Source organism: Rutilus rutilus (assembly GCF_951802725.1).
Source record: "Rutilus rutilus genome assembly, chromosome: 16".
NCBI lineage: Eukaryota > Metazoa > Chordata > Actinopteri > Cypriniformes > Leuciscidae > Rutilus > Rutilus rutilus.
In genome coordinates, this window is record NC_140224.1 from 25110091 (window position 1) to 25224677 (window position 114587).

Here is a 114587-nt window from a genome sequence, read left to right on the forward strand (position 1 = left end):
ACGTAAAAGCAAACTGCTTGCCGAAATCATCCGTGTAATTTCATCTCATTGCTGAGTACTTTAGCTTTGCATCATCCTACTTTGGAGTTAGTTTGGAGAATTATTTTAAATTATTTGATTGATTTTTTTTATCCTGTCTGGCACCTAAGCAATGAGTTCAGTTATGAACAGTTTCTTTATTCCCTTATTAAATGCATTTGGCTTCAACGATGCACACCAGACTAGTTCGCATTTTAGAGCTATTCTGACGTATGAAAGACTAATAATAATGCAATATAATATTAAAAAACACTCATTAATAATTTACTTTTGCAAATGAATTTATTATTATTATTAAAGAATAAGATTAAATAATATTATTTTACAGATAAAAGCAGATAATAATAATAATAATAATACGGGGTTGTTTTACAGCGAAATGCGAGTTAAATGCAGAAGCAGAGGTCTTGATACAGAAGAGGCCTACGCTTAATTTCGCGTGGCTTGATCTAATAGTGCATAAAATGAAGGCAGTAAAAATCTAATTAGTTGCTCCTCTGGTCGTAAAGTAGCCTAAGTGCGGAAAATGAAAGCAACTGTGGTATGAAAATATCGTGCAGCTGTTCAGCTCCGCGTTGTTTGCTTTCTCATTTTCTCCACATAATTACTCTATTCTCCTTTCCCTCTCATGGTGCAAACAGAAAGAGAGAGAGAAAGAAAACAACCAAAATAGCATACACTCAAAAACATTTTTTGATTTTCGATAGTCCAAGAAAAAAATACAGTTAAAAGCAAACAATGTTATTAGTTGAATGTTTTTGTGCGCATGGATTCGTTAAGATTATTCCGTTATCTCCCATTTTAGACCAACAGATTCTTTGTCATCCTTGAATGAATTCGAGTGAACTTACAATGTTCACCACACGGTGGCAGTGTTACTCTAAAACCAGACAGGATAACTCGCCTAAATTCCCAGTCTAACCTGAAAAGAGAGATCCTTACTCTTGACTCGTTTTACAACAACAACAAAAAAAAAATTTAACTTGACTTTTCTTTTCTTTTTCTTTCTTTTTTTTATACCGTTAAATCTCAAATATAGTAAATAAAAGCTTACATAAATTCCCAAATATTAAAAGTAACCCGTCTCTCCCTTTCTCTGAGATGCAAGCTTGATATAAACCTAAACAGCCTAAACATGGGTGGTCTTTTCTTCTCTGAGTTGACTGATAAAAATCCTTAACACCTTGAAACTACTCTGCACTTCATGACGTTTCCTAAGTAGCCTTATGTAAGTAGCCCATGCATTAGACTTATGGACACACACAAAAATAGCCTTAATCTTAATCATCAAAACAAACATGATTGTAATTACAAACGTGGTAGCCTATATTTTTCATCATACGGTGGACCTGAATAAATCTAGTTTTGTTATCCCACCGGAAACATTTCGTTTGTCGTGTGCATGTGCTCTGGCACTGAAATGGTTTACCAATAACAGTCCTACTCCGCCTTCCCCTTTACCTCCCCAAGAACTCCCTCTCTCCCCTTTTTCATCTCCCCTTTTCAGTCTCTCCAGCTCTTCCTATCACAAGATCGCGCTTTGTCTGTTTGGAGATGGCGAGTCCATCCAATGATACAAGGAATCAATGACTGACGCTCATATGAAATGCAACTCACTATCAAAGAAAGTAAAGAAGGAAAACTATTTATTGCTCGGGGACCGTTACTAAGGAGTCATGTGGGTGCAGCTACGGGTACATTTGTTTGCGTGAATATTTACGACATTTTACGCATATAATTTCCACCTGGATGAATTCACTTTTCTTGTAGTAATAGCCCTGCATTTGCTCAAAAACATTACTCATCTATAGACTGCTTGACCTCAATACAGTTGTCAAAGTTGATCGGGGACTTGATCTTACAAGCAATGAGTTCTTACTTCGTCAATTCCCTCTTCACTAAATTTAAAGGAGGCGATTCTCTGCGCTCCAACTGCTATGATTGCTCAGGGTACGCGCCGGATCTCGGAAGCAGACCATCTGTGCTGTACGGTCACAACACAGGATCTGCGTTTCAGCACTCGGCTCAGTTCCCGGAATTCTACCATCACGGTACATCATCGTTCTCCCACGCATCTTACCAACAGAACCCGTGCGCAGTCGCTTACTCTGGAGATGCCACGGGAAACATCTTGGGCCAGGACACTTTACAGAGACAGTCGTTCTTCAGCGCTCCAGATGCGGATTTTACGCAATTTGGGGATTTAAAGGTCAACAGTATCAGGGATGATTTGGAAAGTGCAGAACCGTGCGCAGCGCAGCTCTTCCCATGGATGAGACCACAAGGTGAGATGAGCGAAGAGAAACACCTAGTCTGTTACAGTCCCACATAAAACACTGTAGACAATGGTAGGCCTACTTATTACCCCCAATTAAACGCTTTATGGCACCTATAGATTAGTGAGGAATTAACACCCCTTAAGAAAATCCGGTTTGCTCCGTACACATTGTTTAATGGCAATGAATAGAAACTTTGAGAGTTTTAAGACTTTGTTGTTTTATTTCGTTTACAGAGATAGATATATGATCAATCAAACACACTGTTTGGCCGGAAATAACGCTTCTTTCCCCCCAAATAGCTACCGGCCGGAGAAGGGGCAGGCAGACCTACAGCCGCTATCAGACGCTGGAACTGGAGAAAGAGTTCCTGTTCAACCCTTACCTGACCCGCAAGCGGCGCATCGAAGTGTCTCACGCACTGGCCCTCACCGAGAGGCAGGTCAAGATCTGGTTTCAGAACCGGCGCATGAAGTGGAAAAAAGAACACAACAAAGACAAGTTTCCCTGCAGCAAAACGGAGCAAGAGGAAATTGAGAGACAGGGGCAAGAGGGGAGCCAGGTATCAGAAAAACACACATCAGGAGAAGATGACTCGGAGACTTCCAGTAATTCTAAATAGGCTGTCGACTGTAAAAGAAAACCATCGCTGCAAATATAAGTTTGAGGTTCAAAATGACGATCAAATGTATTCCGTTCATTGAGGCATTTCTGTTTTCCAACAGTGATTATTTCCGCTTTTTATGGTTTGATGATGTATCAATCTCAGTTTTGTAAGGTTCCACTGGTGTTTGTCCTCGAGTAGATTACTCTGCAGTGAGGGCATATGAGGAGAAGGATATGGTCTGCATGGCGTCTATCTCCTATCTTCAAATCTTCCACAACCCAAGATATGTTCTCTTCAGCAACTTTGCTACAGCATAGCCTATAACATGGGTGAGGAATCAGCATTAGTGAGTGCATTACTGTATCTCTTACTGTAAGAAAATGCACTTTTTGTGATTGTTAATTACTGTTCGAAAAGGGATTATTAAAGTTTACAAATCTACAACCGAACTACCTAATATATGGGTCATTGCGTCAATCATTAATGTCAGTGTATCCATGCGTTACGCTTTCCTGAGAGGGGATGGTTCAGACGCACAATGTTATTCTTAAAATGCTGTGTAAATATTTCGTGGAAGCACTGTTCTATTGTATTTTCTATTGTCTTTAACTGGAAGTGGTTCCTGAAAGAAGCCACAATAAAATATGAGAAAAGAATCCCTTCGTCGCCTTTGTTCTTTTTCCTCTTCCACTGGATTGCCTACTGTATAATGAAAGGTTTTCTTTTTCTTCACAAACACCCAAATTGTTGTCTCAATTATTGTCTCACTTCACTTCCCGAATAAACAAATATAAAAGCCTCGATTGTACGAATAGCCATAATGGATTCAATCATTTGTAAATCAGTCTCATAAAAATGAAATTAATTAAACTGTAAATCAATATAAAAAATAAAATAAAATTGTAAACCAATAAGCGCATAAAAATCGCATTACCCGTGTAAAAAAAAACATTAAGTACAATCAACTTGGATGTTTAAGTCATTTCAACTTAAATTAAACTGACTAAAAAATGTGTTGAATCTTGTATAACATAAAAAGTTGAAAATGTAAAAACATATGTTGTCATAACGTAGCCTTTTGATTATCATTTTTAACATGTGAGCTGGATTGCAATAAACATGGGTGGCCAAAAGTTGTCTTGGTATAGGTTTCAAAGGTGTTTAAAGGACCTGGATCTGAGGATATTTTAAAGTAGCCTAACTAAAGGGTATGGTGAGTTACTCTTAAAGCCATATAACAATAAGCAAGCAATAATATTAATGAACAAATATAAGCCTGTATACTTTTTTCTTATTCACATATTACACAGCCTATATATTGACAACAAAGTGTCGACCACCGAAACCATTTGACCCCAAGCCAAAAGTTCAATATGAGCACTTGCAGGCAGTTTACAGGCTTTTATTACTCTGGTTGGATTCCCGAGCAGTCTGGTCTCAATCTCTGTCTCGTCCTTTATGAACAGCAAGTGCCAGATGCCTCTTAATTGTGCTATACCTTTCTTTCAGAGCTTTTGGCTGCCCTCAGTCTATAGGACATTCATTGCCTGAGATTAAATATTTGAAGATACTGAGCTCTTCTCTGTGTACACTCTGGTCTATTAATGTGGTGTGTAATTTACTCTGGTATAGTGTGATTTGAAAATTATATATATATATATATTCCTTGAATGAGTTTAAAGAAATAGATCAACTAGTGGTTGTTTCCTTTTTATGTCGTCCAAAATGGACCTCAGAGTATTGTCATTATCATTGATCTATCATTTCAAACCAAAGATAAACTATGACAATGCAAAAATGCAAAGTTGTAAAATTCGCTAAATTCGAATTAAAGTTAAAGTCGTATTTAAGCTGATAATATCACCTCAATATACAGAACAACAAGAATGGTTTGATGGCATTTTAATGCTTTTTTTCTCCTTAATTTTAATTCAAGAAATTAAAGGATTTTGGTCAAGTTAAACGGAATGTAAGCCTACATGTTTTCAAATAAAATTGTAATAAGCCTATTATATTGGTATGATCGTTTTACTGAAGAATGCATATTAAATATAGCCTAAATTGACGAATTTCGATGTAGGATTATGTTTAGAGGTAGCCTGCACCAATTCCGTTATTTTGGCAAAATGTGATCTGCATTTGTATTCATGTATAAAATGAGCCGGCCACTGATAAGTGGACGACCAACCAGAATAATGTTGAATATTCTAGAAAAAAGAGAGACTATGGCCTATTAAATTGTCAAAGAGAAATCGAAATAATGGAAATATGAATGTTGCATGATATTCTTTTGCCAAAACAACAAAAGTAAGGTAAAATCTAGGCCTGCATGTCATAAGAATTTGCATTATTTTAAAACAACAATGTATGCAACGGGTATAGTAAACACAGGAACTGATTTGAAGTTTATCTGCTGAGAACTAAACGGTATTGAGCTGTATATTCAAATACAGATATACTTTTTAACTTCCAAAGAACGATAAAAGCCACTCAAATGGTTCTTAATATAAGGAAACCAATGCTGCAAGCCTACCTTCTCTGTGTGTGTGTGTGTGTGTGTGTGTGTGTGTGTGTGTGTGTGTGTGTGTGTGTCCACAAAATATGAAACCGTTTTGATGTTGACAAGGGTCTACAGTCGGGAACAAGAATAAATATAAATATTTTTTAATGGTTTCAGTTGTATTAAATTGTATTTCGTTGTTTTTTTCTATGAGCAAGACATCATGAAATCAAACATTTTAAAAGCCCGTATTTTTAAAGAAAGTAGGCCTATTTTTAAACGAATTTTGAGGCCTGGACAGAAGAAAATGTTAGCGTTTATAGGGAGGCCTATATCAGAGGTGTTACATATTTATATATTTTATAAATGTACCATTATTAAATTATAATTATATCAGATATTTTCTGAAGTTTTAATTATGAAAAGCTGCATATTTTCACATTTCTGAGAATATCAATATCACAATCTAAAACAATCTCACGGGAGTAACTAAATATAGGCCTATTTTTTTTTCAGCTGTAATGTAATCCTAAATTAATAAAAAACGAAATATATTATGCCACACTTCGTAGGGCCTTTCATCTAATCTCATGTGGGCAAATATTCTATTATCTGAATACTATTATTGACGAGAATACGTTTGAAGGAATATATAATGTAAAAAGACTTCTGTTTGTGTGTAAATGTAGCCTATTACACGTACATATATGTATTACATACTCTTCTCAGAAAACGGTGGTATATAGGCCTACATATATATTATACATCACCGTTTTCTGTGGGCTCAAATCCATAATGTGTGGCCTATTAGCAGAATCATGCATTAAAATGTCCTTTTAATAAATACATTTATAATAATTTTTAAATAAAACTGTTGCCTACTATATGCCTACAATAACGAATTCAAGTACATTTAGAATCGTTTATAGGCCTAAAAGAAAAACGTAATTTAATTATATTACATTAAATTCAATTCAATATAATTCTCAGTCTATCTGATTTTCTCTTTCTTAAGCTAAACTTCAATAGAAATGACTAAACTCGAAATATAACAGATGGAAACGCTTATATTATGAGGATGGAATTATTATTTTTTATTTTACGTTTTAAGAATACAATAACGAAAAACACAGACATGCATATCGTTTGTTAAGCTAAATGAGTAAGAATTTGATTCTATATTTTATTTAGCAGGCTATTACACAAACAAATGTAGCGTTCTATGCAATTTCAAAAACATGCTTGTTGAGTTCATAAATTTAAACGAATGTAGAGTGGATACAATGTATTACACGCTAAAATTTGAAATGAATATAATTCGGAATGTATACCTCGTATATGCTGCTTTTTGGGCCTTTTTTTGGACAGCACGCGCTGCTGATCTTCAAGAGCATTGCCTTCTCGAGGTATAACCTACAGACCATGCTCGGTCACTTTTGGGTTATACTGTTTTATGGCCCCAATAAATGTCGGAAATAAGTGTTTGTTCGTAGATACAGGAAGCAATTCTTTCCTCCACGCATGTTTAGTGCTGTAAAAAGCTTTCACGTTCCATTTGTCTATTCTTCTCTTAAAGTCACCTGACAAAAGAACGCACACTACTGAGAAAGAGGGAATGGTGCTCTTTAATTTTTAGTGTAATTGGTCCATTTTAGTTTTAGCCACAACTGGTCAAAATAGCCTCTATTTCTATAGCCTAAATGGAAATCGTTTTTTCTCTTTACATTTCGTTACATTTTCGTTGTGTTTAGTTATAAACATTGCAAAACCTTTGTGTAGCTGGTCTATGAACCATCTATAAAACAGAAAAGCTAGTAGCCTAATAGACTTAATTCTTCATCTTCAAAAAAATAATGGATATAGCCAATATCTTTGGCTGTTAATGAAGTGAAGGCGTGCTTTTTTCTCTCTTTTAACGAATAAAGATGGCGGCGACCGAGTTGCTGCTGAAGCAAAGCAATAAACTCACAGCTGTTTATGAAAATTTACAACTTTGTGATAGAACTTTATGTGTGGTTCTGCCAGTGGATTGGCTGACAGGGGTCACGTGAGCAGCTCTCTGTGAACATGAACTTTTTATGATTTCCCAAGTGGCTATAATGCAGCATTCTTTTGGTCAGGGCGCAGTCAGTAGCACCTCTGTCCTTTATGTTTTTTACGTTTTGTTAAAGCAGACGGAAAGACAAATTCTCCTGAGCTGGGCGAATTGTGTGCGTTAATATGGATGGAAAGCTCGACGTCACGCTAGTACGAAGCGTCTTTAGATTTTCACATCAGCTAAGAGTGCAAGGGTCAAAATTCACTGAGGACCTTAGTTTATTCTTCTCTAATTTGTCAAGTTTTAGCTCTGTCGGTCTTACCCGTAGGCTACATCCAAAAAATACGACACGAGATCCTGGTTAACCGACGAATCTGCGAGATTGTTTTGGATCATTCCACTGAAGCGGTGATGGACGGGAAAAGAAAAGGTAGGACTGGACCTTTAGGCTTCTGTACTCCACTTATTCCAGCGATGTCATGATGCAAAAACAAATTTCCTTACACAATATCATCTTCTTGAGCATGTCTTTTGTATAACAACACAAACAGATATAGATAAGTAGATAAGAACTAGTATGAACATGCAGTAAGACCTCAGGCATCGTAAGACGGTTTAAAACGATCGACATGATGCGTGTCACAAATATACCTATTTGTATCCATTTTTTTACATGCTCACTTTTTTATTTGGCTAAAAATATATGCTTAAAAACAAGTATTATTTACAGAGTTACAAGATGGCCGCTGCATTCAAATGAATAATATGAGATTTACATTAACTTTGAGTTTACAAATCAGCATTACTGAGTCTCTTAATAGCAAGGCAATTTCCCATAATAACAGTAATCTGCAAAGTCCTTTTGTGATTTATTTTTAAATTAAGGGCTGTAAAGTTGGCTGTTAAAGTTGGATGTTTCAGCCATTGCAATTTCTGCTGTTTATAGCTTAATGTTTCACGGAATTTGCTCAAACCCACGACATCATCTCTCCATCATTCATTCATGTTTCTTAGGACATTTGTGAAGGATTATGTCTCAAAGCATCAACAGCTTTCTAATTGATGTTTTTTTTTTTTTTTTTTGTGTGGGACAACAATAATTTTGTTTCTTCTTGTATGGGCTTGATACTTTTGTCATTCTGAATCTGAATAACCAAAATAGTGTTTGATTTTGAATTACAATCACAATCAAAAAATTGTTCTGTGTCCCTGAAGAAGCACACCTTTTCTCAGTTCTTGCTCTGTGATGTCATCTAGTGACGAGATGTGGTAACTGTGGTGAAATCCAGTGTCTGTGTTTGGGTCTTCTCTGCATGTGATCTGACTGACTCAAGACGTCTATTGTTGCCTATATGTTTAACCAAAGTGTGCCTACAATGAGCAAGTAATCGACAAATGCAGTTTGGGAATGGTTTATGCATTGGGTCTAATTTTTAATGGTCGTTGCTACTCTTGCTCTACGATATTTTATATTTCTCTGCACTTAGAAATTGACCTTGCACTGAAATTGTGTAACGTCCTCGTTAAAAATTCTTTCTTTCTTTCTTTCTTTCTTTCTTTCTGTGAGTGGGTCAAGTTTAGGCTACTAATAATACAATACTATATAATATTAAAAAATAAAGTTTTGTATCCTGTCAGAGGGTGATCATATCTATAATTTACTTAATCAGACATCTAATTAATCTAATTATAACGACAAAAGAATCGTCTTAAGAATATACGAGAATGTCCCATCCTCCTTCCAAGTGATAAACACAACGATAACGTCATCAAGTACTTACAGCAGCCTATATCGATATTCAATAATACCTTTAAAGATCAATTTTTATTAATTTACAAAACAGAATAGTGATTAATGGTTAGCTTTTCTGAAAGGTTTCCTTTCGCATTAACTAAAGGCTTAAGCCACTTTATTATTTAAATATTACAATTCAAAGAATGTTTAACTTATTCATTTGTTTTTAATTAATTTTTATATTTCAAGGACACTATAGACATTCCAATTTTAAAATAAAATGCAAACCGGTCCTGTAATTGTGTTATAGGCTAAAACTCTGACGTTGTCTATTTTAAACAAGACAACAAAGAACGACATGGGCTGGATTGAATTTAAAATGGAAGTGTTAGGTGTAGCCTATTTTTATTTATTTTTTTACGTGGATTGTTGAGTTTGTATTTTCTTCTATTTACCATTGATGCATGGTTTTTATTAATATAGGAAATTTGCTTGGTTGTATGTCCGCTGTGGTTACATAAATGTATTGCTGAAGCAGGTTTTCATGAGTTCACTAAATATGTTGCACATCTGCATGGAGAAAATTACACAATATTTCGATATACAACGTGAAAGCCATTCTGAACGGTAAAATAGATAGATAGATAGATAGATAGATAGATAGATAGATAGATAGATAGATAGATAGATAGATAGATAGATATTAATTGTTTGGAAGGCCTATATTGAAAATGCGCCCAAGTTAAAGTCTTTCTAAAACGAGCATAATCACTCTTCATAAATTAGCGTATTGAAGTCAAGTTGTGTCTGTGTCTTATCTGTGCTGGGTTATTTTATTTTTATAGCAAGAATGCGCGCTGTTTGTGTAAACAGCAATACGGTATTATTAGGCTAAAGAGGGTAAAGGTCAGTACAAGTTCGTGTTAGAGAGTGAGAGTCCGTCTGAACGTCTCTTAAATTCTCTCGTGCACCTGAATTAAGCCATAATGCCTGCATGATTGTCAAAATTTTGAACATTGGACATTTTTTAATGAAGACAGTCGAAATGAAAATGACGTCCAGTTGCACACATATTTGAGGCGTGCTGAATATTTCGTTAAAAAAAAATAGAAAATGTGCTGCGGGAATTAATTATTAACCACGTACTCCTATAAAGTAATTGTTTATTGATATTATTGCATTTTAGGTTTCTTTTTTCGTTCTTTTTTATGCGTTAAACGGAGAAAAACACTTGCGTCTGAGTGTTTTGATATGCCCTGGGGATTCCATTCTGTGCAACAAGAGGGCCCCCACCACACGTTATCCTGTTGTCAGAAGTGCTTCGGATTGGTCAGGCACTGATCAGCTGGTCCGTTTCCCCGCGGTCTCAGATTGGCACCTCGCCACCCCCCTTCGGCTAAAACCAAATCTCAGATAAAGTAATGGCAAAAACCACTTGGACTATAAAACACAACAAATCATAACACTCGGACAATAACACTGGCCACCCCATGAGTTCCTATTTCGTCAACTCAACTTTTCCCGTGTCCCTACCCGGAGGACAGGAGTCTTTCTTGGGTCAGATACCGTTATATTCCTCTGGATATACAGATCCTTTAAGACATTATCCAAGCGCTACGTTCGGAGCTACCAATGTCCAGGACAAGGTTTACACCTCCTCGTATTACCAGCAAGCTGGGGGCGTTTTTGGACGAAGCGGATCCACCAGTGCTTGTGACTACACAACACCGAACATTTACCGAACCGCTGACCGCTCGTGCGCTATCGGAGGTCTGGAAGATTCGCTGGTCCTAACTCAGGACCAGTGCAAGACGGACTGCTCTGAACAGGCTACAGAGAGATATTTTAACAGTGAAGACAAACCGTGTACCCCGGTTTACCCGTGGATGCAGAGGATGAACTCGTGTAATGGTAAGACACGTTTGCATGTCAGACTTTCCACTACGACTCTATGTCAACATATAAAAGAAGAGATACACAGTCTGCAATCTTTAGGGACAGGTATAGGCTACCCAGGTAAAATAAATTGCTGCATCCTGAATAGCCTATTGCGCATTTTAGTAACCGTAAAGTATAAGCGCGCAAGTCTTCCACATTTTATTAGGCTATCTATTAGAGTAAGATGCACTCAACTGAAGACTTTTAATATCATTTCTTAACGTGTTGGGCTAGATAAAATGCAGATGTCAAATCTGATGTCGCTGCAGTAATACCAGTCTTCGTAATAATGATAATGGTAACGATTGTAACAGTGTTCTTTTATTGTTCACGTTGTCCTGTTTTTTATGTTTACTGGATGTTGACCTAGCATGTCTTTTTTTCACCTTTTTGACAGGAATGCCTGGAAGCACTGGCCGCAGGGGTCGTCAAACCTACACTCGGTTTCAGACTCTTGAACTGGAAAAGGAGTTCCACTTTAACAGATATTTGACCAGAAGGAGAAGAATTGAAATATCGCACGCTCTCTGTTTGACGGAACGTCAGATAAAGATATGGTTCCAAAACCGTAGAATGAAATGGAAAAAGGAGAATAAAGTGATGAACTCCGCAAAGGGCAGCGAAGAGGAGGATGGTGGAAAGGCGGGGTAAATGTTAAAAGCAGCTTATGACGAAGCCCTGGAAACATTGTACATAACATGTAGCCTGTAGTTTGAACTAATAAGTACTGGTCTGTCCAACAAGAAAAAAACTACCTAATAAGTTTTATGTTGCCCTAATAAGCTTCAAGAGAGACTTTCTTTTTTTCAAAAAAAAAAAAAAAAACATGCTTCTAAATCACCTCTGTAAAGACGGTAAAAGATATGGGAGGTGCTTTTACCACTATATATTTTGCGGTATTTGGCCTATCTAAACTAGTAAGACAAATGTTTTCTCGCTGTTTGAATATTCTAATGCCTATAATTTGAAAGAAATCATAATTTCATGTTTAAAACATCGGGATTAATGGTCTTACATTGAATATGTGGTTCAATGTTGTGTGCTAGAAAAATAAGAAAATGGAACATTTTGATGCTTAATTTATTGGGTCGTCACTTTTGTGTATGTGTATATGTGAATGCACTAAGAATAACACGTTATCATACATTGTTAGCAATGTCATTTTGTCAATAAAATGATTGTTTAACAATACTGTGGTTTATCCTTCTTTATTTGTATGGGCATCTTCTCAATGAGCCAGAGACATTTTATTATCAGCTTTATGCGTTGTTATAAAATATTTTATCTGATAGACATCTGCTAGGCCTATATATAGCCTATATTATTATTATTATTATTATTGTTATTAGGCTATATAGCCTATATATATATTTTTTTTAATTTCCAACTCTTTACTGCCTCGTGAAGCTGTGCTGGTCAGTTTGAAATAGGAATATGGCCTATTTTTTATTTGATTTATTTATTCATTTTTGTTGTTATTTTGTAGATCTAGTCTATGTTTTAGTTTGACTATCAAAAACCAGGTTGACTAACCTATGTTAAGAAGCCAACTATGCGGTTTGGTAGCCTATGGAATCACTGAATAAAGTCGCTGAAACAGCCAAGATTGCTTTGAGAGTCTAAAACTAAAAAAAAGGAAAAGAAAAATGACGAGAAATATTCACACTTTGCCTTAATTTAGCTTACATCTATTTGTAAATACGACTTAGCGTTAGTGTTCCAATAGCAATTGTGTTACAAAATTATGCAGCAAAAAGGCTTTCCGAAATTGGCAGGTGTTTGGTTATGTTACAGTTCTTCCAGTAGGTGACGCCCTCCGCTAACGTGGGATGTGGCGCTCGACGGGGAGGCACCATTGAGTTGAACCTAACGATCATCATTTCGTCATCATTTGTAACCATAGAGCATGAATTACCTCTTGAAGTCATCAGAGAGAATTTACGACTGGTCAACAAAGGCACGTGATGCCCTAACGCTCTCCCATATTTGGCCGCATACATGGCAAAAACGAAGTACAGTGCATTGCTATAATTCATTATTACATCATAAATTGTGCGGCGCTGGATTTTAACGACCAAGATCTACAAATCAAGACATTTTAAAACATCCAAATGAGCTCTTATTTTCTAAACTCGTTCTCAGGGCGCTATCCAAATGGGTCTGACTATCAGTTACTAAATTATGGTACAAACGGCGCTATGAACGCTTCTTACAGGGACTCCACCAGCATGCATTCCGGGTCTTTCGGTTACAACTACAATGGAATAGACCTTAGTGTAAATCGTCCCAACAATGGCCATTTCGGGGAAGTTGGAGATAATTCTCGCTCTTTCCAAAATACGGGTCAGGAGACCCGGTACAGACAGTCGAGCTGCTCGCTCTCGTCTCCAAATCCCCTGTCTTGTGCCACCAGCGAGACTCTGGAACTGAAGGGTTCATCTCCTCCATCTGATCAGAGCACACCAACCGGCAACAGCAGACTCACCAACAGCAACAATCTCACCAGCAGCAATAGCACACATTTTGCGGACACAGACGATACCAATGTCTCGTCCGAGACCGAGGAAGGAGCACAGACCACCAGCACCACACGTACGCAGAAGCAAGAATCTGTGGCGACCTCGACTACAACACCCAACGACGGTCAAACTCCACAGATATTCCCATGGATGAGGAAGCTGCACATTAACCATGGTATACACATCTCCTTTTTTATTTAGGCATTATAGAGTGAACATTTTAAAGCCTTATTTGGATGATAACAGCTTATTAAAGAAGTTGAATTATACGTGGATTAAATGCATGTTTTTTTATTCGTTTAGAAGAACTAATGTTTGTCTTACAAAAAATAATAATCCTTTGACGAACCATTGATTTCACCTAAGTATAGATTAAATAGAGAATAACCACTCTATCTGGGAGGTGACTGCATGTAAAATTATTGCATGTGTGCAGCAATAAAGCCATAAAATGCAATGGTAGGCTACTAAACTACACGTCGCCTTGAATATACTGTAATCAGCCAGCAGTCCAACATCCAAAATGTAACGGACATTTAAGTCCATTTCCGTTTGATGGCTTGGTGATGTTTGCTTATTATCTCTTTGCCCTTGCTTATGCCAGATATGACTGGACCTGATGGGAAACGGGCTCGAACAGCTTACACTCGCTACCAGACGCTCGAGCTGGAGAAAGAGTTCCATTTCAATAGATATCTAACACGCAGGAGGAGAATAGAGATAGCTCACGCTCTCTGCCTCTCAGAGAGGCAAATCAAAATCTGGTTCCAAAATCGCAGGATGAAATGGAAGAAGGACAATAAACTGAAAAGCATGAGTCTGGCTACGGCGGGGAGCGCATTTCAAAATTGAGCAAATCACGTCACATTAATTGGAAAATTCGACTACTGTTACAGCGCTGCACCTTTCAGCTTGTTGGTATCACCTGACGACGTGTGATTTCCCCCGTGCAACTCAAAAATTGTCAGCTCTTGAATATTGTTATCACATATGCTAAACTAGTTACAATTGCCATAAAATGAGTGTGAATGTCAAGTGTGTCAAGTTTATACATTCGTGGAGGAAAGCATGTTCCATGTGAGCTATTCGTGCAACGTATTCTAGACCTGTTACAAGAATTATGTACAGTACAACTCGCACTACCTAACTATCTTAAGTGATAGTGTAAAAAAAAAAAAGAAAAGAAACTTTTGTTGTATCCTTGAACTTGTATTGAAACGTCATGTATTATTCACGCAACATGCTATATTCTTGTTATGTACCGGGCTTTTTGATTTCTCGTATAGATGATACCTGCATCGCGAGACAAATAATCTTTTCGCACTTACATTTGTGTACTTAGGCTGCAGCACAAGATTACTTTGGGCTCGTAAGATGTCCATGAAGAATGTCTTTATACAGTAGTGACCAATATGTTATTTGTAGTGCACAACGTGAGTTATGAACGTTCTGTGTTAAAAGTTGGAGAAAAAAATGTTTTGTTATTGACATGTTGATGGTATCTCTGCCATTTTTTTTGTATTTGTGTCTGAACTGAAATGAGTTGATCCAAAAAGAAAAATAAAGTTTTCTCTCAGTCATACATGAAAGTCTCTTTTTGTTTAGGCCTGTTTGGTTAGTGATCCCAACGTTGGACAATTCATTACATGATGGGACACTAGTTCTTATTTCACCCACCAGTTCATCACCTGATATTTTACACTTTAAATACTTAAATTTTCTCTTAAATGAAATCACCATTGTGCACGTATAGGCTATCTTAAATTAAGCCATGGGTGTTACTGTTAATGTGTTCTGTTGCATATAGTCCATTCAGTTTTTGCTGCGCTCTGCGAGCAAACTATGGATATCGGTAAAGAAAATGGCTTATAAAATGGCAATACTCAAACTCAGCACCTATGTGTCACAGCACAACAACTCAACACCTTAACTTATTAACGATATTCTAACCATCTGCATTATTTGGTTGGAAACACAAATCCACCTGACTATTTTCTTCTGAAGTCCAGTCCATAACATCAACATGTAGCTCTAAAAAAGTCACGTGAGGTCCATAAAGTTAGTTTTATGGTTTTAGGGGGGTTGACAATGTGCTACATAATTCACATTCTTGAATGTAACTGACTGTTTAACTGCTTCAGCGGGATTCTAAAGGTTGTGGGCAGCATGCGGAGTCTTCTCAAACTGGACAGTCCTTATATCCCATGCTGACTAGGCTGTCAACAATGATTTTCATAATATTTCTGCTGGATGTGAAACGATAAGATGTCTTCTCTGTAGTTCTCAAGTAAGTCTCTTTCTTGGCTACAGATGTTCATTCTTTTAATTAATTGTTTTTAAAGGATCACGAATTTTAGCCAATTTACAATTTAGTTTAAAGCTTTATAAATGTCAGAGAATGCAGACTTGTTTGGTTTACATTTTATTTAATGATAAAATACATTTGTAAAACATGGTGGATTTTGACTCGGTAAAAAAAAAAAGTAATTAACCTTAAATGTCTGGCTGAATGCATAAGAAGTTAAAATTTGTATTTGCGAAGCTGTTTATTTTGCGTGGATAATGTTATATATTTTATCCTTATATTTTCAGTAATACTTGAAGAAATAAATCCAAAAATTATTTCACTTTTACAACATTTAAAAAATATTCTTCACAACAGATGTCCAAAAATTTGGAATAGTGACATTTTATCATGGTTAAACATACAGAGAAAGTTCACATGGTAGCCTACATTTTTTGTTGGTATTCTATTCATTGGTAAATTGTGTGATTAATCAGGCAAATATCAATCTGAAATATATATAGATATATTGTTTTTGGTGACCCTCTTTTGTGTATTGCACATCATTTTTTGTCTGGACTTTTGAAATAGGTGCAATATTTTGGAGGTGAGGTTTGAAGCGTTTGTGTGTGTATTTTTTTTTTTTTTTTTTAAAGATACTAGGATGGGATGTAAAAATGTAACTATTTTCTCGTGATAGAAACGGTTCTTCGATTCATAACTATTAAAGTCCCATTTTACCCCTATAATGTGTTTTGCATATTGATAGGGGTAATCTGGGCGCTGTTCTCATCAATTATTCATTGGGAAGGGATCACTCCGAGGTCAGGAGACAAGAGTGGCACACATGCCTTATACGAGAGAAGCACAAGGTCCATGCCAAACTGACTAGATGGTAATCCTTCGCAGTTTTGGAATACATTTTCACTCAACAGTCAGTTCGGTCTAATTCTCTTAAAGGCATTTTTGTACTGATTGTTGTACATTGTTGAGAGGAACATACTTTGTGGGAGAGTTGTACAAGCAAGTAAATTGTATCCTAGTCGGCGCAACGCTAAACAGATTAAATTATTTTGAAAGTTCTGTTATTATGAATTTTGTTCTGCTTGATTCATAAATAAAAGCAATGTCTCTGAACGTTAATTTTGTTGCTATTTAGATTGATGTAATGTTGCTTCATCACCAGCAGGGCCCGCCTCACACCGAGCTCCTGATCGGTTTTTACTCATTCTGCATAGCGGGACATTCTGATGCTTTCATTTTTTTTCTTCTTCATGAAAACAAAATTAGGCTAGTATGTTTAGGGATTTAAAAACACGTAAACTGCGAAAATGGAAAGCTTTTTCAATGTGGCAGCTTCAATTTTTCTTCTGTTGGTTTTTGGTGTGGGACCCAGGTCTAAACAATTATTGTTAAAATAGCTCATTAAATAAACCATGAGGAAGGGTGTAATCATAAAGCAATGGGACCTAGTGAGAAAAAAATCGCTTTCTGTTAGAAATATTAAATGTGGAAATTTCCAAATATCATAGCTAGCCTACAGAATATTAAAAAAAAAAAAAAAAAAGAAACCATACTGTGCGTGGCATGGTGAAGGATCAGAGTTCATGCTGAGGTCACTCATCCAGCTTATGTTCTGTGATGGCACCATTCTCAGCTTTTGTGGCAATGGCAAAAAATAAAAATAAAAATTGAGAACAGTGACTAATATAAAACTCAGATTCTTGTATTTGAAGGTATGCTATTTTTTTCCCCCCCGAAATAATCGAAATAACTTTATAAATAACCATACTGCTATTTGTCTATTCATTTAAAACATATATTTTATATGTGTATTTATAAAAGTTTAATTAAATTAAAATAAGAATTCTTGGGGAATATTTAATCAGCGGTCTGTTTGTACTCGGTAGTGCGATAACACGTTCAGGAAAGCACTAATCGAAAGTGTGCAGCAGTGAGATTGCCTAATGAAGTTGATAAACGATATTTCGCTTAAGGTTATCTTGAATTTTTCATCTTTAATCGATCGTTATGCGCCCAAAAGGTTCTGCGATGTCTTCAATGAAGCTGTTGGAAGGCTAGTCCTGCAGAGACACACGAAATGAAAGTCCGAGAGAAAAAGCCATATGCTTAATACGTAAAATTGTACAAATGGATATACAATGTGAAATGTACTGGAGGCAAAGAAAATGTAGAGACATCGAGAAACAAGATGGGGACCACCGTTTGTGCAAAAGAGTGAGGCACATAGTAAGTTTACTTATCTCTTTATGATATCAGGGATTTCATCCAACTAAGAAGCAATGAATCAGATTTGCGTGATAGCCTTGCTTTTATTTTTTACAAGCTGGTATATTAATATAGCCTAACTAAGATAGTAGCCTATATTTGATTAGTATAGGATTAGAAATATTGAGGTATAAGGGAAAGTAAATAGCAAGTAACTAAAAATAACTAGCCTAATGCACATGATATAATGGGTGCAAATCTGATAGTTATCTGTGCTCAAATGTTGTTGTTGTTTTCAACAAATTCACAATAAGGGGTAACATTTGGCCTGGCAGAAAAGTTTAACAAATGCCGATGATGTCTGTCATCTATATATACCCTGTAGATCCGAATTTGTGTGAATAGAAAGTCGCAAATTCGTGTCTTGGGGAATATGTAGTTGACATAAACACGACGCCATAGTGGAATTGTGGATAGCCTACACCTTTTTTGTCCCCTGCATACTGCTTATTTTATTTATTTATTAATGTGTGTGTGTGTGTGTGTGTGTGTGTGTGTGTGTCTCATTATTAGAGACATGCTTAAAATAAATCCAAACATGATGCGAAGGTTTTGAAAGTTAGACACCTGATGGCGCTACATCATTTGTCATATGGAGACAAATGCTGGCCTGCGACAACGTGAGGAATTTTTCAGCATTTCTTCTTTTTTAAAAAAAACCTGCAGGATCATTCATGTGGTTTGGTCACCACTTTGTTTTTAACCCTTTTCGCATTCTAAAACTCTCTAAAATGTAGGCTATGTTCTCAGAGACAGACAATGCTATTTTTCAGATATCAAGTAAAAAAGCTGAATCCATCAACGCACAGAGGCTCATAACATTTAGGCTATAAAACAATTATAAAGCCTAGCAATTTACATAAGAATAATACAATAATCGAAATTGTAAATACTTCAGGATATGACAAACTGTGTTACTCAATGTCTCATTATGCTAATTAAACCTGATTTTACTTTCCTTTATTTGTAGCAACAAGTGTATTCCAATGAGGCTGCGTGTGACCCTGGACACGTTTTCCATGCTATTCATCAAATGGACAGTCTGCAGACAACTGAGCAGAAGGAACATGACAAGAAACAGGTAGCCTCATTTTTACATCAGGAAATACTGCCAGATATCAACTGGATTTATCTTTGCTTTTAGATTACATAATGCATGAATAATGAAGAAGTCAGAGCCTATCCATAGTGTTGTGTGGTTAGGCTATTTTTGTTATTTCTTGAATAAAATAGACTTCTGTCTCTCGTTGATACAAAGAGTAGCTAATTCACGGTGAAGGGTAAAGAGGTGGATTAAGTAAAAGTGAAAAGATACTGGTTCCACGTCCCTTATTTGCCAGTCACGTGATTCATTAAATTATTAATGAAGAGGCTGCAGAGCAGAAAGGCAACGTAGCCAATTCGTCAAGACTGGCTTTTCGCCGAGCTAACTTGAGTGAGTTTGGGAGAAATTTCTTGGGACTTTTCCCTCGCAAGAAGCTATCCTCATTGCTGTGAACAGTCGAGAGAGAATGTAGGATCAACCGCACAGCATAAGCACCACACATTGTGAGTAAGCCTTTAGATCTAAAGCTAATAGATGCTATATGCTACTGTAGTTCCGCAGAATTGAAGAGAACATGTAAAGGCCAATACTAAGATGCATTTTTTTTTTCACTTCCTTTGGAAAAATTCATAATCCGTTAATTTAAATATAATTGTATGAAAACACTACCCTGTTCAACTATATTACAAATGCAAGTAGCCTACCTCGTGTTATAGGCAATTTGTTTACTAGCGATTTTTTACAGAATACGCGGTTATGTACCGCACACTTTCTTCGTTAAACGCATACGTTTATTCTTAACATTTATGTAGGCATATGTGTGTGAATTAATACTTTTCCTGGATTTTTGCAGGTTTTTGTACAGCCTTATGAAATATATGAGTATACAATTGTAACAGACTAAGCTCATAAATATTTTGCCTACAAGTTAGTCTATCTCGATGATTAATGTAATGAAGTGGCCGATATATAAAGTATTGTGTTGTAGGTTGGGTTAAGGACTGGTAATATCAATAAAATGGTTAAGGTTAGATTGTTAAGGACTAGATTGGTTCGTCTGATGGTGACTATATCAGTTTAGGCCGTCTATGACGAATCCACTCTTACAATGACATGAGCAAAGCAATGGAACACTAGAGATCAACTTGAGAGATCAAAGGCCCTCGGACCTTTGGGGAATTGATCGCAGAACCATCCCGAGACAGCGGCACTCTCTCATCTTCAACATCACTAATTACAATATCATGCACGAATAATTCGAAACAGATGTTCCCTTTACAAGCGTTTACAACCATTGTATGGTAAAGATGTTAGCTGACATATTGGAGAATCTAAAAATTGTTTTGATGGTGCACGCGTCTACCAGAGATATTTGTGTGTTTTCAGAAATATGACTCGTTATCCTACTGTAGATAAAAAGTATTTTCAGTTTTCGTCGTCATAACCAATGATATATGCAATATCTGTTTTAACATAGCCTATTTGTATTCTGTAATTTAGTGTATGCACATGTAATTTAATGTGCTAAATTCCCAGATATTTAATTAATTTGAACTGGCTCCTCAATAAATGCCTTAAACGTTTGCTTATCTCACTAAACCTACACGAGCCACTATCAGCTTATTTAATTTAAAATAGCACGCATCTCGTCATTGGTTTGTGTTCTTGATCGTTTGGTATGTACACCACGTCAATACCGCTTCAGAGCAACATCCTGATCTTGCTTAATTTTTGTTTGTTTCGCAGTTCAATTTATATCGATTGCTAACTCCGAGAGACATCCTTCTTTGCCTCCATCAGCTTTTACATTCAAGGCATTTGTAATCCTCTCAGAAGGGGACAATTTCCTTTCAGGAGCTTGATGTCGCTTTATACAGAATATGGATAATTTAACGTATTTTTGTTTGGTTATGATGTTTTCTTTTCTAAAATGTGTCTGATTAGTGTTGCCTCATTATGCACATTTTACCCGGGTCTTTTGCCCACCCATAGATTTGATACACTCGATCCTTTGGCTTTTATCACTTAGGCTATATGGTAAGCATTTATTGCATTTCTATCGTCATATCATGGAGTGGAACATTAGTATACATAAATAAGACTACTCATATTCAGTGACACTTACAGCAGGACTTCGGGGTGTACCTGAAAACATTATTGTTTTCAACAAGGATTTAATATAGGCTATGTAATAGCAAATATTTCTGTGATTTGTGACTCTCTGCGAAATCAAGCTGCTGAAGAATAAGCTCACAGTTTGTGAATGGCGGAGGATCTGTCTGGGTGATTAATAGCCCTAGTATTTTGGCAAAGGTTCAAGACGAGTTCACTGGGCTTTGTGCGTTGTTTTAGACCACTGCACACAAACCTTTCCCATTGTTTTTCCCCAACTAGTCTATTTCTTCGTTATTTAGTTATGTTTTTATCATCCCAGTCACGATTAAGAATAAATATATTTGGTCATTTCAAAGAGCCACCATCTTCTTATTTTACATGCTTCAGCTATTATTTTCCATAACCATATGTCACCAGAACCGTTTGATTTAAGTGATTTTCAATTGAGATCTTGTTGTAGCCTACTTACATTCGAGATAATTAATTCAAGAGCATTATTATTTTGATGCTCAAGATTAACGATTTTCCAAACGTTGTTTTTCTGGTTGAATTACCTTCCTTGTTCTCGTAGAAAAAGACAGACGATGTTACGCAGCAATACAAAGATCAGATGTCTCTAGAACTTATAGGCTATAATAAAACGAGGATATGAAGTGCACATGGTTCTTTTATTTGTAAGTTTTTCATAAAACAGTTAATTGTTCCGCTACCAATATGCTATCTTTTCTCAAATCTGTAAAATTATTTCGACACCCTGGATGTAAAAAAAAAAAAAAAAAGCAATTAAAAGGAAAATAATTTCTCAAATATTTTTAAACGGATTTTTATTTTTATTTTTAGCACATACGGGCTATGTTTAATATTTGTAATCCAATTGTTCGTAGGCTACATGTATTCAGCCCATTTCTTTGGCACAGTGTCAGCTAAAAATTGTTTTAAAATCTATTATATAGGCCTATTATATTGAATTTATTCTGAGTTTGTGATTTGCTCACATTGCACAACAAGGCGTATTTTTAACTAATAAGCAGCTATATGAAAAAAAAAAGAAAAGACTATTGTTATACTATAGCCTATGTGTTTTTGTCAGCAGCACAGTGAGATATTCTGGTTTCTGGCAGTGCATGCTCCGCGAAATAAACACTATTCATATCTTTTTGTCCTTTTAGTTGCGATGATGGATTCATGTTCCCTGACTCACACCGTGTTGCTCTGACCCTGCAGGTCATCTTCCAGCGGGCCTCCGGAATCATACTGTCACATGACACGAGAGGCCAGAGTTTTTCTAAACCCACAGAAAGGACCATAACTGATGAAAGCCGTCCAGAAAACGCAGATAACGAACAACAATAACGCCTGTCTCACAACGTCGCGGAATTATTTGCAACAATGTCGTTCTGCCTTTGAACGTAATGACAAAATTCATCACAACACCAAACACATTGGGTAAGAGACTAAAGACGAACTTGCACAGTGAGATGGAATACAGAACAAGATAAAGAGGACGTATTTAAACGAGAGAGAGAGGAAAAAAAGATGTTGTAGTTAGTACACCATCCTCAATCAAGACAACTAACACGTCAGTGTTCCTTCCTGCAAACTAGCGGAGATAACTTTAGGAATCAACAAGTTCTAAATGTATTACCAACCCATATTTTCTTGGTTGACAGAATTCAAGCAAACGACAAAAGAGGAGCGCGGCATTTGGTGGTGAGTAAATATTCCTACAGTTCAAATATCTAAATTAAATTAGGCCTATTATTTACCAGTAACACAAATAATGAGGCAATATTAGAATTAGTAGGCTAGCCTAATAAATGTTAACAAAAAATCATAGGCAAGCCTATTTCACAGACAATGTGGGAAATCTGTGTTCGCTGTTGTTAATTCAAATATTGTTAATGCGAGTTTTATCCAAATAATTGGTTCAAATCCAATTAATATGAATTATATCCTCTTTAACAGCCCAGGAGCGACAAGAAAACCCCGCTGGGATTCATTGCCTCAAAAAGAGCACGTACTGCTAGGCTACAAGTGACCAGTTGTAGAGCCTGCGAAGTTCCTCTTCAACCCATATTTGTGCTGGTGGAGACGTGTGGAAATGCCCAGTTTACTCAAACCTCTACTGCAACCTAAATAATAGTCTGTTTTCAAAACCGGAGGATGAGGCAAAAAAGATTCTCGGTTGAAAAGAATATCTCTCGTTGCTATAGCTGGACCATCTCTGATCAACAGCCGATCTCCACCGTCTTGAGTGAAACATGCGAGATATTTATTTATTGATGGCATCTACAGTGCCTCAGGTCAAAGGCCCTTTCGCAAATATGGGTGGGTATGCTTATCCAGTCTATATACATTAATGGGTAGCATTCTCTGGACAACCACAAAACTGTCATGTTCCCCAGAGCGTAATGTCCCCCTTCAAATGATTAAATGCCAGTTTGATGTAATATTTCCAAAATTAATTTTTAATGGTAAATAAGTATTATAGTAATGGACTTGGTTGATTTAATAACGTCACTGGGGTAATAATTCAAATTACTGTGTTAAAAAAGCTCTGTGAATTTGACATTTTAGTGCGTGTTATTTATGATTTATTTTGGCCCATTGATGGGCTCAATTCAAGGTTCTCGCGATGTTCATTTGAAATCAAGATAATCATCAGAGTTTATCTGGGACAATTTACAACTCTTAGCCTATTAATAATTTTCTCTACTCGAATGGAAATTGTTTGTCACTTGCACACAAAAATTATGTTTTGGGTTTCACTAATCGAAATAGCATAGCCCATACGATCTTATCTTTTGCTTTTAATCCTATAAACCAAGGGCATGTTTCACGATCTCCCTCTGCTTAAATAGGAGCAAAATATTCTAGCATTATATAAAACCTTAGGCTACTTTAATGGGAGATTAGGCCTATATCTAAGCATTATTTTAGAAAGTAGGGTGGCTCACTATATCGAGGCAGAGAGAGAGATAAAGCCAATCTCTGGCTATATAGAAGTTCATTCAATCCAGTTAAATTAGGAATTTTGACTTGAAATTAGCACAAGAAACTCTTTAAACACAAAACACACAAAGGCAGACTAGCCTACTTCAAGTCAATGGTCTACGTAGGCTATGGGTATGATGAATTTTTAGGGCCTATTTATTAATAGCTTTCAACACAACTTCAGTTGTCCTCTCCGTCACGAATACAATAAATTCACTGTTATAATCGCTGTGCTCGCTTTAATTCACATTAGATCTACATTGGCAGTTCATCAGATTGATGGGTGCATTCGATTGATGTGTTTGTCATGTAAATACGAATCGTTTGATGGACACCTGCAACGCCCAGAGTGCTACCGCAGGTCGCACACCATTGGTGCAAAATTAGTCACATGATCTGTCACTTAACTGATATGAGCTCGGATAGAACTTTGTGTGGTTTGACGTACTGCTTCGAGGTTGTAGGGGCACTGGGACCACACATCGGCGTATATTGACCCTGCTTAATCAATTTTGCTTGGTCAGTCAACAATGAATTCCTACTTAGATTATACGATTTATAACCGTGGTGCTAACACTTACAGTTCGAAGGTTGGATGTTTTTCTATGGAACAAGAATACTTGCCAAGTGCTTGTGCAAGTAGTACAAATAGTTACATTCCCGAGGGACGGCCAGTCGGAGGAAACACTTTTACACCAGCATCGCACGAAACTCATGGCACAACTTATGCACAACAGCCATACCACATCAATATGGATATGGGGAAAACTGGACACACCAATTTCTGCAAGCAAACCCGACCTCCTCTCTCGGACTACGGACATCAGCACGTTCTCACTCAAACAGATGACCACATGCGCCTTCAGTCCCCTGCTTTTTCTGTCGTGAATATGGGATCCAACATTGGAACTTACAGTGACTCGAACTGCAGGCCTGGCTCGGTCTCTGCAAGCCATTATCAGTCATTTCCTTACGGAGAACACGAACCACACGGCTATGGCTCGTTCAGCAAGTACCAGGTCTCCCCTGACAGTGACAGCGACTCCAAGACGAACATCACACAAGCGCCAACATTTGACTGGATGAAAGTCAAGAGGAACCCCCCTAAAACAGGTGAGTTTAGGGTACAGTGGCCACTACATTAACGAAGGCTTTGTCATATTAAAATGTTGTCAAATGATGTTTCTAATCTTATCTTTTTTATTCATAATGTTGTCTAAAGTCGCCGAATATGGGATCCACGGCCAGCAGAACATAATACGCACCAATTTTACCACCAAGCAGCTCACCGAACTTGAGAAGGAGTTTCACTTCAACAAGTACCTGACCAGGGCTCGCAGAGTGGAGGTGGCCGCAACCCTCGAACTGAACGAAACGCAGGTTAAAATTTGGTTTCAGAATCGCAGAATGAAGCAAAAGAAGCGCGAGAAGGAAGGAACAGTCCCGATAATTAAACGAGCGACTCTTTGCTCTTCCGGTCAAAGCGCAGACAACTCAAACAGCTCATCCCCGGGTGCTTCACCTACCCCAGACACTTCCACTACTGTTTGATTTTTACTTGCATTTGTGGCAAACGAACTTCTGTTTCATCACTGTGCTGTGGAGAACTACCTAACTTATTCTGCTGTCCTAGACAAAGCATTGTGCAAGTGTGTTTAAAGTAATCAGTTTTGCTGCATTAGAACTACTGAATTCATGGTTTAACAGGGTATATGCTTAATAGTCAAAAGCAAGACTTTTAAATGTTATTTTTTTCTGCCATCGGTTGATATCTTATTTTGCACTACAGTTTCATTCCTCTGTTGAAAGAGAAAAAAAACCTTGAAAAGACTGACATGTTCATGTATTTAGAAAACAACCTGGCCTGTGACATTGTGATAAATAAATATTTTATTTTTCTGAAATATGTTTGATTTATAATTACATCCGATTTAAATCAATTTATTGATTTTCTTTTAATTAAAAGGCTTTTCATGATGTTGGTAAGATTGTGTCCTTTGTCCGAGGATGTTGCAATACAATGGGACCTAATTTAAATCAGTGTTGCTCTAGTCTGTATAGTTTGACAAGAGGAATGTTGCATTACACACCGGGTGGCTTCCTATGACCTTTTCACCTTTTTGTGCCTCCAAGCTCTCTAAACATGTAAACACTCCTTGGTGCCCAGAATAACACTCACTGTCTAGATTTGAGGTTTCAATCCTACTTGGCACAGCGCAACAATATGGCAGGTAAAGAAATAGGACTTGTAGCTGAGTAAGACCCTTTCTAACTCCAAGTCATTATGATAATTCATAAGGCCCTTTTCATCGTATTTGAACATTCTTCAACAAGGCCAGAAAGAAGAGTGATTTCACAGACAAGGCTTAGATTAAGCCAGGATAAGGCCTTAGTTCAATTTCATTTAAGTAACTTTTACAAACGTGCCTTCGAGAAAAACATTACTGGTGTGCATCTTGAGGCAAAACAATGGCACTAACATTTTAAGATATCTCAGTGCAAGTTGCTTTCAGTTAAAACATCTCAAACATGCATTTTAGTCTGGGACTAGGCTTAAGCCTTGTCTGTGAAACCGGGGGTAGGCCTATTTGTAATGTACTGGGAAATAAAACAAATGACCTTCGTTTGCATAAACATTTAACTGCAAATCTGTTTATTAATTTCATTTTATGTTTATTTTTGGAACATCAGATTCAGAATCCAAGCAAAGAGGTGAGCTATTACAGAGAGAGAGGGGGGGGGGACTGTTTAACCCTAGATACTATCTCCATTAGCCTCAATTCTTCTAGAAAGTTTGCAAAGACTTGACAACCCTGTTTCATTCCCCTGATCATCTGATGGACTGCTCCAATATTTACTCAGGGTGTTGGGTTTGCACAGTATTTGCCCCAGCAGCCACGCACTGTCAGCACCATCTCCACTGACCAGGTTCACTTGGAGTTCAGGCCTAAATTAATTCACAAAAGCCACGGGCCTGTCCAGCAGGGGATGAGAAGGGTGTCTTCCCAAAGGTCAATCAGAGTGTTATCTCTTTCCAAAACAAATTATCCACTATAAACTGAAAATCGAATTGAATCTCTAATATAAATAGACAATCAAATGCATTTTAAATAAATGAATAAAACAAAAGCTGCTATTGAGGGTATTGAGTTCACTGAGCAATTTCACATCAATTCAATGGTGAAACCCTTACAAAATGGCGAAGTTAAATCCATTCCAAGTCAGTCCACCCAACTCAAATGACAAAAACTGTTAAGGACATGATGCTGATTATTTAATTTAATTTAATTTAAAATAGAGCATAAATATGTCATAATGGCACAAATGAAATAGCATGTGAAAAAAACAAAAAATACTAGTTATACAAGGAAGAAAACAGGAACAATGCAATGTGTACTTAAAGTTATTAAGTATGCAGTGTTTGTTGCTTGCCCTTTTGGGTTGTGTGGCTCTGGGCTCCTACTGGGTCTCCCATCTGTGTGCTTCAGTGGAAGAGCTACAGTGCTGCAGAGACAGATGTTCAGGCAGCCCGGAGGAGGAGGAGGCTGTTTTTCACCAGGTTGTCAGCATGCAGAAAAGGCTCACACTGCAGAATGTGGGGCAAGAGGAGGAATTAGAGGAAGATAGTAGCATCCTCAAACAATAATAATGCGTAGGGAAGAAATTGGCTATGTTTGGAAAGACATTGAGAGAGAGAATAGATGTGTAGCTGGGAAAGAGGCAGTCAGCAGTAGTCATCAAAAAGTCAGTCATTCTGTGTAAAAAAAAAAAAAAGAAGAAAAAAAACGGAATATTTGTTTTATGATTACATCAGGTAAGATTGGCAAATATTTCAAAGAAAGACACACTCTACATTCTGATAAATGATGCCACAGTATTGCATATCACTTTGCTGGCAAAATTGTATCCTTTTATGAAAAAAAATATATGGATGTTTAAACCTCCCCACAAAGAATATATTCATATATAAACTACTGTTCAAAACTTTGGGGTTGGTAAGATATTTAAAAAAAAGACATTTATGTATTTTTGGCAAGCATGCATTAAACTGATTAAAAGTAACAGTACATCACAAGGCATTTATGATGTTACAAAATATTTACATTTAAAATAAATGCTGTTTTAAGCTTTCTATTCATCATTCAAATTCTTTAAAAAAATGTATCACAGTTTCCACAAAACTAAGCTACACAACTTTTCAACATTGAAAAAATAAGAATGTCTCAAATCAGCATTAAAATGATTTCTGAAGGATCATGTGACGCTGAAGACTGGAGCAATGGCTGCTGAATGTTCAGCGAATATATTATATTTTTAAAAATATTTAAATTGAAAAAGATGACCTCCAATACTTAATAAAATGCAATGGTGAGAAAAAAGAAACCAGTGATATAACACATTAAAAATTCAATGACAAAAATCATATTGACAGGTACACCGCCTTTGCTGTCAAGGTGATGTTTAGGGCAGATCTGAAGCTTGCAGTGTATATACTCTCCCTGCTGGGTGTGCTTGTCAGAAGGTCTTTTACAAATCAAATGCCTGGCTTGACTTCCTGAGTCTTGTTCAAGTCCCTCTGAAGCATGTCACTCTGCTGGGGTGCGTGACCTCAAAGAGATAAAAAGAATACTGTATACACTATTCATGGGCTTGAAACAGGGGTCAGGGGGTCATTTTATATGTCTTCTTGTCTTTCACAGACATACAGTCAACAGCTAAGACAGTGGCCACATGCAGATAGCCTCCTCCTCTCGGTGAAAACAGGAAGAACAGGAAGCCTTCCTCTCGCTCTCTCTCCACACAGACCCATTTGACCATCCCCCTCTCGCTCAATCGTATCCATGTCTTCACGAGGCGATTTAATCAGTCCACCGCCTTATTAGCTGAGTAACTGAGAGGGACAAGCTTCCAAGACCCTGTAGCACACAGGCTGGGTTCTTGCCAGTGAGCAACCAACAGATATTGGTCTAGGCAGTGTAAAAACAAACGCGCAAGATTTTTTATAGTATAAAACTGATTAGATTATGAGGTCGAGAGAAGTGAAGTTATTGTACCTGCTTAGAAAGGGCGATTTGGAAAGTTGCCAGTTACTCTCAAAACCAACACTATGGCGTTTTTGTCATAATTTAATTGACAAATTTCCTGCATGTGGTTTTGTTTGTAGGGATCATAGAGCTTGGCAAAGTGTAACCAGTGCTCCGTCACTCATATGATTTAGAGAGTAAAGTAGTGCGTGCCAGAGGGAGACAAATGAAAGCTGACAGTTCATTTTATCAGTGACAGATCGTTGATCTCATGGACTGCCTCCCTGGTCTCTCTTAGAAGGCGGTGAAGGTTGAATATTAGTGGATACTGATACAACCAACCACCCCCTTCTGAATCCCAAAGGCTTTATATTCCAACCAGCAGAATATGAGCTACAGCACTACACATAGAAGCTAAAAAACCAAAGTAGTATCAGATATTAGTAATAAAATGAACATGATTTTATTTTAGGATTAATACGTTCCCTTTCCACAATTCAATCTCATAGAAACCTTTGTATTTAACAGGAAAAATGACAGAAATATAGACAGATGATGTTTAAAGGGATAGTTCACCCAAAAAATACTGTCATCATTCACTCATCTTCATGCTGTTCCATACCTGTATGACTTTATTAAAAGAAAATATTTTGTATAATGTTTTAACAGTTTTTGTCAATACAATGAAAGTCAATGGGGTCCAAAACATCATTGAACTGATGTTTACTGTGTGGAAATTTATTTTATGTTTACAGGTTTGGAATACATACAGGTTTGGAATGACATGAGGATTTTTTTTTTTCTTTTTTTTTGGATGAACTATGCCTTTAAGCATAATGCACATTAGTCCCCGGTTTCCCAGACAAGGCTTAGTTCCAGACTAAAATTTGAGCTGGTTTAAAATATCTTAAAATATGTCACTGCCATTGATTTGTCTCAAGATGCACATGTTTTTTTCTAAGGCACGTTTATAACAGCTACTTAAATGTCCTAATTGAACTAAGACCTAATCTTGGCTTAATCTCCGCCTGCGAAACCGGGCCTAGATGTTTTTCTTTTTTCTGAGACGTCATCTAAAAAATTAAGCTATTCATTTCAACAGTAAACTTTCAAATGGTCCCAAACAATTTAGCCATTTTTGTATGAGAAAACAGAGACCTGAATTCATTCTGCTACAGAACTGTAGTGAAAAACGTTCCTCTAAGCTCACCATGATTGATGTGTGGGCGTTGACATAAACTGATACCTGGGAAAATCCTTTTGACAAACTATCATACTTTCCCCCCATCTTCTTTGAAAATATTTACCTCACAGGTCCTTAAACACCCACACAAACATCTTCTAAGTGATGCCTGTAAGTGCCTGAAGTGTCTCGTGCATGTGTGGGGAGGTTAATTAGCAGCAATGAGCTGAAACTGAGTTCAAAGGGTCAAACCAGCGACAGAGATGAGCCCAAGGCTTTGAACGGGAAAAAATGTTTTCATACCATTTAACAAGAAACGCATTATAAACCGGTTGATAGTAATTGAATCTCATGATGGAATATACGACAAACTCTGAAACTGTTCCAGTGCCTTCATATTGACCCCTGGGTCTCTCGAGGGGTGTGTGACCATGTTGGAGTGTGATTTCTGTCAGGTCGGGGCGGTTGGGGGCTCTCAGATGACAGAGTTCTGCCCCTCCCCCAAGTGAAACGCAAATGAAAAGGAATGCAGAGATAAAAAAGCCTGTGTTCCCAGATAAGGGTACAGAAGAAAGGAGTAGGCGAATGCTAAAAGAGCTCTCTTGGGGAGATGAGAGGCGCTGATGTCAGTGTTGGTGGTAGGAGATCATAGCAGGTTCCTCTCATCAGCCCAGGCCTGTGTTTGATACTGGGTCTTTGTCGCTCTTTCAGCTGTGCATTGTTGGGAGGTGTAATCCCGGGCGGATTACAAAGGCAAGATCCTTTCATATGGCTGTGCCCAGCAGGCAGGAGGCAGTGCTCATGCTGGAGTGGAGGGCCACGCTCATTCCTCTATCTACCTTCACAAGGGGCCATATAGCTGCAGGGACAGTGACGAAGAGGTCATTCGGTCATGTCCTCTCCTTGGAATTCTGCTCCCCCTTCTCCATTCAGATGTTTTTCTTTCATGATCTGCCTCCAGCCTGTACCTGTGCACAACGCCTTACACCCAATAAACAGGCAAATATCATAAAATAATGAATATGAGCTCTGATATTTAGCTTGAATTAAATCTTCCACAATATTTTTCTGCGATGCAATACAGTAGTGAACAACTGTGTTGAGGTAAACCTTTATTAGCAACAACCAATATAGGAAAATTAATATTTTCACCTCATAGACTTATACTGAAGGATGATCTCAAGCCATAGTGGGACTAGAAAATCATGCGAGTGGGCTCTTTTAAACAGGTGACCATCAAGCAATGCCACAGCAACCACACAGCAACGCTCTGGAAACAACCCACAACACCCTACCATTGTGGCAAGGACTTTTGCATAGGCAATCATCATTTACATTTTCTTCAAAAACCTAGTAGGCTTTTCCATTTGTCTGCAAGGTAAGGTTAATGCACAATGTATAAAGGTTCCTTGGGTAAAAGGTTCATTTGAAAGACACACCAGCACTTTCCTAAACACCACTTTGTCAATATGCACTGAAAAAATTAACCATAAAATCATCATGTGTAATAATGATTAAATTAGATCGAACATGTAATGATTTTTTTGATCATTGCATATGAAAATCTCTGAAATTATCATATTGAGAAAAAAAAAAAGGCAGACCTAAAAATGAAACCAAATACCCCTTTATGTCGCAACTAAAACATTGAAACACCACTAAAAATACATCATACCTGAATAGTTTTTCATCGTTGGGAGGGAACAGATTTGTAAAATGGATCACATAACTTCTCCAATTAAAATGGAGATTAATTAATAAAAACCTGTTTATATTGGAGCTCCAAGATATTCATTGTACTGGACTAAAGGCAAAACAACATAAGCTCTAATAAAACATTTAAATGGTTATGAAATGCCAGAGTGTTAAAATATACTGGTACAAATACAATTGTATGGAGTGTCATTGTCTTTCCTGCAATTTGAGCCTCTCATTGCCCAATAGCCCTGTGTAACTGCGCAAATAATAAATTGCTCATAAGTTGTTAATATGTTACTCAGAAATATTTTGTCTAAACCATTTGGATATGATGAGATTTATTTTGTGTGCCATATCACTTCCCCAGAGGCTTTTTGCCCCAGGTTGGAGGGGTGGGGTGCTTTTACTCCACGTGTGGTAAAAAAAATTAAAATAATAAAAGCTTAATTTTTCCCAAAACTTTTTTTTTGTCACCTTCTTTACTTCTGTTAACATTTCTTCTTACACAGATTATGTTGGTCAATAAATATATGTAGTAGCCTAACCATAATCAAAATAAATTGTCCTTGCTCTGATTAAATTCTGTTATTAATGTAATAACAGAAGAGATTGTGCCGCCCCAATGTGATGCATTGCATTAGGTGCCAGCTCAGCATCAAACTGTTGCACACAATTGTGAGAGGCAAGCAAAACCAAGCTTTTGTGATATGATGCAAATGGCTCAGATAGACACAGCATGAACAGAAGTAATTCCACTGAGCAAATGTAGGCCAGACCAGGAAGTGTCATTAGTTTAACGAATAAAAAAGAGCTACAGCTTCATATTCACCACATGTCTTGTCCTGTCTCTGCATAAAACATATGTGGAAAATGTCTAATTTTATATGGTTTAAAATAATGATTTTTTTTATTTTATTTAGCAATGAATTATTATTATCTTTTACATTTTTTTGAATTAAAAAACGTTAACATAAAACGAGGGCAAGGGGTAATGATGGCAGATGGCTTAGTAGGCTAATTATTTCTTACAAGTATAAAAAAAATAACGTAACGAGTATAATAGGCAAACATTAAAACCAACAAGAATTAATAAATATACATCTGATTATCACAATAAATTAATGGTAAATTTAAAATGTAGGCTACATGTTTTCTATCCAGCTTTGACACTAATTTATGCAATTCAGGGTGAGTAATAGATTTATAAACTACTAACACAAATAGCTTCCAGTCTCCATGAGGTAGTTTTGCTTTAAGATGGCCTCGACCTTTTATAAACAGCGTGGAGCCGTAAACATTGCATAGATGCACCTGACTCGACCTATATAACGATATGGAAACTCCATTTAAACAAACAAACAAACAGACCAGAGGCCTAGTAACCTAAACATTTCGAGTCTTTCAATGTGGAGAAAAAACATGGCCACTTACACATTTGACCGCTGATGGTATAGTCACGATCGATGGCCAGGTTGGGGAAAACAATGAGATAAAAAAAGAGGGGCAGTGGTTTTGAGCGGTGCCCGTTGCTGTCAATTCGTAGCAAACGAATAAAAACACCCGAAGTTTGACAACAAATTCAAACCGGTGTAGCCTACTCAATTTTATTTTTAACTGGGTGGATGGTCTAAAAAAAATGATATATGGTGGAAAAGGCAAATAATTCACTTGTAATATTTTGAAATTAGTTTGACTTTCATTTGAGACAGTAGACAAGTAATTCGCCTACATCTCTTTAGGAAGTGTTTCATTTTCACAACAATGTGCTTAGCACTTCCTCTACACCTTTCCTCCGCGAGCTGGTTCGTGTGGTGTGATATCTCTCTCGATAATTCTTTTATTTTACACTGCGAACTCATTATGTGGGATGACAAGTGACCAACAAATTCACTCAGAATTTTTCTGACCTTCAATCGTTGACATTAGCATATTTGATTAGCTTTTATTTCTGTTTGGAATCTCACTCAGAGAGTAAGAGATGGGGACGGTGCTTGATGACATCAGACAACTATTAAGAGGTAGGCTAGGCCATTGTTTCAATGTTAATGTGTTCAATGTAAAAATGTGTAAACTTCTGACTTTAAAGAAATGCTTCTTATATAGCATACTAAACGTGGATTTAATGAGAATTCACAAAGAAATCACAGGACTTAAAGCACATGTTTAGGCTACATCTTAAAGTTAGTTTTCGAATTCATTGTAAACAGCTCATAGAAGTTGTGGTTTGTGTTATTAAACCTACAGACTTATGATTTCAGTTTTATGATTTCACTAGTTTTATTTTCTCTTGTAATTATTCTGCTTTGCTGTGTTTAGAGGAAAACATTTTGTACAAAATGGTACTTCATGAATGATGCCATCATGAGATTGTTATCGTCTTTCTGACACGCAGACAGGATGACTATTGTCATTTACACATTCTGGCATCTATGACATTTGCATGAATAGAACAATCCTTTTATGATTTGCATCTTTCAAAACATATTGAATAGCAATATCACATGACATAAAGGTCACATTTTTCTTTTTCCACATGTTGAAATTCAACATAAAGTTTTTTGTTTTTTTCATTGTGTCATTGTTTTTTGCTTGTGTTAGTGTCTTGTAAACAGTTAACCAAGCATGAGTAGTTTACTGAGATTTTCTCTCTCTCTCTTTCAGACTGTGAGCTGTTTGTTTTTGAAATACTCCAGGATGAGAATCTCAGTAATGTTGCTCTAGAGTCCAGGGAAATTCTTCTACGAAATTTTCATGTCATCCAGAAGAGGTGAGGGGTGTCACAGTATGTTTTATTCATGTGCAAGTATTAGAGCTGACACATACTTGCTCCCCTTTGTTTCTATTGCACAACGAAGACCGCAAAAAGTAAATTTATAGATGCAAATTATTGGCCGCTTGAGAATCTGTGCTCCCAGTCGAGCTACAAATGAAACACAACAGTTAAACAGACAGGAAGCAAATTGCTCAGTTTTTCTATTGTTGTCTTTTTAGACGCAAGGAGTACAATTACAGCGCTGGAGTGGTTTTGTGGTTTGCTGTGCTGAAAGAGTGTTTGCAAGGAGAACAAGCATACTTAGACTTTTTTTTTTCTTGAATGCTTTGTTGTCAATGCATCGTTTGCAAATGCTGCAATGCACAGTTTCTTTTACAGATGCATGTGTTTATACCGATACTCAACCTGCCATCAATCAAACGCCTCTTCAATTCTTTTTTGAATTTGTAGTACAGCTTTCATTGTAGAGCTGAAATGTTTATCTAGACTAAGAAAGATAGTGGAACAATGCAAACATTACATGCACTTGATTAGAAGCATTATACAGTGATCCGTTTTAGTAAAAACTTTGTGCATTGCAATGTCCATTTGTTTAGAAGGTTATTTTACCCTTTATTAAACGTACTTCTCTAAAAGCATTTCTAAATCTTCTCTTTTCAGACACCCACAAGAATTTCCCCACAGACGTAAGTGAACAGCTGCTTCATAATTCTAATTAATTGCTCACCGAGATTTCCGTTCATATTCAGTCTTTCCCGGAACAATGGGTTCTTTAGAAAACAAGTTGGTTTGACAAAAATGATTAGATTCTCCTCCCACAGCATTTTCATTTTATGTATATCTGTCGAACTCACTCAACAAAGTTTCTACTTATGTGAAGCTCTTTTATTTTTTTCTCCTAGTTGAATCCAATCTTGAGGATAGTTCAGATGACAACCGCAGCTCCAGTCTGGGACGCTCTGCCCCCTCAGATGATATGTCAGTGGCCTCTGACTACCAGGAGGAAGGTGCCAGTGAGCGTGAGTTCAAGCCACTCTGTGCATATGAGTGTGTTTACTCGTATGTCTAATGCATGTAAGCTGTGATAAGTCAAGACAGGAAAAATGTCTAAAGCATCTTTAGCACTTTTCTTGTTGTGGGGGTTTCACTGCTAATGATGAAATACCCCAGTGGAGGTGTTTGGTAACAGATCACCCTCTAGTGGATTCCCACAGCTCTGCTGCTGGCATTGAGGAGTGTGTGGAAGGGGAATGGGAGGGTGGTCTTTTACCTCCATAGAAAAGGGATGAAGAGCTCCCTCTAGTGGCAGGCGTGGCGGATGTTTGGGCATGTGTGCTGCTGCTGAGGCATGCTGGGTTCTTGGGGTTAAACTGTGGCATGTTTGCCTGCTTTTAACAATGGTGTCTAAATGTTAGCTTTCTTGTGCTTCTGACACAAAGTAAATTTACTTGTGTGTATAGCCTACTAGAATTTGAAAAACGTTAACTGGAGTGAAATTCGACGTTTAAAAACAAGATGTACTGCAGATTGAAAATGGCCCACCAAAATCTGTTTTGTGTTTGCTGATTGTTTTATTGACCAATATGGGCAGTATGCTGTTGCTTCGGGCCAAATCTTTGACTGATCATCCCTGGCTCCTCTAAGCAGCTGGTCTCGAAACTCAACACTGTACCTGAGGGGCGTTTAATCCATTTTCTCTTCTTTATCACTCATCATACAACTGACAATCTTCTCAGAGGCATCAAAGGCTTGCAGGTTTGAAGAAAAAGCTAAAAAAAAAAAAGAAAGAAGAAAGAATTAAGGGACATTCAATTCAATATCATTGATCACTAGTGACCTGCTCTGAGATGCTACTGCAATACGCTAAAAGTCAAAGACAATCCAGATTCTCTCTCTCTCTCTCTCTTTGCTGGATTTGACTTCATAGACATATTTTCTTCTTTTAACAGTTTTCCAGATTGAACTGAAAAAAAAAAAAAATGTCAGGCAGCACAATTGTCAATTGTGAAAACCATAAATTATTGTTTTTATCTCGAATACGTCTTCTTGTTCACTGACACGAAACTTCTCACCACCCTGGAAAAAATGAATAGCTACTCCACTATCCCATTTATTTTATATGTTGTTTGTAATTTAGCAACAAAAGGGGGTCAAACCTGGATGTGCTCCTTTGATTCGCTCCTTTGCCGGAAAAGGCATATAAGTCAAAGAGGAGTAACTCGAAGAAGATTCGCATCATGTCGCTCTTTCAATAAAGATAATGACCAGCAAGGGCAAGTGCAGTTCAGGGTTCATGTTTAGTTCACCAGTTGGGAATCTCACATCAAACCCTGCGATGGGACATTTGGAATTTGAGCGGGAGAGAGTGTATGAAATTAGAGAGAGGAATATAATCATGAAGATTAAGGTTCAAATGTGCACCTTTTTCAGCAATTCAGATTTAGTTTTCTCATTTGCCTTTGATTTAATAAAGACGCTCCATGCTGTGAGCCCTTCTGAATTTTTTTTTTTTTTTTTTTTGTGTGCTTAGCTCGAGTGAATGAAAAACAAAATGCATATGTGATATGAATGAGCTGGTGTTCTTGCATGCTGATATTTTCAAATTTGCCCTATTGAATCGGAGGGTAAATATAGTTCAGGCATTCAATTCCTGCACTGTTACTCGCTCCGTGATGTCACATGCTCGCCTGTGTGAGGAAGGGAAATTGACTGTGTCTGCTTGTGCTCTAACCTGACTGGAAGAGAGGCAGCGGTTGACTCGTCGGTGGGAGGAGTCAGTTTTATTTCATTTAGCCAGCTCTGCCTCCCTGTCTCCAGAGGGAGGTTTGACAGTAGATTTGTTATAGCTGACAGGAACAGATGGGCGCTCTATTGTCAGGGCCCCTGTCTGTATGGTAATGTGAACTGAGTTTCACCCGCAGACCGCACGGTTGACCCCACCGTGCCTGCAGCCTCGTCTGGATGACAGCAGCCCTGCAGCCGAGGATGGGAAGCCCAGGGCAGGAGGAGCCTCACAGTGGGGTGGATGTTTTGCCAGGTCAAGTTTAGGAAATGCAAAAGTAGTAGAATAAAAAAACATTCTTATCTCTTTGAATGGCCCGAGTCGTAGATATTTGCCTGGGATTATCGCTAAAAATGATAAAAAAAAGGCAATTTTATATTGCGTACAAGACGTCAGTTCCACCAATCATTTCAGTCATAACAAATACAGCAGAAAAAGGTGTATGGTTTGTCAGCCTGACAGGAGTTTGTGTGTTTAAGAGGCTAATATCAATGCACGTCCTATCAAAGGCTGCACATGCTCTGGGCTCTTTGTGTGCACTGACTTGATTTATGTCCAGAAACAAAAGCCCCTCTCGTTCCTGTTATCTTACCCCACCACGGCTCTACAGGCAAAGCTGGAGAAGCCAATCAGAGAGAGGCAGAGGAGTCAGAGTTGAGTTGTTTCTTTATCGCAAATTAGATCATCAAGATGTAAATTTGATTTTTTTTCAAGATCTTAAAGCCTCTTAATTAATGGTTGTGTTGGTTAGGGAATTGATTGTTGTAATGAATCTCTGGAGAGTCCAAAAAGAGCTTGCATCAATGAAAAAGACATTTTAGCCTGGCAATTAAGCGATCCCTCGCAAACCAAAGTGACCAGCCTAACATGCGAATCATCTTCGTCATCATCGCGGTTACTGTCAGGAATTTCAGCAGGGCTCCGTCCTGCAGCCTGACCCTGTTATATTTTTCCCAATGCAATGGCATGTGGCCACGTAAAGGTGGAGTCATGTGATCATAAGCACCTTACATGACCTCAGTGTTTGAGTCGTTGTCAGCTGGTCCTTATCCACGTTGCCTCTTAACTCCGTACGTTTGCTGTGAGTGTTTCTTCCTCCCTACGGTAAACTTTTGACCCCTGGGTCTTGTTCTGGTCATTTCATGACCTGTCTGAACTCTGTCTAGGGCAACTGAGTCTACATTATTGACCTCAGTTGCCATAGCCACAGCACAGTTCAAATAAAGTTTCCCTAGCTGGGACAGGATTATCAAAAACTTTTTCAAACCCATTTTTCCCCCCCAAAAGCCTCCTTCCATTCTAGTAATCATCCATTAATTTTCCTCTAATCACAATTAATATTCCAATGCGGTTGTAGAAAGCGTAAAGAATGAGGCATTGGCAGGCTTCATAGGGCACGTTAAATGACTTCGGCAAAGATGACACCATCTTTCCTCTGCGCTGTCGTTTTTCCCACCCTCTGTTTCCCTTTGCATTAATTAATTGAAATAGACACATATTACACCCGAGCATCCTCAGTGCTTCGCTGCTTCTGCCGAACGGGTTCAAAAGTTCACTTCACTCTCCGAAGGCTACGATGCTGCTGAAAAAGCCCATATTTGCTCTCTCGCTCCGTCTCTCGCTCATTTGTAATTTCACTGTTTCACCCAAACACGCTCCTGCCCTGTAAACTGATCATTCGGAAGAGATTTTCAACTGTTAATGTCATATCATTGTCAGTCGCCCTATTCATTGTGCAATGATGAGTCAACAGAGCATACATCACTATATTCATCACGCGTTTTCTTTTATTAGTTGGTAAAATATTGCTTCTGTGCTCAATATAATATGTCCAGGTCTAGTAAAAGTTAGCGTGGGTGAAGAGAGGAAGTCTTTCATGATTTGCAAGGTATGAAATAAGCAGAATAGGAAGTCACAACCTTGAGTGTCTAATCTTCTTTGCAGCCTGTCAGTATCTCAGACAAATGGCAAAACGATTCAATGCTGTGGGTTCAGCTAGAGGTTAGCCTTCCCAGGTACCTCTCTCTCTCTCTCTCTTTCCTCTTACCCATCTTGCAAATGAGAATTTGATTTTTCTCTCCACTGGATTCCATTTCTGGAGATTGATGAAGTTTCGATGCAAGGCCCAGGTGGCCTGATGCTTTCATTGGGAAACAAATGAAAGCGTGCGTAGGTGTGTTTGCTGTACACCCACAGGGAAGGAGTGCTGTTCAAATGTCTTCTGTGTGTCTTTTTTGGGGGTTTTATCTTAATGCAGATTTGCTCTTGGCAACCATGTGCATGTTGCATTTTTAATATTTAGAATGTTTGTGTTTTACAAGGGCAGCGTTTTTATGCTAGAAATAAACATTCGCTGATTAAGAACTTTTTTTTTTTCGTCTTTATATTTACCGACATAATCCATTTGACACGTCTGGCTCTCGGAGGTTCTGTTCTACTGCAGCATTTGGAATGTTTTCACATCTTTAAACTGACCAGAAGAACTGTTTTTCCATGAAATGTCTTTCTACCCACTGATTTGTCAGCCTGTAGGTATCATTTATCTGTCCAAAAATGGAAAATATTATGCTAATTGCCTAATTTACCATATGTTTTCTATTGAGTGTTGAAACATGTAATAATCATAAAAGAGTCTTTTCCCCACACGGTTCTGAATTTGAGTAAGGATCTTCACGAGTGAGAGGCTATATTTAAGTTTGGGAGGTTTAGGCTGGCCTGGTAATGTAGGTACATCACTGCAATGTGTGTGTGATAAAACACAGCCATCGGTTACCACTGAACCGAATCATTTTCATGATGACTGGCAGGGCCATGATATGACAGATTCCCATACAACAGGAAAAAAAAACCCTCTTGATGTAATCACAAGATGAGGATTTTCTGTGAAGTGATCTTTTTTGTAACGACAATTCCTGGCTGCAGTCTATAAGCATTTCGAGCCAATACAAACACTTCAAGTTAAATTATCCTGCTCTCCTAAATTTTATAGAGTAGCTTAAGATGGAAAATTGTTTCCAGATTTTTGTTGTGTATATATAATAAATTATTTAAAATAAAGGACAAGTTTTATTTTTATAAAGAGGATATTGCTCATATATGGCTGGATTAAGATTACAGACGTGTTACCGTTGGCTCTTGTAGTTCTATCATTTATACAGTTAAGCCTTTGAACTTTCTATTTATTTACTGAGGGGACACGCGCTGAGGGCCTGCATGCGCGTGCTAGTCCACAAAGGCAACATGGACATAGGCGAATAACTAAAAAAGTTATTCAGAAAGCATTTCGAATACAAATTTTTCGTTTTGGTTATTCATTTTTTCCCCCTGATATATAGGCTATATGGGGCTACCCAACGAAACGAATTTTAAACGGATTTTTTAATCGAAAATAAGAGAATCCCAAATCATTTAAAACAGAAAAAAGTGGAAAAGTACAAAAAAAAAAATGTTTTCTTTAATATTTGAAAACGACGTTTGCTTACCAGAATAATAGGCTAGGGTAATAATAAGGAATGCGATTATACGGATGAAACTTTCTATAGCCTAAAATTAAAATAATTACGCATTATAGCCTATTCAAATCATTTTGAAAATAATGCTCTGGTAATTAGAAAAATATATAGCCTAATTTTAAATTAATCAAATTGTCTGACTGTTTATTGTGGAATAAATTAGTAAATAAACAATTAAATATCAAAGTTTTAAATGTGAATGGCGCCTATAAGTTGTAGGCTTACGGGAAACCAACACATCCAGGGATTAGCCTAGTTAAAACCTGGGGTGAAAATCGTGAATATCCTTTTTAGGCCTAAACACACAATAAACATTTGTGGGAAACAGAGACAATTAACAATACTGTTATTTTTTTATTAGGATGTCATTGAATTATTTTTCTTCGTTGTCGTGTTCTGTTAGATAGTTTTATACGTTTGCTATCTTTTATTGATTTAGGCTACTTTAATACAGTATGTATGGGCTCGAAGTTCAGTCCTCAGAAAACACCCATTCACTTTCCCTCAACACGCGCCCTCTGGTGGGCTTTTTAGTCTTTACCACTTCCTAAATCTAAAGCAATTCTGATGATATTTACACGACTTACATAAACTAAATTACACTTTTGGGCTATCATTTAATACTGTCGAATTTTATATTTTTCCCCGCTCTGAAATGCGAAATTTAATTATTTTTCACTCACTCATTTTCAGTTAAATAAAACAGACCCACAATAGCAGCTTTCTGGAGTTTATCAGACGGTCATAAATACCTGTGTGACACACATGTATGTGAGCGTTAACAAACACGTCAAACTTTACGACCGTGCTGCATTCCTCATGTGATCGATGCACGATATCATGAATCATGATTTGCCGTCTGCAGACAGTCGACACGTGTCTGCTGGCATATTTCGTCGTTCTTGCATCAAATCTTTTCGAAGAAAACCTAACAAACACGCAGACAAGAGACGTACAAACTACCGAATGCTCTAATTGTAGGGCCTATTCCTTTACAGCCCTTTGATGTCATGCTATTTTATATTTACCTGCGAAGTATGTTATTGAACTCGTTTAATTTAAATCTAATAAATCGATATTGACTGGGAGACCATGAAGTACATGATAAAAGGCCTTTATTTTGTTTCAGCATTAGCGTCGAGTACAAGAAACCGTGAAATTGTATTTTATTGTTCGGCTAAACTAATAAGATTTAATAAAAAAAATTAAATTCAAAACAGCATATTAAATGGGAAACGAATATAGAAGAAATGCATACAAAACAGGAGAGCAATTCTAACAAAACAGGCAGTGTGTGTGTAGCTGCCATTCTGTGCAGTCCCGCTGAAATAGATTGTAACCCGTCTGGCCAGCCATGGTTATATTTATACATATTTATATATTTTAAAACATGTAGATGAAAACCAATTGTGTGTGATGTTATGTAGCCTCACATTTAACAAAATTACCCACTGCATTAGTTGATACTATTACTGTTATTTAGCATCCATTAACATTATGCAATGCAATTGTAAGAAAGAAGAAATTATACTTCCTTACCTCAATTTTTTTCAGCCCTGTAAATCCTTTATATTTTTCAGACTTACAACTTGGACTGTCACCTCATGAGTACGGTGGACATAGGCTATATGATTCAGCACTAAAGTTAATTTATAATTGGTTGAACTGATGCTTTTACTATTCATCCTGAAATACAACACTCCCTGTCTTCCCCTTTTTTCTTCTCTTTTAGGAATGTCTCATTTCTCCACACATTCACAACATTTGCTTGTGACAGAGTCTTACCAAAATTATATTGAGCGGCTATAACAGAAACAGCAGCAGTGCAATATTTAAAAATAATTATCCTTGCCTGAATTATAGACTCTATATAAGCAGTATATTTAAAAAATATAGTTTATTTTGTAAAATAAATTCATATCCTTTCAGGTTTTTTTTTCTTTTCTTCTTTTTTTTGAAGCATTTATTTTAGACAGGAACCTGCTCATAATTCACGTTGAAATAAACACACACTCATTTTTATCGTATATTCATGTTTAGTAAGTTCATTTTTCTTTGTGAATTGGCTATAACCGACAGCACCGAATTCCAAGCTTTCTCATGCCTCAGCTCCACTAGTTTAAGTATATTTCCACATCTCGCCGAACTCATTTTTCTTTGCGGCCGTGTGTGATGATGACACTGCTTTCGAGTCATATCTCCTCTGGCTGTCGCACCCCAGTCCACCTCTCTGCCATCTCAGGATTATAGTATTTGCAGTTAAACTTTTGAATGGATGTCATAATATATGGGGGTAAAATTTATAGAGCTCTGGTCTCTGAACGGAGGACCCCCTTTGCTTTCCCTGCTCATTGCCAGGCTATAAATTCTCCTCTTGTACGGTGCGGCTCGTCAGTAAAGGAACAATGTTGTGGCACTAAAGCATGTTAAATGGTTTCCCACATCATGTGTGAAGCCCACAATTGCGCCGTTAAACAGAGGCCGGCTAAAGGTCCATCCTGGAATCTTGTAAATAATAAGTAATACTGCAAAACTGTTCAGGGGCTGCATGATTTCAGGTCTCATGTTGTGAATAACAGATCCTTTTCATTCAAATCGAATCAGTTCTTGTTAAGGACAATTTAGAGAGGTGATGCTCAAGTGAGCCATTCACCTAGGGATCTCTCTCTCTCAGTCTTTCACCCCCCCATCCCTAATGCCTTTCCTTCATTTTTTTTTCTCACCCTCCTAATGTTTGCTGTGCGCAGGCATCGCACAGAGGCCACTGCCTTTGCCTTTAATGAGGAAAAATGTGTCAATTTGCTGTTCTCTGTGTGCAGTTTGCGTATTGGTGTGCGGTATGGGGGGTTAAGGATGCTCAGAGTTCTCCTTTTTTCTAATCAAGTGCTGTACAGGAGAGCGCAGTAATTCCGGTCTCTCCATCTCTCCCTGATCAGCATTCCTCCCCTGCCTCTCTCCTCGGCCCCCCAGGGACCCTCGTGCCTTCTGTTTCACCTCATCTCTGAGGTTCACGCCGAGGTCAGCCTCAGGCCCGTGCGTCCCATGCTAACAGAACAATACTGAGAAGACATGGATAGGGCAGCGATATGATGCAGATATACTGTATATGTAGGCATGTCTTTTTGTTGCATTATAGTAATTGGTTGATATTAGATTTTATTTTCATTTATCAATATTGTGTGTGTGTATATGTTCTAGATGTTAAATAGTGCATGCTCATTTTCACAATTTTACATTTTCCTTTGCCGTCATCTTAGGTTCACTTAAAGTTAATCATTAAAAATGCTAATAATTGAATACAAACTGTTAAATGTCATCTTTAGCAAATATCAAAATTCCATTTTCATACTGTACATTATAACATTTTGCTGACTGAATTTGTAGTGTCCAATACATATTTTTTTTTAATGTTTAATTATTATTATTTTTTGACAAAATAGTATCGAATTTTAATATTCATAATCATTATCGGCTTATCTGTGTCGGCCAGAGTAGAATTAAGTGCAGTATATTTTGCAGTGCAATATTGCTTCAGTATGCAAATGTGATCACACGATTGGTTAGTAATCCTTCACGGACTCATTTAATCAATAGTGTAAATATGTTAGTGGTCTTGACTTTTGTGTCCACTGAATCTACAGTAAATCATTGTATTGTGTCAATGGTCGCATTCGGAAATGTCAAGGTAAATCGGCAATGTAGTCATTTAATCTTAGATATTTAATAATTTGATCAATAATGTGCATTTTGATCATTGCCAATGTCGTAAACTGAGAAGAGAAAAAACATGCACACCACTATGTCTTGTAAAATATACCATTTTTAATGCAACATTTTTGTTATCTGACTAGGGGTGTAACAATATATATTGTGTCACAATATATCGCAATACAAAAATGCAACAATATGTGTCGTGGATAGTGACAATCTTTATTGTGTGTAGTTCACCCAAAAGAGAAAAATGAAAGTTTACAGAGTTTTAGTGTCAGTACTGTATAATAATGCATTGGGGGAATATTTGTGGGTCCTGATAATGCTAAATGTCTAATGTTACCAGTGAAAGTTACATTATTTTAAATATATCTAGTCAGTGGCAGAGTGCAAGCATATTTGTCTAAAATAATTCTGTATTTTCAGCTTCAGAATCATGGATATTTTCATTCTGGTGTTACCACGCCTTTTCATTTCCACCCCAAATGTAATCCCAAATTTAGCATTTTAATCAACAGTACATTTTTGGTTAACCTAATAACATGTCTTGGAGAATTGCAATAATATCGTATTGTGAGTTCAGTGTCGTGATATATATATCGAATCGTGACATGAGGGTATCATTACATCCCTAGTCAGGCATTATAAAGAGAATGAAAACAAACTTAAATGTGTAAATTAAACTACATTTACTTTTTTGACAAATCTTTACATCTGTCACTACTGACTGTGCCCTATCTTTGATCCATAGCTACTCAACTGATGCTATTAATGTTTTTTTTTTACATTAAATTCCTCAGATCATTATAACATCAATTAGATTTTTATAGCTGGATCACCTGCTGTGCTCATAACATCACCTGTGAGCGCAATATTCTGCGTGTTGGTGATGTTGAATGTGCACAGAGCCCAGCTTTATTATCCAATATGAATACCTGATATGAGCTTATGACGAATGGTAATTAATTAAATAGTTTATGAGGTTGTTTGTTTGCCACTCATTTGAGACCTGCTGCTCTGGCTGTCAAATCCGTTTTTGTTGTCATTTTTACATAAGGGCTCTCTGCAGAACGAGTCCGTGAGGAGTAAACACTGCCGCACATTGATTATGGCAGGCAGTGTGCTGTGGAGTGATAGGAGTGGTGTGACCTGGAGCTGTGCCTATACCTCCATGTTTAGGAAGGAGGTGGAGGGAGGCTCTTGGTTCTCCGGTATCCCGCCGAGCTCTTCTCGTGGCATCAGTCCCCGCTTTCCTGCTGCCATGGCACTGATGAACGTCCCTCTGCGTGGCACGCTCAATGCCTCACTCCACCAATCTCGGCCTGCCACATTGCAGAGGCCGCGCCATGCATCACCACAAAGCGTCTAGCAGCCGCCGAGAGCGCCTAGAGGAAAGTCATTAGCTTTGCTTCGCTCCCTTTCTCCTCTCCCCACATCTCTTCGTTTTTGTGTGGCTCTTGTGATGAGTTACTGACAAAAATCAAGCTCGGAATTGGACGTCTGCTTAACGAAAACTAAATATATAAGTACTCTGATTTATGGTTTTCCTTTTTTGATACAATTTGATGCTCCGGTTTTTCAAATCACTGAATACTTTATAATAATTGATGTCGGCACCGAACAACATGAGAAAACAAAATGAATGAAGTTGGAAAAGGCACAAAGCCTCTGAGAACGATGGTGATGTAACACTCTGAAATATTCATAAACATCCACAGCACATTTAAATGGAAATGATTGGCCTTATGCTAATTAAGGAGGGGGAATGCTGGGGTGAGAGTTAAGAAACCTCACTGCTCTGAATAATTAAAAATGCAATTTATAGCCGAAATGAAAATCCTCAAGACTGGTTCCACGTGCATTTTTTATGATGCTTTAATAGTTCTGCAGAGGTAAATGATTGTGTTTATGATGTGCAGCTTAATAAAAACATGTAGAATCAAAGGAAACTGACCAAATGTAAGAAACAGGCAGAAATATAATAATATGGTTCGGCCTCTTGAATTTTCCCTGCCTTTTTGGCAGCTTTTTGTCCTCTGTGGCTTTAAAAATATCAAGCTCTGATTGGTTTGAAAGAAATGACTGAAGTTGAATCTGTTCGTCCAATCAGAATCTTGGGTTTCCTTGGAGACAGTTCAGAATGGAAAAACATGCCATTTATTTCTGAAGGTGAAATGTTTGGTTACACTGCTACCCTGTGGAAGAATCACGAATATAGTGACTGGCCAGACACACGCCCACTGTTTAGTTTCCACAGAAAGGCAGGTCGTAGGTTGTGAAGAATGGCGAATTTGTGTTCAGTCATTCATTTTACCGTTGCTTAAGTCTCTGACCGCACCATGGGGTCAGACAGCAAGGCCTGAGGAAGAAGGTTGTCAGTAGGTGTGTGAAGATTAGAGAGACTGTTAATTGTACGCCATTCTCACATTTCTTCTGTTTATTCTGTTTCTTCTGAACTATTACCGGGGCTTGACCTTTTAGATAAATGAACAGAGGGGGATGTGGATGGATGAGGGGAGTAAAAGGTGTCAGGACGAAAGCTCACAGGGAGAAAAATTAACAGAGAAGTGGCTGGACTGAGGCCTCGTTTTTTTTGATGATACATCAACATACCCTTGACAAACAGTGTGTAGTTCAGTTGTATTTATGACGGCGTAGATGTGACCGTGTGTGCAGAGAAGCTTCATGTGTGTTGGTGAATGTGAGTGAGGGTCAAAGGGCTTCTCTCTGAGATGGTCATCTGTCTGATAAACTGGACACACAACATGGCAGGCTACAGAGCTCAGTGGTGATGTCACACAGACTGGGTGCGTTTGATGAGCTGAGTCTTATTTATAGGGGCATTAGATTCTCCAAGCTGTTATATCCACTGCTCACATCCCAGTTGCACTCATCGTTGTTCTTTTAACATTTTTTCCAATGACAAGTCCTAGACAGCCCTGCACAGTTGACTACATAACATTGCCTGTTTTATGCATCGAATGGCAGCCTTAGCTCAAAGAGAAGAGATACCACAGAGATTACTTCAACATCAGCGTGCAGGCAAGGAAGCATCTGCTCTTGTCTAAATGAGTTTTAAATAAGTCTGGTAGCGTGCCCAGAGGCCCACCTGTGCCTACGCTCCCTTGAGGTTTGAAGCTGATGAAAGCTGGATCGCGAGGGTGAGGATTTGTGTCTCGTTTCTCTGGTTGCAGCAAATTGTTCGCCTGCGCTGCCACTCTCATATGCCCTAGAAAACATGCTAAAAATAGATGCGTGGGTGCAGATTTAAGTGCAGTTGTAAGTTACAGTTGTCATCATATTAGCTGGGACAATTTTTTTTGACTTGGCCCCTTCTCCTCAATGCCTAATGAATCGGTTGTACCGTATAGATAATGGTAAATGTAAATTTAGGGGTGCAAAAGCTATAGATTTTTTTTAGAGACTAATTAATTATTTTATTCATCAAGGACACAATGATTAACAAATGATCATACAATAAATCATATTTCTAATAAATGCAGTTCTTTGTTCCTTCTATAATAAAAACTTGTTAGAATGAGTTTTGCCATCACAGCAATACATTATAATTTAAATAGTTAAAAACAGTTATTTTAAATTGTAATAACATTTTACAATATCACATTTGTACTGTATTTTTATCAAAATAAAGCCTTGGTGAGCACAAGAGGCTTATAAAAGTATAAAATATTTGTGTGCCTATGGGCTTGAATATGTGTTATGTGTTAAAACTATATAACGATAAAGATATAGGCCTAGTTCTAAAAATCGTTCTAAATATAAAAGAATAGCAGAGTCTACACCACAATTATAACGATAACGGCACAGAGAAACAATAGCGTTGGAATCACTTTCAGAATGATTTTTTCCAGCTGATGAATGATTAAAAACATTGACAGCCAATCAGATTCCATCCTCCTTTAAAGGGGTGGTATAATGCTCTTTTTACAAGATGTAAAATAAGTCTCTGATGTCCCCAGAGTGTGTATGTGACGTTTTAGCTCAAAATACCCCACAGATATTTTTATATAGCATGTTAAAATTGTCACTTTTTAAGGGTGAGCGAAAATGCACCGTTTTTGTGTCTGTCCCTTTAAATGCAAATGAGCAGCTGCTCCCGGCACAGGGGGCGGAGCTTCAACAGCTTGTGCCCTGAAAATTTCAAAAACTTTTTTGTTTGTTTAAATTTATGTAGCTGATGTGGAGTTAACTATCTTCTAATAATTGATTAGCATATTCTGTCATGATAATCTATAAATCGCGTTCAGGGGGCGGGGTTTATGTAAATTTTAGGGTTAGTGATGTCACTAACCCGTGAGGAATGTTGTGTAGTCCCTACCAGCCATTTGTTGTAGTCCTTAAAAAGCAATGTCTTTAAAAGCAAATATCTCCCTTTGCTTTGAACGTTGAGCATCGTGACTTTGCAGATGTTGTTTATGCTCAAACAGCAACATTACACACTAACTAAAGTTAGAAAAGTGAAATCATAATCACCCACCCCTTTAAAGAGCTCGAGCATTTAAAGAGGCAGACGACAAAACTGTAGCACGTGCTTAGAATAAACAGAATGATATGGTCCCCTGGTGTGGACGCAAATATTATCATTATAGTTATCTTTATAGTTATCGTTCTTGGAGTGAATGGGCCTTTACTTACTCATTTTCTTACTACTTATGTGTCACATTACAACATCATTTTCACAACGTTATTTACCTTGATTTCTGATTGACAGTTTTTGAAGAGATCCCTATGGTGGCTGCACAGGACCTGAGTAACATTCTAAAGCAAGGCTACTTGGAGAAGAAAAGACGTGGTAGGAATCTTAGAAAAACACGTGCATCATACGTTACATAAGGTCCATAAGCATTTCTAATCTTTTTCTCTTTTTTTTCAGATCACAGTTTCTTCAGCATGGAATGGCAAAAGCGATGGTGCGTTCTGAACAACACCATATTTTATTACTTCGGGAGTGAGAAAGGTGTGTCCTGTCCCGTTGAAAGGTATACAAGTCTTTTCATAAACATCAAAGACAGAGATATTGAGAAACTTTGGATTTTGTCTTCTAAATTCAGACAAGGTGCAGAAAGGCTCCTTTTATATCAATGGCTACAGTGCAGAGTTGGTCCCCAGCTTACGCAAGGACTCCAAGAAGAATTCATGCTTCGAGATGAGTGCTCCTGGAAGACGTTCTTACCAGGTTCAACACACACAAACGCAGTCACATTGCTCATTACTGTAGCTGTGTTCAGGCATCTTGCTGTCATTACAATGAAGAATGAGAATATAGCCTTCAAATCAACAATGATAGTTTCTCTCTGCAGTTCACTGCCAGCAGTCCCCGAGAGGCAAGGGAATGGGTGGACCAGATCAATTTCGTTCTTAAGGGTATGTGAGATATGAAATACATTTTTATTGTAATGCATACCATATTTTATATTATGCTGAATGCATCTGACTTGAGCCAAGCACAACGGTGATCATTTTGATGTGAAAAGGGCAGATTTATAAAAAGAGGCATACCAATAACTTTCTGTCTGGCTCAGCCAATAAGATAGGCTCTAGACCTCCTCATGCCCCACGTCACTGAGCTTCTGAGTCCAACGTGCCTCAGGCTGCCTCCTCTTCCCCGTAGCGCAGCGCTCTTTACAGGAAATTGATTGGGATTTGCCCGGTCATCCTTTAGGGGCATCGATCTGGTCCTGCTTGGCATCTAGGCAGTGAGGATACGATAGCCTGTGTTACAGAGCTCAGTCACCTGCAATCAGGCCCTCACTCCATCTGAGACAGATCTGAGGCACCCTCGCCACTCTAAAATGGGCTCAATGCGGCCCTCTGATTTGCGGGAAGTAATAGACACTCCTGAGATAGTTTTCTCCCTCCCCATCCCCCTTCGCACATGTGGATACAGCCAAATGGCACAAGCATCATTCAGTATTAGAACTGTAATAAATGTCAAATGTGGCTTTTTTTTTCAGATTTCTTTGCAGTTATTGTAGATTTCTGATATTATTATTATTTTATCTTTTTTTATTATTATTTTTTTATAAATTCTCCAAAGCTTTAGTGGGGTCCAAAAGTGCTGAAGATCATTCAAAGTTGAATTTAAACCTGGAAACAAACTAAAGTTTAATGATTTTGGAGTTTAACTAATTAAAATAATTTCACTGAAAAAGCAAATTTGTGTAGTTTAATATTCTTATATATAACTTGTAGAGTAAATGCAGCTCAAATAACACTGTCATTAAAGCAAAATTGTGTCCAACCAAGAAAAAGAAAAAAAAACAAGACAATCTGAAATTCTTTTTTTTTTGGTAAAGTTAAACTTTTCACTCAAATTAAAATATGCTATGTATTTTGTAATAGAAAAGCATTAAAAAGAAGCATTTCTACTAGTTATCACAGACTTTTGGGGCCCCACTATATGTAGATTGGTGATTTGTCTGCTGCCATTTTCATTATTTAGATGTTAATGATTGCTTTTATGACTTCTCTGTAAGATCTGAGCTCTAACTTCATCCCCTTTGATGATGATGAGGAAGAGGAGGTGGAAGAAGACGAAGAGACATATGATGACATTGAACGAGCTACCACACCACCACCACCACGTCCTGGGCCTGCATCTGTACCGGCCACAACCCAGAGTCTGGGACAAACCCCTCAAAGCAGCCGCGAGGAATGGAAGGACCAAGCAGGGACTCAGGAAGAAGAAGAAGAGGAGGAAGAGGACATTTATGAAGAGCTTCCAGGTATAGAAAAAACATGAATTGGCCCTTTAAACAAAAACAAGGTTATTGGATTATCCTGATAGATAAACTTACGTATGATCATTACCTTGATCACTAGCTTAAAATCAGTGTTTGATGGGCTTTTAGTGGAGCAAAGCAACTAAGGTTGTAACCATCAACTCTACAAAGTTGAACACCATCAATAAGAGCACATACATCAAGGTCTGGTCACCCAAAGTGATAGCAGGACCCTCGGAGGACCTAATAAGACCTCTGAGGAGAAATACATCACTCTGGAGTGCTGTCATTTTCACCTTACTTTGCCATGTGTGCTGGGCAGCTGAGCTGGCCACAGATGGCGGATCGAGTGACCACTTCTCTCACTTTTCCGTCCTTCATTCATCTCTCTCATCTTCTTGTGCCTCTCAGATTTTCAGTTTGGAAAAGTGCTGAGCAGTCCTATAAGGACATTTTCTAAAAAGTGCTGAATTAACTGTTCTCATATATTAACTAATCTCATCAAAGAAATCATGTAGGCTATATTTAATCGTGTATCATACCGTTCAAAAGGTTGGGTTCAGTACGATTTAGATTTTTAAAGAAATGTATTTATTCAGAAAGGAGAACTGTTTTTAGCATTGATAATAATAAAAACTGTTTCTTGAGCACTAAATCAGCATATTTTAATGATTTCTGAAGGATCATGTGACACTAAAGACTAAGTAATGGCTGCTGAAAATCACAGGAATAAATAATATTTTAAATAAAATATATTCAAATAGAAAACAGTAATTCTAATTATATTGTGCAATATATATATATATATATATATATATATATATATATATATATATATATATATATGTATATATATATATATATATATATATATATATATATATATATATATATATATATACAAAATTTCAGATACATTTCTAGGAGTGTTGAACCGTTAATGGAACTATATATATTAGGGGTGTAACAATATATTGTGTCACAATATATCACAATTAAAAATTGCAGCAATGTGTGGATAGTGACAATATTTCCAGCAACAAGGCCAAGCCTATTCATTTACACCCACAATGTAATATCAAATTTAGCATTTTAATCAACAGTCCATTTTTTGATAACCTTTTACCATGTGTCTTGGAGTTTCGCAATAATATCGTATTGTGAGTTCAGTATCGTGATACGTATCGAATCGTGACATGAGGGTATCGTTACACCCCCCCCCAAAAAAAATAATAATAAAAAAAAAATATATATATATATATACCTTCATTAATGTCTCAACACTATCCTGGAAATTAATCTGAGAATTTTATTTTTGGGGATTCAGAACACACACATCAGTTTACACTTTGACAAAAATCTCTATGCTTTTTAAATAAAGGCTTATACAACAGATTTCAACACATATTTTATACGCATTTTACCATATGCACACAAGCATATGGTAAAGGGCTACTTTAGCTTTACAGGTTTTTTCCTCATGCTGTTCCTGGAAGCTCAGGGCAAGCTCGTGCTGTGGGAAGTATAGGGTTGCTGGACGGTGGTTTTATCGGCAGGCTGACAGCGTGAGGATGGATGTGGGAGACAGAAAGCTGGGCTATCACTGTCACCTCATAGACCTAGAGGTGCCACGCCCAGAATCAATGCCTGTCTGCCTGAAACACACTAGCCATCTAACCCGGCCTGGCACCTCCCCTATAAATCAAACGGGAGTTGACTGTACTGCCAGCACCACAGATATTGTTTAATTTACTTATGAAAGAGTTCAGAGGTACACAAAGTTGATCCAGAATTTAAATCTGCGAGGAAGATATATAGCATTAATTGACAGACGAGATTAGCTGTATTAGCTGCAAGGCTCTTAGATTTTTTTTTAAAAGCTGTCATTGGGACAGTTCCCTTTAAAAAGGGTCTAATATGTACCATTTAGGTACTACAATATACACTTTTGGTATCCCTTTGGAGTACTAATCTGCACTTTTTAGGTACTACGGTGTACCCTTGAAAGGGTACCACCCAAGTGACAGCTCAGCAATGGCGCTTGTTTTATATTTGTATAACCTTTGACTCTGTATTTTTCAGATGATGAAATTTCTGACAACGCTGAAGAGTTCAGTGAAAAAGCTGGTGAGTACTTTGTGCACGCAGTGGTGGAGGGATGCTGTAAATGTACTTTATTTTTTAATATTTTTTTTATGAATCTCTGTGTTTTCAAATAAAGGGTCTTCAGATTATGCAAATTATTACCAAGGCTTGTGGGACTGTGAAGCAGACAGACCCGATGAGTTGGCCTTCCAGAGAGGAGATATCATCTACATCCTCAGCAAGGTCTGTGTTTGCTCCCTCCATCTCTCTCTCTCTCACACACACACACACACAAGGTCAGACTTTTAGTTCAGCGCTGTTGGTTGCGTCCTTGGCTGATTTGTTGGTTGAAGCGCTCTGCATGTTTTTTGATTTTCTTTTCCTTTTCTCGCTCTATCCATCTCCTCACTAATGATGAATAATACGCAGCTGGCCATAAGATGAGTCATATCGGTCAATACACACTGACTTTCTCTTAGCAGCTATTCATTTACTCTATTCTAAATGACAAAGCTGGGATGGTCTTCACTTAGTCAGTAAATTCTTATTGTAGCATTTTACAAACAAGCCCTTATACAAAATATAATGCATCAGGATTTGTGGCTTTCTATTTCTACAGATTTTTATTTCTGTAAGATTTTTCTGCATAACTCACACAAGTTAGAAAAAGATGAATAGCATATGCAGCTTTCTAACAAAGCAGTAGCATTTCTAAAGATTACCCTTACAGATATCCAAGAGATTTGCAGGCAACAAATTGAGCCTGTTTTGTAGCATGTCATATTGACATAACAGAAAACTGTACATCTGTGGTCTGTAGACCTCTGCAATACTGTGGCCACACAGGCACATTCTCAATAATAGGCTGTTGGTTCATCGCTGTAGTTGAGTCTTGGAAAATTGAGTGATCAGCCAAGCAAACCACTTTTATTTGATACATTCGCTTTAATCTATATATTTTTGTGTTTTACAAATGGGGTGTTAGCAGGAACGCATAGTGTAGCTGTTTCTTAAAGATACACCACTGAAAGAATCGATATGTTTTAATTTGGCCTTTAACTGAACTCAATGTCTTAAAGGGGTAGTTCACCTAAAATTAAACTCTGTCATTGTTGTTCTAAAACACGCAAAAAGATATTTAAAAATGTGTTAACTTTAGTGTTTTTCAGGCCATACGTGAAAGTCAATTGGATCCCATGTTGTTTTGAACTGTACTGACTTTTATTACATGGACAAAAACAGTTGAAACATTCTTCAAAATACTTTCTTTTGTTTTCCATAGAAAAAAAGAAAGTCATATAGGTTTAGAATGACATGATGACAGAATTTAAATGTTTAAATTTTTAGGTGAGCTATTCCTTTAAGTTAGACACTCTTGATATTTAATTAACATTAATGAAATGTGGCAGATATGAAAGATATGAACCATATAATCAGGATTAAATAACAGGGCAGCTAAAACAGGTTTGATTCTGTTATTCAGAAAACGGTGAGAATATATAACATCCGATATGGTTAGCTATCAAAACGTGGTGAGGATGTGCACGGGTCATTTATTTTTTTTATCTCATGTCGTATTTCTAATTTGTATAAACAATGAGTCTAACCATCTCAGATTGCTGGAGCATGTCTCTGATTTTGTCATCAAGCTGTTATTATATTCAGACAAGTAGATTTATCAGCTCTTACTTTTAATCCCTCTGTGACTGACATGTAATTGAAATAGCTTTTATTGATGGCGATATTTTCGAAACGGCTGCACTTGTATCACTCAAATCTCTTAGACCTCTTCAGATGCGTCCTCAGAATCGTTTCAGACAATGTGGGGCTCCTGCTCTTGTTTTACGGGTGTTCCCTGGAACGTTGACCTTACTGAATGAAATATAGGCTGTTGGCTAGAACTCAAGCCTTACTCTAGCGGTCCCACTCATAAAAGCAGTGGTCATAAAACCTGAGTGCATAAATTCTGCTGCACAGAGGTGTGGAGGGGAGGCCAAGTATATTTGTGTCAACACCAAGCGTAATTACAAGGTGATAAAGACGTGGAAAGTGCTAAATCAATTCCTCTAACCAACAGGTTTTTGAGGCAGCGCTATGATTGACCGTTGTGAAGTCACAAATCAAAGAGGTCGACAGCGCTGTCACAGCACTGGTGTAAGCAGAGCGTACAGATTAAAAAAAGCTCTCTCATCAGTCTTTATTGATCCACCACTTACAGTGAATAAACAGCTATTCGGCTCATCTACACAAATCACTACACGTATCTATAATATGTGGAAGCATTTTGGATAGCACAAAATAGTTAATGGCTTATTAGTGGAGTATTTTGTTTATGCTCTGGTGGAAGCATGGAAATGAAATTTAAAGACCACCTGTGGTGAAAATCTAGTTTTTTATGTTGTTTATGTGTCTATGTGGTGTTTTCAATATGACAAACCATGTGCAAATTCAGTATTTTCTCCTTAAAACTGCAGTTTACCAACAGTCTCAAAACCATGGTTTGAAACTGCCCTGTTTCCTACAATCACAAACATGTAACCAGTCCCTTGAATGTGCGGGGTGGGGCTTTTCTCCACTGACTTTCTAAGTTGTTCAAAGCATTTCTAAGAATGCTGACTTTGAGATGGCGAGTGGGAACATGGTTTGTGTAACATAAGCAACACATTATTAGCTGTTTGATAGTTTGATGACTACGTCAAGCTAAAGGCTAATCATATCGATTAACGGTACAGTGGGTACGGAAAGTATTCAGACCCCCTTCAATTTTTAACTCTTTGTTATATTGCAGCCATTTGCTAAAATCATTTAAGTTCTTTTTTTTTTCCTCATTATTGTACACACAGCACCCCACATTGACAGAAAAACACAGAATTGTTGAAATTTTTGCACATTTATTAAAAAAGAAAAACTGAAATATCACATGGTCCTAAGTATTCAGACCCTTTGCTGTGACACTCATATATTTAACTCAGGTGCTGTCCATTTCTTCTGATCATCCTTGAGATGGTTCTACACCTTCATTTGAGTCCAGCTGTGTTTGTTTATACTGATTGGACTTGATTAGGAAAGCCACACACCTGTCTATATAAGACCTTACAGCTCACAGTGCATGTCAGAGCAAATGAGAATCATGAGATCAAAGGAACTGCCTGAAGAGCTCAGAGACAGAATTGTGGCAAGGCACAGATCTGGCCATGGTTACAAAAAAAATTCTGCTGCACTTAAGGTTCCTAAGAGCACAGTGGCCTCCATAATCCTTAAATGGAAGACGTTTGGGACGACCAGAACCCTTCCTAGAGCTGGCCGTCCGGCCAAACTGAGCTATCGGGGGAGAAGAGCCTTGGTGAGAGAGGTAAAGAAGAACCCAAAGATCACTGTGGCTGAGCTCCAGAGATGCAGTCTGGAGATGGGAGAAAGTTGTAGTAAGTCAACCATCACTGCAGCCATCCACCAGTCAAGACACATGAAAGCACACCTGAAGGACTCCAAGATGGTGATAAATAAGATTCTGTAGTCTGATGAGACCAAGACAGAACTTTTTGGCCTTAATTCTAAGCGGTATGTGTGGAGAAAACCAGGCACTGCTCATCACCTGTCCAATACAGTCTCAACAGTGAAGCATGGTGGTGGCAGCATCATGCTGTGGGGGTGTTTTTCAGCTGCAGGGACAGGACGACTGGTTGCAATTGAGGGAAAGATGAATGCGGCCAAGTACAGGGATATCCTGGACGAAAACCTTCTCCAGAGTGCTCTGGACCTCAGACTGGGCCGAAGGTTCACCTTCCAACAAGACAATGACCCTAAGCACACAGCTAAAATAACGAAGGAGTGGCTTCACAACAACTCCGTGACTGTTCTTGAATGGCCCAGCCAGAGCCCTGACTTAAACCCAATTGAACATCTCTGGAGAGACCTGAAAATGGCTGTCCACCAACGTTTACCATCCAACCTGACAGAACTGGAGAGGATCTGCAAGGAGGAATGGCAGAGGATACCCAAATCCAGGTGTGAAAAACTTGTTGCATCTTTCCCAAAAAGACTCATGGCTGTATTAGATCAAAAGGGTGCTTCTACTAAATACTGAGCAAAGGGTCTGAATACTTAGGACCATGTGATATTTCAGTTTTTCTTTTTTAATAAATGTGCAAAAATGTCAACAATTCTGTGTTTTTCTGTCAATATGGGGTGCTGTGTGTACAATAATGAGAAAAAAAAGAACTTAAATGATTTTAGCAAATGGCTGCAATATAACAAAGAGTGAACAATTTAAGGGGGTCTGAATACTTTCCTGTATGTGTCTTGCGTGGTAGTGAGCGATACATAAAACACATTACCATTCTGACACATCAACTTGTAGACGAACCTGTATGATTCGTTCTTCTTCTTATGAATCAGTTTCTGATTCAAAACTTATATGTCTGAATTAGACCCATATTTCAACTTGCCATTGTGTAGCGTTTACTACAGTTGACCGAATGGATCAGGTAGTCCGAGCTGGTGCGATTGAGTGGAGGCGGGGACTAATTTGCATATTCATGTGTCCGGGAGATATTATTTTCTTCTTTAGTGTTTCACAAAAGAAATATAGCCATACAGGTTTGAAACGATCTCCTTTTTGGTGAAGTACACCTTTAAGTTCTGGACTGCATTGCCTAGTTATTCATCTAAACCCAATGTTCAGTTTTAATCTTCTGGTGATTAATCCAGAGTTAATTTTGCATGCAACACTGATAGTTACACTAACAGCTCCCCGTTTCCTTCAGATCAGCCTCCCCATGCCTCCATTGTCTCCTTTCTCATGCCGCATGGCTCCTCAGTCAGAACACTTGAACATGAAATAGTGGCGAACGCCAACATCCATCTGCCAGCTTTGTACAGCCTACTCAATCCTCAAGGCTGAAGAATCATGGCAGCAGGACAGCAGGATATTTGGTGTTTTTTCTTCCTGCTCTAATCACATTACATGTTCGCTACCATGTAACACATATACTTTAATTTGTCTTATTGTTGTAACTCTCGCTCTTTGCGCTCTTGTTGGTTTGCTGTGTTCCGTTTTTTCCTACATATAGTTGAAGGGGCCCATGGAGACTTTTTCTAAACCGTTCTTTTTTTCTTCTTCAACCATGCCATCCTTTTGCATTCCTAACTCTTAATTTATGCCCCTAGATTCAAAGTACATGACTCCCAAAGGTCAGACCCAACACATGCCAGTATTCCCAGTGGAATCCCCTTAAAATCCTGGAATGAGATTTATTGCACTAAAAATGGAGGCAGACTTCTCCAGGACTCCTTTTAACACGCAAGCCCACTGATATCCCTTTCTTTCATTTAGCCCTGGTCTTTCTTCAGAATGTGCTTTACACTCTCACCATTAGGGGCCGTAAACCAGGAATCTTGGATGCCAGTCTAGACAAGGGCCAACCCACTGTTAACAACCAGATTCTCCATCAGTATGGCTGTAGACACTACTGCCTCCTTCTGGCTGAAATTTGTAAGGTTTTTCAAGCTAGGTGGCCCATGTAGTGTTTTTTTTGTTTTTTTTTAAACAAATACATGATGGTTTATGTAGAAAACCTGGCTGGACGTATAGTTTCCAGCTCAATTTACTATATATATATATATTATATGTTTTATTTATTATTTTATATTGATAAATGTATATTTTATATTTATATTTCCATTTGATGTTTTTCTGCTTTTAAGCCGTTCAACAGCTTTTAGACTACTATTTAATCTGATAGGCATGTATGTTTTATGTGTCTTTCTCTCCGCTGTGCTGGTTTTTACAGGTAGACATAAATGTGAATTTGCATATGAATGTGCAGTTCTCACAGACAAAAAGGGGTGATTGTGACTGTTATCCCTTGTGGGACACATCCTAATAAACTTCAGACAGATGACGGCTCCAGTTGGCCTCCCGCCCAGGGGGTCAGTCTCCTACAAAATGCCTAAAGAAAAGAAAAAGGTGCCATAAAAGAAAAGGAAAATCCAGTGGAAATAGACACTCCTTTCTAACTCATTCTCACAGACTCATCTAAAGGCCTGCTTTCTTTGTGGCAATATAGGCGCAGAGGTGCTGTATAGACATATTCAGCTTTCTATTTACCAGCAGAGGCATCAGGGGGTGAGTCTGGGGTTCTGGGGTCATGCAGAAGGCAACGGTCATCTCCCGGTCAACTACAGTAGGTCATTATTCAGCCTAAGCCAATAGTCCAGAACTGCACGGCAGCCTCCCCCCCTCACACTCTGCATAATTATTATAAATGGGAGGCCACATAAACAGCCATCATTACAGGCTCTCAGCAGCATACACAATCCACTTTAAATGCCTATTAAGTTTAAGTGCCATCAGTAATCCCCAAGTGTACTTTTACAAGGCAGATTATTGGGTCTTCCACATTTTTACTTGATGTCGCACCTTCGAATGCCCAGGATTCGGGATTAAATAAGGCATGTGGCGTTTCCTCTCCGGTTTATTTGACTACGCCAAACAAATATTAACACTACATGATCTTAATGGCTGGCTAAGATGAAAATGACATGCAAATGAAATGCACTGATTGAGATCGATTGAACGACGGCTGTCTTTGCTCGAGCAGCAGATCAATACCTGTTCGCCACCTGCCGTGTCCGCTGCTTAGGACTAGCAAACAACGTGACGTATTGGTGTTTGTCTTTTAAGATGGCTGGATGAGTGAGTCCCTGTGCAGCACTGAGCGTGTGGAGCCGATGTTTTACGATGCGAGTTAAGGAAAGAGAAGCAGGAGAGGAAAAGTGGAGGAGGGGGGTTGTAGCACCCGAGCGCCGGGTTCAGCTGCGGGGCAATGAGAGACTTCCTGCGCTCCATCACTCCCAAGGCCTACCTCAGTCAGCTGGTGGCCAGGGGCAGAGACCTCATGTCTCATTCTTATTACCATGTCTCCTGCCTCCACAGTGTGTGTGTGTGCGCGTTTCTACTCGTAACAGAAAAAATGAATGCGTGTGGGCACCGAGGGAGAGTTTGCAAATAAGGGAAATGATTAAAACACGATTGAGGAAGGAGGCGTGCATGCAAAGCGTGTCGTCTTGGAATGGAAATTTATAGAATGGAGAGGAAAAAAAGGGAGCTCGGTATTCTGGCGTTAATATAGACAGGAGTCACTTCTGAGCCTGTCATGATATTGTTCAGGTTAAGCCACTCCTTTTTAAGGCATCATTAGCTGTCAATCTGTCCCCTGGCCGCTGGAGAGCAATGGGCCCATCTGAATACCATTGCCAGCCGCCCCCCTGAGTGAAAAATAAATGATATCAGTGGCACACTGCAGGTGTTGTCATGGCAACACACACTCTTGATAGCTCCCTGTGCCAACTCCGCCTTCCTCCAGAGAAGGTCATGCGGAGGTCAGCGCCATCGCAACGACGCACTTCACTTTCACAACAGCTGCCCACCAGACCTAGACCAAACCGAGACGCACCTGACCCTGTCCTGTTACAGAGCAGCTTCCCGAAAAGCCACCCATTATCCCAGTCCCATGCAGTTCTTTCGGGTAAATCTCTATAACAACCTCTATACGGCCAGGCGCAGATTGGATGTCTCCCAAATGCCTCTAGCTGACAGATGCATTGCCGAAAAGCAGATTGCTAATACTGGGAGGCAGGAAAAATGAGGCAGGAATGAAAAGGACACGAGTCATCGAAATGGGACGGACTGCACTGGAATGTATTGACTCTCTTTCTTGTACTGCGTGTGTACTCTGTTTGAACCCACAGTTACACCATGTTGGGGAGGAAGGCGGGGCGGAGGAGGCGTGTTGGACGGGAGGAGGTGCAGCGTGTTCCAAATGGCTTCATTAGCCATGGGCACCTGTGATTTCGAGGAGTATTTTACAACAGTTTTTTTCTGGTCCTCAACTAAGATTGTTGATATACAGCTGAACGGGACTGGGACTTTTCACTGTTTTAACGCTTGTCTGTGTGTGCTCCAGAAACACTGTCAGTCTGTGCAATACTGGTGGGGATTTTTCATTGACTCTTTCTGTAGGTTACGTCATTGCACCAGTAGGTGGCGACGTGCAATTTAATTACTACAATAGTAATTTCTTGCGAGAAATTACATAAAAAGTGGAAAACGTTGGTCAAAAACATACATTTGCACACAAACTGACCCCCAACCGCAACTTTCAGTTGCCATCTTTTTTTTAGCTTAACTGTCACGGAATGGAACGCACAATATTGTGGGATATCAAAAGTAGCAAAAGATTAATCTAAGCTGTCGATCAGATTAAATTTATTAATGAATGGTCCATATAAACGAGTCATTGAATCATTAACTCAATCGATTTGTTCTGAAACAGTGATTCATTCTGTAATGAAACAAGTGAGTTTCTTTATGAGGGATTCATTTCCTCAACTGATCTGTTCAAAAATAAATAAGATTTAGGAAAAAAAATCCATTTTCACTTTTTCCTTGTAAATAATTACAACATTCATAATCTAAATAACAAAAAGGACACAGTTTTGAGAGATCACAGTGTGATTGAGCGAAAATGATTCATTGATTCGTTCAAACAACGATTCATTCAGGAACAATGCTGTTGCTCAGGGTGAATGACCTGGGGGTTTTGCGCTTGTGCGTTGAAAAATGTTAAACGCAGGACAGTGGAAAAAAAAAAATAAGAAGGAAAAAAAATGCACGGTCCAGCGACAACTTTTTAAAAAGTTGACCTGTTTACTTACTTGAGTGTCCCGTGACATGCACATGAACGAAACAGTCAAACATGTCCATCTAGTCATGTTTGCATCGAAAAACGATGGAAAAGCTGCACATTAAAATGCAAAACTCTCTCTGTGTGATTGTGAATGACCCCATCTGGCAATATTAGGTCTAAAATGTAAGTTACTCAGTATTAACTTCTTGTTTACTGAACTGTTGTATAAGAGCATCAATCTACACCTCCAAAAATCCCCATCTGCATAGCTGTATGCTTCTCAAACAAAGAGCTCAAGTTCTCAGATGTACTGTTACCGAGGCGTTGATGCCACAGCGGCATTCAGCTCACCGTCCAGATGGATTTGATTCTGTATAGCATCATTAAAGCGGCTCATCTGCATGGGCTGAGGACTACATTAGGCTCTGAGCACTGTGGGTGTGCTTAAAGAGAGGAAGGTAATTAGTTCCTACTCTCCTCAGCAGGCAGTGGATGGATGACATGCTCATCATGTCTAAATGTACAGTGTGTGCTTCTAGAATACTAAAGCTCTTAAAACACTTCAGTCTTTCACTATCAGTCTATCTCTGCGTTCTTTAATCTCCTCATTTATAACCCCCTGTCCACCTGAGTCTGTCTTCATTCATTAAAGGCCAGATCTTGAGCTCTCTCCACTCTTACTCTGAAGAGCTTTGGCCTGGAATAGCTCTTATAGGTATTTGATTTTTGGAGAGGAGAGAATTTAGAAAACGTTGGGAAAACAAGAAGCTTCACGATAAGAATTAGGGATTTCTTCCGCTTCGCTCAGGACATAAAATGGCATACCCTATTATGCAGTTCCAGCATTCAAATGTTAAATCCTTGTTTCTCCACAGAATCATCATATTTCTTTAATTACCATAGAAATGTCTAAATTGATGTTTTAAGATTTAAATTAACATTTATATTTGCATTTGAATGGCTGTATGCAGGTGCATGTAATTTTGTTGTATTAAAAACATTTACATGCAGTTCAAAGGCCCCGCTGAGACATGCAACTGAGTAAACACCTCTTCGTTCAGCAGATTTTTCTGTGACCAGACTGAATATGGATATACAGTGACCATATTTGGACACAATATATGAATGTTTTATTCATAAAACCGTATCAAACCAAGACACTCGAGAATTAAAGTAAATATATAAAAAGCCGTAATACAACTTTTTTTATTTATTTATTGTAAACTGATTTAATTGCCTAAGCCATGACTACATAAAGGCTTTTACATATTTACTTAAATTCTTGAGTGCGTATTGGTTTGATACGTGTTTATGACACCGGGATACTGATTTTGCTTTTGCACTCCTTGCTTTCTGAATGTTTTATGTTCGGTATTTGAATTCTAAAACAAGTACTACACTTTCTAATGTGATGAATTACACCTGAGGTTACTCTGCTAGGACACTTATGTGAACTTGTGACACTTATTTGGACTTTGGTGTCCTATTTCTGATCATTGGCCAAATCCTCACATAATGATCTGTATTTTTTGTCCTTCTAAACTAGGAATACAACATCCATGGATGGTGGGTCGGAGAGATAGACGGTGCTATCGGAATAGTCCCCAAGGAGTTTTTGCATCCTGCTTATATTCTATGAGGTACTTGTATTCACAGAATCATTCTACATGATCACTTATCATAGGACATAAACAAGAACAGCTCCCTAGCTCTCTTAAACTGAGAGTGAGAAATAAATGTAAAGTGTGTTAACATATTGTTAAAGTTACAAATGCCGTTGTCCTATCTGTGAACTTTACCACTGTTTTAAAGTGTAAAAAGTTTTCGTGATTGCTTCAGCATTAAATCCTATTCCTCCATGCTGACACCTGCTGGAAATGATTGCAACTACAAAGAAATATGGCAGTATTACACAGAGGCTTTGACTGAAATCGCATACTTTCTTGAGTAGGTACTTATTTTACTCCACGACTGCTAAAAAGTACTGTGAATTCGGACATACTACTTTTGTCTCATACTGTTTTTCGCATACTATATAGTAGGGAAGTATGCGATTTCAGATGCAGCCGGAGTGTATTGTTCAAACTGGTTTTAAATTTATATTTTTAATGTTTTCTCTTCTAGGTTTGCTTTTTGTGAAGATCACAGAATTTCCAGGGTTATAATAACACTTTCACATGTCATTGTTTCGAAATTGTAAACAAATAGATTCTAACGGATAGTTCACCCTGAAATTAAAATTAAGTCATAAATTACTCACCCTAGTAATGCCGTATGCCCTTCATTCTTTGATGGACTACAAAAGGAGTACTTTTAAAGAATGTCCCGCTCGCGCTCGTCCATATGGGTGATTCTATAACTGCAGGTACATTTGGTGTCCAAAGTCATTCTTTTTTTCTTCTTTTTTCAAATGGTTATATTTTAAATTATTTTTAATAATTTGTTACTCATTGTCATGGGTCACAAAATGTTACAGGCCATAACAATACATTTTCTGTAAAAAGTGTCTTATATAGCTGAAAAGCATGATTTCTTGTCAGTGTATTTTTTCCATTATGTATCATTGTATAATCAAAATATTTTATTTTACTTTTCTTTTTGTAATATTTCATTTATAAAAGTCATAAATAGTCATTTCCTAATTTGCATCAAATCTGTTAGTTGCCTTTAAACTGGTGGAATTATCTCCCACAACTATGCAGGAAATGATGCCGCTTTCCCTCACTGATCAGATCTGAAGCACTGAAAGGCATGTGTGCTTTCTCTGAGAAAGTATTTTAATCAGAAGTTCTTACACCGAGTTATTGTAAACCGTCAAAATTGTTACCACAATATCAAAAGGAAACCAGAATTTATCACTGATCACACAGTGGGTTGTTTAAAAGTATTTTATTTAATGATTTCATTTGTGCCATGTGCTCTTAGCATTTATGCTAGCAAGTGGAGTTTTGGGCTAATTTAGATTTTTTTTTAAATGCTACATTTGTCTCCAATTATAGAATCACTCATATAATGGCAGTGAATAGCGACCAGCATCAAGCTTTTTTAAAAAGCCGCAAAAGTATCAAAGTATGATCCCATGCGACACGTGCCGTATATTCCAAGTGTTCAGGGGGGTATAAGATATGAAATTGAATGTATTGTTTAATGATAATTCTGAAAAATTAGTAATTTATTACTTAGTTTTCATTTTAGGGTGAACTATCCCTTAAAGTAAAATTGGATTTTAGTTAATTTCTAGAAATGGCAAACTAAAAAAAGAAAATCCAAATAATTTCTTGCATTTTTTTTTGTGCAAGTCTTTTTATATATTACATTATCAGTGTACACTAAGTCAAGGCATATCTAAATCTAATTTTCTGATTTGTTCAAGCATATGCCGTATTTACACAAATTTCGTACATGAAAAACATTTGTAGTTTGAAACTTATTTTCCAGTTTCTCTCATTTATCATGTAAAGTCTATTTCAACAGCACAAATTACTGAATACAATTCTTTTCATGCTAAATTTACTTGTTGTTAGAGTATTTCTATATGTGAGGTGTTTTCTTTCTTTTCAAATACATTTGTATTTGAAATTGAGTTAATAAGTGTGTACTACTAACCAATTCAGCTGATATTACTTCATGGAAATAACTTGTCATACCACAGTTTGCTTTAATAAAAAGAGAAATAAAGAGCCTTTGTACTTTGGACTTGCCTATTTTTTTGTGGTGTAAAATTTAATCTACTTGTATTCATACATGGACTGCAGTTCTAGAACAATGCAAGTTCTTTAATATGGAACAAAGAATAAAAATATTCAGGACAAAAGCACAACACAAGAACAGTTAATGACGTCTATGTCTTGAATGTATTGTAAAACAATAGTTTATTCAGCAAAATGTAATTTATCACTTAAAACTGGACAAAAAGAACCTTAAAAAGCTTCCAGAATTTGATGTAATTTCAGATGAAAATATAATATTCCATCATGTTATAACAACTATCAGTTCACACTCCAAAGAAAATCTTGCAGATGAACCACCTTGCTTCCACTTTAGCCTACATGAACATTTCAGATGAACGACATAAACTGCTTAAATGAAATACAGCATCAATAAGAGCTTCTCCGCTCCTCGACCGGAGAACCCGACCATTAAGGGTAGATCCATATTCACGTAACCCCATAAGGAAGCTCAGAAACACTTGAAATTAACTTAAAAACAGAGCGACATGGAATTTGGCTTTGCAAAAAAAAAAGAAACCCATTGTTGAAACGTCTCTTTAATTAAAGAAAACCAAATCTGAGAGTTTCCTCAGGACGCATGTTCAGGCTCTGCCTTTATACATTTACACTGTCCGCTAAGAAACAAAAGATGCATCAAAAAGGGCTCAATTTAAAGGGTTTAAAATAGTGACCATATTTTACAATTCTATCTTAAGTGGCATGTTCTATCAGGCCTGATTGAGCGGTCCCACTCTAGGCCTGGTTATAATGGGTGACAGGACTGCTCTAGAACCATCTGAAGGCTAAAGCTAGCTCCAAATGGTGGAACAACGGGCCATGGAACGAAAGGGGAGGGTGATCTTAATACAGAGCATCAGTGTTGCTGCTCCTCGGCCTCTTGATCTTCTCGATGTTCTTCAGGATCATGTCATGTAATGTTACCTGCAAGACAATTTTGCTTTATTAAATCAGTTATCAGGACAACACATACATGCAGTAATCTAAACTTTTTCTGCACATCAAAACAAGTCATTTGCATAACTATATTTATTGTTACAGCAATACTCACGTATTGATTTCTCAGCTCTGACACTATGATCTTGAGGCTGATGTATTCTTTCTCATCAATCTCCGTCACTGTGCGACGATAATCCTCCTATAAAAGTCAAAATATATATTATGCATGTGAAATAACTACTGTATCCCTGATCTAAATGCCATGTATGTGTACTGGAGATATGACTTACAACATGAGGGTATTTTGCCATTTTGGAAACCAGCTTTGCCCTTGTGATGTAGTACCTGCAAAAGATAATATTTAAATAATACGAAAAAAAGAAGAAACCTGAACGTAAATCTTCGCCTGACGTAGCGTGACGTACCTTGATATCTGATCTAAGAAAGAAGCTGCTTCCGCTTCCACTGTTCTGAGTTCAGCAACCGTCTCCTCCTGTGGATAGTGAAGATAAACAGAATCACAACCAGGTTTTGATAATTTCTGCATTTGACATTCCATGACAGGACCAAAACTTCCTTGATGTTTCTTTTTAAACACCAAAATTTACCATAAACTGACACATTACTGCTTCTCCTAGTCTATAACAAATGTTGCTAACTGCTGTTGAAAGACATTTAATTAACAGGCAAACAAAGAACTGAAGGATGTGGCACCACACCTGAATTGAGACGCCAAAATTGTTGCCGTCTTCTATTCTTGGGATTAACAACTGAACCCACATCTTGACCTGGAAAACGATAGAAATGACATTTACCCAGAACACTTTAAATGAGAGAGTATGTCTGAGACTATGGTTACATGGACCTACCGTGTTGCACTTTTCTATGAGAGTTCTGAGTTCAGGCTTGACTTTTTCGATCAGCTCCACCAACTTGCCATTGCTTTTCATCATTCCACCAGGCATGACAAAGACCTTGGTCCCGCCAACTACAAACAGAAAACGTAGGATAATGTAGGGAGGAGCGTCTGTATCGGTGAGTTTCAAACTTACTTTAGTCAGGAAAACTCACCTTTGTCATCTGCACCATCTTCGAGTTTCCTCTTTTTAGCATTTTGCTATTGAAGAAATATTTCAGGGTTACTGGCTGATCTTTTTGTTTCATGTATGGAATCTTATTTCCACCACAGAATAAAAAATAAAAAAAGGTAATTGCGACTTTCTCACAATTCTGTCTCTCACAGTTCTGCATTCATATATCAATTCTGAGGGGGGGAAAACTGACTGTTCTCAGAATTGTGAGGGGAAAAAGCCAGAACTGAGAGATGAAACTTTTTTTTTTATTCTGTGGCGTAAACAATCTTCCATAATGTTTTGCACAAAGCAACAGAAGCCTATTTTTTTTTTTACCCTATTCAGAGACTTTTTGACTGATGAATGAAGACACTTAAAATGACTGTTTACCCCCTCAAGCCCATCGTGGACGTCTGCAAGTAGAATTGGGTCTGGCACCGTCAGATTGATCTCTGAATGAATTTCTTTCAGCTCACGGATATTAATTGAGGGATCCTACAAAAAAAAAGACAAGACAATCAAAATGTTATTTAGAACATCTGAAGTAGTAAATGTCAAGAATGCATCATATTCTATGATTAAATGCTTACCTTCAAAAACTGGTCCAGTTCTAACAATTTCTTCGGGAAAAAGTTTGCAACCAAGTCTTCAGCCTAAATGTGAATGATTAAACCGTAAGCAGCCCAATTGTCAAAGAAATGTTCATATATAAACTCTCGGTAAGTGCAGGAACTTACCTCTGCTGTAATTCGTTCCCTGAAAGCATCAACCTGGCAAATAGGCAAGATAAGAAATATTCATATACAACTATTTAAATCACAAGACTGGCAATTTTGAGTTTTGGTGTCACAATTTATAATGTCGTGTGTTTAAAAGTCATACGCTTTTAGAAAAATAAATAAAACAACGGGTGGCCCTTCTATTATAGGACGTTAAATGTTCTAAACATGTAACGTTACCATATAATCGAGCCGATTCCCACTATCCCATGACTTGTTAACTCACGATCTTCACCGTAATCCCTTGCAAAGATAATCAAAGATTTAATGTCAAAATCGGGGTTGAATCAGTTATGCATTTCTCCCGCAGCAACATGCTGCTGTGCTAAAAACACGCTTCATTCACACATCCATCCCAAGCATGTGGGAGCTTTCCCTTGAAGACTTGATATGTATAATCCACAAATACTTTACCACAGTATAAATTTTCTCTTTTAAAACGCAAGTGATTTTACAAGCATATGTGCGTGTAAAAGTTAGCTAACGCGCTCACGAGGTGAATCACGCACAAGCCGGCTAGCCGCAAGCTAACTACAAACAGTTCATCTGAGTGCTCCTTATTTAAATAACGTAAGCGGTGAGAAATGTACCTTTTTCTTGATCTCATTGTCCACCTTAAGAAGCGAAGACATCGTATTAATTCAATAAATGGGAAAAGTAAGGGATTGTCCTAAAAGCATTAACTAACCGTGTGGCTCACTAACTGCTGTCAGCCACAAGGCACTTGCGCGCTTCTAGATGACGCACATGCTTCGGAGACGGTAGATGTAAGTACATAGAAATCACTTCAGCACTGTCGTGTGGAAACATTTCATCTTCATTCATTTTTAATTTGATACAATCTGCAATACGCATAATCGTCTGGCATTCATGAAAAAACAAGTTAATACAATATAGTAATCGCGTCGACGTATCGCTGTAATCAGAAGAGCAACTATTGCTATAATGGTATCTATGTATTCACTCTATGTTCGCGGCAACTTCAAAATACGTATGAGAATGCGTGCGTCATATTTTTATCTGTATAAATATTATTTATTGGAATCACAATTTTAAATACTTGAGGAACCAATAAAATACTTTCACGAGCGATTTAAATAAGTTTGATAAAGATAATAATAAAAACATATTTAGTTAGGGATAGGACGTAAGGAAATCTGAGACACTTCCTGTGACGTGCGTTGGGGGCGTGTACGAATCTAGCGATGTAAACAAGAACGCAAAAGACAAGACTCACAGTGTTGACACCACAACGGGTATTTTTAGAGCATCATATCACCGCATCATACGTATCAGTTGATTCTGGCTCACAGTCATGAACCTCCCCGTCACTGTCAAAGTGAACTTTAGGGGCAACGTGAAGAAATTTCCAGTCTTGGACACGAACAAAGCACAGTGGGAGACTGTGGAGGCCTGGGTAAGGAGTCATTAAGCCTTGCTGGGTGGCGTTTATGTGGGGACGTTTACATTTCTTGGTCCTGGAAGGCCGTAGCTGAGGCCTACATAAACAAACCTTAACCGCGTTTAACCTTCAGTAAAAATATGTAATCCTATCATAGCACATATGTCATAACTTATATCTCAGTTCTGTCTTTTATACAGCCCCCAGTGATCTAAATTGCAACAATATCTGTCATTTGCTTTTGACCTTTCTATTCGGCCATAAATCAGATGACGGCTTGTAAATAAAGCGTAACGTTGGAGGATATTGTTTTTCACTGTAATCTGCCTGTAACTCTTCGATGTCTTACAAATCTCTGCAGTTCTTGATGGTGTTTGTTTACATTGCCTTTTTATAACCTCTAGATTAAAACTACATTCGGCTTGAGCCATTTTCAAGTGAAATATTTTGATGAGGACAACGAGGAGGTAAATAATCACAGTGTAATAACGAGTTTTAAATTTATTTTTGATTTAATAGTTTTACAGATTTCATTGATGCTTATCCTTTTAACATATGAGTATGACAACAATCAGTAAACTGTTTATTGTTATAAATCTATTTTCAATGGTACTTCTATTGACATCCTCTTGTTTTTACAGGTGTGCATAAACAGTCAAGGTTTGTAATAAATTCAATCAATGGTTTTCACAAAATATGTTATCTGTAGTGTTGAAATATTAATGTCATAATAAATATGATTATTTTTTATCATTTGACAACACCACAGATGAATATACAGAAGCTCTAAAGGTAAGGCCATCAATATTTTTGAATTTCTGTGATGCACAAGTCAGTCTACTCCACTGAGGCCCACTGTCATCATCATATTAATTACACACATATATATATATATATATATATATAAATCCAAGGCTTTAAACAAGGCTTTTTTTTAATTATATTTAGAGTTCATTTAAGCAAGCCAATCAGCTGCACATGAATGTCTATAAGATGAAGGGTCAGGCAGAGGGTGGTGCGGTGAAGGCAGAGATGAAGGAACTAAAGATAGACCCTAGACCAGCTCCACCGTATCGAGCAAGGGTCAAGATGGCAGACAAGGAGACCCAGGTGACCCCCGAGCGGGACTCGGTAAGCAGTTTGCAGTCTTTTAAACATACTATATGTCAGGGGTGTCAAACTCAATTTCTGCCTGAGCCACGTGAGCCTTACCTGATTCTGTACCATCAAAAGGGCCGACTGAAAATTTAAGCCTACTTTCATTCCTTCTTATCAGGGGCATTTCTAGAGCATTTTTGTTGTTGTTACAAAAACAGCACCAAAGCTTTCAATTCTGGTGATTTTGGGAGTAGTCTTTATTTATTTATTTTTTTATATGTAACAAACTACAAACATTAAGTATGTGCTGCATGCAGATCATTTTATACGTTTAATATTACAGCCTAATTTCCTGCCTATATATCTTTATATTTAAAAAATATATATATATAAACAAACTCCCCACATATTTATACATTGGAACTCTGTTTCATCATGGTAGTTTATTATAGATGCATATTATATATTGCATAAGGGTGTGTGATATTGACATACTTATGGGATCAGATACTTTCTGAGATTTTATCGATAATGATAATTAGACAATATTTTGCTGTTGAATATTGATATTAGATATTATTTAAAAAATGAAACGATACTTTTAAATGTTAAATTAAAACAGCCAGTAGGTGGCAGCAAGTCCCTGTTTATGAGTGAGTCATTGAATCATTCATTCAAAAAATTTGTTCATTTAGTAACGAAACACCGCCGTGTGTTGCTCAGAGTTGCAAAAAAGTCCTGTTGCTTTGTCTGGAACTATTTTCGTTGGCGAAATAGAGCAAAAACAGGCAATTTTGTGACTAAAATGTTAGTCACTTAATATTAACTTGTTTATTAAAATGTTGTATAAAATCAATATCATATTTGTAATTATGCTGATATTTGGAGGAAAAACAGCACTCTGTATGATATTGATTAACTATATTAAATGATAGAAATATAAAAGACATACAGAGGAATTTTTGCCCCTTATCTTGAATATTGTTGGCATTCTAATGCATTTTAATAAACTAAATCACACAGTGAAAGTGTGCACTCTAAATGCGCAAGCGGACTTTACCAAATGGCACACTTCATATGCACTTTCGGTCTTGTGGACTTACAATGGCTGCCGCGTGCAGGTGCGTGTCTGTCAAGTCCGTTAGACCGTAGGGTGTCCCATTTGTCATTTTAAGTTCCTTTGCGGTCGATATGCGCCCGCACTGATGCGAGCTCCTCAGCAGACTTCTACCCAACAGTCAAAGCGGCGTTACGTCACGAAAGTGTGGACCCGTTGGAAGACCGTGAGTGTTTAGGGTGTCATTTGGGACAGGGCCTAAGACTACATCTCATAGTGTATGCGTGCACTCTCTAGGTGTTTTTGTAAAGTGAGGTACATACTCGATATTCTCAGATCCACATTGTTAAAACGACAATCACAATATTATCATAGACGAGACCCTAAGCATACCTATTTCCATGGCAATGCATCAAGCTGTTACTTAGCGCTGTATGACTGATTATTGCTGCTTCTAAGGACATGAGTGTCAAAAAAAAGCATGAAAGCAGATTGGAATTTAGCAGTAGATCACCCAACGCATTGAACGTTGTAAACACACTGGTGTAATCATATAAATCAAAGGGTTAATATTCACAAGGAAAGCGCTAAATGAGAAGTGTTAACTGAGAAGTGATAACCGAGGCGTTTCATATGTACATTTCAGATATTCACTCTCCAGTTTCACACCTGTGCTATGTGCATCTCTATAGTGTGAGCTGTTTATTAGTTTATGCATATCTTGTAACAAGATGTAAATAATAATGAACTGGGCTTGTTGCAGAGAAAGACAATTTCAGACTGAGAAAACCCGTTTGTACTGTTTTCCTTAAACAGGCTGTGGCCAAAGAAAACAAAGGGATGAAAACTGAGGAGGAAGCGGTCCCAACGTGGTTCAAATCCTACATGGACCGGGTACTGTATCTTAATGTCAAACTGATAATTGAATTGGTCTTTTATAGGTCTTTTTGTTGATTTTGATCCAAAATGTTGCAAAAGTTTTCTCTAAGTTATCAAAAAGTTATCTACTGTTTGCAGTTCAAAGATCAAGTGGTAAGGGAGGTGGTGGACAAGATGTGCAGTGAGTTTTCAGGCCAGTGTTGCACACACAGAGCCTTGGATCCTCCCGCAGAGGAGCCGAGCACCTCCGGCACTCAGAAAGCTACGAGCTCCACCACGCTAAGGGCCTCTAGCTCAACTCCAAATTGCAGTAGTTGCAAAGGACCGGCCACTGGGGGAGGATATCAGTGCAGGTGAGACTGTCCAAAAACTTGTTTCAAGAATAGTTATTATTACACACTCTTTGAGAAACTGAATCACAGGATGTATTTATTATTTATTCATTTAGCAGATGCTTTAATCAAACGCGACTTACAAATGAGGAATACAACAAAAGATTCATCTTAAATTGCCAATATGAGAATACAACATAAATCAGAAAGGTACAAGCTAGAACAGAGCAGAATTAAGAAATAGTTGAAAGTATAGAATTTTTTTTCTCAGCAGTTAAAGTCACATTGAAATCAAACCTAACAATTAATATTTTTTTATGGAATATTACAGTATTTATTATAAATGTATCCGTGCACATCGGATTATGTGTTTGCTGGCGTGAGGGCGGGACAACCTGTCAATCATACGAGATCACGGCAATAGCAAACCACAGCGATCCAGTCAATTCCCGATGTACAAAATCAAATCCTGCTATACATTTTTTCTAGTTTAAGAAGCCATTTCACTTGAGGACTATCACAGCTTCTGTTTAATGCTGACTTTAAGTGCTCATGGAAGAGATGAGTTTTCAGCTGTTCCTCGAATATTGTCAGGGATCCGGCTGTCCGGATAGGGTTAGTAAGGTCTTCCCGCAAGCAAGATGTCAAATGTAATGCTCAGTATAAAACATTTCTCTCCTTTTATGTGCAGCGTGTGTCCATCTTGCATCTTATGTGAGCCATGTAGTCATAAACACGATCCCAGCCACAACCTAAAGAGAACAAGGACTCCTTTGTCTGTCCCTGAACGTGGAGTTACTCCAGAACCCAGGCAAGCCAAAATAAACACTTGGTGCTCAGAGTTTTGTTGTGTATCCTCTGCTTAACCTGAATGGTTGTTAAGTGATATAATTATATTGTCAGGTTTCTGAGGCGGGGTGACCGGACGGTGCGAAAGGCGGAGAGGCAGCGGCTGAAAGCTGAGCGGAGGCAGCTGAAGGCCGAGGTGAAGGAGATCAAGAAGAAGCTGAGGCTGGAGAAGAGAGGGTTGCTGTGGAGTGGAGCCTCCAATGGGACCGCCACCTCGGGCCTTGCCCCCGCTCACGCTCCATCTCTAGGCCCAGGACCAGCCCCAGCTCCGGCCCTGTGCCCAGACCCTCAAACTTCCAGTCCAGAGTAAGGGCCACACTGAGAGGGGTCAGGGCTGGGTGACCTCCCTACCCAGCCCAGAACAATCATTATCAAGATTATCACATTGTCTGTTATAGTTGAGTTATCGCTGGCAAGTGGATGGAACTACCTCAAAATGCACCCGCTGCCTTTATGTATTACGTCCTTTTTATACTTTTTTTGATATGAGCTTCAAGAAAAAGACAGACGCTGAAACAAAGCTGTTCTGATGATCCTCTGTGCACTCAAACCAGGGGTCCCAAGGTCTCCTGCTGCACCTTGGTGCCCACAATGACTGCCTTGTTTCTGGATGAGAATCTACCAGATGGCACTTGTCTGGAGCCAGGCACCAAGTTCATCAAGTACTGGAAGATGAGGAACACTGGCAACATCAGCTGGACTTCGGATACCAAGGTACTTTTTAAAACCCAATATAAGTTTATATAGGTCGAAAAAAAAAAAATGTGTGAGCTACGTTTGCATGTGTGTTTGTGTCTTTGTAGTTGAAGTTTATGTGGGGCAACCTGACCCTGGGATCACGGGAGCAAAAAGAGGTGGCAGTGCCCTTTCTGCAGCCGGGTCAGGTTGGTGTGGTGAGTGTGGCGTTTGTGGCGCCCCTGCTGGAGGGCACCTATACGTCTCACTGGCGTCTGGCACACTGTGGAGTCCAATTTGGGCCCAGAGTGTGGTGTAGCATTGTAGTGGTGCCAAGCTCAGGGCAGAAACTCAGCACCCACTGCAGCAAATCACTGGTGAGTCAACTTTAAACCATTGTATCTTTTCTAAAATTGCCTTCCGTAATGTCACAACGGTATTCACTGTAGTTCCTGAGATTGTCATCAAATACTTTACCTTCCCCTGGTAGAGGACCGATCTCTGTCTGATGGGAAAAGATGGCATGTTCTGGTCAGGCACCAGAGATTGTGAAGTGTCTACCAGCTCCAGGAGAGAATACTACATCCCCTCTGTGGACTTACTGACGGCACAGGTATGTACATTGTCGGACACAAAAACACCACCTTATGTTTGTTCAGTGATGTGTGCCTGACTAATGTCCAAATTCTTGTTGTTGTCCAGGATCTGTTGTCCTTTGAGTTGCTGGATATAAACATTGTGCAAGAATTGGAGAAAGTCCCAGCCAACACTCCCGTTGGTAAGGCCTCATTCTGGTCACAATTATGTAACATATCCTCAGGAAGAATCTGTTCTTCAATGTCATGTGCATAATTAGTCTGGCATCATTTTTGGAGTAATTGTGTAATCTCCTCAGATATGACCTCCTGTGTGTATCCAGCACTTCATCATGGATCCTTGTTTGGAAAGCACGGAACGGGACTAAGCAAAGTCGAGGCTGGACGTTCAGGCAGGAAAAAAACTCAAGGTTAGAGCATCTGATGTGGAATTTGAAATGCTGATTTGTACTTACATTTAACAACCACTAATATCAGGATAGGTCCTATATACTAAAATCAGCATTTCACGTACACTACCGTTGTATAACTAGTTGAATATATTATGAAATCTAATCGAGTCCTTTCATGGCAAAGGTCATGGCTCAAGAAACATTTCTTATTATTACCAATGTTGAAAATAATTGTGCTTCTTAATATTTTTTTGGAAATGGGAAATATTTTTTTCAGGATTCTTTGATTAGTTGAAAGTTTAGCATTTATTTGAAATAGAAATCTTTTGTAACATTACAAATGTCTTTACGGTCACTTTCGATCAATTTAATGCATCCTTGCTGAATAAAAGTATTAATTTCCTAAAAACAAATCTTACTGACCCCAAACTTTTGAACGGTAGTGTATGAATTTCATCAAACAAAGTGGCTTTTGCAAATAAATGACACTAGACTTTTTTTCCGACCTTTCTAAAAAAAGAAAAAAGAAGTAGCTAAATTTCCCCCCCCTGATGTTTGGTACTGTTAAAGGCTTTTGTGAATCATGGCCTTTGTGATTAGATCATAGACAGGATGGTAGTGAACTTGTATGTACTGATGTGGCCTGTTCTCTGTTAGTGTTGCTGCCTCAGAAACAGAATGAGCCTCTGGACATTCCAGCCAATGAGGAAGGAGATGAAGACATCAGTGGGACCCAGTTTGTGTGCGAGACTGTGATTCGTTCTCTCACTCTCGAGGAGGAACCAGAACGCAAGCCTCAACGCAGGACTCGGCCCAACCTGAGGAGGCATGACGGTGAGTTTCTGTCTGATGTCTTAGCGCTCAAAGAAAGATATTTTACGGGGCCTCTATTATTTTGTTAATTTTACTTTTAATTATTTTGCAGTTCATGACCCTGCTCGCTTTCAGGAGAGATTATTACAGGTGAAGAATGACAGACCTTTGCCAATCAGGCCTGAGGCTCCAGCCCCTGTGCCAAAGCCAGTCATAACAGCGGAATCAGTCATGCCAGGTGTGCATGTTCTCTCTTTGTTTTTTTATGAAAGCATACTGAACATACTGAAAGCACTGTAAATGCAGTACAAAGAAACATGTTTTTCTGCTAGAACTGTTCCTTCTTTCAATTCACACTTGGTTATTTCTGCAGTCTTTTCAGAGGCATTGATTGGCTCAAATGAAAACCTCTACACCGACCCAGCTGCACAGGAGGAGAATGAAGAGGAAGTGGAACCAAAGGGACATGAAAATGATCAAGATAAAGAGGAAGAAGCAGGAGAGTGGGATGAGGTGAGCAGCCAGGTGTCTTCTGCCTCATCTGAGGACTACATTGTCATCCTGCCTGACTGCTTCGATACTTCCAGGCCACTGGGAGAATCAATGTATAGCTCAGCAATGTCCCAGCCTGCAGTCCCTCTTGCCAACGAGCCAGAAGCACCGCAAATCCCGAGCATGGCTGAAGGAGAGAACGAGGAGCCCACCCCTGTTCCAGCGCTTCAAAACACCCTAAATCGGATGCTGTGCACCTCTCAGATATTGGACACCCCCCCTCTGATTCCAGAGATGGTACCTCTGTCCATAGCTCTCCCGCCACCCCCATCTCTTCGAACCCACAGGTTAAAGAACATTCAGAGAACCTGCTCATTCTTTTTTGACTAATTAATAATGCAGAGTGAATGTAATGTATTATTATGCATGGACTTTCATTCGTTTTAATCACTTTATGATTCTTTTGCAGATCAGTGAGATCTCATGATCTTGAGTCAGGACCAGGGGCCTCTAAAGAGAACGCATCATGCCAATCTGAGGATGAGTCAAGTGGTGAGTTTTCTCGTATGCTAGACTCAGTAGCAGTCAAGATTTTATCCCATGACTGACACTGATCTGCACAAGAACACACACACACAAATAAATAAATAAAAAGATAAATACAAACATACAGTACTACTACTACTATTATTATTACTTTGAAATTAATGTCAAGCATTTTAGGTTAAAAGTGTGATGTGTGAAGAATTCACCAAGAAAAACTAAATGCAATAAATACAATCTCAGAATTGTATGTTGTTTATTTGCCTTAGGTTACAGATCAGCTCATTCAGAGGCCCCTGTTAGTGCCTTTGAGACCTGCAGCTCCCAGGAACTCAGGTATAACAACACAGTGATGTCATTTCTGCTTACATGCATTACAGGCATCACATTATGATTTATTTTAGTATTAGTCTATTTCAGGAAAGTGAGAAGGATCAGGTTTTGAATATAAACACAATGTCTTTTTTAAATCCACCTTTTTTTAAAGCGGAAAGTTTGAATGCAGCAGAAGAGGAAGTAGCTCTGCAGATAATGTTTTCCTGTGGTCGACCACATTTTTTTCTTTGTTTTCAGTATGGTTGACAACATGCCTATGCTAAATAGTTTGCATATTTAAAAGAATTAAAAAAAGGTGTTAAGCATGTTAATCACGTTGGCTTTCTTTTTTGTTGTTGACTGTTTGGCTCATAGTGTTGTTTTATGAATGTTAATCTCTGGAGTCCTCTTGTTTTGATGACACAGAACTATTATGACACGACCTTCTGTTCCTGTTTTTATTCTTCTGCAGGGCACGTCACGGTGGTCTGACAGAGGGGCTGGTGAAGGGAGCACTCTCTGTGGCTGCCTCTGCTTATAAAGCACTCTTTACAGGCCAGAGCACACCGGCACAGGTGTTCGTTTTTTCCTCATCAGTGCACGACACTCCAGAACAGAACATAAACAGCCACCATATAGTGACTTTTCTTTCTATTACACTACCATTTAAAAGTTTGTGGTCGTAATATGTCTTATGCTCTGATGCTCATCAGTACGGAGCCCCTAAAGGGACGTGGTGATGTAATAAAAGATGATAAAACATTCTCTTGCAAAACTTTTGCGTGCTAGTCACTCTTCCCGTAACAACGCGCTGAAACACGGCAACTAAACCCCAGAAATTCACAACGTTTTATTACAATAGTCTTCTCTTTTTAACATGATAGTCTTCTCTTTATCACGTCACTTACTTACTAGCTTACTTAAAATGTTATGTATATGACAGTACCAAAATCATAGTTAGCCTATTAATGTTGTGCATTGTTGTTTGAGCTGCAGGCGCTCAAGCTAAAGATGATCACAGTCGCACTTTACTAGCGTGTTAATTCTTAACCACATGCATCCTATATGGGATAAATCAGATATATATTACACAAAATAAACATATTACAACTTAGAATTGCACAAAACAAAAGGTTGTGAATGCACAATCAAACTTATAGTCATAAAGGTGTACACTTGCGCTGCAACAATTGCATTTAACTGTATTTTCCTTTTCAAAGTGATTTAAATCATATTTCAAGTAATTCAAAACCATCATGGCTAACAGTGTGCATCTGAAGTGTCTCCGCTGAAGGAAATAATCCATTATTTAGCAGTTTAAATATATCTGGCAAATTTTCTTATCTGGTCGATAACGATAACATTAGAAAAAACATATATCGGCCGATACCAATATGGTGGCCGATATATCGTACGTCCCTATTACAAATAAGTTTGTCACTTTTGTATGAAAGTCTTAATTTCTTTAAAACCCCAAACTTTTGAACACTAGTGTGCACTATTTCTAGAAAGTTGCGGCATGCATTGTGGCTTTTCTGCATTCTTTGTTATCTCTGAACTCAGGACTTGGCACGTGAGTGACCTTTTAACATACTAACTTTGGATTGATTCTCTTTCAGCGGCCTGCTGTTGATCCCGCCTGCGAGGATGCCTCCATGATGGCTGTTTTACAGGAGATGGGTTTCAGTAACCAGCCGCTCAATCAGAGGTTGCTGAGGAAGCATCACTACAGTTTGCTTGATGTGGTCAACGAGCTTGTGCAGTTGACCGACAGCGAATGGCACATCTCAAGACACTAGGAAGCACCGTGGCAACCTCAGTGAAGTATAGGAATTGTAAATGATTTCATCGTGTTGCAGTAACGAAATGCCTCTGATGTTCTTTTCTTAGAGAAATAGTTTGGACTCTCGAAAAAGAGAACTATATCACTAGAACTGACCATAGCTGCAATGATGCAATTACTTGATTGTAAAATTTTAGTTTCATGTTTGTAGGACATTATGAATGGAGAAACAACATAAGGTTTATAAAGAAGTCTTAATGCTATCTTGATTCAGTGTGTGTGCCCTACTAACACATATAGACTGCTGTTAGGTAGGCTTCAGGTATCTTTTGTACTGCTTGATTAGATAAGACTAATTACCCAGAGGGTTTCCATTTGTTTGAGCACTTTTGCCTCTCAGAGGAAAGATATAAAAAGAAAAGCTTGTGTTGATTTAGTAATTTGTCACAGTGACCTCTATATTTATATATCTTATTTTAAATCACACTAATTCATGTCACACTGGTGTTGGGCTGCCTGACATATAGGAATGTGCAATGAGTTTTTCAGTCATGCTTAACTCAACCAGTGATTGATTGGTCAAAGTTTTTGCTAGGCACCTATTTTGATCATCTTTGTCATTTTCATGTGCAATGTATTACTATGAACTGAAGGCTTATCAACATGGCTTTTTGTGTCCAGCACAGTGAATAAAAAAAAACATTCCATTATAGTTATCAGTGTGTTTGAGTTTTATTCGCATTGTATAATCATGAATCTTCTCGTTATTGTTCAAATCACACCAATCAGCAAAACTAGTTGCTGAAACAATGGAATGTTCTAAAGGTTAAAATAGTTATTGCTTTAGTCAGCTTCTACTTTCAAGGCAGGAACTGAGTACAGATTCCCCAGTCTCTACGTTTTGTATCTTTTTCTTTTTAATGATGGTATTATTAATTGTCAAATGATAATAAAAATAATCTTTTTTGCTACACTTAATATATTAACAAGATATGCATCTCTTCTCAGCACAGTGTGTGTAATGTTTCCAAGATATAATGTTGTGAGATCTCTTGGTATTAAATATCAGAAAATATTTTTGATATCCAACAAAACCATGTTCCAAAAAGGGAATATTTTTGGACAACTCCAGAATACACGAAGATGGTCAAAATCGATATGCACATATCCATTATAGTTATGTTGTGGATAATAGGGGGTAATAAAAAAATAAAAAAACGCACTATTTTCCATGCAAACTTTTTCCATCTCTGTGAGCAGGTACATGTGTCTTGCATTTTAAAATTATATATTTTTTCTTTGTTAACCTCTAAAAAGTCTCGACACTAATTCCCAAATAATAAGCAGTCTTTAAACACGCAGTTTCGATTATGACCACCAGATGGCCAAACCAAACAACTGTGAAGGACTAAACAGGGAAGTAAACTGCGCACTCGCGTCTTTAAGGAAAGTGGCGTGTGGTGTCTTCAATAACTCACGCAACGAATGACATTAATCTGCGGGGAAAGATTAAATCGCGATATCAAACCATGCTCAGATGAATTCACGGTAGGTGGAAAAGTGCTGTTTGATGATTTGACAATAAACGCATTTAGTAATGTGACATCGTGACTAAGGAAACTGATATAAATTCAACCAGTCTTTTGTGACTTAAAACAGTCACTCATCTCTGGGACGACATTGTGAGGTTGTCTGTGTACTGTATCTTTCTTAAAATACTGTTAACTTTACACATTACTGCTGTGTTATACATAACGTTAGACACATTCGGACTTGCAGTCGATGGCTACAAAGCGAACTCTAAATACATTTAACATTTCATTGCATTTACGCCACAAAACATTTCAGCTGGAAACGGTTGGGATTAATTTGGTTTCTTTTTCCTAAACTCGAAAGTTGTGAGTGATCACCAACATCTTAAACAATCAGAGTAGTCACTGTCTCTAACGTAATAATTTGCCTTGTGAACTATTGCTTTTCACGCTTCCATGCCACTTTACGTACTTTAATCCTTACTTAGTTAATGAAAATTGAGAGAATGTTGACTTGCATAAATATTAAAGTATATGAAAAAAAAAAAAAACACATATATAGTATGTATAACTAAATATGTTTTCTTCAAAGGTCACGTAAACTGTGTCGTTTAAGGTCTTTAATTAAATCATGGAACTTTGTTCCATAACCATAATGCTCTTTGACATCATTGCAAATTTATTGTTGTGGAGCTTTGTTGATCATTTGGTGATATTTTACTGTTTTACAGTGAGGTTTTGGAGACAGTTTGGGTTGTTACTGACTGTAATGTATAACTAGAACAGTACAATCATGTAAAAAATACTTTGAGTTTGCTTATTGATTTCCTCATCAATGATGTGTACCTACATACCAACATACAAACCTTACTGAAGCTGTCTTATTGTTTAGGGTGGGGGTCTTTAGTTTTGACCTGATATCTTCTGGAAATACAGCATTATGTCCCAGAATAAATACGGAGAGAAACGAAGGTTTTCCAAATGGATGGACTATGGCAGTGTAAATGGGGAAGGACAGTCAGATCCATGCCCTACCTGCCAGGGCACAGGACGCATCCCGAGAGGCAAGTTTCAGTGTATTTTCTCATTATCTTATTATTTGGTTACAAAAAAAGTTTCTTAGGCACTCTTAAACTCTTGACTCTTGACAGGTCAGGAGAACCAACTTGTGGCGGTCATTCCTTGCAGCGACCAAAGGCTGAAACCTCACCACACGTCAGTTTCACTATGACAAGAAGCCTATAGTTCAGCAATTTTCTCTTTCAGGGATTAATAAAATGTGCTTCATCATGTTAATATTCTCCAATCTATGTGCAACATGGTTTAATGTCCCACAGGAAACTCTATGTGTGTATAGCAGTGGGGCTTTGCCTCCTGATCTGCTCACTGATCCTGTTTTTCCTCTTCCCACGGAGTATGGATATGTCAGATGTGGAACTACAGTCATCTATGGTCTATTTCACTCCAGATACAGTTAAAATAGTGGTCACGGTAGGTGATCTGACGTATATAGACGACACACTAAGATTCAACTGTTGTAATGCATTTTTTTTTTTACAAAGCTTGTAATCCTATGTGCGTATTATCCATTCTTCAGCACAAAATGAACCTTACCAACCAAAACTTTGTCAGCATCACAGCTGACAATCTTAGTGTGCAAGCATTGATTTTCGAAACTGTGGTTGGCAATACCAAGCTCCTCAATGTCACCAACCTTCCTCCTCGATCACAGAAAACGGTAAAACTTTTATAATTTACGCAAATTGTAATATAAAGCATTTTTCTAAGACGCATTGATCAGAAACCTGGGAGGAAAATGATCATTCTTTCAGGATTTCATTCATCTTTCTTTCACCTTTCAGATTAAAGTTATAGCCAACATTGTAATTGATGACCTAGGCCTCAAGTAAGTAATTCAATCAGTATCTAAACTTCACTAATTAATGTATTTAATTATGTATTGTTTCCCACTATAATCTCAGTGCAAATTACATTGTGTTTATGACTGTGTATGACCATTTTCAAATACAAAGAATATATCTATAAACATTCTCTAATGTCCGTTCCTTTTACAGTAATTACTGCAAGTCACGTGCCTTTCAGATTCACACTTTATTCTTGCATTTGCAGTAAGTATACATTTTTAAGCAAGTATGCATTTCTATTAGCATATTGTTTGACTGAATCATTGAATGAAAGTTGCCATCTTTGGTTGATGTTTTGAAGGCTTGGATTTGGAAGGTGTGCATTGAAGAATTATTATGTCTGGTATACCTTGTAAATGTATAAAATTCTAAAATCTATTCACTTTCACTATAAATACAACAAAAGACTTGTATTTCAGTCCACATAATGTTAAATCATGTTCAAGACAAGCAGCAGTCAACCTCTGGCAATAACTAAGTCAAGTAGTCTATTTATTATATGAGGGTCAATCCATCTCAAGTAGTCCAATGGAAGTTGCTTGAACATATCACTTTCCTAACTGTTTTTTTGAGTGATTACCTCCCTCGTGACTCATGATTTTTATTTTACTATGTTTAACTACCGTGGCCATATTTGTATAACAAATATTTGTTGTGGGCCATGATGACACAGACACCAATAGCTCAGCTTCACGGGGTGGAAAAAAATGACTATTTTATTTTAATTCCCGTCACTTGTTGATTATCTTTAGTGGAGGACTAGATGGGAACCTGACATTTTTTTGCTGAGGCCCCATATCCGCTGTTTTAGACCTGAAGCACAAGCTATTTATGTATCTTGTAATGTGCTATAGAGATCAAGATTTATTTCAAGGAGTCTGGACCATCCTGAACTGAGATAAACATAACCATGCAAACATCTGTATATTTGTTGTAGGCCATAACACAAAAACTAGTTGCTGCGGTTAAATAAAATTGGTCATGCAACCAGTGACCCATGAATTTTTTGCTGACAGTCATGTGAACTTCATGGACTTTGGTCTGTGTTATAATCTTATAAGTTATAAAGTGCATGACCTATAAAAAAAAACATCTATAGTAAAATATATTTACAGTACCGGTCAAAAGTTTGGGGTCAGCTTTTGTTTTTGAACAAAGTCGTCTCCTGCTTACCAAGGCTGCATTTATTTGAAAAATAAAATAAAAACAGCAAAACTGTAATATTGTGAAATTATTACAATGTAAAACTGTTTTATTATATTGTAAAATATTATATAATTTATTCCTATGAAGGCAAAGGTGAATTTTTAGCAGCCATTACTCCAGTCACATGATCCTTCAGAAATCATTTTTAAATGCTTATTTTGTGCATGTAACATTATTATCATCAATGTAGAAAACAGTCGCGCTGCTTAATATTTTTGCAGAAATTAAATTTCTTGCACCATACATACTCAAGGATAACTTGAATAAGTACATTTTATCTTTAACTTTATCTTAATGTCACGTGCCAATGTTTGGTTTTATAAATTCAGTTCAATTCATATTTAGTAATTAATGTAAAATTCCTTGTGTTGTCTACAGATTGAATATCAAAGTCTCCTACCTGTCCCATTCAGAGGAGGTGTCTACAGATGCCTATGAGTATATTGACTGTGGAGTGAATTCCACTTTGCCTCATCACTTCCCTGTGCGTTGAGACTAAACCATTGCCAATGAATGGCCATGAATATTGATGTTATAGAAATCCGAAGTAGGCTGCTTGCTGTTTTATGCCATAATTTACTAGTCCATTAAATAGGATTAGACTATGATGACAGTAACGTATGATACAATGCAAATATCACTGGAATAATTAATGAATGCGTTTTGTTAACTTAGACCACTTGTCTTTCCTGTTGATTTGTTAGTGTTTACATTATATAAACACTTTTAAAACTTGCACACCACGATTTTGCACATTAAATATACATTTTTTGATCAAATTCTGCAAAAAATCTAATCAGAACTGTTAAATAGCCAATTCTGTTTTAATTAGGATTATGAAAGAACAAATAAAGTCTGGTTTCCTGTAAGATACATATAGTACATATAGTATGTGGAGTTGGTGCTGTCCAGTTGTCTGGGTCTTCATCTTCACCATTGCTGGGAATACTGGAGGGACTAGAGCAAATCATGCACACATCTTATGTAGATGCTGCTTTATTCTGGATCAGTTTCACCTTATAAGTTCTTTAACTAATCGCTGTGATATTATACACATATGGGGGCTGGACAAAAAAAAAGGTAAACATTTAAATAGAAAATGTCCAGCCGCTGGATCTGTTGAATTTTACAGCTACAGAAACAGGTTAAACAAGTTTGTGATATCTCTAAAGAAATCTGCAGAAATGTAGGCCTACTCACTGTGTATCTTTTCATCTTGGCATGACACTTGCAATTGCATTGCTTGTCAACCTCTGAAGAAACCAAATGTTTACACGGACTGAGTGAAGATTCCATGTATAGTGTGTTGTTCATTTTTGTATTTTGATCATTAAAATTCAGTCACCTCTAAAGCGGTGACTCTTTGTTCTGAATGGCATGCAAACAATGGAGAATTCTTGAGTGTACTGATGTTTGTTGACCTGTTATTATGAGCAGCTTTACCTGGAGACTCACTGGACTCTGCAGGTTCACAGGGTGTCACATGTGCCTCAGAATGCTCTTTGTTTTTACCTGGCTTGTCTTCCTAAAAAAAAAAAAAAAGATTATTTAGATGTAATATTTAACTTGTTTATAAAAAAGGTTATATTAAGTGTATAAAAATATTACATATACTTTTGTTAACATGGGAACCTGCTTCACTGAGGCAGATAACCGGCGGTCTAGCACTTGCTGACGGCGGCGGGCCTCCCAGTGCATTGCTGACATGTTACACCACAAGCGGGCCTGCAACGTGAGACCATTTCCTGATTAATGAAATTCAAACCCACATGGTGAGATGTTTGCTTTGTCTTGACACATTCATTAAGAAATAAACACTGAACTGATTTTTCAGCTGCTCATAAATGTTGAAAGTAACGTTAGGCTTCAGTACAAAGCTGAGTTAGCAGTGTAACGTTACGCAATAAGGTTAAAAAAACAACAATTCATACTGTGACAACATGGTCAATGCCGTTGTAGAGTTGTGGCGTAACATTTAACGTTACTCCTGCGCAAGTCCGATACGGTCCGTTACATCACATATGTCTACAGTAGGTAAAGCAAAACATGCATAAGTATGTCTTAGTGTAAGACAAACAACACTAAATAATAATAATTCTTAACAAACAGGCAAGAAAAGCATATTTGCAGAGCAGTGGACAAAATTTACCAAGTTCTGTTCTGCAGATAATGTCCAAATTCACAGCGGACAACTCCACGTCCTCCTTGGACAGCTTGGTGGTTTCCTAGCAACGTGCAATCGCTCACAACGTGCTGACGACACACAGTTCGATTGTAGCGCGTAGTGACCATTTGTTTATTAATACTTTTAGAAAATAAAAACACTAAAAACCCTCCTAAAATTAGCAGTGTTTTCTGAAAAGGTCTATTATAGACTCTAGACATTTTGCTTGAAACATTTAGATCACAGCCTTGTTAAATTACGTCTTTATATAGAGTTATAGCGAAGTTAAATATTTTAAACAAAACACTAACTAGTTTTTATGTATATTTAGGTGCTATATAAGTCTATAAAAACATGATTTGTGAGTTTTGTAGACGTAGGCCTACTTTAATTTAGGGAGAACCCTTCATAATTCGCACTCATGCACAGCCAAAAGATACAAGATCAACAACTTGGTAGTTTCGATGCCTTAAGGCCTCATTATACTTCTGCGTCGGACCTACGCCGGAGCCTATACGCCGTAGGCAACGTGTTGGTTTTAATTTATACTTCTGTGTCGTTGTCCGCGCTGACGCGCACCTAGGGAGCGTGTGAAACCCCGAGGGAGGGGTTCTGGCAGACCAATCACAGCGCTTGTGTCCGCGTAGAATTGACGCGTTGTTACATTTTTGAAGAGGTGCACGTCAGGGTACGCCGTAGGGTACGCGCGCTACACACAGCCTACGACGTAGCTACGGCGGCAGTTCGACGCAGAAGCATAAAACAGGCTTTAGGCTCGCCACAGTGAGGTGCTGTTTAAAACAAACACGACTTGTCATTCGATAACTCGCGTTGAAGACTCAGAACAATCAAACGCTAGAGGGAGTCGCGAGAGGAATGAGGGGTTCGCGTGACGTCACTCGCGGGGATTGTTGTTCTGGATCTTGTGCGCTCAGCTCCACTTTCATCTCTGAGGTCGATACTGTCGGAGGGAAGAGAGACTCTGGAAAATGAGCATTGTTTTGAGTCATTTGGAGAACCGGTCGCCTATGTTTTTAAAATGAGAAATGGAAAAGCTGCCTGTTTCAAGATAGACATCTATTAGGTAAGTGGTGTGAATGCTGACAAAGATGAAATCGCATCGTTTTAAAAGCCAGGTTTTCGTTCTCTCTACACTGCGGGTTTCGTCCTCAAGTATCTGCTGAATTTGCTCGACAGAGATGTTTTTGATTTTATCGTGTAGTCTGTAATCTTTGTAATGCTTTTTAAAGTTGTTTCGAATTTTATAATTTAAACTTTAAATGATCTAGCTTCCGTACCTTTTACAGTATTGGTAATTTACTACGTTGACATAGCCTACCCATAATTTCCATTTAAACTATGTGCGTGAATGTAATAATAAATCACAGCTGTTTACAGGAAATTATTATATCTATGTTTTTATTTTATTTTTTAGAAATCTATTTCTGTTTAGACTTAAGAGGATTAGAAGTGGCAAGCATTGAGAATAACCTCTAGCTCGATCTTTAACGCTACAGTGAACTTATTTGTGTTCTTTTTTTGTTGTTGTTGATTTTAAATTGACACTAAAGAGTTTTACAGTGAATGTAAAACCAACCTCTTTTTCTAATTTAATTTAAAGATGTTTGATAGAATAGAACCAAATACTTTTTCATTACTTGAACATTTGATTTAGTAGCTGCTAAAACCTTGCAGCTGGTTTACTGTGTTTGCTTGAAGGCAAATCTGGGGAAGTTGTAAATAACTTCCATATCGGTGATGATAATCAGCTTTTGTTTCTCCTTTAATTAGGTTCCACACGGTGCCGCCGATCTTACAAGCACGTCTGTCTGTCTGCAGTACCTTTGAAGTAGGTGCAAATGCCAAACACTTAGACAAATCTGCTTCTCCTTACAAGAGGGTGAGAAAACCAAGTTGCCATGGGAAACCAGTTGACAGAGATTGCCCCCAACACACCGTTCCTGCCTAACTTCCAGTCCTTCCACGTTGTGGTCATTGGTTTGGACTCTGCGGGCAAAACCTCACTTCTCTACAGACTGAAGCTGAAGGAATTTGTTGAAACTATCCCAACCAAGGGATTTAACACTGAGAAGATTAAAGTTCCTGTCGGAAATGGCCGTGCCATTACCTTTCAGGTGTGGGACGTGGGTGGTCAGGAGAAGCTTCGACCTTTGTGGAAGTCCTACACGCGGCGCACAGACGGCATGGTATTTGTGGTGGACTCCACGGAGGCGGAGCGCATGGAGGAGGCTAAGGTGGAGTTGCATAAGATTACACGTACGTCAGAGAACCAAGGAGTTCCAGTGCTTGTGTTGGCTAACAAACAGGACCTTCCAGTTGCGCTGCCTGTTTCTGACGTGGAGAAGGTTTTGGCAGTACACGAACTGAGTGCCTCCACCCTACACCACGTGCAAGGGTGCAGTGCGGTCGACGGCCAGGGGCTGCAACTCGGTTTGGAGAAACTCTATGATATGATCCTCAAACGAAAGAAAACGGTTAGGCACAGCAAGAAAAAAAGATGAGCTGAATGGGACGGCTTATTCGACTTGCAAAGCTCCTCGGTGAACCCTGACTTGTCGTAGGATTTTGGGAATCCCTTTATGAAGGAAATGCTCCAGATGCCCCAGTGGCCAGGAGAAAACAGATTTGACCTTTATGTGTCACACAGTATTGAACTGCTTTCTTCCATGCCGAGTAATTGCTGTGCAGCTCCCCTTTGTAATGAAGGAATATGTGATAGCAATGATAGGCTGTAGTATCAGCAGAATTTAAGCCTACATCCTTGCCTTTTTTATTTCTTTTTTTTTTCTTCCAAGCAAGAAAGAGACTGAATCATAGCTTGGCAATATATTTATTTTTCACAAGACTTCAGGCATCCTTTTTTCACATACGTTAAGTTGATTGCCAGTGCCGATATAATAAAAGGCCCTATACATGTTCACGCTATGTTAGTTGTGAAACTGAAGTCCTAAGCGAATCACTGAGATTCACTATTCACAGATCTAAGTTGGAAAACCTGTTTGTTTTTACATGCTGTATATAGTTTTTGTAATGCTGTAGAATTAATAAATTATAGATGGCTTTGACACAGTCTCAGAAGCCATATCTTTTATTCCTGAGGCTGCAGTCTTTGCTGAAATAAATGATCATTTTTATTATAATTTATTTTTAAATCATGTATTATTTATTTGATAGATAGATACTAGGTTTTAATTCACTGTGATGAAACAGAAAACTGCCCCTATTAAAGTATTAATAGAGCAGGCGCTCATGATGATGTCATCTGTGTTCAGGGAGGATGTCCCACAGGAAATGCATCGATGCTGAAAGAACATTGTTTGATATAACCTCGGAGTTGTAGCCTAATTCGGAAACAGCCTAGAAATGGGCGGAAGCAACGTTATATCACATTTGCTGACACAATATACCAAAAAAAAAACTATTTATTAAACAACCAAAGTAAGATATATGTAGAGACTAAGGCATACAAAATGGAGAGTGACTAATAGGTTTCATGCTGCAGCGCCTAAATCTACTCTTATTTAGAGGATTGAATTGTTTTAAGAGAGCAAATGGTTTTTAGATGTCCCGACCCCACCATTGCACCGACAGACACATCTATTGACTTTGCCATGGAGTTCCCAGTAAAGCAGCTGCTTTGCTCTGATTGGATTAATTGATGCTCTGGGTTTATGGTGAGGAGACTGAAGCAGGGATGATTTACAAGATGGGCTGAGAGATCAGTAAATGTGATAACGTAGTAAGACTTCTGGGCCTGTGACATGATGATATGTAACGTGCAATTTTGATAATTTGTTTAGGATAAAAAAAAATTGTGTTATACTATATGACTGGAAACCAATATGTGTTATTTAAAGTTAGTGTTATATTTCAGTAATAGTACCTACTTTTCCAAACAATGAAGACTGAAATTTATCCGTCAATATCCAATAAGCATCTGCTGTGCTGAAAGGGACACCACCAAGGTAAATGTTAAATACTTTATTGATCTCTGTGGTCACCCTGCCTCCACCTCAAAAAAAAAAAAGCTTTGTCAAGGCTGTCGATACACCATGAGTATCACACGGGTGGAGCTCTGAAGACGAAGACAAATGTCATGACAGATTTGGTATCAGTGGCATTTGACCTAACTGGTTCTCTCAGTGTTATCTTAAGAATGAGGCCAGTCATCCTGCTGAGCTGGTTAATTAAGAAGTGGCACTGTCCTCTTCAGCTGAAGACAAACAGTAATCCTCTCCAACAAGACGGATTTACTTATGCAAATGTTTGTCTAAATATTTTACTACAGTGAAGTGGATTTGAATCTTGTAAAAAACAAACAAACGCATTTTTTAGTCTTGGAAGATGTCCTTAAAAAGCATCTAGCAAATGCATCTGAAAAAAGGGGAAAGTGTTATGTAACGAAGAGCTGTTCCAAACCATTCTAAATTGTTCATGTCCCTTCAGGTCAGCCATGCATGAAGTCACATGGTGAGATCAGCGGTCATTGATAATGCACTAGTACACCACTAAACAAGCCCTGCGGAGTATTTCCATGCTCATGCTTCCAGCCTCACCTGAATACCCGGACAGATCCGGGCCGACAGTATGTTGCTGTCTGGGTATTAAGCCTCCAACTTTACACTCAACATTTAACTTTTGAGTAAACATGCTTCAGACCTTCATGATGGAATTTTATCAGCACTGCAGATAACTCGAAGGCTGTTCCATAGTTTGAAATAGCTCTTTGTTACTTCTTTTTTCAGACGCTTTTTTGCTAGATGATTTTTTACCAAAATTACCCAAGCTTCCAGGGCCTAATCTTAGGAAGACAAAGGTAGCACATACAAACAAAGATGTTTATCTGATGTTCTTCTGCTTCTTGAATCACTGTTAGCGTTATTAAACTGGGGCTTCTGTTTACTGTGGACAATCCTACTAAACTGAAATGACTTTTGAATTTTACCTGTAATAAAATCAGCAAAATTTTCTGTTGCAAACATACACACTTACGTCACTTTTTATCACAAACGTTATCACTTTTATTTACAGTGCACCACCCAAACAAGAAATTCATACTTTTTATTTAGCAAGAATGCATTAAATTGATCACAATATAAAAAACAAACAAAAGATCAAATAAAAAAAAAAATCTAAATGCTGTTCTTTTAAATGTTCTATTCATCAAAAACTATACAAAAATATTAAGCAAGGCAACTGTTTCCATCAAATCAGTATGTTTTCTGAAAATTCGGCATTGCCATCACAGTAATACATTACATTTTAAAATATATTAAAATAGAAAATGGTCATTTTAAATTGTAATCATTTTCTATAAAATTACAGTTTTTTACTGTATTTTGATCAAATTAATGTTAGCATAAGAGACTGTTTAAGAAAAAAAACAGCAAATAAAAAAATCCCAACGAATTGCCCAACGAATTGCCCTTTGAAAACAAACCCTTTTCAAAATGCATTCAACGGAATGTGAATCGCTGTTTAAGCATATCCCATGTCTACTGTGTCTACTAAAATAAAGATCTGAATGTTGGTAAATGATCCGTCATGTGTTGACATGGACCCAAGTAAGGCAGGGGAAGCCTCTGGGATTCTGAAAAGATTAAAGGGATAGTTCACCCAAAAATGAAAATTCTGTCATCATTTACTCTCCCTCAAGTTGTTCCAAACCTGTATGATTTCCTTTCTTCTGCTAAACACAAAAGAAGATATTTTAAAAAAGGTTGGTAATTAAACAGTTGCTGGTCCCCATTGACATCCATAGTATTTTTTTTTTTTCCTACTATGGAAGTCAATGGAGTCCATCAGTCGTTCTTCAAAATATCTTCTTTTGTGTTCAGCAGAAGAAAGAACGTCATACAGGTTTGGAACAACTTGAGGGAGAGTAAATGATGACAGAATTTTCATTTTTGGGTGAACTATCCCTTTAAGAAGGGGAATCACAAGATGGCAGGTGCATGTTTCAAATCACGTCACATCTATAGAATGGTTCCCCACAGTATTTCCAGTCAAAGTGTCAAGCTTTATACTCGTGTATTTTAATCTAGGATAGATAATAGCTTGTACACACAAAACAACAGTTACTATCCAGTATATATCAAATGTGCAACTGCGAAAGAGCTTTCTTTTTATATCTGGGCTAGATTAGAGAATAATAACATCAAAAGCTGCCATCCTGGGATGCAATTTTGGCCTCAATCCGGCTGTAATTTCACACAACACAAAAAAAGAGCGTATAGGTGCTCAGGGAGCCCCTTCTGTGGAATAGCTGGCAAATCAAACAACCCAGACGTTCTTATTTGTCACCTCAGCAACTGTGAGCGTGTAACCATGGGTGACCTCTTAGAGCTGCACAGGACCTTTTAATTGCCTTTGTGGCTGGCTATGTATTTCATGTGGGGGTGACAGAGGGGGCAGAAAGGGATATAGAGCGTTTATGGCTGCTTACGATCTCCAAAAATCTTGCAAGCCATATTGCTAAATCCAATATTGTCTTGAAAGACACCTCACGGGTCTGGAAGAGATTCAGCGCAGTTGTAAGACCGCCCCTCACACTGGGGGATGCAATGTGTTTATCATTTAACCGTTGTTGTCAGGAGGCGGTCGATCTCTCTAGCCAGCACTTTTTTCCACTGGCTTGTAAAGCTGCCACCGGGACTGAGATGAGAAAGCGTCCTGGGGAGTGGGATTGTCGGGAACCGAACAGAGTCCCAGGGCAAGATAGTGCGGGTCATAAATCTGTACCCCAACTCAAAAGGTTTGCTGGGGAGAACACTGCCCTGCAGTTTCACTCTTCACACTGAGGAAAACACCCTGAAACAGCCGATACATACTGGACTTTATAGATGGGTTGGGGTTTTATTGGTTTTCAATGAGATCGCCATTTATCTCTGCTTTATTTTAAGGCAAGGCTCTGTTTGACAGTTTTTCCACGCTGAGACCATTGGTGGCAATGGTTCTACTTACTGGCCTACGATGCTTTTGGGAAATGCAGCCCTTGTCAGTGGATCCAGAATACACATTCAAATGGTTATTTCATTACAGTTTATCTGTAATTACAATATGAAGGCTGTTTTCTTAAAATGCAAGAAAATATATTATTTTAGGGGTTTATTCATATAACGTTTGCCTGATTTATATAGCATTTCATTCCTAAAAAATATGGTGAATACTGTTTTATTTTCTGACTGCTGACCATACTTTCTGATTTACAATTTAATTGATTTTACCCAACGTTCAGATTTGTGCAAATCAGTGCATCTTTAAATAGTTAATGTCTCATTTGCACAGTTAAACATAACATAACATAAAAAAAAAAAACATGTTACATAAATCAATTGTCTTAATGCACTGATTTATCAGCTAGGCCTATATATTAGTTAAAATGCACCTTATTCACCTGTAGTGTCTTGCCTTAAAGTTTTAGAATTTTTTTTTTTTGTGTGTGTGTGTGTAAAATACCTAGTAAATGTTATTTAGGTTCACACATGCAACATGGTTTTGTAAGTGTGATTCATTAGGCAGGAGGCCCCTCTGGAATTATTGCCTTACATAAATACCAAAATGCTTGTTCCAAAGGTTTCACATAATTCACCAGTGGGCCTCTGATCATTCAAAACACACCGCATTAATGTTGTAACACAAACCGTAACATCTAAAATAATCACTAAGATTTGCTTCTGTCATCAACAAATAAGGAAGGGTTTCATACACTCGATGCGTATGATATAATTCCCACAGCAAGCATCATTCTACAAAAATGAAAATTCTGTCATCATTTACTCACCCTTAAGTATTTCCAAATCTGTACGAATTTCTTCTGCTGAACACAAACGAAGATATTTAGAAGAATATGGGTAACCAAACAGTTGATGGGCCCCATTGACTTCCATAGGATGGGGTAAAATTAAAACATTCTTCAAAATATCTTCTTTTATGTTCAGCAGAAGAAATAAATTCATACAGGTTTGGAACAACTCGAGGGTGAGTAAATTATGACAGAATATTCATTTTTGGGTGAACTATCCCTTTAAGAATGAATTGTGTTTGTGTATGCTCTTTGTGTCTGCATTACTTTAAAATCCTGGACATGTTAATCCTAAATATTGTAAAGGCGTTTGGTAATGCCAGTGTGGTGCACAAGCAGGAAAAACAGTTTTTATGTGTTTATCACCAGTCTTTTCTCTGAGGTCTAGTCATCCTCTACCAGGATTATCCCAGTATCCCATCTGGCCAGACAGCTCTTGGGATTAATGCAGCATCTGATCCAACTCAACAGCTGATTTATGTATCACAGTGTTGTGGTTGCTGAGAGTGATTGAAAATTGATCTGCCTCGCTATTTCGGTACATTGGAAATCTGGGAATTTAAACCTGGAAATAAAGAAAGTTTTAGAATCTTGAAAAATTAGGATTCAGAAATCACACTGAAATTAAAAGAAAGAAGAGCGTCTTAACAGTGAGGACAAACAAGTGAAAGGTTTGCAGAGAAGAGCAGGTTTTATAAGCATACTTGTTCTGTAGTAAACAGTACAACCCGTGTCCCCTCTGCAAGATAAGGTCAATGAGTTTTCTTCTACTTTCATTAAGTTAATGTACCAGACTCAATTTTGACGACAACAGCACATAAAACATGGATTTTCTGTGTCAGCATGTCTGAAGCTTCAGGTTGCTTCATTATTGCTTAGTCCTTTAAACATCCCAGAGTACTAATAAATGTAGTGCAATCCAGCTCTGCTTATTTTGAAAAGAAAAGAAAAAAAGGAAATATTCCCCCATCAATGTTATGACAGAAAACCGAATTTTATGTAGAACAAATTCCATTATAAAAGTACTGGAACCGAATTCTGTTCAGTTCCATTCTTCTGCCAATGTGAACAAAGTTTCCTGCATTACTTTTCAGTAGCACAACAATACCGAAACTTTTACATTTGACCGCACAAATGATTTACAAAACACTTCTCAATGTTATATTTTGCATTATGGTTTAAGCATATTTGCAGATGCAGCAAAAGTCATGCTGTTTTACTATTACTTCTCAACAGATCAAAATCTCTTATATCACTCCATCAATACCCTGCCTACCCACACTCAGGGCTCTTCTCTCACCACCCACTGTTGGTTTTCTGATAGTTAAGCAGTTTTTAGTGTGGGTGGGTGATCTCTCACTCGCCTGCACTGCCTCTGGCTGAATGCACGCTGCTGCTGACTCCTTTGTTGTACAGCATTCCAAGCAGGCTGTCTTGCAGGCAAACAGTACAGTATGCTAGATACAGTAGTGTTGTGCCATTATTGCTCAACCAGCCATGGAGAATCGTGAGTGGGGTCATGGTGTGAGAGAGAGGAACGCACGTGTGAAGTGAAGCCCACGTGAGTGTGGGAGCTCATGTAGTAAACAACTCATAAAAGAGGTCCTCTTCAAATACATTGCAGTGAACATCTCAGATTCATACGTGTTTATATGAAAAGCTAGACCAACTCTCAAAAAGAATAAAGTGGATGAATTTGTGGAACGTGCAAAAAAACAAAAGGTGTTTTATTCATTAATTTATAAATTCTTAATTTTAATAATATTTTAAATCAAGATTTTGGTAACACTTTACAGTAAGGTTCCATTTTTAACTCATTAAAATGAACTAAAATGAACTGAAACATTTATTATTGTTAATTTCAGCATTTATGAATACATAATTAAAATCAAAAGTTTTTAAGTTTGAAAAAAGTTTAATGAACCTTAACTAACCTTTATTAAATAACGCTAGCAAAGACAAATACTGTTAACAAATGTATTGCTCATCACTATTAATTAATGTAAAAAAATGCGTTAACTAATGGGACCTTATTGTAAAGTGTTACCTGTCACGTATATGGTTGTTGTCAAGAGATGCATGAAGTAAAGCCAAAGTAAATATTTCTAATAATAATCACTGAGAACAATCACAGGAAACAAGGACTACACAAACCACGAACCGACAAACACCGAAGAGAACAGAGAGTATAGGGTGAATTGCCCTAATGTGGGACACTGCCTAATGTGGGACACCTAAGGTCTAGTGTTTGTAGGTCCCCCATAAATACATGAATGACAGTGAAACTATGGGTTAGACAAAGCTGTGGTGTCATGTGATCAAAATCACATGACCTATCAAATGTCCAATAATATTTGAGGGTGGAGCAATCATCAAACAGGAGGCACCTTGTGTGAAGACCATCCGAAGCCCAGTGACATAGAGTTTTAACCAGTTTGATATTAAGGAGTTAAATACATTTTAACCCTTTCATGCATGAATTATGATATCCTCAGTCAGGATTTTTTTCCTATGTGTTTTTATTGCTCTTAGGGCATGAAAAACAAGAATTGATTTTTATTTTATTTTTTTACAAATTTTTCAAAGAGATCTTCAGATGTCCACTTGAGTGGACAGCATGCATTTGGTTTAAACTTAAGATATACTAGATTTAATATAAGACAATAATCAAACACATAAAGTATGTGAATTTAACGAACTAATCAATACAATTATATCAAATCATGTGAAAACTATAAAATATATACAAAAAATCTAAATGCAAAATATTGCAAAGGCTTCATACAACTTCATACAAGTTGCACTTGGCGTATCTTTGATATCAGAACATGAGGACATGATTCCATCAGATTTTTCTACAGTCTGTCAAGGTACAACTGTGGAAACCACTCAGATGCTCCCTCCAGTGCACCAGAGTATGGAGATTTACCCTTATTAGCTGATAATTCTGATTATGTTCAAGATGGACATGCACATTTCTATTATAGCCCTCCTCTGAGAAAACCTAGCAATACGTTTTTTCAATCTCATCTGAAATGATCAGTGTTGGGGGTAATGCATTACAACTAACATGCATGACCCATTCAGATTACTTTTTTGATGTTACAAGTAAAGTAATGTGTTACAAGTAACATGCATTACCTAATCAGATTACTTTTTGATCTAACAGGTAATTAACTACAAGTAATGTGCATTACCTAATCAGATTACTTTTTTATGTAACAAGTAAAGAAACGCATTACAAGTAGCATGCATTACATAATCAGATTACTTTGTGATGTTATGAGTAAAGAAATGCATTAAAATAATGCATATTACATAATCAGATTACTTTTTGATGTTATGAGTAAGGAAACGCATTACAAGTAACATGCATTATGTAATCAGATTACTTTTTGATGTTATGAGTAAAGAAACACATTACAAGTAACATGCATTACGTAATCAGATTACTTTTTGATGTTATGAGTAAAAAAACACATTACAATAACGTGCATTATGAAATCAGATTACTTTTTGATCTAACAAATAAAGTAATGCATTACAAGTGTCATACATATGTAATCACATGACTTTTTTCAATGTCAATGAAAATTACTTTCTAATAATACAAGTACATTTATTTACAGTAAAAAAGTCACTGCAGATTAAGTTTTTAAGTTTTAAATTTCAAAAACAATATTCACATTATAATTATGAATTGTAGCTGAAATATAGCAGTTGATGCATGACGTCCACTACAGTGGACATGTGATTAATCAGAGTTTTCTCTCAATCTAAAATCAAAACTTGGAAAATTTTACTGTGATATGACTCATTAGATATTGCTTGATGCTGCAATATTTTTTTTACCTCCAAGAGTCTCCTAGATTCGAAGGAATGGGTGGATATTCTGGAGCAACTTGGCATGTCTGACTGACCCTTGGTCATCTTAGTTTGGAGGGGGGAAAAATCGAAACACAAAGGCTTGCCACTTGATTGCAATTTATAGGATGATGCACAAGGGTCCAATGAAGAGATTGATGTGCAACTTTGCCATAAAAACCCGTGCAAATTCAAGAAAATGCATTTTTAATAGCTGTCCACTGTAGTGACCACTATGCGTGAAAGTTAAACAATGCAATCCTGCAACTTTTTAGCCTAATATGCTTATGAAATGTTTGTCCATCAAAAAATAGTCTAACTTTGTGCGTATCAACTATATATTTTATATTTTTATCAAATTTCTTAGTGTCCCACATTAGGAAATGTGGTTTCCAAATCCGGGACAGTATGATCAGCCTAATGTGGGACAGTACTTCATTGAGTCAAAAATGTGTGGTGGGGCATGGTTTGTGGGACAAACATGGTTATTTACATGGTTTTAGTCTTGTAATGCAATATTACAATACTGTTAATGCAGATTTTTACAGTCATGTGAATTTTTTATTCTTGGAGGGCGGTTTGAAGGCTCTTTTGTGCGTGTGCATGCCTACATACGTGTGTGTCTCTCTCTCTATCTCTCTTTCTCTCTCTCTCTGTGTGTGTGTGTGTCATGTATGTGTCATGTATGTGTAAAAGGTATAGTTGACGTAAAATGAAAAATAGCTCTGAATTTAAAAATGCCGTAGAAAACCAATAAAGCAATTCCACTTTATTTTATGCATCTGATTAATTCAATGAAATGCATTTTAGATCACAATGGTAAAGGTGAGAAAGACAGGTACCGATTGTCAGACGCAGAAAGAGAGGCAGAAACAGATAAAGGATAAGAGAAAGAAACTTAATCAGTGGAGGCAGGACAGGATGAAAGGAGCCATAGAGGAGTATAGGCAGATTGTTGAGGATGGTGGGGTCCCTCAGCTGAGACTGTTGGCCAGGGCATGGAATGTCCCTAAATCTACTCTCCAGTGAATCTAAAATAAAAGATTTTACTATTCTACATGTATCAATGTGATTTTTTGGTGTTTTATCATAGATTTTTCAGTGTCCCACATTGGGGACACGTTCTGTCCCACATTAGGAAGCTGCAGTTTTTCTCAGACGACTTGCAATAAGAGCACTAATATGTCTATAATTTATCTTATGAATGGGTTATCTGAATTTTCTCTTTTGATTTGATTAGGACACATCCTGGTTTTTTTTAAATGGTATTGGGTGTGGATTTAATGTTTTGGTTACACATCGAAATATGTCACAGAAGTCTGAAGTGCAAAAAATGTCCCACATTAGGGCAATTCACCCTATACGCACAAGTAAATAAGGGAACTAAACGAGAAACAGGTGAACGTAATTAGGAACCATAGTTACAAACAGGGAGCTAAACTGAGGGGCCATTTGTGACACCATTTTCAACTAAAAACGGAAAACCTTTTATGCATTTTGGCCGTTTATTTAAACTCCACTGTTTGTTGGGGGCCTGAAAATGCGAACTTTTGAAAACGTGTTTCAAAGTGCAAGTTTTTGAAAATGATTCCGTTATCATCTCCGTGTAAACTACGCACATGTTTATTACGTGTTTAGTCTATGTGCTTTTGGCGCGAGTGCTTTGTAAAATAATGCATATGGCTACATCTGAAATTGCATACTGTCCTGAGTACTTGTTTTGAATAAGTATTTCACTAGTTCACACTTACAAATAAGTCAGATAGAAAGAATAAATGCGTATTTGGTGTGCTGTCCGAGGAGAGGGCTCCGGGCTCGGTATTCGGCCCGAACCCAGAGTACTCTCCCCGTATTCCTGGCTGTAAAAGATTGAGCCAAGAGTGAGGAGTCGGGGTGGTGGAGGGATGCTGGAAAACTGTCAAGGAATATTAGGTGAGTTAACAGAGTGGATATATATATACTTCTTGTCATGCTGATTAGGGTAGACATAATTGTTTGATGACGAGTAGATTGGATTGATTATTTGAACGTGCTCCTCCCGAACTTTGTTTATAAAACATCATTTACTTCATGAACGCAAAAAAAAGTAGGCCTATGTTCTATATAGTATGAATGTGTATAGTATGAATGTAATCTGGACGTACTACATTCGCTATATGTTTGTCATAATCATGCGACCTACCAGCGTCAGTTGCGTCACTTCACTGCCATTCACAAGTCCTCTCCCTCGGCCTCATGGGATAGTAAAGTGTCCATCGTATGCACACCTCACCGGAAGTAGAAGATCATCCAGGTACTCTTTACCTGCTCTTTTATGAGTACTGTGAATTTGGACATACTTCTTTTGTCACATACTGTTTTTCACCTACTATATATAGGGAAGTATGCGATTTCGGATGCAGCACCCGTATGTGAGCAGGCGCGTAGTGTTTCTTTACAAAGAGACACCGCTATCTCACGACAAATTCGTACGAATTGGACGAGTGTGGGAAAATTGGCTAATTCGTACGAATTCGTACGACCTCATTCGTACGAATTTGTACGATTTGTCTAATATCACGTGATAGGTAGGTTTAGGGGCGGGGTCAGGGGTAGGTCATTCGTAAGAATTCATACGAATTGGCAATTCGTACAATATGTACGATTTAGCAAAAAACGTACTAATTCGTACGAGTGAGGTCGTATGAATTAGTACGAATTAGCCACCTCGTAGAATTCGTACGAATTTGCCGTGAGATCAGGCTACGCTAACTACTGGTCTGGCATGCATAATACAGCATTTTTAGTCGTTTTCGCAGATCCATGTGAACAGGGATAGTTTTGATAACGTTGTCATCTGCACAAAGAAATGATCAAGTAATTATTAAATTATTATTCATTTTATTCATTTAAAAGTATTTTATTCAATAATCAGCTACAAATCAGTTAACTAGGCACTACATATGTCTAAAGCGGCCCTTCTAAAGGTAAATCTTGCCAGTGAAAACACACTTTTTCAAGTTCATCAAATTATGATGCAATGTTTGGATTCAGCACATTTTGTTACTTGATTTGAATACTTTCAGGTGCTACAACAACAGAGACGGTATGTGTAAACAAATGACAATGTAAAAATATTTCCTCCTAAGACTTCTGTGCAAATATATATATTTGAGGTCCACAACACTTTTCTTTCATTAAAAGAAAAACATGATTCAGGCCTTTTTCCTAGAACTGGACTTTTCACGGCACTCACACCTTTTATTTTAGCAAACAATTACCCTATTTAAGAGGAAAGTAGTCTTCATGCTGGCAGCTGGCAGGCGCTGCAGGTGAGAGTTCAGGTAGCTGTGTGGATCAGCTTTGAGCCCAGGGCTGGGATTCAAGCACGGTTCCTCTCATGATTGTTGAGGGGAACCCATGCAAAGCAGATCGGGTATTCACTCCACAGCCCCTACATGGACACCTCCATAAAGAAGCTTTTGTTTATCCCTGTTGCTACAAAGTCCATCACAAGCTTTCCCGTACAATTATTTTCTGGCTTGTGCTCGCTTGGTTGACTATTTTCTGAACCCATTCTTCCAGAGCGGTCATCAGCTCGAGTTCAGAAAGGTGAACGGACATTCTATTCCACTCTTATGGGTTTCAAAAATTAGTGTATTTATTGCTGTAAGATAACCTTAAATGCCCAATGAATATGCTCAGTTCACATATGATTCATGAATTATTATAGCTAAATGGCATTAAAAATTATGGAAGATTTAAAGCATGCATCCAGAGATGACAGCATTACTTTTCCATTGCCTCATGTTAGAGCTGAGGACCAGTCAGACTCCTGGCTGTTACTGCTTAATACCATGTTTGGGGACAAACTCACCCGTCTTCTTGGAAACAGCACTTTATGCAAGTTAGTAACCGGCATTCGCATAAACATCACTAGGGTTTGTTTGGAGAGGATCAGAATGTTTAAAGTTTAACCACGGGCGATGAAGATACACAGATGCATACTCGCTAAACTTTAAAGATTTTCAGAAGACAAGTGAGAGATGGAAACAATACAGAAAAAGATGGCCACTTCACCAAATTTTACCACGATTGTCATCTTGAACTCTAAAAATAGACAAGAATGAAGGCTTGTGGTTTCTGTGGTCTTATTTAAGAGAGGGTGGCTAAGCAATTCCAGACTATTCCCAATCATGTGAAAACAGAGGTCAAGAGCTACAATTAATCTACCATAGCACTATGGCTATGAGGAGAATAGAGTAAATGACGCAAATAACGGGATAAGCTAATGGTTTTGCTGTATTTTAGAGTGGTTAATTGCTAATTCAAACAGCAAAAGCTTTGATTCTGGTCTTTTGTTTGCACTCATTCCATTTCCGTCTCATTAAACCCACTGAGCCACCATGAAAACTCACTATTGCTAGTATAAATGAGAAGTTTAATTTGTGCTCAGTGGCCAGTTTTAAACATCTAATTTAAATAAGCTGCATTTTAGCACATCTTTATTCACAATAAAAGCAGAACCAATTATTGTTAGTTATAAACAACAATTGCTTGTAGATTTACTGGGCACCAATGATGTCTTGTTCTTATTCTGACTGAAACATGTCAGGATTGCCAAACAAGACAAAGTAAATATATAGGCTACTCTTAAAAGTAAAGGTTCTTTATTGGCATCAATGGCTTCATGAAGAACTTTTAACATACTGGAACCTTTCCATTGGTCAAGTTTCTTATAGTGGAAAAAGGATTTTAACATTATTAAAATATTCTTTACACACACAAATAATGGTTATTTTCAAAACTCTTCACTGAAATGCTCTTTAGTGAACCATTAGGTGACAATTCTAAGTATACTAAATATAGTATGTATATTTAGTATTGCATTTCCATTATATGGCCATAATATTTCCCCTAAGTATCAAGCAATTACGGCGTAAAAGTAATATGCAACATTATGATACACTGTTTTAGGAATGTGTTGAGCGCTGTACTCTCTGCCTCCCGCGTCCCACAATTCCCACTTTGCGATATGTGGGTCAGCATTAATGTATGCAGCACCTGAGCTAATTGGTGCAGCACAGAACCTGATAAAACTCAGACTATCAAAGCACAATCAGGACATGCCATCCATTTCAATGTATATGATTTCAAAAGAGTGAATCTATGTGTGATGGTCTGCACAGATGGACAGTCAAACACAAAGTCGCTGTGATTCTGACTACGAAGGGGAGCTTGACAGCTCGCAATTTCGAGGCAGCAGTCAAGGGGAACAGAGCTGTCAAAGAGGTGACTGTAAAGGATGATGGGGACTTTGAAGAGTTATGGATGTAAATAGCACAGTTGTATGGCACAGGAGACGAGAAGAGAGAGCAAATGGATGATACAAAGCAGCAGCACCGGAGCTTGCAGCTCTGCTCCCCAGGCAGACTCACACTTTACTGCATTGCAGAGGAAAAAAAGGGTGGCGGTGAAGGGGGTTGGTTACACACACACACATACACACACACGCACACACACAAACTCTCAAAAGCTCAAAAGCTTGTTTTCTCAGTGATCAGCAAAGATTTTTCTTATGCTGAATTATTTAAAGAGTCAAAGATGGTGTTTTTCTTTCAAAATAAAGAGCTCTGTGTGCACTTACTTACCTGTATAACGACTGGATGAAAGTACACTTAAGAGGTTGGAACCGATCTATACATTAACATGTTCTCATTTGCATGCAAATTCAAATCAGTGCATACATTTAACAGCATGCATATGATCTCTCCTAACACATTGACATTGCTGTGGATGGGTAACCTCTACTGTCCACCTGTCTCAATAGCTGAAGTCTGACCCTGATCTGTCCTCTGGAACCCACTGTGGAGTACAGAGTAAGGCTAACTGGTGTTAGAAACCATGCCAGCGCCTAGTTTGGCAGCAAAGTTTTTATGTCCTCACTTGATCCTCCATTGCAAGGTTAAGCGATCACGTGCAAGAGGGAGGAGATACTCCCTAAAAATGTGAATCTCCTATCTAATAGATAACATTCTCTATTGCCCCTTCAAGTAGAAAGAGACATTGAGTTGCAATGAATAATGTTCTTCTGGACTTGTGTTGCAACCAAAAGTAATGTGAGGGCGGCCAGTCAGCCTACAGGAAGAGGAGGTGTTGTACTGTGTGGTGTGGAATAATCAGAAATATTACAAACATAAATGCCAGTTTCCACTATAAATCTCACCAAGTTAATGCCATCCATCCATCCATCCATCCATCTATCTATCTATCAAGTTTCTTCAGGTCCATGAATCTGAATTGTTCCAAAAGTGCTGATAAAACAGTGAACAGGACTGATTTTTACTGTTTGTATCACTTGTCTTTCTTTATTGCATTTCAGACCGACTGTCAGTCTGTGTATTAGTGGTGGGGATTTTTCAGTGACTCTTTCTGCAAGTTACATTCGGGAACTAGTGCATCTGAATATGCCTACTTCCCTTCTAAATAGAAAGCAAAAAATTAAATGAATTAGTATTCATAAAACAGATGAAAAGTTGCCGGGTGACTGAGATTCCAAAGTGCTTATCTATTGGACACTTTACTATCCTATGAGGCCACGGGAGAGGATTTGTGAATTTCAGGGTAGCAACAGAAATGACACCTTAAGTCCCTTTACAAAGACACCATGGCAGATGTAGTACATCCAGATTTCATAAATTCTACATATTATATAGAACAAACTTTTTAACGGTTATGAAGTAAGTTCTCAATTAAAACTGCAGTCCGTAACTTTTTTGGGTTAAAAATTATCCCAAATAAATTTTGAGCAAGTACATAACCAGCCAGTGTTCAAAACTATCTGCTTGCCTTAGCTCGATTCAAAACGGTAAGCTTGTAATGTTTTTAATTCCAGTGGTACTGGTGGATTTCCGCCGGAAATTCGAGCATGTCTTTGCGTCATTATGTCACATCTGTACACATAAAGAAGGCGTCTCGGCTAGTAGGCTATATTGTGTGTGAGGATGTTGGAGGTGGAGATTTATAGCCTTTTCTCACAGCACTTGATATAATTAAACTTATCAATTTGATGGCGGATCCAGAAAGACAGTTCAAACGACAATCACCAGTGACAACTGGAGATTCACCCGTTGTAAAATGCAAAAGACTTCGGACTTCGGAGTGGCTACAGAAAAAAGAGACTTCAACCGGGCCCATGCGAAAACAAGGATAAATATCGGAAGGGCATTAAATGTAGTCACACAATGCTGATGTTGTTAGCATCAACAATTTGAGAACAAAGTATAATTTGCACGGTTTGACGTGATATGATAAGCGAAGTTAGATTTAATCAGCGCGATTTACTGCAATGCTTTTTTCCCCTTAGTTGATCAGAACAAAAGTGAATGTTACTTACTTGTTCAGATGACATTTTCTGGTGAAAATTCTTATGTTGGTCATACTTCCAAAAAGTAGAATCTGTGATTCCGAATGGCAGTATCCACACCGACGCGGTGACTGACAGCTGCACATTCTCCTCAAAACAATGGATTCATTGATAATTCCACGAATAACTGCAATTGCAGATTTCGAACAGAGATGGCGACAAAGAGGAAAAACTACGGACTGCAGCTTTAAATGTATTACCTAACAGTAAGCGATTTTGGATGCACAGACTGTCTCTTTGAGTGAGTCATTGAATCATTCACTGATTCAATTTGTTCAAAAACACTATGCAACTATGTTTATTAACAAATCATTAATTCATTCCCTCAACCGATTAGTTAAAAAACGCTGAATAATTCACGAACAAAACACCACTATGGTGTTTGCTGTGACTTTGTTTGGAACTAACAAGTCCTTGACTTGAGAAAAACAGACAAAATAACTAGCAATATTGTGTCTAAATATTGTTTATATAACAATAAAGATAACATTCTAAAAATCATTCTAAATTTATAACAATAGTAGAGTCAACTATACACAACTATAATGATAATGGCACAAAAGAAAGATATTGTTAGACTCACTTTTTTAGAACGATTTTTCCAGCTGATGAGCAATATAAACATTGACAGCCAATCAGAATCCATACTGCTCTTAGGAACTCGAGCATTTAAAGCAGCATACTACATAACTGCAGCGTGCGCTTACAATAAACAGAACGTTATCAGCCGTTAGTGTGGACACTAATATAGTTATCTTTATAGTTATCGCTCTTGATGTGAATGGGTAGAATCTTTTTTTATAGATGCATAGTATAAAAGCAATATTACACAATCATGTTGAATATTTGTACTCCAATAACATCTCAGAAATGTCATCATTACTAGTTCTAACATGTTTTCTAATTAGCAAAGGTATATCCTCTGTAGCATAAGACAGACTAGATAGATAGATAGATAGATAGATAGATAGATAGATAGATAGATAGATAGATAGATAGATAGACAGACAGATTTATTGATAGACTAAAAGATAACCTGAAAGCTAAAGCAGGACATTTCCCCTGTTTGTTAAACTCCTCCCTAACCACCAACAATTAAAGATGAATGACACACACACATCAACTCTCTCTCCTCTCCAGCACATGCAGAAACACTCATAATAAGCACCTCACTTATGTGGAGCTCGTGTCAGCACATAAGCACGCATGTGCGGAGGTCGTGGAGAGGCGTCCGTGCACTGCTTCCAGCTGACAGCTTCCCTTCTGCCTGAGATCAGGGCCAGCTGAGTGTACAGTCATTCATTCTCATACAAAAACATGTGGCATGTGCTTCTCAGAACTACTTCAACCAATCTGCCCAGTAACAGTTGCAGTGTGCAGTAGAAGGAGCGAGCAGTGAGAAGAAGGGATAGTAGAAGAGGAGGAGGAGGAGGCCACTAGAAAAACAATCCAGCAATAGCTAAAGATAGATCTGAGCTTCCAGGCACGCTAAGGCCTGGCACACTCAAGGTTAGAGCATGGCATGCACTGGGCCACGCAAACACACATGCACACAAGCAGATAGAAGCACAGACCAGAGGCCAATGGAATGGATAGAATAAGCGTTGCTTTTGTTTACGTGGAATTTCACACGGCCTTTAACATTCAGAGTCATTTTAGTATCATTATAGTTAATATTTTGAATGGTTTTATTTTGTATTTAATTTTAGTTAAAGTTTTAGTAAATTTATTATCATTTGTATTACTTTTTATTTCAATTTTAATTTGTTATTTTAATACATCAAGCTAAATGAAAATGAGAAATGTTGCTTTGGCAAAAAAAAAAAATTAATGGTTTTAGTTATAATCCTGATTCAGAGTAATGAATAATGCATGTCAATCTCTCTTCTATGAGACTAATGAAAAAATCAATAGATTGTAAGCTTCACTGTTGGCTGCAGTGACAATATCCAGCAGATGTTCCTTGTAAAAAAATCACAGATGGACTTTGTGGAATGATATGGAAAGGAAATGACTGACACAAGGAATTTAATTTACAATTTATGTTTTATATACCAAGTCATGAAACTCTAGATGGCACAGGCTGATGGGTCCTTAACACAACCTGCTGACAATAACATTGATAACTACACGGCACAAGCTGATTGGTTTCTGTTGCATCTGCAGCCAATGAGCTTGTTGCTCAACATTTAAATAGTTGGTCAGTGTTTGCTGTAACGGTTTGCAGATTGCTTACTCCAGGTACTCCACCTTCCCCAGCTCCACCTGTATAGATCTGCTAGGCGTAATCTCATGCTATTTGACCAAATACATTAACACTGTAATATCCATTACCATGCTAAACTCTTCAGAATTGTCATGATAGAAATATTTTCAGTAATGTCATATGAATTAGATATTGTAAATGTACAAAAAATGTGATGACAAATATTCCACACCATTTTACTAAATAGTTTGTTATTCAGAACATTATTGTTCCACAAACATATTTGAATAAGGAGATCAATCTGAAATTTTGACCCTACATTTTTTTTTTATTATTCTGTCATAATTTACTCACCCTAATGTCACTCCAAACCTTAATGACTTTATTTCTTCTGTGTTTTTTTTTTTGTTTTTTTTTGCTCAATACAATGAAGGTTAATGCTTTTAGTGCATCAGTTAAATGTTATGAACATCTGCTCAGATGGACTGTCACGTGTACAGTACTTACGCCAAGCTGCGGTTTTGCACAACCCCATCATACTGTTTAAAGAGGGAAGAAATTATGAGAAACACCACATTACTTTAGGTCCATTTTGGGTAGCATTTTCACAGGACTTGGCTTTGGCAACATGACACACTACATTTGCAAAAGCTTTAGACAGACCTGAACTTGTGCTGAACTCCCATGAGTTTTTAAATAAATCCAGAGTAATAGGTTCAAGGGGCTTGGGTTATTTTTTTTAAATTTGTTTATTTTATTGTTGTGTCTAGCCAATAAAGCCTGGTAATCTTTCCACTGAGACGCACTAAGCCATTCGGAGACGTTTGGCCAAGGTAATATGGTCTTGCCCCTTTGGCTAACCTAATAAAGCCTAACCTCTTTCCGACAGGCCTATTACACCGGTCTAGCCTTGTTGGTGTGACATCCTGTGTTCTTTCAGAAGGGTGTTGCAGTCTGAAGATTGTAGCTCTTTTGAACCTTTTTATTTAAAGGAACAGAATCTGCACTCTAGATCTTTCCTCTTAAACTGCAGCGAGATATTTTCTGAAACATACAATTTGGTGTCAAAAATTTTATAATTAAAGTTTCCAAGCATTTAACCCGCATAAGATAATTGTAGCCTTATTTCAACCCTGTGCTTACAAGGACTGAATCCTCATGTGGCAGAACAGTCATCAATTTGGATTCAAACAAAGATACAAAGATACAGCCCTTTCAGAGAATGAAAACAAGTGCAGCCTTCAACTTACATAAGAGAGCTCTGAGAAACAGCCATCGGGGCTTGTGTGTTCAGGGCCGGTTACATACTGAACTCATGATGTGGAAAACTGTAGAGTACTGATGGGGACTGTTTCATGGCACGGGTGATGAGAGGAAGAGAGACATCACAACACTTCTACAGAATCAGTTTTGTTCGTTTGTTTTCACTAATAGGCTAAAGTAAAAAAAAAAAAAACTAAGCTATTTGTGTTCAACAAGACCACTATTGTATTCGTTCTAATTTGGTCTGGCATGCTTGTTAGAACTCTAATAACTACACTGTAAAAAATTTGCTGTAGTTATGCAGCTGTTTGCCAGTAACTTACTGTAGATTTAAATTTATGTTATTTACTGGCAACAGTTTGTTCAAAGTTAAATGAACATTAAACATTAACAAGTCTTTGTCTTTACAGAATAAAATTATAAAATAACAATCTAATGGAAAGCATTCTGGGAACCAGAAATCTTCATCAACCTTTTTCTGTTTTTTTTCCTTCAGATTTTGGTTCCCAGAATGCTTTGCATGAGGCTGTTATTTTAGTTTTATTCTGTAAAGATAAAGACTTGTTAATGTTTAATGTTCATTTAATTTTGAACAAATTGTTGCCAGTAAATAACATCAATTTAAATCTACAGTAAGTTACTGGCAAGTAGCTGCCAGTAATACTGTAATTTCTACAGATTTTTCTAACAGTGTACAACACACAAAAGACGCCTACGGATTTCTGTACTAGCCTGATAAGAGGACGTCTGTTATTAAAGGTTGCAAAGAGCTTTAGATAAACTTTTCTAGCATGAAGATTTGGTTTGTGGTGCCGTTGTCTTTTAGCTTTAACTTACAAAAACGCGGTATGGGGATTTCTACTGCGAACAAACCGAGAGCTGAAGCGATTTATGCTCCTTGTAATGAGGGATCTCCCTTGACAACGTATTTCAGCTTTAAAAACACACCACTGCATCAAGTTATATCAGCATTGTGTTGACAACTTTGGAGACACTTGTTTATTTGAGCAACAGTATATCTGGTATCTGTTGTCAAAATGTATTTAGTTTAGTTAAACATGTTTAATTCTCTTATGAGAGCTGTTTAACACAAAAAACCCATGCGTACCCAGAGTACTGAATAATGCAATAATAACTCCCTATAAGCTATAGTAACATTAATAATTTAACTTATTTTGCGCAATGTACTATACTGTGCAACATAGTAGAAAATAACAACAATACATATAAAAGTAGAAATAATGTAGATAAAAAATAGAGCACAAACAATATAAAATATACACTACTGTTCAAAACTTTGGGGTCGGTAAGATTTTTTATAGGTTTTTGCAAGAAGTCTCTTATGCTCAACAAGGCTGCACTTATTTGATCAAAAAACAAAAAACATCAATATTGTGAAATGTTATTATGATTGATAATAACTGTTTTCTATTCAACAATTTAAAATGTAATTTATTCCTGTGATGATTTATTCTCAGTGTCACATGATCATTCAGAAATCATTCTAATTATGCTGATTTGCTAGCATTTATTATTATTATCATCAATGTTGCTTAATATTTTTATGGAAACCCTGATACATGTTTTTTTTTTTTTTTTCAGGTTTATTTGATGCATAAAAGGTTCAAAAGAACAGCATTTATTAGAAAATTTGAAATCTTTTTTATTTTTTTTAAAGCATTATAAATGTTTTACTGTCATTTTTTATCAATTTAATGCATCCATGCTGAATAAAAGCATGAATTTATTTGATGTGCAGATGATCTTATATTAAATATATGTGACCTAAGCCTTAAAATATAAAGAAATCATAAATCACAATAAATGATGAAATGATGAATTATCCAGTGTGTGACATTTAGGATGTGCAGAGATTCTGTGAGCTCTGTCCTGTTATTCAGGTTAGAAAACGTCCCGCTGCTTAGTTATGCACCAGTGAAGCAGGAGAGGGGACGCAGGGGGTTCAAAGAAAGTGCAAATCACCACAGATTTAAATTACAAATGTAGCCACATGTACTGGGCACACACAATCTTCTATAAGGGTTCAAAAAAAATCATGATGCTTTTTGATCTCATGGTCAAGGCTAAAGGCTAAATACGTTTCTATTATTAACCATGTGTGGTGTTTATTTCAAAGAAGAACAGAATGCAGAAAAATGAATGCATCTTTTCTAACCCTCACTGTCTCAAAATAAACATTATAATCCTCAGGTCTGACAACTGAACTAAACGGCTGTGGACCAGATGACCTCATCTCAATGACAAACACGAGTGTCATGACCTCATTTCTCAAGTGTTAGATTCATGCGCCCATTATACAGCCACCGACAACAAGCTGACAATTGTCAAGGAGGTCGGTATCAGAGTCTCTGAAACTCTCTTGGTGTCTCTTTGCAAAGTCAGGCTCTGTTCCTTGCTGTCATTTTGCTCCAGGTGCTTCGGCAAACAGATGGTTAGATTATGCACGAGTCCCGTATAGTGCAGTGCTGTCTCAGGGGGGCTATTTTTCTTGAAGGTCATTATTAGTAATATATTCTTCCAGAAGGATCTGACAGCAATGATGAAAGCAAACGCTGAAAGTAAAAATGCCATTGCCAAGGTCACAATCAGAATGACTGCTGTGTTGTATTTAGCAAAACATGATTTGCTATGATAATAACATGCTTAGAGCTCGTCCTCAGCTTTGGTGACATCCTCCTTGGTTAAGTGCACTTACGAATAAAAAATGCCCATTAAAAATCTAGAGCTGAGTGCCATCTACTGGATGATAAATGCTATTGACTACTGCAGTGAGATTTTCTCCTGAATACTTGAATTTTCTCTTTAGGTCTAAGAATCATAGGGCCAAATACATTTGGAGGAGACATATAACTTCACACTGAGCTTTTAAAGCAGGCTGTTTTATATATGCAATATATTTATTGCTCCAACTAATCAGAATGCAAATGGTGTAGTCACATTCCCTATGGATCTCTAGACAAACATGCTGATGAGGGCATGTTGCTCCCTGGGGTAACGTGCATTTATTATGTATGTCTCTTTGAGAAATATACAGGTCTACGCAACCCAAATGTACGAAGCTCATATGTCTATATATGTGTGTGTGTGAAAAATGTATTTTATATTTGCTATAAATAATTATATTTGCAAGAAATTATATTTATACATTTAATATTTATATTTTTAAAAGTTTTTAAATGACAAATGTACAAAAGGAAATTGTACAGCTTTAACGTAACTCTATAAAACATATAATAATGTTATTTTTGTTAGAAATGTTAAGTAGTAAATGGACAAATATGCTACATTTTCTGAAGGAAGATATTTTGTTTACTTATAAAAGGAAATTGGAAATTACCAACAAGCTAGAAATTATACAGTTATAATGTAAATCCATTATATATATATACTGTATTTATTAGAAATACTATTTATATTTATAAATGTTTATTTTAAAAGATTACAAATTTACAACATTTTCTGTAGAAAATATGATTATTTTACATGACATAATCAATAGTGATTACAACAATATAAATAATTATGTAAAAAAATAAATAATAATCATGCATGTATTATGTTGTGTTGTCAGGGTCTCAGGTGGTTTAGTTTTTTCCAGGAATAATTGGATGGACATACAGAGTCCCAAGTTGTCAATAAAAAGACAATTGAACTGATGCAGTCCTTCCTCCAACCCTAGATTACTTCCAAAATATTCAAATCATGCCCTTGGCTATATTTTACGAAAGAGAAATCCACACAAGAACTCTATCAGTAGGAAATGTAAACACAAGTGAAATAAATTGGCATCTTAGGCATCTTTTTGATAGGCTCGTTGCTATGGACTTGCATGGCACCTCATTTTATTGCTATGGCAACAGACAATGGCTGGCTTTCTATGTCAAATATTGTAATATCCTGTCATCTACAGGGCAAAGTCACAATGAGTATCCAGACAATGACATTTAGACTTGACATTCCAATAAAAAAAAGTGTCCTCGCAGTAACATTAAGCTTACCGCTCCAAAATATAATCACAGACTAACCAGTCAGATTGATTGTATTTATGCAACTGTAGAACAGGTCACAGCAGAGGTCAACTGTTATTGGACACAAGACCAGCTCTAAACACTTTTCTCTCATTGATCAGCTGTTCTGCCAACGTCGTATATTGGATTCTGTGACAAGCTGAGTTTTTTCCATAAGACAGCTGGAATAAAGACACTACTGCTCGCTTCACTTATGTACTTAAAATTAAAATATCTTTAAACCTGTATTTTGTTCAGTTGTTTTTTTGTTGTTGTTTTTTTCAATGGGGAAAAAATCAGTTAAAGGGGCACTCAGTAATGTTTTGGCCAAATAAAAATATTTTACACTTCAAAAAAATACATATTTTTGAGAAACATAAAATACAATGTAAAGGGCTCCAGTCATATCAGTCTTCTCGAAAAAAGCAGTTTTTCTACATGAACATTAAGCCGTAGTAAACCATGACTGAATGAAGTTAAAGTTAGAATAAACAGGCAGAGAAAATATAGTTTCTTTCACTGTCATTGTGTCTTGACCCTTAATCCAGTTCGCTTTGCCTTTTCAGAGATTTTTTTTAAAATGCTGTCTGTGCAGATTTGTTTAAAATCCAATAAATGTACTGTTACTCCCTCTAGTGGTTTAATAGATCATTACAAATTTAAGATATTTTTGTTTACATGCTTTCATGAAACAATGCATTATTATTTATTTTAATGATACTCATGCACAAGGCATGATGAAGTAGTTCATGAAAAGAAACTGGAAAATGACACTCGAGGATGGAAGATGAAAAATGATCAAATTAAATGCCTATCACTAGAGTATTAGTGTGCTATTAAAGACACT

General features: G+C 37.6%; 9 protein-coding genes and 1 long non-coding RNA gene across 14 annotated transcripts; 8 read left to right on the forward strand and 2 right to left on the reverse strand.

The window, feature by feature from the left end:
• Positions 1-1701: 1701 nt before the first annotated feature.
• hoxb8b (homeobox B8b) lies at positions 1702-3571 on the forward strand. The gene is made up of 2 exons (XM_084434821.1): positions 1702-2324; positions 2618-3571. Exons 1-2 carry the CDS (start codon positions 1907-1909, stop codon positions 2935-2937), a joined length of 738 nt encoding a protein of 245 aa, XP_084290947.1. The 5' UTR covers positions 1702-1906; the 3' UTR covers positions 2938-3571.
• A 7060-nt stretch (positions 3572-10631) lies between these two features.
• On the forward strand, positions 10632-12218 carry hoxb6b (homeobox B6b). Its single transcript, XM_084434535.1, has 2 exons — positions 10632-11106; positions 11531-12218. Exons 1-2 carry the CDS (start codon positions 10686-10688, stop codon positions 11782-11784), a joined length of 675 nt encoding a protein of 224 aa, XP_084290661.1. The 5' UTR covers positions 10632-10685; the 3' UTR covers positions 11785-12218.
• An 866-nt stretch (positions 12219-13084) lies between these two features.
• Positions 13085-15325, forward strand: hoxb5b (homeobox B5b). Its single transcript, XM_084435137.1, has 2 exons — positions 13085-13827; positions 14257-15325. Exons 1-2 carry the CDS (start codon positions 13245-13247, stop codon positions 14502-14504), a joined length of 831 nt encoding a protein of 276 aa, XP_084291263.1. The 5' UTR covers positions 13085-13244; the 3' UTR covers positions 14505-15325.
• A 9584-nt stretch (positions 15326-24909) lies between these two features.
• On the forward strand, positions 24910-26356 carry hoxb1b (homeobox B1b; the record flags this gene model as incomplete). Its single annotated transcript, XM_084434534.1, has 2 exons — positions 24910-25492; positions 25602-26356. 2 exons carry the CDS (start codon positions 24910-24912, stop codon positions 25928-25930), a joined length of 912 nt encoding a protein of 303 aa, XP_084290660.1. The 3' UTR covers positions 25931-26356.
• Positions 26357-33986: 7630 nt separating this feature from the next.
• Positions 33987-66271, forward strand: skap1 (src kinase associated phosphoprotein 1). The gene is made up of 13 exons (XM_084433852.1): positions 33987-34302; positions 34946-35051; positions 35718-35743; positions 35960-36076; positions 49795-49875; positions 49957-50040; positions 50135-50259; positions 50384-50447; positions 51560-51808; positions 53888-53932; positions 54027-54133; positions 64124-64217; positions 64702-66271. The coding sequence occupies exons 1-12, from the start codon at positions 34263-34265 to the stop codon at positions 64214-64216; spliced, it is 1137 nt and encodes a 378-aa protein (XP_084289978.1). The 5' UTR covers positions 33987-34262; the 3' UTR covers position 64217; positions 64702-66271.
• A 141-nt stretch (positions 66272-66412) lies between these two features.
• On the reverse strand, positions 66413-70097 carry psme3 (proteasome activator subunit 3). 2 transcript variants are annotated; one of them, XM_084433854.1, is made up of 11 exons: positions 69687-70097; positions 69055-69087; positions 68908-68970; positions 68708-68812; positions 68316-68361; positions 68114-68232; positions 67964-68032; positions 67670-67737; positions 67535-67589; positions 67357-67443; positions 66413-67229 (listed from the first exon to the last, which is right to left on the reverse strand). In XM_084433854.1, exons 1-11 carry the CDS (start codon positions 69726-69728, stop codon positions 67149-67151), a joined length of 768 nt encoding a protein of 255 aa, XP_084289980.1. In that variant the 5' UTR covers positions 69729-70097; the 3' UTR covers positions 66413-67148. The 2 variants fall into 2 exon arrangements, with proteins under 2 accessions (XP_084289980.1, XP_084289979.1); XM_084433853.1 differs by having other exon boundaries at positions 68654-68812; positions 69687-69850.
• Positions 70098-70286: 189 nt separating this feature from the next.
• On the forward strand, positions 70287-81034 carry nbr1a (NBR1 autophagy cargo receptor a). 3 transcript variants are annotated; one of them, XM_084433856.1, is made up of 21 exons: positions 70287-70513; positions 70903-70980; positions 71140-71158; positions 71268-71290; positions 71447-71629; positions 73470-73547; positions 73671-73885; positions 74556-74675; positions 74768-75019; positions 75268-75427; positions 75517-75765; positions 75879-76001; positions 76091-76166; positions 76284-76394; positions 77034-77210; positions 77302-77427; positions 77563-78028; positions 78151-78233; positions 78494-78560; positions 79012-79114; positions 80159-81034. In XM_084433856.1, the coding sequence occupies exons 1-21, from the start codon at positions 70412-70414 to the stop codon at positions 80336-80338; spliced, it is 2991 nt and encodes a 996-aa protein (XP_084289982.1). In that variant the 5' UTR covers positions 70287-70411; the 3' UTR covers positions 80339-81034. The 3 variants fall into 3 exon arrangements, with proteins under 3 accessions (XP_084289982.1, XP_084289984.1, XP_084289983.1); XM_084433858.1 differs by having other exon boundaries at positions 76308-76394; XM_084433857.1 differs by having other exon boundaries at positions 70903-70965.
• A 675-nt stretch (positions 81035-81709) lies between these two features.
• Positions 81710-86358, forward strand: tmem106a (transmembrane protein 106A). 2 transcript variants are annotated; one of them, XM_084434809.1, is made up of 8 exons: positions 81710-81870; positions 82747-82918; positions 83006-83069; positions 83192-83345; positions 83452-83592; positions 83717-83760; positions 83930-83983; positions 85364-86358. In XM_084434809.1, exons 2-8 carry the CDS (start codon positions 82795-82797, stop codon positions 85476-85478), a joined length of 696 nt encoding a protein of 231 aa, XP_084290935.1. In that variant the 5' UTR covers positions 81710-81870; positions 82747-82794; the 3' UTR covers positions 85479-86358. The 2 variants fall into 2 exon arrangements, with proteins under 2 accessions (XP_084290935.1, XP_084290934.1); XM_084434808.1 differs by having other exon boundaries at positions 81733-81870; positions 82791-82918.
• A 70-nt stretch (positions 86359-86428) lies between these two features.
• LOC311306416 lies at positions 86429-87256 on the reverse strand. Its single transcript, XR_014630159.1, has 3 exons — positions 87135-87256; positions 86600-86710; positions 86429-86510 (listed from the first exon to the last, which is right to left on the reverse strand). It is a non-coding gene; the product is annotated as an uncharacterized lncRNA (long non-coding RNA).
• Positions 87257-87975: 719 nt separating this feature from the next.
• Positions 87976-90235, forward strand: arl4d (ADP-ribosylation factor-like 4D). Its single transcript, XM_084434810.1, has 2 exons — positions 87976-88233; positions 88941-90235. The coding sequence occupies exon 2, from the start codon at positions 89069-89071 to the stop codon at positions 89669-89671; it is 603 nt and encodes a 200-aa protein (XP_084290936.1). The 5' UTR covers positions 87976-88233; positions 88941-89068; the 3' UTR covers positions 89672-90235.
• The last annotated feature ends 24352 nt before the right edge of the window (positions 90236-114587 follow it).

Excerpts from the sequence above, each read along its gene's own strand:
- hoxb8b (XM_084434821.1), top strand. The coding sequence starts at position 1,907 with ATGAGTTCTTACTTCGTCAATTCCCTCTTCACTAAATTTAAAGGAGGC. Across the intron at positions 2,325-2,617 it reads CCCATGGATGAGACCACAAG|CTACCGGCCGGAGAAGGGGC; the intron begins GTGAGATGAGCG and ends CCCCCCAAATAG.
- hoxb6b (XM_084434535.1), top strand. The coding sequence starts at position 10,686 with ATGAGTTCCTATTTCGTCAACTCAACTTTTCCCGTGTCCCTACCCGGA. Across the intron at positions 11,107-11,530 it reads GAGGATGAACTCGTGTAATG|GAATGCCTGGAAGCACTGGC; the intron begins GTAAGACACGTT and ends CCTTTTTGACAG.
- hoxb5b (XM_084435137.1), top strand. The coding sequence starts at position 13,245 with ATGAGCTCTTATTTTCTAAACTCGTTCTCAGGGCGCTATCCAAATGGG. Across the intron at positions 13,828-14,256 it reads GAAGCTGCACATTAACCATG|ATATGACTGGACCTGATGGG; the intron begins GTATACACATCT and ends TGCTTATGCCAG.
- skap1 (XM_084433852.1), top strand. The coding sequence starts at position 34,263 with ATGGGGACGGTGCTTGATGACATCAGACAACTATTAAGAG. Across the intron at positions 34,303-34,945 it reads CATCAGACAACTATTAAGAG|ACTGTGAGCTGTTTGTTTTT; the intron begins GTAGGCTAGGCC and ends TCTCTCTTTCAG. Across the intron at positions 50,041-50,134 it reads TTACTTCGGGAGTGAGAAAG|ACAAGGTGCAGAAAGGCTCC; the intron begins GTGTGTCCTGTC and ends TTCTAAATTCAG.
- psme3 (XM_084433853.1), bottom strand. The coding sequence starts at position 69,728 with ATGTCTTCGCTTCTTAAGGTGGACAATGAGATCAAGAAAAAG. Across the intron at positions 68,971-69,054 it reads GGGAACGAATTACAGCAGAG|GCTGAAGACTTGGTTGCAAA; the intron begins GTAAGTTCCTGC and ends ATTCACATTTAG. Across the intron at positions 67,444-67,534 it reads TGGCAAAATACCCTCATGTT|GAGGATTATCGTCGCACAGT; the intron begins GTAAGTCATATC and ends TGACTTTTATAG.
- nbr1a (XM_084433856.1), top strand. The coding sequence starts at position 70,412 with ATGAACCTCCCCGTCACTGTCAAAGTGAACTTTAGGGGCAACGTGAAG. Across the intron at positions 71,630-73,469 it reads TGACCCCCGAGCGGGACTCG|GCTGTGGCCAAAGAAAACAA; the intron begins GTAAGCAGTTTG and ends TTCCTTAAACAG. Across the intron at positions 77,211-77,301 it reads CAACCTGAGGAGGCATGACG|TTCATGACCCTGCTCGCTTT; the intron begins GTGAGTTTCTGT and ends ATTATTTTGCAG.
- tmem106a (XM_084434808.1), top strand. Across the intron at positions 83,346-83,451 it reads CAGTTAAAATAGTGGTCACG|CACAAAATGAACCTTACCAA; the intron begins GTAGGTGATCTG and ends TCCATTCTTCAG. Across the intron at positions 83,593-83,716 it reads CTCCTCGATCACAGAAAACG|ATTAAAGTTATAGCCAACAT; the intron begins GTAAAACTTTTA and ends TTCACCTTTCAG.
- arl4d (XM_084434810.1), top strand. The coding sequence starts at position 89,069 with ATGGGAAACCAGTTGACAGAGATTGCCCCCAACACACCGTTCCTGCCT.